This window comes from Aythya fuligula, chromosome 1, assembly GCF_009819795.1.
Source record: "Aythya fuligula isolate bAytFul2 chromosome 1, bAytFul2.pri, whole genome shotgun sequence".
Classification (NCBI taxonomy): domain Eukaryota; kingdom Metazoa; phylum Chordata; class Aves; order Anseriformes; family Anatidae; genus Aythya; species Aythya fuligula.
This window is the reverse complement of record NC_045559.1, coordinates 113,643,867-113,769,993: the sequence shown is the minus strand read 5'-3', so window position 1 is coordinate 113,769,993 and position 126,127 is coordinate 113,643,867. Positions and strand designations below refer to the sequence as shown.

General features: G+C 41.0%; 2 protein-coding genes across 2 annotated transcripts; both read right to left on the bottom strand.

Annotated features, from left to right (window-relative positions):
* Positions 1 to 26,663: 26,663 nt before the first annotated feature.
* On the bottom strand, positions 26,664 to 80,647 carry PCP4 (Purkinje cell protein 4). The gene is made up of 3 exons (XM_032207815.1): positions 80,602 to 80,647; positions 60,954 to 61,005; positions 26,664 to 29,147 (listed from the first exon to the last, which is right to left on the bottom strand). The coding sequence occupies exons 1-3, from the start codon at positions 80,608 to 80,610 to the stop codon at positions 29,020 to 29,022; spliced, it is 189 nt and encodes a 62-aa protein (XP_032063706.1). The 5' UTR covers positions 80,611 to 80,647; the 3' UTR covers positions 26,664 to 29,019.
* Positions 80,648 to 97,541: 16,894 nt separating this feature from the next.
* IGSF5 (immunoglobulin superfamily member 5) lies at positions 97,542 to 124,210 on the bottom strand. Its single transcript, XM_032196253.1, has 8 exons — positions 124,153 to 124,210; positions 116,518 to 116,838; positions 115,164 to 115,472; positions 110,921 to 111,049; positions 110,397 to 110,421; positions 107,706 to 107,818; positions 105,774 to 105,850; positions 97,542 to 97,610 (listed from the first exon to the last, which is right to left on the bottom strand). Exons 1-8 carry the CDS (start codon positions 124,208 to 124,210, stop codon positions 97,542 to 97,544), a joined length of 1,101 nt encoding a protein of 366 aa, XP_032052144.1.
* Between the last annotated feature and the right edge of the window lie 1,917 nt (positions 124,211 to 126,127).

Here is a 126,127-nt window from a genome sequence, read left to right as displayed (position 1 = left end):
TCAAAGCTGTAACATACAGTAACATCATTTGGGAATGCTGCCCAAGCTACTACTTTTGGGGAGTAAGGCAGCATTGCATCTGGGGGCTTGGAAATACAAAGCACATATTGAAATGTGTGTTGTGACAGATCATCCTACAACTAGAGCCTTGTTAGGCTGATGGATTCAGGGTTTGGAAATCCTCTTTCTTCCTACCTCCTGCAGCCACCCCCTCCCTCCTGCCTTGCCCTTGATTTTCAGAGGCTTCCAAGGTTGCAGAAGCGTGATGCATCTGCCTCTGCATCCTACTGAAAGTCTTCTCCTTCCTTTCATCTCCACTGTCTGGCAGCAACTCCAGGATCTCCAAGCCCCTCTCATGTCACAGCTCCCACCCCTGGGTGCTGGAGCCCACCCATGCCTTTGCACACCACCATGCTGGTGACTGATGTCCGACTGTCACCTCCTGTTTGGACAGCCGGAGACCCACAGCAAACTGGCAACTCTCTGAGACTGTGTTGGAGGCCAGTAATGCTATTGCACAAGTGTCAGGCAGGGACACTTCTTCTTGTGAAGGAAAGTATTCAAGGGCTGCAAGGCTCTGCTCTGTGCTAGCTTCTTCACCTCTGTGTAATTGCTCCAGCATTAGTAACAGTAAAATTATATGCTTCTGTGAGGAAATTTAAATTAAATGTAACCTAAATCAATTTGAACTTTAAAACACTGAGCTCATACCACTGTCTTACCTATAGAACAAATTACATTTAAGCCCTCAAGGTCAGGAGCAAAGGGAAAGCTTAATTAAAATTGGTGGCAGAGTACATAATCACACCTGAACCTACATATAAACAGATGAAGCACCAAAAGCCATTTATTTTATTCTGGTATCCTTTCCCGGACTCTAATAAGATTTTTTTTTTTCATTTTAAATGGCAACAGTTTCAGTTGTGTTTCATCTTACACCTGAAGAAATGAGTGGCTGCATTGGCAGGCTACTCTCCACTGAGCAGAAAAGCTCATCCATTAGTCTCTGATGTGTTTGTCCATAGCTCTTTGCACTTGCAATTAAATCGTCATCCTTGAAGGTGAACCCTTTCAGGTATTCATAAGCAGCATCACCTCAGGTGGAGCAGCCATGAACCACAGCACCAGGCAGCAGGGAGCTGACGAGGCACTGTTAAAAATAACCCTGCAACCTCCCCATCACTGCAAAGAGAGCCCAGACAAAACGAGAAGGAGGGGGCAAAGCTCATTCCAGAGCAGTGCTTACTAGAGGAAAAATAGGGATTTAGTAACTGTAGCAAAGCTAGTAGGAGTGGGCATTGCTTGTGTGGGTGGCTGGTGGCATGCAGGGCAGCTCTGGGTTTAGGCCGCTCCTGGCTCTGCCCAGGCCACAGCACAGCAATGCAGAAAGGGAATGGCCCAAACAGGGGTAGTGGGGACAGCGGGAACGGGATGTCTTGCAGTCATTTCTGGTTGATCTGGCATCACAGAGCCAGCTGTCACACAGGGTGACATGAGGGGACAGGGTGTGACTTACTCTGACTGTGACTAGAAGAGATGAATAAGGAGTGGATAAGGAGTAATAAGGTCTGGGTGCTAGAAAGAGCATCAACCTTGAAAGTGCAGCTGTGAACCACTGCTACTAATTAGGATTACTCTCAATAGTCTTGTTGCATACCTTGATGATTTGGACTCTCACTGGAAAAGACCACTTAATGGATCCCAAGTTTCCATGACAGTCCCTCATTTTCAGTAACATCCATCATAAAAGCAGCCTGGTCTCCTGCCAGTTGGATCATTTGGCTCCAGATACAAGAATGACCTGAGTCTGAGGCTCTGAGGCCAACAAACCACTGTCTGAATCGGGACTGGCATTCTAGGGCGTTCCCCTTTTGTTAACAATTTTTGTCATGGATTTGGTGTCTAGCGAGGTTTGTAGGGATTCAACTTTTAGGTAGGAGCTTCAAGAGGCTCTTCCCAACACCAGGGCAGATTCCACCACTTTGGGTGATCTTGGCAGTTTCCCTCAGATGACAAGAAGCAGCCCACACCACCCTCTACAGCCACAACAGGCTGGAAATAGAAAGGAAACATTTGTGGTTTTCTTCTTATAAAATAACAGAAGGCAAATTTCAGAATTTCATTTCTGGCAAGCTGCACATTTCCCTTCCCTGCCCCGAGAGGGAAAAGACAGTGTTTCAAACATTCTGCTGTTATCTAAAGAACATTTTTGGCCACATCCAATGATTATCCACTCTATCCGTGCTGCACTTTCTGAAGAAGGGAACAGAGAAGGGCTGGGGCTCAGCAGCCTTGATGAAATTAGCTGATACTTAGCTCAGGTTTAAAACACCTTTGCCACTCTTCAGTTTGGGTCCCTATATAGCACTTCTGTAGCTGTGTGTGCTGGGCCTGAAAGAGGCTGGAAGTTTTGTCCTGTAGGTGAGCAATTGCTCAGCTGGCCAGGAAGATGAAGAGCAGAGCAACCAGATGGTGTGATGGGTTTGAACTTATTAAGGAGCTCAGGGTCCATGGAAAGCAAGGTGTACCCCTGGGGCAACTTCCAAACACTAACAAAAAGCACTTTTTGAACATCCCCTTGCAAGTAAATGAAACAATTTCCAGCTCATGAGCTCTGAAGCAGTCTTTAGAGCTCACTAAGGAAGCAAAAAACATTAGTCTAGGCCACGTTAGAAAAGAGCAAGCTTTGCCCATTTACCTAGAAATGTATTGGTTTGTTTCTTGCAAGGTTCAGTAATAGAAATTCATCTCCAATGTCTGCATAGGCACAGTAAAATACACGTTCAGGTCTGACAGGCCAAAATCTTCCCTATTTTTACAGTCAGTGAAGTCCTTGGGACTTGGGGGATTAGGATAAGAGAAGCAGGCAGAGAAGCTTGTAGAGATAAAAAATGACAGAGGCTGAGCGCTAACACCTTGGCAAAAAATTGCCACAATTTTAAATTCATCAGGAATTGCCATGTAGACATGTTATGTGCAGCTGATGTCTGTGTCAAGATGATGCTTGACAGCACAGTTTTTCCTTTTGCAGCTTTAATCAAAATTGAAAACTTCAGCATTTAGTAATGGTGGCAGTGTCAAATACTATTGTGGCTCTGATGGGGACATGGCATAGCCTCAAAGATGGCAAAACATTAAGGTCAGATGTCTCTGAGCTTTTCATTTAATCTTATTCCCACCGAGAAGTTGGGACTCTCCACTCAGAATAGGACACAGCAACATTTCTAGTAATAAGACATCAGGAGCTGTATATCTTACAGAGGGAATGCTGCTGGTATAGCATTTCATTGGCATGTCTACAGCACATGTCAGGAGTGTAACTAAATGCCTCTGAAGCCTGAATGCTTTATCTGCCCCCTGCCATACCTATGAGGAAGGGAAGGCTGCAGGGATCAGATGCTTTCTTCAAGGTCACTCAAGGTTTTCATGCAGGGCTTGGTTCTGCTCCACCAAGCTTGGTGGCAGATTGCCCAGGGAGGTTGTGGGGTTTCCATCCTTGGAGGTACCCCAAATTCAAGTGGACAAACCCCAGATTACCTTTATTGGCCCTGCTCTGAGTAAGGGAGGGATAATCCCCAAGGTCAAAACTATTCTGTGATTTCCTGGTGAGCAGAACTGCACAGAGAGCACTGGGGCCGCGAGGACCAGCATTCGTCTTTATAATTAATAACAAAACACTGGTGGTTTTCTTTCCTGAACACTGGGAAAGAAACAAATACTTCCACATCTGGAAAAGAAATCCATTCTCTCTGGTTCTTCAGTGGCACACCTTGCAGGGGGGCAGTGGGAAACCTCCAGCTTTACGTTCTCCAAACCTGGTCATATGTGGGCTCAAAAAAACAGTTGAAAGTTTGTCCTCCATCTCCCTACATAGTAACTTCCTGTGATAAAGGATGTAGGCGATTGCTACTTCATCTCACCATACAGAGAAATTCCAAAATGTTTGGGAGTGCTTGGACACTGGTGACAGCAGCTGTGAAAGGAAACGAAAATCATGAAACCTCCAGGGAAGCAATGAATAGTCGTATGTTCAGCTCAGCTGCTGAGTGGTGAATTCTACATAAAATATCGGTATTATAAATGAAAATAAGGAGCAATTTCCCAGTAATTTTCCCAGGAGTGGGCTGGGGAAGGGGGGAATATAGTCTCATGAAGTTGAAACCTGTGTCATAATGTATTTAGTCACATAAGAGTAAGTGCCATCAGTACCGTGGGGTTATCTAATTCTGGCATTTCCCAGCTTCATATGGTTGGCTTTGCAATGTAGTTCTTACTGATGTGCAGAAACATACTGATGTTTTGCTAACCAATGACCTTGTCTGAAAAGAGCATCTATGGTATTCTAATGACTTTCAGATAACTTTTATATCCAATGCTTACAAGCAGCAGGATACACTTGGGCCCAAACCTAAATACGCTCTGCCTGAAGAAGTGTCAATTTTAATTTCAAAAAAATAAAAAATGAAATCCTTTGCAGGTTTACAATGAAGGATGTCAGTTACAATCCAGAACACTCCAGAGTGTTTGAAAATATCTACTGAATCAAAATATACATACATGCACATATATATTTAAAATAAATAAATAAATAAATAAATAAATATATTTCTATAGAGAAAAGATCGACTGATTTGTAAGCAATTCAAATCTTTCCTATATTTCTAGAAAATGCTCTTATTAATCTTACTTTTTCTACTACAGTATTTACCACGTGGTTTCTACAGGCTTTATATCTCATATGTGGTTAATGTCACATGTTTGCAGAATATGTCCAAAAGGTCAGTGAGTTTTTACTCCGAGACACCTTTATTCCAACACTGTTCACAGAAGAGCATTTCCATGCATACAGGAAACACGCCAGGATTACCATAAACTAAGAGTATTGGCCACATCTGATCACTTCGGGCAGAGCATTAATCCTTTTAAGCAGTTTAGCAATCCCCTTAAAAGAAGATTCAAAAGGACAAACACAGATACTTCTTTTAGACACAAAACACTTTCGATTTGCAAAGACAAAACTGTCCTTATGGATCCTGCGTACCATGCTCCAGAGATGGTGGTGAGGGCAGTGGTGCAAACCTGCTGCTGGTGGCACCCCTTGGTACCTCTGGGGACAAGCACTGGGAGCACTGACTGATGGTTGCTGTGCATGTCCTGGCTCCCAAGGTCAGGTACCACTGCAGGGCAGTCAGGCTGTGATAGTGAAATAATTTCACTGAAGGCTAAGAACACTTGGGTGGTACGTAGTAAGTTTTTTTTCAGTGCTTTTTTTTTTTTCCCCATGTTTTTTTTTTTCTTTTTTTTTTTTTTCCTTTTATAAAAGCACATACATATTAAAGGTCACAACCTTTTCTGACATTTCCATTTCTCTTTTTCTGCTGGTGCAGCTTACAAATTGAAGCCAAAGTGTAATCCAAATAAGTGTTTACAGAAGTCCTGTGTTTTCTCTTCTTGACTACCTCTGAGCTCTGGCTAGTGTTCTGGCATGTGGCTAGTCATAAGTGCTTCCAAATGCTGAATTTGACCCCAGTCAACCCAAACAGCATCCTTCAGACAGCAAGAAAACAGCTCCTATCTGACAAACAGAAGAGCAGTATGACTATAAAAATAAGGATGTTACATAAAGCTTTTAAAACCATTTGAATGTATACCATAAGAGAATAATGAGACTAATCCGAATTGACTCCATAAAGACTCCATGCTTTATGATTTTTTTTTTTTTTTTTAATTGCCATTACACATTTCCCATCCTGGATTTAACCTGCAGAGAAGCAATGACTTCTGCTAGCCAGCCCTTTCACCAAACTGCTCCTGCAGAGAGACATCCCTGCCTTCCTTCCCTGGTACCCAAGAAAGCTGCCACACAACATGAACCCATGTTACCTCCATACCCCCAGCTGGATAAAATAAAGACCACTCCTTTTCCAACAGATGACATTATATTGATTTATATTGCCAATTAAACCGCTCACCCTCTTCTTGGCATTGTGCCCATTGAACAGCACTCATTGTGTGTCTGTGGAAAAGCACTGTTATTTTCTGGCTTGTGTTTGGGTTGATTTTTCGTGTTTTACTTGCTGAAATCAGCAAAACTAAATATTTTCCATTCACTCCTTGCAAAATCTGTTTGTCCTGGTGTGATCCCAAACACCACAAAGCATAACACAGCTCCTTTGTTCAGTCACCACACTGTGCCCTGAGATGTGCTGGTACCTGTGGTGACTGAGCAGAGAAGGCTTTGTTAAACCTATCAATCAGCAGATGAAAAGCCTTCCTTGTCTTTACAATGCGAAGATGCATAGGCAATTATCTTTTTGATTTATCACTGCCTGTATCAGGGCTGCTGACACAAGGCACAGAGATATTGTACTTTGGATGTCAGAAAGAAGATGTGGGGCATTTTTCCTGGCAGTCCAGTTTGGAGGAGCATCTGGACAGCAGCCTGGAAGCAATTTATCAGCTCTGCAAGATGAAGCCCAGAAGCCAAAAGCCTTTTTTCTTCTGTAAGAACTAGCTAAAAGAGTTATCTAAACCAGATTCTGCAGGAATGAATTATTAAAAGGAGCTCATTTAACATCACTGCAATCTGGCTAAAGTAGACAGGTCAAAGTGCTTTCCCAAATCTTATTGACTTCCCTAAATGTCCTACTAGACATTTAGAGGACAAAAAAATGGGAGTTTGTAAGCACAAATATTTGTTAGAGGAAACCTAATACAAAGAAAAATGACCCCTGGAGAAGGAAAATAGTTAAATGAGAGCTCCTGGTGAAAAACAAATAAACTGGTTTAGTTTCATTTTAAGCAGTTTAATAAAGAAAAAAAGTGCTCTGACAGCTCTGTGATACACCAATGTCTGTGGTGCATAGGGGCTTGCATCTGGAATCATGTATGTGTTCTCTACATATGTTAAAATAGACACACATAACAATATAGGGTTGTGCATATAGGCAGCCATTGTAGATCATCTCTGGACTCGGGAGCCAGGAGAGGTGGTTCACCTTCTCCTTTGCCCCTCTCCTGAGCTGGGATAATGCCTCAATGGGTCAATGCTGCACCGTCTGCCTTGGAAGAAGCTGTTGTGGACTGCCCTGGGGCTCGGAGACAGCAGCTGGAAAACATCACACATATAGACTGGCCACTATTCAGAGGTTTCAGAATAAATAGATTCAGTGATGCAGGGGTTTTATTGTTGCTTTTTAGAATAAGCAAGCTAAAAAGGCAGTAGATGAAAGTATGAGAAGGTATCAAAGAAAGACAGCAAATGACAACACACCCTTCCTGCAAACCTTGCGTCCATTCTCCCAGTTCTTCTAGCAGGATTTTAATTTTCTCCAATTGTTCCTCTGTGCAATGCTGCTCAGTTCAATTTCTCACAGCCCTATTAGTTTTGTCAGCAGGGCTTTTAACCTCTGTTTTTTTGTAACCACGAGTCCCAGATCATCAGGCAAAATGCGGATGCGCATAAAGACCAGCCTGCGAAGCTCTGTCTCCATGGCAAAGCACTCGTTAATTCAGTGTGGCCAGTACTTTTTGGAATGTGTCTCAGATATCAATGTATGGGTTACTACCACAGTTAGTTACACACTCCTAAGTACTTTAATAAATGAATAACAATATAGAAACATTTTAGGTTTCCTTGTTTGTTTCCCTCTCTTCTTGTGTTCTTTAACTTATATGATAGCAAATAATAGATACCTCTAAAATTCTTACCATAAACATTTTTTGTATTTCCAGTGGGACAGTCCAAAAACTGTGTCAAACTGTCCCATTCAGTGGTGACATTGGGTTGACCTCTGTAGCTCCAGAACTCAGAAACATTGCATTACTGGTTAGTTTGTTTTAGAAGTATTTCAGGAGAGAGTAAAGGAGGGTGTTTGGTGGGCACATCCACGTGCACACCTCTGTAACCAACCATCTGTGACTTGCTGAATCCTTGTTTAATATGGGTTGTGTCTTCAATACGTCTAATCATGAAAAAGGTTTTTCATGAAGCATGACAGCTCAGACCAGCTGTGTGAGAAGACCAAGTACCTGCTTAAATTCTTCATTTTTCTTTTTCTTCCTCATTTTTCCTCATGTCTTAATAGTATTTTGTATAACATTAAGTATTGGGATCTGCAGTGACTGCTTTGCTTTTATGTTCATTTCTAGAGAAGGATGACCAGTCAGATTTTTTAGTATTTATAAACAGGATGATCCTTGGAAAGCACTGCAGCTATAAATTGTATGCTTTACATAGTAATGCCAAGACAGATAGATGAAAACATATGGTGTTTTTAATTGCCCTAACGGACATAACAATTTCCTCAACTTGGTCCAGAATCAGTGTAAATTATTTTTCTAAAAGAACTGCATTTTGCAGCTAATCAAAGTGGTTGATTACCACACAATTATTTCCTAAATGAAAAAATGCACATTATCATGAATATTCACATAAGACTGAGAGACTTATTAAAGACCCCTTTGTTCTACAATAGAATGACACTGACTTGTTGAATAAGTTCTTCCTGAAAAAGTAGGTTTTGGTTGTTGTTTTTTTTTTACAGATGTGAGAGGCCAGAAATGATACACATACTTTAAGAAAAGGGGCAGTCCCTTATGCCTTGAAGGAAAGCAATGAAACAGAACCATGAGATCAAACTAATTTTCTGCCTGGATTTTCAGGATTGCTGTTCTTTATCATTTTCAAAAGAAGAATCAAATCCCCAAATGAACTTGCATAAAATTGCTTGTTCTTTTCAGCTTGATGGACTAGTTATTTTTAGTCAGGTTTAGTCACTGGAAACAAGCTTTTTTGCTTTTTTTTTTTTTTTTTTTTTTTTTTTTTTAAAGAGATTGAGTTTGCACAGATCTTAAGGCTTTTTATACCACTTTGGAAGTGCATCAAAAACACAGCACTTCTGATTCTTTCAAAATATCTTTAATGCTTTTATGAAAAACTCCAGAAAACCTCTTCAAGAGACAATGTTCTATCTGTAAGAATATTAACACTTCTATTTTAGCAGTTACTGATTTTTTTGGCTATTTTATCCAAAACCCAGTACTTTAATACACTGCAAGACAGACTAGTTCATTTTTGTTGTATGTCAGTACCTATCAGTTTTAGCTTACGTCAGAAAAACTCGTCTAAGTGTTTTTGAGTTTTTTTGTTTGTTTGTTTTGTTTTCCAATGGTTAATGATGTTCCTAACAGCTATTTTCATCTTTTGTAGAAAGCTTATTCCCTTCAGTAATGCATTGCAGAAAGACAATTAAGAAGTATATTATGCACTAAGTAAATTTTTATACAGGAGAGACTCTCCCTCATACTGCTAACATGCCCACGCCTAAAAAAAATCCTAATTCACACATAATTTGCACCAAGTGTAGAAGGTCAGACCACAGGAAAGCTGATCACATATCACATGGAAGGAAGGAAGGAAGGAAGGAAGGAAGGAAGGAAGGAAGGAAGGAAGGAAGGAAGGAAGGAAGGAAGGAAGGAAGGAAGGAAGGAAGGAAGGAAGGAAGGAAGGAAGGAAGGAAGGAAGGAAGGGAGGGAGGGAGGGAGGGAGGAAGGGAGAATCTGATTAATTTTCAGCCTTGTTTTTGCTCTCTGTAGAAACTGAGACCCAAGCCTTTGATTTCTGTATACAGTTCAGGAAGAAGAACTTTTGGGGGGTATGTGTACACACATAGGTGTGTTTATGTATATATTCATATATGTGTATATATACACATGTATATTTGTACTTTAATATGTTAACACACATTTCAAGAAAAGACATAGAGACACAGGTCATAATGCTTAGAGTAGTTCTATGTTGGGGGCTGCAAAAATGAGCTGTTTGGGCTGATAAGTTGCATATCTAACAGAGTGTGTATGCCACCTAATGCTATAGGGGTGAGCTTGTCTGAACCATGACTCAACAAATAAGCATTGCACAGATATCTATTATATCCTGCCCCACAAATTTTCCTTCTTATTTTGTATTTTATTTCACTGAGAAAATTTACTCACAGGGGCTTAAGCACCAGCACCTGAGGTTTATTCTTTCTTTCACACAGGCAGGCTGAAAGAGCAGCTTTTGTCTCATTATATGGCTTTTATGACTTGGAAAATGGATATTGCAATCTCAATGTGCAATTGATGCATGGTGCACAGATGCAGTGCCTTGGAAAACATTTGCATTGACTATCATGATGTTTTCCTAATTAGATGCCTCTGAATGCAGCTCTATTTCCAGTATGGTTTTTACGTCGAACTGCACAACAAATCCAGTTCAACTGGCAGTTTACCTTACCCAAATGCCATCAACAGAAGTTAGCTGAAATAAATTGAAGAGGCAGTAATGTGCCTGTAGCATTAACATTAGCATTTCATGGCCTTTAGCTAGCTCAGGCAGTAAACAGACTTGAATCGTGAAAAGTTTCCTGCTTATGCGGACAGAAGGGTCTGATCACTGAAGGCTGATTGCTGCGTCTCATCAGGCACCAGCACTCGGCTTTTTTGATGGGTTTCAGAGTATCTTGACAATGACCATAAAGTATCTTGCTCTCCAAGAGAGGGTTAAAGGTGAGAAGGAAAGCAAGGAAAGGTGAAATGAAGGATGGACGCCAAAGAAACTGTGCTTCCCACTGAGCTAATGGAGCAAGCAGTTCAATAGCGGTGGCCATAGCAGCACTCCCTCCTAGTTACTGATTGGAGTGACGGAGGATTGCTGATTGAAAACTAGCCAGCACGGGCAGTGATTAAAGGTTTTTCCCTCCAGTCACCCTTCAACAGACAGATGACGTGAAACACAGGCTGTAAAGAGAATGAGAGGATGTCTGTTCAGATTTCTGGGGAAACTCTAAAGAGGTACCTACATTTTCTCATGTCATTCTACTCTTTTCACCACTGCTGGATGCAAAAATGCTTTTAAGTACCTGAAGCTGCAAATAAAAAATACAGCATGATTTTAACTGCTGCCTCCAGCTATTTTCCTAGAGCCACAGACAGGCAGGGAGATAAATGGTCATACTGTCAGAAGAGATGAGCACTCAGCAGCCCTGTCTGCTGAAGACTATTTGGAACTGATTGAAAGTGGCTCTTCTAGAAATGATCCATCATGGCAAGAAGTGTGATTTTGCCCAGCAATTAACACCATGGCTTTATCAAGTAGCCGAACAGAAAGGTACAGTGAGCCAGGCAGCAGGCACAGAACTGATGGAGGAACACAATGGTAGAACAAAATGGTGCCAGAAGCTGAGCTGAAATGGGCTCTGCTGAGGGAGCACGAGAGGGAGCAAAAGAAAAAATACTCACCTTTGTGGAGGTCCAAACTGTATTGAGTTATTGAGTTATTTTTTATTTTTCTTTCCAGGAACATGAATTCTTTCAAGTATTGGGACTGAACTATTGGGATAAAGTCTCAAAATGGAGTTGTTTAAAGAGGTGAACTGTATGGTCCCTCAGCAATTGTTTATTGGAGCCACTCACTAGAGTTAAGGAAGGAAGGGAGTGGCTTTCTGCCCAGGCCGAGACAGACTTCCTTCCATAAATTTGATTTCCAGTGAATAGGGACTAAGTTTGCCTCTGACAAGAAATCCTTTAGCAGAGGGGAGAATGTGACAGTGGATGTGAGTTTTATGGCACCCTATTGCCTGTGGGCTGCACGTTTGACCAACAACAAAAAAAAAAAAAAAAATCCAAGGTGAGAAACTACTAGTCAAAAGAAACTCCTAAAAGACAAAAAAAAAAAAAAAAAAAAAAAAAAAAAAAAAAAAAAAAGAAAAGACACTTTTAAAACCTGAATTCCTCCCAGGAGCACTGTATTCAGTGACTGCACTGTATGCCAAACACTGGGTCTCCTTGGCAAAGATGGAGCCATTAGCTTTACAGGCTGCTGTCCATGCTCCACCACCTTGAAGAGCAGAGCCCAAGCTGGTGGGGGCTTTGCGAGGCTGTGCTGCTGAGGCCATAGCTGGAGCGGATGATCACAACTAGATAGCAATATTGAGAGGGAAGCAGGGTCCTTTGGGACCAAGCACGGCAGGAAGCAGGTGACAAGTGCCATCCAAACCCTGAATGGGGATTCCCTTGGACTATGCAGGTAGAAAACCCTGCCAGAGAGGGTCTGGGACAAACCAGAGAGCAAGGTGAGAGCTAACACCACCTCCTGATCATTTGAGCTGGGTGCCACACACAGCTTCTCTTCCCCCAGACCATGTCTTTGAGAGCAAATCCTAACGTAGTGTCATAGAAAAGCTTCCATGTGTGCACCCTTACAAGCAAAGGGTCTTCAGTTTTTGTCATTTATGTAATTTGTCTTCAGTCACAACAAGAACCACAACTCTAAATATATAAATATAACAACTCTAAATATATAAATAAATAAATAATAATAATTCTGTTCCAGAATGTTGCAGATTACCTAAACACATGCTAGCTTTACCCTGACAGGCTGGGCTAGGTTTGCTCTGCTATTTTACCGTAGGTTAGAGTATGATGATCAGTTTATCCCATGATTTTTTTTGCAGGCAATAAATACTGGCTATATACGGCAAAGCTTCTGGAGCCATTTGTTAGCCCAACACACAAATGAAGCAGAGTAGTCAGCATGACCATTGAGGCTAGGTTTGAGGCTAGGCTTGATTTACGCCAGCTGTTCAAATTACAACCTTTTGTGTACTGTGTGTGTAAAATAACGCAGTAGTAATAATCCATCAGTGAGGCAAACTGCACCTTCAAAAAGAAGAAAAGGCATTGCGCTTTTTGCACTGAGTACACAAATGATGTTGCATGGCTGAGGAGAGAATGGCCACGTGGCTGAGGACAGCTTCAGTAGAGGCCATTTCCAGTTCCTTGACATGGTACCCAACTACAGTGGCAGATCACAAGGCAGCCTGCAGAGAACTTTATCTGTACTAGGAGTTTATATGTGTAGCCTGTGAGAAGTATACTGTGTGAGAACAACTGTTTAAAAACCCTTTTTCTTGCTTGGAAATGTGGAAATACAGAAGATAATATGACTGCTTAGAGCATAAAAACATAGCATGGAATAGTCTTTGCTCATTTTTATCAATAATATGACAAGGACAGAAGGTTGTTTTCCAGGATTTTTCACCCTGTACAAAGACAGGTCTTGATAACAAGCACATTTCATGCATTATCAGCAATGTATCAGTGCCTTTTTCAGCTGAAGAAGTAAGCCAAGATTTATTGAATAGAGTGGTATTTGTTTTTCTGTGGCCACTCAAGCTAAAGCAATATCAAAATGTTTCTGAACTTTATCTCTTGGTATGCAATTAGCTGAAAGGGAACAGGTCTGCATAATTATTTCTAAGACTGAGGTGAATCATTAGCAATGTTTGTAAATATAAACAGTATGCTACCATAAAACTGCCCTTAAAACTGTTTGACAGTGTATTATGATGTGCAGCTGGTAACACTGAAGTTAGCTTTGGAAGAAACCAATCTACCTTCAAACTAATAGGGCAATTAATGAAAACTTGCTTAGCACATACACTGCAGCAATAGCAAACCATGTTCCCACTTAGACATCACTTTATCTTTAAAGCCTTTCAGACAGGAGGGTTCAGTCACATTTCCATATCTGGCAGCAGACTTCATGTCAGCCTTGACCATGGGGAATTTTTGAGAATACTCAGCTCTGCAGAGGAAAGCATAAAGGAACCTGGAGACATTACAATTTACTTTCCTATATTAATTTATATTTGTTAAATTGTAATTCTCAAGCCTCCTGAAGATGGTGAGATGGAGACAGATGAACACTGCTTTTTAATACAAAATCTCTAAGAAACTATGACAAAATTAGAGCAATCTCATCCTGCATGTGCTGAGGTTTGACAAAATGTATTAACTTAAGGGTAAATTACAACAAAGAACAGATGACAGATTACTTGCTCATAAAAGTAGCTCCTCTTAAATAAAATGCAAAATTATTGAATTCACAGCTGCACATTTGTTCTTAAGTAGTTGAATTCACATTCTGATTTCTGAGAGGAAAAAATTTATTCACTGAATGAACCACATTTTCTGGAGGAAGAGAAAATGTGACTTTGGAAACTAGACGTGCAGAAGAGGGAAACTTCTAATTGACTTGTGTTTGTACAATGTAGGCTATGAACCAAAATGTTAAGTAAAATGTGCATGTGTGTGGGGAGGTCATCAGGAGCCCAGTATTAGAGACAGTCCTGTTCTATTTTCAAACACTTTTATTTTTCAAAATTCTAGCTTTCCCTCATGCTTAATAGTCATGGCATTTATCGTGTAAATTCCTAACTCAAATATATTAGCAGAAAGGCGACCTTGCCAGATTGCAGAAATATGCTAAATATTAAATCCTGTAAGGCTTATGCCTCACTCACACATGCAAAGAAGTTTCAAATGATTATGAAATACAACATTATTATGATTTTATTGAACTTGCATAATATTTTTAACAAGACATTGAAGTTTATAATAGCTGAATTTTACATATCACAGTCATAGAAAAAATCAGGAGAAAAATATCCCGGGATGCTAAGGGAAACATACTTCTCTAAACAATCCCTTTTTTTTTCATGTTGTCCCTTACTTTCACCCAAGAAAGGCAGGAGTTGTCTTACCAAAGACCTCTGTCACTCATTTCTCTTTAGCCAGATACCAAGGCAAACAGATCAGCCACCGGTTCCTCTCACTATTCCTCTCCAGGAATTCAATTAGAGAAAATGACTGCCTGGTGAATATGCTTCCCATTAGCTTCCCCTGGACCTTGAGCTCAGATTCATTTGTAAAGCAGAAATAACCCACTCAGGAGGGTTCTTAAAAGAGTAATTTCTTTTAAAGGTCACACGTGCACTTTTAAAAGAACTGAACACCTGTGCGGGAGGAATTATTAGAGCTATTACATGAAATGCAGGTTTTGTAGCCATCAAAACATCAAATCTAAATGCATTTGTGTTTCAGAGTTTTTAAAACGTACATGTTTGCACCTATATGGGCAATACATACAGCTAAATACAGCAGCTGCATATGATAGCCAGAAACACCTCATACCTAAATATCTCATATCCAGCGTGTTTTCAAATTGGCTGCTTGTCCATGAAAGAGAGCTAAACATAACCTGTTCTCTAGCTGACAATTTAGTTAATGACCTTAACTAGACAGCCCTGGAAGGCCTGAAGTTAAATGCCACAGCTAAAGAAAGGTTTTATCCCTATTTTTCTCCTCACTCTCACTTCACTAAATGTGACAGTTTCAAGACAAAAGACAATGGCTAGAGCCCAGTACCCAGAAGAAATCCCAGCTGGTTCAATTGTTCCTTTACTGAAGTACAAAGACAATCATCCATATCCTCGTTGACAAAATTTGAAAAGGTGATTCCTCTAAGTAATACACATTTTTTTTCCAGGACAAATAGTGCCTTTATGTGACATCATAAACTGCAGGGTAAAAGAAAAAAAAAGAAAAGAGAATTTTTAACCCCAGAGACCAAGATTAGCATCTTATTTTAGCAATACAGCTGTTACCAAGGCAAGAAGCAGTACACTTTTCTGAAACTTCAGCTGAATGATGTAAAGCAGCTAGTGTTGCACTGAGTGGGAAAATAATACGGTTATTTTGCTGAACAGAGTGTTTAAAACGAAATCTCTCTTAGATCAATTAATTTGGTTGATTGTATGTAGGTGTGGAACAGATGTTTCTCAAGTATTTGGTCACAGAAGCACAGTGTTGGGCTGTGGCAATGAGCTCCTTTTCCTTCCTTCTTTTCAAGCTAGAGGAAATAAGAATCTGTGAGAATTATCCATTTCCCACTGAAGATTTCCAACTGATATTTGACTTTAGAACAAAAGTCCCTAAAATGCTATGAAATGAGGTCATAAAACTCCTGGGTTATATAACAGCCTCTTCTCCTCACTAAAAGTGATGCCTTTAGTACCATTCTCTTATTTCTCATTTTTTTCCAATTTACGTGAAAACTGGTTTGGAAGCAGTCTATCTCAGCACCTGGCCTCTGTTGCTGAGGGATTTATTAGATGGATTTCTAAGTCTCCATTAACTGTGACTTTCTAGTTTATTAACTATTTACATTTGGTATCACATAAGCATGTCTAACATAAGCACTGCTGGAGTAAATGTAGGTGCTATATAAATAATGAAGGAGTAAGGAATTGGATCAGCTCTATCTAGAAATGGGATAAACTCTTCACTACCTCAGGCAGGAGCTCTTTCTAAAGGACCAAACCGAGGTGAGCTTCTTGCTGGAGAAAGAGGCTGGACACTTTCAAGGCTGTGTTGGAAGATGGGTTACTGCAGCCACAGAAATGTGTGTCAGGACCTTCATAGGCAATGGATCAGGTTGGTTTGCCCTCCAGGAACAGAAATTTCAGTGACAGGAAAAGGTTGTATCCCCCCAGTCTACCACCTTGAAGCTGGACTGAACAGATGGGTCCCATTCAACTGCAGAAGTCCAGAAGGACATGTTTCTTTGTCAAGCTCAGCTCAGCCTGGTGTGGACATGGTCAATCAAATTACATGCATATATGTTAGCAAGCTCTCTCTCTATATATATATGAACATATATATATGTTCATATATATGTGGTATATATATGTGGTATATATATATGTTCATATATATAGAGAGAGAGCTTGCTAACATATATATATATAATTTTTGGAAGTTCCATTCCATTACTACCATATTATGTGAAATGACATGAAAAAAGATGAATCTGAAGCAGGCTAATTTCCAGGTAGGCAATGAAAATTTAAAACAAATAAATAAATAAATAATGGACAGAATGAATTGGGGGTATCTGCGTGGAAGGTGATGGCCAATGCATGGCTTACCAAGGCAGGCTTAGAGCTCTTTACTCATCAGTACTGTCAGAGCCTTTTCTAATACAGCGGAGACAGCAGCAAGGAGGTCAGAGGAGCACATTTACAGGAATGAGGATTACCAGGCTGTTGTACTCTTCCCCTGATGAATGCACATGCCTCTCATTCATCTTGCTCTTTGCAATCCCAGAAAGATGTGCTTGGTAGCTGTACCTCAGCAGTGTTATTTGCACCTGTCAGGAACTACAGGCAGTACTGCTCTGGTTGTGCTCAGTTCACATTTTCAAGCTTTCTTTGAATCTGCACAAACTGCAGAATCAGTCTGTCTGTGACTGTAAGATTTCTGGAGCTGGGCATTTTGTCCTGGATAGGATCCACTGACCTGTGCTACAAATACTTTGATCAAGCCCTGCCCAGCTGTGAGGAGCTGGGAGCTTTCATGGCAAGGAGCAGACATGGGATTAATACTAACAGTAGTGAGGAAAATACCTGTTCTACAATAGCAGTTTTTTCTCAGATGTCTCCTTGCAGGTAAATCTTACACAACTGCTAGCAGGAACAGATACATAACAAGAGAAAAATTGTCTGTTTTCATTTTCAATGCAACAGACGTATCAAGAAAACAATCAGATGGCACTGCAGCTTTGTTTATAAATGGATGGCTAACAACTGGAAGCTGGCGCAAATTAAGTCAGATTGATTTTGTTCTAGGTGAGAGCTTGCTGATAACACTGAAAGGCACTATGAAGAGAGGTGCTGTTCACCCTGGTTGGCAGAATCCTCATCCAACATGAAATTGTTGCAGTTGAATATAGCACATTTACCCAGTCTGTGAAAGGTTTTCAAAAGCACAAAGGAGATTAAAGTGTGTAAGTGCCAATGCCTTCAAGTGGTACTTGCTTTTGTGAATTTAATCCCAAGACTACAGTAAATATAATGAGACATACACACACACAAACAGTCTGAATTGCTATCTAGCTTTACATAAGTTTGACAAGTCTTGCTTTTGTTTTAATCTGACTGATGCTGTAAGAAGAAAACAGACAAAAACCCCTGCTTTTTCAGATATTATCAAACGGGAAAATAACCTTCAGAATAATATTTAGCTTGATAGGGTCACTGATGCAAGTATTCTTAACTACTAAAAGAAAACAGCAGGTAGAAATCAACAGGTTAGTTTCTGTCTGAGAAGAGGCAAGTGAAGGGAGCTAACTGACCTAGACTAATCATCTCACCTAATGAATACCACTGCTGACAGCCCATGAAAATGGATTCATAAAAGGGAATAGCATAGCCTAAAGCATGCAAACAAAAGTAAACTTCTAACATTGATTTACATCAGAGTCCTCGGCCTATTTTCTAAAAATAATAATGTTGACTCCAGCAACCTAATCAAGTGTTATCAGTAGTTTATCAACAGAAAAGCTATTCATCTGAGAATGTTTTAGCAAGAAACAGCAGGAAAATCAAGAGGGAGTGAAATCTGGTTGCTAGTACAGAAAAAAAGCTACACAAATGCATGACTGTTCATGCCACAATAGTTCAGGCACTCCCTGGAAGTTTTGCAATAGCTGAGAAATCAAATTTCTGTGTAAATGCCTCTCTGTTGGCCATGTGGTTTTGTATTCCTGAGGTAAAAAACATTTTTCAGTGGCATTTTGCAGGCATTAAATCTGTCACCTGCGCATTGTCAGCTATTTTCAAGGCAGAGAGTCAGAAGGACTCTCCAGAACTGGCAAGCAGGCTGCTGTTCAGCAGTGACAGGAATTGCAAAGGGCATTGGGTTATGTCTTCAAGGTTTTCTCATGAATATGCATTTGAATGAAGCAATCTGTTCCCTACACACGCACACTTTGTGACCTGTTTTGTTATCATTCAGGAGCACGATACACCTCACCAAAGCTGCCACCCTAGGGAGGCTGAGGAACCCTGTTTGGTGGGACACATTTGCATATGAGCTGCCCACCCATGCCTGCGGGCACGAGTGCAAGAAGGAGCTGTGGGTACTCTGAGTTTTAGGGGTCATTCAGTACATGCAGTGATGAATTTTGAGGTGATAACTCTCAGTACCAGCTTTGTGGAAGCAGATCCAGACCCAAAATTATACCTCACCTTTATGTGCCTGAACATCCTCCCTCATGCCGCAGTCCTCAGCCTAGTCCCCTGTTCCACATCACTGGGCTGCTTGTGCAGCGTGGTGGCACACAATGCATGATGTCAAGGGCAGACATAGTCTAAGTGTAAGTCACGCTGGTGCACACAGGGCTGTTCTCCTGTTTTCCTGTGTACCAGCTGCACATTTATGCTGCATGTTTGAGCTAGAGCTCTGACTGTGCATTGGCACTGAAGGAATGCTGTGCAGATGAAAAAAGGGATGTTCAGCACTTTGTGTTTGTTTCATCAAAATCTGCTTCTGTGCAGGAAAAAGAGAATTTGCCTTCTCACTGGATGCTTTCAGGATTTCCCTTACTCTTTTATTCTCTTTCTTTTTTCTTTGTTGCCAGTCCTAACCTTGAAGCCTTGGCAGCTATAAACTATAAATAGTATTGAAAATTACTCATTTAAATTAGTCTTATCGAATACAAAGCTTGCAGGATTTCAATTGCAATGCATAGCACAAAATTAGGATAAGGGACTTTCAATTCAGAAGAGGGGCACTAACTCATGTACAATTGTAAGAATGGAGCAAATGTAGGTACCTCTGCATCTCTTTAACTATGAAAAGACAATTTACTTCTTTTGTGTAGAAGTATATAGAATATGATACTTAATGCATGTTTTTTCCTTGTAAGCATCGAGACAGTGACAGTGGAAAAGCAGAAACAGAGGAGTTAATCATCCATCTTTTTGCTATGCAGTAGATGTCAATAAACTGGACTTTGTGTTCCATTCTATTAAAATCCCAGTGTCCCAGGCAATAACCTATCTTTCAATAAACACAGGTCTAATGTCCATTGAGATGTGAGCTAATGCAGAGTGGAAAATGACTTCTCTGTTTACCTACTTCCAAATTGTATTTTATCCCTTTTCATTTACTAGATAAAAACAATTGATTGCCTTAACTTATCCATTATAAAGAAAAAGCCTCTGTGGTCAGGGGAATACTGACAGCAGAAGAATTCTAGTGGGAAAAAAAAATGCTTTTCCCTCTTATACAATGATTTTAATTTCTCTAAATACAATGCCTTCCAATTCACTTTTTAAATCCCAGATCCAAGAGATGTTTCACAGATTCTCCAGAGACTGTAGGTACCATATGTCAGAGGAAAGTTTAGAGGGCAAACTGCAAGATGTCTGATCAAACACTGAGATTTTTATTTTTAACTCTAAGACAAAACTCACACAGCACAGCTGTGATCCCTAAAGCCTGCCAATTGTCTTGCATAACTTGAACACATTGCAATGCCTCAGCACTTGCGACGTTGCCCAGGTATCCCCTAAAGACAACATTGCATTGTTTAGTTTTACATAACTGAATGGGAAATATCTAAGTAATTCATCATACAAGAAAAAGAGTGAGTGAGGAATGAAATACTCCAGCTCTTTGTCAGGCAACCACCTCCTTTCCCTGTCATTGTTCCCCCTCCACCCACGTTTTCTGCTGTAATTCTCTACCCACACCTTCCACCTCCTCCTTAATGCACTGTCATTATATATGCCCCTTCCACCTCTCCCACAGGAGCTCACTTTCCACTATAGCAAATCCCTTTGCTCACCATGCTTTGCTAGTGTCTCCCACCAGTGTCCACTTCTTCCTCTTCCCCAGCTGCCGTAGCCCAAGAAGCTATGATTGCTGTTGGGTCTGCTCTGTACTTAAAGGAAATGTGTTGACTCCACAGCCTTGTGGCTGCCCAACCAAAAGGTCTAGTGGTGGTGCTTATTTCTGAGCTGCCTGGTGTTTTGCCAATGAGGTTTGCCTGTTTGGGTTAGCCTAATTCTAGCCAGGGAGAGAGATGCGTGCTCCCATCAGCTACCAAATTACCCTCCAAGCTAGCACTGCCTCAAGGCTGTGCAGGACTGGGATGAGTTTTGTGATGAATTTTTGCGATGAAAATTTTTGTGATGACATTTTTGGGATGAATTATCTGATTATCCAAGATAAAACAAAACCCAATGCCATATTCCTACAAAGGTGACACATGTACTCCATATGATATTTAAGTGAGGACCAAGCATGTTTCCCATGTCCGGCTTGTTGGCAGCAAGTGCTTTTGAGGACCACCAAGGCCCTCGGTGCCAAAAGCAAATAGTTTTATGCCATCAAGACAACTGAGTTTGGCCACACCAGGAGGAGGATTAAAGGTACAGCCATGCCACACAAATAAATATTTCATCATGGCTTGTGTGCATGGTTTGAGCTATTTTAATGCATTTTGGAGAAATGCCACAGTGTTCTGCTGGTCTGTCCTGTGTTGTAACTATTATAATTATTATCATGATGTTACATTATTGCCATTATACTGTGAAGGTTTGTTGTTGTTGTTGTTTTTTTACATTTTTCATTACTTTAAATGCGGACTTGGCTCTCAAGTAAAAATGGCAATGGTTGAAAATAAAATAAAATAAAAAAAAAATAAAAAAAAAAGAAAAAAAAAAGAAAAAAAGGAAGAAAAAAAAAAAACACTACAACAATAAACATTGATATCATTTTGCCAAAAGCTGCAAAGTAAGTTCAGAAAGTCACTATACTTTGTGCTCTTGATGAGGCCAATGTGTCATCCCCTCAAGCACCCTCTCTCTGTGTCACATTAGTCCTGAAGGCTTCACTGGGAATATTTATGGTGGAAACTACTACTGAATGTGAGTAATAGTATCAGTTTGGCCTTTGTGAAAGAGCATTAAATCACAACGCACTGAGAAGGGGCAAGAGTTCTCAGGCTTATTTCAAGGGCTATATTTAGATATGCTTATTCAGACTTTTCTTATCAAATAATTAGACAATATAAGTAAAGGCAAACTAGCCTGTAAGAATAAAATAGGAATTCATTAAAACCTTTCCTGAGCTTCCAAAAAATAAAGGTTGATTTGGAGATCACTGAAGCCTGCACCTGATTGTAATGATTTAGTAATGGGGGAGGGAAAAGCATAAAAAAGTCTGAACCAGTTACAATTCCTGCCCAATTTGTGGGCCAAAGAATTGAAGATAAAGACATTTACATGGATTTCTGTATCATCCCAGTATTGCATAGGTGCAGTGGGACTGTAAAGTTAAGAAAGGTGTTTTACCATCACTACAGTCTCTTTTAAAAAATATATTTTTTATAAAGAAAGGAAAAATCCTGACTAGACAGAGAGCTCAGAGAGACTCCAAATTCCTGGGAAATTATGTTTAGACTATAAGCCAACAAAATAATGCTGTCATGGAAAATGCCAAAAGATGTAAATTTGTGGTAAGGGGACTGTCACTTGTAAAATAGTCGAAATGATTATTCTGCTGTGCTTGATACTAGTTACATTTAATTTGGGTGGCTACATTTCATTTTAGACACAAGGATAAATTGGCAGTTCAGAGGAGAATAACAAAAATGATGAAAAGGTTTGGAAAGAAGACCTACAAGATAAGGTTAGGGAAACACAGTATAGGTGGTCTGGAACAAATGAAATGGCAGGAGGGAAGGTTTAGGTTAAATACAAACAAACTTTATAGCTTTTAGAAAAGTTCAGCCATAGAACAGGCTGCCAAAGAAGGTTTTAGACTCACCATCACTAGAGATACTAAAAGGCAGGAGACCATCTGTCAGGGAGAGTTCAGGGATAATTAAAAAGAAAAAAAAAAAAAAAGCGCTGTCACAATTTAGAAGTTGGGCTAAATAACCCATTCATGACTAGACTATAATGGACTAGAAGTGGCATGGGTACTCTTTTTAGGATAATTTCCTAGATATTTTCACTGTGAAGATTGCCTTGATCATATAAACCAGCACAAGTCAATTATGTTGATTTCAGATGGGGAAGGATATTTGCATTTGAGTATTTACAGGGGATAGATATCTAAATATTAATGTAACCATAGCAAGAATGAACTCCTTTTTTTTCCCCATCAACCTTTGCTTATGTGTATAGTGTGTACCTTAAAGATGATATTGAAAAAAAAAAAAAAAATATTCAGGTTAAGCCCGTAGTTTGTCATCTCTCTTACTATTGCAAGCAAATAATGATTTTCATGTTTAAAAAGATTTTAGATCAGGTTGAAACTGGTCAGTAGTAAATGGTCAATAATGGATATAAAGCCATGACTGCTTTGCCATACTGTTATGGCACTGAGATGACACTAGAGTCTGAGCATCTCTTTTAGCCTCACAACAAACCATTGACTTTCAGGAGACACCTTAGCAAACTTCTCCATGCTGCAAGGCATCTGCTAGCTTGTGGGTTTTACTGACATATTAAGCAACCTAGCCCAAGTGGCCTTCAGAGGTGATTCAGCTGAACCGCTGTGACTTTGTTTTGGAAGTTTCCACAGTCAGCTGCCAGGTCTGAAATGGGAGCTGGCAGGTAATAACTGAGGGTAGCAGAAGGCACCTAAGATACCTCTCAGATGCAGAGGCCTCCGGTTCTGTCTAAATGAGAACACCACCACCTAGGGTGAGATGTGCACCACAACCATGTCCCAGAAGTGGGTCATTACATAGCCTGCATGAGTAACACTTCCTCCCTCCTCCACACATACTCCTCAAACTTTGTTTTTTTTTGTGACCGAGGAACACACTCCAGCTGGTCTTCTGAGGTGGATGAGCAGGGACCATGGCTGTAGGGATGGCTTCCATTCTTGCTTGGGAATGCCTCCACTCTTCTGCATTTTTCCTCTGGATCCAATGGGACTAGTATTTGGGAAACACTACATGACAGGTAGGATTCACTGGGGTACATACACGTACATACCTTCTGGCAGCAGCCAGCTTTGCTTCAAAGAGCCCTTGTTTCTTTGTAGTCCTGAAACAAGCCAAATGCAAAGGCTCATTGTGAGAGACTGTGCACTGTTCTGTTCTGGTGCTTTGTTTTGGGAGCAGGGGATGTGTAACATGGACATGGAAACAACATCTATTCATTGAACCCGCCCAAATTCCTGATTTTGAGGGTTCCCAGACTCTGTTGCTCAGACACTTCAGGTCTGCGGTCAGTGCTGAGCCCAATGGCATGGCTGCAACAGAGCATGTGGCACACCGGGGAGAAGCTGGCAGAGAGCAGCTTGCAGCCTCAAATGAAACAATCAAACAAACAAACAAACAAAAATTACCTGAGCTGAATAAAAATCACCTTCAGATGATTCAGGGAGTTTCAGCAGAGCTCTCTTTTCAATCCTTTCCCAAACGCACTCCTCTTTTTCTCTAACAATTCCCTGCCTCCCTTCCCTCTCCATTTCATACTCCTGTAAATGGTTTCTCTGACATATTTGCACGACTGCATGTGACCATTGGTCTTTGGAACAATTTCAAGCAGGCTGTTGTACGAGCTGAAGTATTGCTCCTTGGCTGAAGCAGATTACTCAGCTGCTCCTGACATCCACTTCAATAAACAGGCCTGGTGGAAACACTGCCCATCAGGGAACTCATCACACACTCCCCAGACCTGGTGGGGGTGATCTTTGCAGTCACTGAGGCACAAGACACAGCACCCATGACTCAGCTGGGTTGCCCTGTCCCCAGAGTGTCTCTGCCCCACCATGCAGACACAGAAGCTGGCCAAGGCTTGCTATGATCTGCACGGCATGCAGCTTGGGTGACTAAGGGTGCATCAGGAAGGGGAGGTGAAGGACACATATTTATATAGGTCCTGTGACCTTCTGGTAGGCCAAAGGCCCACAGCCAGGCAGGGCAGGGCTGTGGGGAGCTGGAGCCCAACCCTGCTCCAGCCTCACTTGGGCAGGAGCAGACAGCCCTGGGGCCTTGTGTGGTCCTGGGTGCTGGGCAGGTGGGAGAACCCTGGGGTGGGCAGGGACAGGCTGGGCTAACGCTCTGACATGACCTTTCTCTCCTCATGGGTCTCAGCAAGCCTTCTGTAAACCTAGGAAGTGAGGAATGAGATTTTTCATGTACAAAGGATTGATATCATGATTTGTCAGCTCACTTTTCATCTTTTTTTTTTTTTTTTTTAGGGGATTTGTAAGGATGTTGCACAACCTGTGTTGTTGGAGTTCCAGTGGCAAAAACCCACTCCTGAAAGAGCTGGACATACCATCCCACCCTTTGGCCTCCTGTTCCTTAACCAGTTATTTCGCTGCAAGGGGACCTTATCATTTATTCCAAGGCTCCTTAATTTAAGAGACATTTCTAAACTTTTTGAAAATCCAGATGCACCTGGGTTGCCATCAGCAACCACCAAAAGATTCGTGAATTACAACTGCTCTCAGGCCAGTGTTGCTCTACTATGGTTGTATGCCTAAGGCATACCATAGCTTCTGCAGAACCACCTAATAAAGACAGTTTTTATAAATCCACAAATACTCCTAGAACTCTTCCTAAAATCTGCTATTAATTTGCCACTGCTTATTCCCCTAGAATTGAGGTCAGTGTGAAGGAAGGGTTAAACAAGACAGCTGCTGTGTATCTGAGTTCCTGTAGAAGATGTGGGTGAATCTCACCCCATCCCAGCAATCGGTTATTATTCAATTTGTCAGTTTACTCCAAACTCTCTCCTACTGACTTTTCAGTTTGACAATGAATTCCTCAGATTGATGCATTATAAAAAAGACCCCTGTTGTGGGAACATCTGCTGTGAGCGTTAATGCAAGATTAATTTCTACTTTCTGCATGACCTCAGCTTGCCTGCATCCCCACAGTCCTTCAGTAGGCTACCAGTTTGAGGAGGGCTTGTAGAAAGTTTCATTTATAACTCTACATTCAGCAAGCTGCAGGCTTGCCTTTCTGTATTTAAATTGTTAGAAGTCACTTTTTTTTTTTTTTTTTTTTTTTTTTTTTTTCTTGGGCATTCCTGTTCTTTCTGATAGCATTTCTTTCCTTCTGATAGTCTCCTTTGCAGTTTAGCTCTATAGGCTATTTTCATGGTCCAGGCAACAATGTGAACAAAGGATTTCTAATGTTCAGGCAATTGTTCTGATCATTCAACCATAGGTTATTCTCTTTTGGGACAATCTGATAGGTAATTTGGAGCAGAAGCAGATGTGTCTGGGGAGGATGTAGGTGTACGTGGTGGGAGTGATAACCCTGTTTTCTGTAACATATACTGCTCTGAATAATCCTTCATATTACCTAGAGGAACTCATGGGATTTCAGCACAGATGTCCACCTTATTTAAATCTTGGTTTTCATGACATGGTTACTGCCAGCTATGTAGTGCCAGTTAAATAGAGAGCTCAGTGAGTGTTTGGTAGTTAAAGACCCAAGTTAATGCCTGGAATGTGTAAATGTCCTCTTTTTCCCATCTTAGTGGAGCTCGTGGTTGAATCAAACTCCTTTCCTCACCTCAGTAACATGCAAAGCATGATTTAGTGACAAGAAAGGAAATTAAAAACCGCCACCTTGAATATGCATAAAGGATGAAAAGCAAGACTCGGGAGCAAGAAAGCTCTCCTCTTTTGGAAAGATGAGCTGAATCTGCGATGCAAACATTTTATAAAAAGGGAATTGTCTGGCAAGGGCAGCCACAATTAATATGAATATCATGCCAGTTCACTATTTTCTCATTACGTTTCACAGTATATTAAGACTGTATTTGTAAGATGTGCTCTGAACTTCACATTATAGAATAGCCCTGCTGCTGAAAGAGCTATAATTCATTTACTAACAGCCCTTGTTGCTGTGCTTCAATAATGTAATCGTTTTCGTTGTGTCCCAGCCATATGATTATTCCTGTTGTGTAGGAAATTTAAGCCCAAGGAATGTCAGATCAAATATAAAAGCCTAGTGCTTACCCATACTTTTTATTCAATTAAGTAGCCATTACAGAGCTCATGCTATTTCACATGACATAATGCAGAACACAAATGTAGTCCTTTATTACAGACATATGTTCATTTAAACAAAATGGCACCAACACAATCCAAACCCATTACAATTTTTAAATTATTACGCTAAGGTGATTATTAGATGGTGACCAGTCTCTGTGAAAGGTAATTGGGGAATCTGTAGCCTCCAGAAACTACACTTTGAGAACAGCAGCAGTGTTGTTAGAGATTCATTTGTGAAATTCATAAATGCAGAGCAACAGTGATGCTAAAATGTGCTCGTGGAGTGGCAGCACTCAGTTGCAGTTTGGAGAATGCTGACTTCGCACGTGTTGTGCAGTGAGTCAGGCATATGGCCAGGGTCTGACAGACAAAGGTGCCTAAGGCAGGGTCTGGGCAGCACTTTGTGTCTTATTCCTAAATGAGGATTTTAAGCCCTGTCCATCCCTGCCCCATTTTGCTGTGTTTATTAAACACCTCACATGCTCTCTATACACATTGCTTCTGCATTGCCCACAAAATCCGTCAGGCTTCCTATACCCAGTATTTGAGGGTGCCTCTTAACCAAGAGGGTACCAGAGCTCCTAACACCGACCATCACATTTTGGCTTCTCACTAAATTGTTGCTCAGTACCCTAAGTGTCTTAACCTGTGTAAATCTGAGGGCTTTCCCTCTGCAGTCCAGCTTTCACTCACAGCTCTACACCTTGTCAGTATCACTGCTATGGGGGCGGGTTCTCATGGGAAGTGATCACCACCAGCATTTTTTTTTTTTCCCTCTACGCTCACCCCTTACTGGTAGCTTCCAATTTGTATGAGAGGCCTGATGATCTGTCCTGGTGATCAGAATATGCCTGCAGGAGGTGAGAGAGGAGGAAACGAATGCCTCCAGACAGCTGGGAATTATACCTAAACCTCTCACACCTGAAGCAATCTCAACTCCAGGCTGCTCAGTTAAGGGTAGGCAGGCTGCTACTGTTCAGCCAGCATGCCTGCCTCCACCAGCTTAGAGGTGAGGATCATGCTGCTTTCTTGAAGAACTGCTATAAACACCAATCCTGCAGAAAACATGCCTGTCTCTGATTTCCCCAGGGACGAAGATGCCTATTGGAACCCCTAAACCTGCTGATGAAGCCAAGGATGGGATTTTTGACACGTATCTGTGCAGTGCATGCCCAAGTTGCTCCATCTAAATAGCTCCATTTGCTGAGTACAAGCTACTTTTAAAATCATTTCTGAACCTTCCCTGTGCACTATATAGGCAGCTAATTCCTGATCACGTCTGAAGCCAGGCAAAAAACTTACATAGGTTCAGTCTGGAATTGGTCTGTTGCTCTTTTGCAGCAGGGAGAAAATTGAAATTGTTGTGGCTGTTTTCTATTAATCAGAAACTGGGCTAACACAGTGATAGAATAAGGGGCTCACACAAAATCACTTTAAATTACAAATAGCATAGGTAGAGACAGGGAGTCTTATGATTTACTCATCAAATACTGAAAATAATATGAAAAGACAGAGATGGAATAGAAATAGTTACTGATTATGTAGCGAGTGAACAGCTGCATCAAAAACAGTTTAGAGGATCAGTTTGTTATTTTACAAATAGAAAAAAAAAAAAAAGCTTTCTGGAATTTGATTTTGCTTTTTGTATTTTGCTTTTTTTTTTTTTCTCCATAAGTCAACGCACATCCAAGCTGGGCAATTTGAACATCATCATCCAAAGAGGGAGGAAAATGACAATTTCCTCACTTAAGCTACTTTATTGACATAATTACAAGACAAAAATAAAAGCTTATGGCTTCCTACACCTCTTCTCTTTGTGCCAGCTTCTGTCTGCAACTTTTTACTTTAAGCTCATTACAGAAAAGTAATTTTAGTGTCACATTTGGCTGGCAGCAGGAATTCTCCAAATGAGGTAAGCATGGCTGAGGCACGTGCTCTCATACCCTCAGCAAAAGCCTTGTAACATACGGTGCTGTTATGTCTCCAAGCTTTAAGTGAAGAGGAAAATAGGCATCTGGGCTGGGTTCATCTGTAATGCCGTGCTTGCTGGATTAATGGGAAAAGACAGATGAAGGCAGACACTTTAATTACTTCACCCTAACTTTTTATTACAACATCAAGTAAAATGGTGAGTTACAGAGTATAATGGGCATGAAACACCTGGGATGAAGTCACACACAAGCTCATGGTTTGTTATCTGCCAATGGGGTTTTAAATATTGATCATTTCTGTACATGCATCTTTGTGTTATTTCTGATTTTCTTGATAAATCATTTCAGGATTACTTTGATTCAAGCTGTGAGGTAGCTACTAGGACTGGGACCCCGCTTTTTTCTTCTGGAATTTCCTGAACTGGGACTGTATCGCCACGGCCGCCCGCTCTGTCTCTGGTGCATCCATGTCTATGTCAAATTCCTCTTGAACCTTCTTCTGTCCATCTGCCCAAAGAAAGCAAAACAAAACATCAATATATTTTTCAAACAGAGATAATCACTGTGAATGCCCATGTGAAAAAGCCTGTCCCTGTCTCCTTCACAAACATAGACATGATGATGGGGAGTATATTCAGAATGCCCTGGGACCAGTTTTGGCAAACATAGCTGATCAAATCCTCCTCTCTCCCCCAAACAGCAGCATCTTGGACTGCCTGTTTATAGTTATGCACTGAGGAGTGACATCCAAACAATGCTCTGCTCAGCAGTTACCGAGCATCACCCTGACATCTGAGGAAGTCCTTCTCTGCCCGCCTAATTAACAGTGGGGGGCTGAGGGACCCTTCTGTGCCTCTAGCAGGCAGAAGTTACTTTCCCATCTTTACTTCAGAACAAAAGCACATTAAAATATTTTATATTACAGATAAAGACCCTATTCCGTCTCCGGTGTTAGAGGAAGAGAGATTACTTCCTAAGGCTAATTTCCATCCTTTTCACTTGTTTCCTGCCTCATCCCTTTCAGCACGTAACGCTCTTTCCCTCTAAATCATTTATGTTCAATCTCTCTTTCTGCCACTGTGCTGCTCCCCTTCACTTCTCTCCAGGCTCAGTTATTGCCTTTCAGCCTTGATCTTTGGCTCCTTGCCTTCTTTTATTCCCGGTCCTCAGCTTTTTGTTCAATTGCATTCTATCTCCAAATGGACAGCCCAGCTGACTTGGCTGAATTTTGTTTCATCCATCTATGTGTTAAAAGTGCAGCTGTGGGAAAACTCCTGCCCTCATTGCAGAGATAACCCAGATCTACCTGGACTAGCAAGGAAAGAACACATATTCACTCCACCAATCTCATCATACCACTGCGTTTCTCTCTTCTCTATGAAGTTGTTTGTTGAATTCATTTATATAGTTGTTGTATGCCAGACCTGCAGTGAACGTCATGCTAAGAGTCTGCAGACAGCTCCACTTAAAGCAGGTGTGGGAATTCACCTATTTTAAACAATTTTTCTTTTTTACTCTTGACATTAATACCTCAGGGATGCCTACCCCCAAGCACTGTTAATGTACATCATGAGAAACACTTTCAAATGTGTAATTAAAATGAAAAGAAAGTTATTCCCTTCTCTTTTTCTCCTTCTCACTAGAAAACAGGTAAAATTTTCCACTAGTAACACTGCATGATTTTAGCATGCGTCTTGCAGTATAGTATTCCTTGCTCTTCCTTCTTGTTATTATTTGGAACTCTTTTTTTTTTTTTTTTTTGGTCTATTTTCCATGATCAGAATCTACTTTGAACTTGGCAAATATTTTAAAGGAAAGGTTTTGGAATATTCTGTACTGATTTTAATTTAACTACCATAACCAAATAAATGCAGCTATGTTAATGTAAAAGATATGTCTGCTCAGTATTTTGTTTTATCTAAAAGAACATCTAAGAAATGTGAAAATAGAACAAGAAAAAGTCTGGAGAGGAAGAATAGCTTGAGAGCTTATCATAACTTTGATTGCAAGGTATAAAGGTAAAAAGGAAAGTGTAGTTATCAAAACTAAGACTTTATGGAAGAAAATGAATTGTACTAATATTGCAACAATCTTCTATAGCAATTCAATCCAGGAATCTCTACAGTTTGTGTAAGTGTTCACGCAACACAACCACGTTAAGTACAGAAATAAAATTATCACCTTATTCAGAAATGAATTCCTTGTGCTCGCAAGCTGTTGACACAGCCAAGGAGGAAAATGAACTCTCATATTAAAGGCATGATATAAGCTGAAACTTAGAGTGGCTTCTTAAAGAAACAGAAATGTCTGTACTAGTGCCTAAACTGATATCGATAACACAGCAACATGCTTTGTGAAAATTTTCCCATTACCAGATACCATCTCCTCCACATTGCTGTGTATGCAACTACAGAAACCAAGATTATTTTTTAATTTAAATATTAAAAAGAATCAGTATTTTCACAATGACATAGCAACATTTTGTTGGTATTTTGGGGGGTTGGTTTTGATTTGGTGTTTGTGGGCTGAAGGGAACTAAGACAAGTACTCACAACATTTTATATGGAAACAAATCCAAAAAAAAGGTACTTAATACTCTTCCTGTGACAAACTAAGAATCTGCAGTCAGAACATGCATATATAGACTTTTCATTTGAAATTTTTGAGTAAAAAATATCAATAGCATGATCAGCTCTAACAGTAGCCACATTGTGATATCAGCGATAAGATAATAAAAACTGTTTTATTTTTCCGTATGTCAAAATCTCCCTGCCATTAATAGGGGCCTATTAACTTAATGTTATTCTGAAGAGTATCATGTACAGAGAAATATTCTTGATATATTTTATCAAAAAATATACTAGCAATGAAATAATCATTTAATCAGCTTTGAAATTGATGAGACTCTCATACGTTTGCTTCATGATTTTTATTTCTGTTGTAACATTTTTACCTTTAGGTTAATCCCTAGCTCACTAGACACAGTACTCAGTCTCAACAGTGGAAAACAAAAGTGGAGTTTATGCATCAATTTAAGTTTTTCAGTATATAAATTCCTGTCATTTAGAAACGTCAATAGGGAAAGCTGTCTGGATGGATGAGTAGACACAATTGGTTTTGTATCACTTGATGAAATCTGGCTTGTACAACTCATGTCCTACAACAGCCTAGTCTTGGCAGTATGTTGCAGTGGTGACTCAGCAATCTTACCTTATGATCTTATAGACTCAAAAGAAGGGCATTTACTATTATTTTGCTGTAGAAATTAATCTTTTAATTTCTTTATAATTTATTTTTTAATCAGATAACATTTGCCTGATCAGAATCATCATTACTGCATTAAAATTAACTGTACTATAATAATTCACCATACAACATGAAGATCTATTTTACATCCTTTTATTTTTGGGCCCATTCTTGTTGAAATCTAAGCCCAAAATCCTTGCAAATTCTTTCTGTATCTCTGTTCTTCCAATTAATAAATAGGAACATTAGGACCCTTTGTTTTCAACCATGATTTAGAGTTATAGATTTAAAAAATCAACACTGGCTGAGACATTTATATGGCTAATTACGATTTTCATTGCTTGCTTACAGATGGTATGGAAAAATATAAATATATATGTATATAAAATGATCACACATGCATAACGTACATTATAATACAACATGTATATCATCTAGACATAATGAATATGACATACCTGTTTTCTTACTCCCTATGTCCATTTTTATCTTTCTATAGGCATATATGTGTATATCCACATTTGAATATATAGAGAATGTAAGTGAATTTATAGAGAAATACACAGACAGATTTGTTTAAAGAGTTCTAAGTCCCGTGTTAAAATTAAAATAGCTAGATGGGGTATTCCATAAATTGTGGGAGTGGATTGTCTTGCAGTTCTCCCCAAAACAGTTTCTATTGATGACTGTCAAAACACAGACACTTTAACAGATGGATTGTCAATCTGGAGAGAGAATGAAACGGTGTACCTTCTTTGACTTTGTCTATGCTACGGGAAAAAAAATTTAGCTTTTAGCTTGAGTTGCTTTACTAAAAGTAGCCTAATGATTCAAAATATATCACACCCCACTAACTCCACTGCTTCTGCTTTACTGGATGGTCAGAGATAAAAGCAGAAGTTAAGAATTGACCCACTTAATTACAACAAAAACCCTGCCTGTACATGGGACTTGAACAGATTAGAGATGACCTCACTTCACCAGTTAAGAGTGACAAAGCCTTTTTTTACCCTTTTTACTATGTATGCACTTATGCCAAAGTAGCTTTACCCATCAGTAGCGCTCATACATTTCAAACATTCAGGCTGCTGAATTTGTACATTCAAATCATGGAATTTATGCAGAAAATTGAGTGCAAGCCCATACAAATGTCCCTCTTTCATACACCATCTCTCACTCCTAGCTTTTCTTTCATAAGGGATCGTTATCTTGGAAGTGATCTAGTGATCTGCAAACCCGGACAATTTTCACCCTCCACAGGCCAGAGCATAGGCAAGCTCTTGCACAGAGTTTACAATTGGACTTTTTTTTTTTTTTTTTTTTGTACCAGTTTGGGCCAACAGTTCTGTTTGATAACAAGCCACCTTTATCTAAGCTACCTTTACAAAGTCATAAAGGTAGATCTGAATTCCCTCCCATCCCTGTCACACATTCACACTTTTGTTGATAGCCACCCTTTCTAGACTAATTCAGGAGTAGATATTTCCATTTAGGTGGAAAACATAAAATTAGGAAAATGATAATTTTACACTTAGCTGCAAATTCAACTTGGATATCGAAGGATCTCTGGTCTTCTTTCACAGGCCCACATGAGGAAAGTAAGATGAACAAGACTGTATTCAGTAGTCTTCAATTCACAAGGTAGTAATGATTTTGAGGGGTTCAGAAATTAAAAAGGGTTGATAACCACTTGCCTGCACCTTCCACTTACTAAGGGGATTTGGTTTCATTAGCATAATAAAAAAAATCCTAATCTTTCTCACCACACTTAGCTATTTCAAGGCTTTCCATGGAAGATTTCTTCAGACTTGGTACAAATTCCCTCTTCTAGATAGTGACTTCCACTTTTCTTATGAACGGGCCATGACAAACTGGTAGAGACTAGTTTGTAAGAAACAGGGAGTCCTTTATACAAAGTGTCCCATATGGGTTCTGATCACCACCAACAGTGGATGCGGAAAGAACAATCCCAGCCCTTGTCACAGGGTGGCCATAAGAAAAGTCTATCATCTGCTGAATTTTTCAAACTCATGTGCTTATTGTATTTGCCATGTCAGGCAAATCTGAGCTCTGGTGGAATGAACTCCAAGGAGTGCAACATGAACTTCTTGATGAGCCCCACCACTGTAATGAGCATTCATGCCCCAGCATACTACTTTGTAGGACTAAAGACTGAGACAACTTGCGCAGTCCAAATTTTACTTCTGTATATGCAATAGTCGTCCCAGCAGGAGAGCCTGAAACTACATCTAATTTGCATTTTTCCAAATCTAATATCCTGAAAGCTCATTTCACAGCGTTGCAAATGAAAAAGATCTATTTTAGCTCCATTTCTAGATGAAACATTAGAAAGCTCTCTGTAATCTGCCACAGTGCCTCATAATCCATTGCAAACATTGGATGGATAATGAAACTGCCTATAACAAGGAAAACGATAAAATCTTACATGTTCAAATCTACCCAGCAAACTCTGGAGAAATGTGGTGCAAGTGTAATTATTCACAAGTATGCCTTCAGCTATTTCTTTCACTTACTTTTTTACTATAAAGAAAAATGAACTATGACAACACTGGAAAAAGAAAACACTGCTTATTCCTTATGGGCCAAAAGCCTGAAGAAGTCTTTTGCGACCTTTGAATAAAGGGGTAAGAGATTAATGTTTCCTAGAAGTGTTCATTGATGGATGAAAGCTGGTTGGCTGGATTTGGAGGAAAAGAGGACTCACTTTTTATACTCAGAATTCCTCCATCATCCAGATGAAATAAAGATTGTTTGTCACTGCCTGGAAAAATATTCAGCATGAAAAATTGCATGGGCTGTAGTCTCTAAGTGGCATTTCACATCTTAAGTGCTATCCTCCGCCCCTGCTTACCCAGCCCACATCCAATAGGAATTACGGGACTATGCTGGAGACGGAATATACTCATAAAAACACCTCATTTTTCAGGGGGTAAACTGCAGCATTTGGAAAAAGACTAAATGAAATGTGGGACAGAATCACAGTGCCCCGTAACATGCTGGAAGCGGTATTTTGCCTGAGGCAGGATCATTACCTCCCACTGTTCAAAAGATTATTCAAGCTGTGACAGTCTTTATGCCACCCTGATCCCGAGCTATTACACCAGGCTGCCCAATGAGGCAGAACAGTCCCTAATTAAAGAGGACCAAAATGGGCAGGAATCTCGTGGATATTGAAATTCATGTGGAGCATTATTTTTATGTGATGGGAAGAGTCTTTTTTTTTTTTTTTCCAACAGGACTGCATAAAGCAACCAGCCAGCTACAGAAAACACGAGTGCTTAGGTGTATGGACAGCCACATTTTAGTCCATGTAACTGCCAGTTTGAAAGCCAAGAGCTGACGTGGTCATTCTCTCCCCTCCATATTCAATTGAGAGGTGAGGAAGAGAAAGATGGGGTCTTGTCTTCTCTTAGAGGGACAAAAAGGAGAGAGAGCTAGGGGAGTCAACCTAGTCTTTTCCTTCTCTGAAAGATGAGGAAAAATAACACCAGAACTGACCTAATGGCTGATGAAAGGAGTCAGCCTACCTCTCAACAACAAAACCTCTCCAGTCAGTTGCCAGGGCCAAATTACACAGCAGTTGGCTCTGAGCCTTAGCTTTGGTCACCCGGCTGCTCCCAGGCAGGCTCTCACTTCACAGAGCATCTGAACAGATGGGAACGCTGGGGGAGTAGACGTTGCCCAAGCCCAGGAGAAAAAAGGAAGGTAGTACTGGCATGCAGAAGAAAGCCTTAATCTGCCATTGCCTCCTTTTACTGATTTATATCTTAACCTCTTCTTTTGTTGAATAAAATGTCAAATCGAGGCCTCTCTGAGATCATCAGCTCAGCCGCTACAGCTTGTTGCTCTCTGTGATATCAGGAACAAACATCTCCCAGATCTTCATAAGCATCTTCAGCATTGTACTTGTCCTACAACCTGGCTAGCCTAGTCTAAACAGCAACTGTTGAGGCAGGCTGCTGCAAGGGCTTTGCCTCAGCAACTCTCTGGTGATGGGATGATTCAAAGGGGATTTACTTATACAAAGAGTCTGTTACAGTATGGCGGGCTGATGGAAGTTCATTATCACGGTACCTACGCGTGTTGACCTCCATGATATTTCTGGTATGATTCAATTCCTATCACCTACAACTACCTTACTGAACCAAGATCAGGATGTTATTGGTCTTTCAGTCAGCTCTGCCTGCCTCCTGAGGTAGTATCTAGGTACAAATCACTTGGTGATAACATATTTCACATGCATGCTGCCAATGTCATGACACAACGATATGAAATTTTGGTCTAACTTTTCTAGATTGATGGAGTAGTTTAAAGCCATTGGTTCTTGTGATTAATTGCTTTACAAAAATGCTAGCAGTAATGCCAACACAGTACCAGGCCTCTGTACAGTCGATTCCATGTGAGCTCTGTGGCCCCATCACCTCCTCAGCCATAAGAAGCACAATCCCTTCAGTCCTCTGAGCAGTGACCCTGCAGCTATGCAACTCTGCCTTCTTCCCCTTCCTATCCATGTCTGCACAACCATGTATCACTAACTGACTCATATAGATAATCCAACTCAAATGTTCAGCTACAGCATTTCTTAAGAACAGAAATTAGCTTTGGAATAACATCTTAATTTTCCTTCTTACTCATTAAAAATGCCTCAGGGTGAGGTATGCATTTTGTGACAAGGAAGGCATCACTACATTCATTCCTGTTTTTTCACTTCATCATGAACTCAGACATTCAAGGGCCACCTTCCAAAGTCAAAGGCTCTCTGTTCTGTATCAGTAAACAGGCACTCAACAGTGAGGGAGGTCACGGGTTTATACAAAGGTGTTCATTTTTCACAGACAGTTATTTGAAGATGGTAGGTGCTGGAGAAGTGCAGTATCCACACAGCAATCATCTCTGCAACAAAGAGCAAACCTTGGAGCTCAGCAAGCTCCTTGAATTTCAAAAGCACACTATGAAGAAAAATAAAGGTTATCATTAGTAATCGAATTAAATGTAACAGCTATTTTTATCTGAACCACACTGACCAGCCCCTTAAAGTCACTCAAAGCAAGCTAGAAAAGAATTAACATCCTTCTATTACACCGTAAATTACAATTTGGTATCAAGATGACTTCATTAGAAAATCATAATCCTTTCTTCTTCGAATTGACCTTTACTTTTGTAATACATTGTTGTTATCTCACGTTTGAAAAATTACTTTTGCTGTATAAAATACTGGTTGTTCTTCTATAAATTTAAAATGTTATTTCAGCATGAGGCTTCTGAAGTGTCTGATTAATCCTTCTTTCCTAGCTCTAATAATGTGGCAGAGAAGAAATATTATTTCTGACATAAGATAAATGAAGTAGAGAAAAATTACGCATATTGGGGTAAAATATAATGAAACAGAAAGGAACAGTAAAAAAATTCAATCTACAAAAATTGTATTTTCAAGTAATTCGTAGCAAACTACAGATAAATTGATTTTGCTCAACAGTTAATATGGAAGCAAATACTGTTTTTCTTTAAATGCTAATATTACTTAAACAATCATTCCTAACCTCCAAAATAATTTATGCAGCATTTACAGACTTTGCAAATGGCTTACAAATGCATAACTGATGCATAGATAGGTATGTAAATGTTAATGGGGATCTAAAAGGTATTCTGGCTATGAAAATATAAGCCATAATTCACATTCCCATGGGGAAATGAAACTTTGTGGAAGTTTGGCTAGGAACAGTGCAAATTAAGATGTCCATTTTAGCTGCATAATCTCATTAGCTCTCTCTAGTAGCTAAAGCTGCATCTGAGGAGTGCTAGACTGACTGCCAAATCCAACCGGAATCTCTGGAAGCTAAAATGAAGTGGTGCTGGGGACCAAGTGATGGCACAGCCATGACCCTGTGTCACTGCAGAATGATGCTCCACCAGCAGGGATGCCCTGAGTCCCATCCTTAAGGAAACAGTGCTATGATTCTCCTCACAAATTCAGCCCAAAGTCTGCTTGAATGTGATCCCCAGTGTCCCATCACAGTCAAGTTTTAAAAATGAATCATTATGATGTGGTTTTAATGTCTTGTGCAATTTCCAGTTCTCCCATCCTCAGTCAACCCTGTGCCTTTAAGCAGCTTTGCTGTGGAAAGAGCTGCATTTCAGCAGCGTGTGAAGCAAACCGCCCTCTCGCCTCGCTAGTCAACCACTTGATTAATATATGATCAGCAACTTCCCTATTATGGTAGCATTCAGGCGCTCCAAGTCCTACATGGGAGCCTTAATGTGGTAGGCGCTTACAATTGCAGAATGATAAATTATTCCCCCCTCCGCCACCCGCACTATGACCTTCCCCAAAACATCCTCAGCTGCAGATGTTTAAAACAAAGGCTGGAGAACCTCCTAAAGGCTGCCACCCAGGCTGTGGCTACCCCAGCACACTACCCAGGGCCTCAGGTCTAGCCCTGTTGATCCGAGCTGTGCTGCACCACTTGGCATCAGAGAAAAGGCTCTAGCCCATTTTATTTTCTAATAGAGATGTTGCCTCCAGCACTTCAAAAGGCTTTGTAGCTCTAGACCACTTGGGAACTGATTCAAAATGAGTTGGCACATGCTATTAATTGCATGAAGACCAACAGTACCTGAGAGCCCTTGCAAGGAAAATGCAAAAGAGAGGTGTTCATCCTCAAACGTGACACTGCCTCCTTTGTTGCATAACAGCAGCACTTTCCAGGAATGTTTTTTTTTTTTTTTTTTTTTTTTTTTTTTTTATAATCCTTCTCTCTTTGCAGTTTAGCTAGGGAATAAGCTCACAGAAATGGCAGTGTTCACAATATGCCACACAGAAGTAGCAAAAAGGGGGGCTCAAATTCATGCACTGCCAAAGTAAGACAAGCTGGGGAAGATGGCATAGGTTACAGAAGAAAACCTGTCAATCAGAAGAAGGAGGGGAGTCAATCAAATGAACCACGCTATGGAGTCAGAAGGTGTTTTTCTTCACACACAAAATGAAGGAAAAGGAAGAGGGTGATTTTGCCCTGCTCATCCTCCAAGTGTAAAACGAGGGCAGTTTCCGGGCATCATTGTATACCGGCAGAGCTCTGCTAGCAACTAATGAGAGCTCCATTTTAAGTTTTCACAGTAACATTTAGAAAAATTGTTACTTGGGAGCTTAGAAAGTCACAGTGAGAAGAGATTCTCCTCTTGTAAAATTCATTGTCGTATTTTAATTATAATGTATTTAACTGCTTACTCAGCAGTGGGCAGTGTAAAGTATAAAACTCTGAGCTTTGCCGTTTAACATTATACACTGAAGTGAAGGAGTCATTTCAGTACCTTTGTATCTTCTGTGCCTTATCGTCTGGTATCTAGAAATGCCTTGTAAATAAGATTAGCCATAAGAAGCATTTACTTTACTGCGGAGATTAAATGCAAAAGAAATAAATTATGTCCAAACATTGTGACTTTTATTTGCACAAATACAGGCACTATTCTGGGTTGGTAATAGGATAATTACTTTGACACAGCCTCACCATGAAAAAGCCACTGCTTTAATACAAGTATGTACAGTGGTTTTTAACATCTCGCATTACATGGCAGCTTGGGGGTGCTTGGGCCATTCTCACAGTGTTGCAGGCACAAGTGGATATTGTAAAGTTAAAAGTGGCCTGGGAGGTATTTGGTGTCCTTTGGAGACAACTAAATTGTTGTGGAGTACCTGATCCAGCTCACAGAGTTGAACAGTCTTGCTCTTCTTTCAGGAGTGTATTTAGCAAAAGAGTTTGTTATCCCTCCATAAAACCAAACACATGCTAGCAGAGCCCCAGAGATGGGATGGATATAAACTCCTGGAGCAACTCCAAGGTCACAGTCTGAGTAAAGACTAGCATACTCTGACAGACATGAATTTATCAAGAGACTCGGGCTTGTGCTGACTTCCACCATCACCCACCAGTAGGCCTTACACAATCCTGCATCAGGTGGCTTTGTAACTTCTCTTCCAGCATCCACAAGCACAACCAGTGCGGTGCTGGACTGATGCAGTTTGGCCAGTAGTAGTCTTTTGCTGAATGTGCCATGTAGTGAAATTCTCTCACCAAAGGTACAGAATTTAAATTTCTCTGGCTCTTGAAAGCTGCTACCCAGATGTAGTTTTCCACCATAAAGCAAAGCAATTGTGTTGCAGGAGAGTTCTAGGAAATTTCCACTGTTTTCTTTTGCTTGGGCTGATATCTGAACAGAATCATTAATTTCAGTTTACTATGTCTCCACTGAACACAGAAAGCTGCATTATATGTTTATTTCCCCTGCAGGCTGGTTTGTTTGACTTTCTAAAGAAGAGAGGGGCACCTCAGGAGAATATATGATAGCACTGAAATAGACATAAGGGGGAGAAAAATGGAGATCTTGTGGCAATATGGCTCTGAAAGAGGATGAGAAGGAATTATATGCTGGAGGGTGTTGTCAGTGTACTGCAGGCTGTCTCACCCAGCAGCCATTTGGAAAGCCTTGTTACACATCATGCAGAAACTCATTAGGCCAAACATTCACAAAATGGATTCTAGATTAAAAGCTCTCTCTGACTCCTGAGCAGAATGCGCCTAACCTAACATGTAGTTGTTTACATCAGAGCTCATCAGCAGCTTGCTTTAGAAAGAAACCTACTGCCCACTGGAGAAAACAGGCACTCAGAGGGTGCAATTCATCTGACCTACTTTAGGCATCCATTTTAGGATAGCATCGATCTCACCCTCAAATCCTCTTCCTATGTTACCTAGTTCTCTATCGGCTGCAAAGGGAGCTAGCTCACGGTGATGAGCTCCAATGTAGATATTGATACTTAATCAAATGGATCACATTCCCTGACTTTGAGATGTACATCAACTGTCAAGCTTCATATGGACAAACTTACTTGCTATTTCACATGAAATTCCTTCTCATCAAATAAATTATTTAGACCTTAATGAACAGTACTTTGCTGAAACTGTAGCAGCTAAGAAAACTTATTTGCTTCAGGAAGGAAGACAAAATAAAGAGAAGTACTGCAAGCCTTCTCATACTACTCTATCTGTGTGCTTCCATCCTACTGACAGTGAGCAGAGAACAGCTCACCTTCAACAGAGGGTCAAAATGAGCATTTGTCCCCTCTGCTTAGACTGCCAGTGAAGCTGCCAGTCATGCAACTGATTTATCCTCTCATGATCCCTCAGGAGCTGACTGAACAGTCTGCATACATTCCTCTTCTTACAGATAAATAGTTGAACAAAGAAAAAAAAATGTATCAGCATCTCTTGCCATCATTTCCATTAGTTTCAAGAAGAGTGGATTGTTATTTTTTTGGATGCATGTGTTTCTGTGTGCTAGGGAGAGACTATTTCATGCACAAAATCCCTTTTTTTAAGTGTACATCATTAAGACTCCTTATATTTCCCTAATAAGGGATTACAGTTAACACCATGACAAGCAATATTGAATACTTCATAAGAACAAGCAGACAAATGACAGTTGCTGTGAGAACTATAATTGAATTTGCAAGTTTCTGCAAACAGCAAATCTCTGCTCTGCTATTTAGCTAATGAGCCAAGTGATGGCTGCTGCCATTCTCCCGAAATGTGGAGATGCTCACAAGGAACTTTGTTACACCAAGCATGTGTCAAAGGCAGCCACCGCTTGACTGCAGGGATGAGACCACATAAAGGAGAAGAAATAAAATGAGTGAGTCAGATGTGCTGGGGAAGACCTTCTTAAAAGTATTGCTAGCAGCACTTCTCATTGCTGATCTGAGCCAAGGCAGGCCCTTACTGACATGAAGTCATCTGCATGGAGAACACACAAAACCGTAGGGACCACCTCCCTGTGCATTTCCCCAACACAAATCCTCTCTCCTTTCCTTCCTGGGTCCCATGCAGCATTTGTGGGTGAGAAGGAGGCATGGCTTCTGCACTGAAATCCTAGATGATGAGCACTCAACTGAGAATTTGGATCTTACAGGGAAAGGTTATATTTATGCTCTATAAATGTCAAATAACACAAATTAATCCTTCATTACTCCTTAATGGAAGAAATAGACAAATATCATACATCTTTTTTTATTCTTTTTTTTTTTAATTTTATTTTTGTTTGTTTCCTACTGTAGAAACCAATGCTAAAGTTAATAACATGACTATTATCTCTGAGACAGAACACAGCTCTGCTCTTCCACAGATTTCTTTTCATAGACTAATAGAAAAGACCTTACTGGCACACAGGACAATACTGTTAGGCATACGGGAGTAAAAAACGGCAATGAATAGATTCTCTGAAAGAGTGGGGAACAAATCAAGAAGGGCAAACTGTCCTTCTCAGCAGCTCACTCATTACTTATAGACAGTTACTGTACGGCGAGGCTGAAGCTTGGAATTCTAACAAGTCAATACCAAAGCTCTGTGGGATTTCTCATTCCTGACTTTAGTGTCTGTATTTATTGAGTGAGGACTGATGGTATACGGTAATGCAATTTTCCAAGCTTTTTCAAAGTAGCAGAGATTAATGAGCAAGGTCGGGCACCAAAAGCACAAGACAGTACTTCAAACCCTGCTTCTACTTTTTTTTTTTCCTTTGACCATACCATAAAAAAAGAAAAGTAAAATTCCAAACCTTCGAGGTCCCAGGCACTGAATCAGCAACATCCTTTTTTGAGCTTGATGCTTTTTCAGACAAAGGGTAGAGGGGTTGTTCTCCCATTAGAACACAGCTATGTGTTCTGACAAGCATCTAACTAATATGTAGATCATTAAGGCCAGGTTGCAGTGGGCTTATTGTAATCATACTGACATTTCTTTTTTTTATATTGGTAGAAGCAAGCACGGTTTTCCAATAAAGTCCCTGTGAAAGGAGAAGGTAAGCCCGCATTTGTAGCATTTTATATATATCAGGAGATTGTGGAGCAGGGAGGGTAAAATGTTCTCATTTTCCTGACAGATGGTCCACTTAACAAACCAACGCAGTACACTGAGGACACAAGGAAAGGTTGTACATGCCTAAAGCACAGTGCATTCCTGAGCTGCCAATAAAGCAGTGGCTATGAAGTACTACACTGGCCCGCAATCAAAGCTATTTCCCAGCCCTCAGAGCTGTACCTAAAGACTTCTGTCACCCAGAGTATTCCCTGCCTCCTTCTCCAGGAGGGGCTGTCCTCGCTTTTCTCCTTCCCATTCTCATCCAGCAGTACCCCCTTTTGCCTGGCAGTCCCAGCTAAAAGGGTTAAAGCACAACCACCCTACTAGAGTACCCTTTGTGTAGCCCCATTCGTCTTTACAGAGTCTTTATATACATGTAGGAGACTGAGACAACAACTGCGATCTGCCTGGGACTGCTTTTGTCCCCCCTGCATATAGATCTCTGCCTTGTGCTGAAAGGATCTACAGCCACAGCAACATGGGGAAAGGGCATTAAGCTGTGCACAAATTTCAGCAGGTGGTCACTGCACATGTTCATTCATTCAGGGGGGACACACACACTTTGATTTTTACTTGTTTTTTAATAAAAATATTCACATATTGGAGGGAGGCATGATCAGGTATCTCAAGCATAATTAAAACAAAAACAAACAAACAATATCAAAAAAAAAATCCAGGCAATGAACTGGGAAGTGCTAGCACAGTAAACCTCCGCAAGGTTCAAAAATAAATTATTTGCTATAAATTTATACTAAATGTTTTACAACCTTGTGGATTCATAAAGTCTCCCTGCAACTCAGAAGGTGATGGTGGAGTTCGCTTTTTAATATAAAATGTTTTAAATTAAAAAGAAAACACAAAAAAAAAGTTTACTGAGGTGAGATTGGACGACAAGAAGGCTTCCCTTTCTGTCTACCTCTCTTTTCACCTCACTAAGTTTTCACCTGATGCCTTTTAACAACTGCTATTTAAAAACAATTTTATCAGGAAGAGTAGGCATTGATTTAACAAAGTGCAGCAATTGCAATTAGACAGTTATTAAGCCCAGTGCCAGATAGTCTAAATGACGTGAAAATCTAACTGAGGCCAGGGAATTAAGGTTTCCCTCCTGCTTAAGTTGTGTGTTTATTGCACACATAAAGTTATCTTGAAAGAATATTAAGGTTATAAAGTTGAACACAAAAAAGTTAGTAAATGACAAACTACAGTGCAATTAATTCAGTTCATTTTGCATAGATGACTTTAATTCCGGAAAATTCTGTTTGAAATTCTTGACTTTGCAACCTCTGTAGTCTTAGGAGCATGTGTTTCCCAGATTTAAAGAAAAAATATATATATTCTGCTGCAACATATGGACACCCACACGGCTCGTCAGCATGACTGCTTGGAACTGTTAGATCCACCCCACGGACCTCTTGTTTTAATGAAGTAGCTGACAGCAGCAGTAGGTTGTTGTCCTCTACTTGAGTCAGCAGCAAATGGGATGAGTTGTGTATTTTGCCACCGGTTTTCATGTGGCAAACAGGAAAGGAACAATGAGACGATGAAGGATATGGGCATCAGAGACAGAGACTTCCTCACTTATTGATGTCTTCAGATGTGGTGGCCCTTTTTGTTCTACCTCTTGCATAACTCAGGCCTAGCCCCATATCTTCCCCAGCCTAGATGCTCATTATGGTTCCCAGTAGATCTCAATAATGCTTTTTCTTTATCTGGTTAGTCTTGGTCCCCACAACTGTACTAGGGCATGCCCTAACCTCAGAACTCCATCCTGGCCCATTCCCACACCAGCTAGCTGTTGGTCTCCTCTAGTTCTCTCATCCCATTCCATATTCCTCCCTCCCAGTCCAAGTTTCCATTCACAAGTACCAATCCCGCCCTAATATTCTGGGGTTGTAATTTCCTGACAAGACTTACTGAACTCTTTCATCAATACATCCTTTGACCTTCCTTCTCTATCTTTTATCCTCTCTGGATTCAAGGAAAAAGGTACTTTTCCTCCTAAGCAACTGTGGTGTCTTGGGAACACCATGCTCTCAGTTCCAGTTCCTGGGCAAAGTCTAGCTTACAGAAGCAATCAGCAGCAATTAAACTGTAATTTCCTCAAGCCCTCTAAAGACAGCAATGGTTTAGTTGCCTTGGTGTGTAGTATTTGGCTCAGTAATGTTGAGTTTTCATTAAAAAAAAATTAACTGCTTCACTAAATGCATGCAAACGCAAGGCTCATCTTTCCAAGCATTTGTAACTTGGCAACATTTGAAGATAGAAAAGTCACATCCCAGATGGTAAATCTTAAGTTTCTGTTGAAAATGACAAGGGCTCAGAACAATCCAAAAAAAAAAGGCCACCAGAAATTGTTTTAATTGGTAGACATTCTAGCATTTTGTTCAAGCCTCATTTCTGGAAACAACTGGAATGACTTTGCTGAACCCTTCCAAAATAATTCTGCTTGAGGCAAGCAATCAACATGACAAATTTTAGCAAAATTTTGGCAAGGCTATATACAACTGAAAAGGGAGCTTTTATCCAGCAGAGTTCAGCAGTTCTTTGAATAGACCTTGCCACCAGTCCAGAAAATAACAAACAAAATCAGTGTATATAAAGTGAGTAATATGTTGCAAATTAAACGAAGTAAAGATAAAAGTTACAGAGAGCTGGAAAATCTTTAAATGGGCCAAAAATGGAATGTGAACTTTTTTTTTTTTTTTTTTTTTTGAGAATTGACAATGATTCCATGAAGTTTTAACCTCAGAAAAAAATAGAAAATAGTTTGCAACTTAGAATGATTACACAGAAGGCAGAAGTTAATCAAAGCTCTCCCTTATACATTTTGTGTTTGAGGATTTCTCTAGCACTTAACTCTGCTGCTTATTTGAAACTTGTATATAAAACACTTTCCCTTGTATGAATTTAAGCTTTGACAAATACTTTTTGAGTTCTGCTTGGATTTACAAACATGTCAGATTGTCAATAAAACCAATCAAAACCAGAATCTTAGCTGACACACACAGTTGACCAACCACAGATCACCACCTGAGCCCATGTTTATTTAATCTGTATAAATGTATTTTTACTTTCCCTGTTTCTGAGGATTACAAGGCCCATAAGCTTACAATGTCAACATCTAGAACAACTAGAAATTTTTTGCATTTCCTCTGCATCAGAGAACACAAGCTGGGCTAGTGCAATAACGAATTTAAGCTAGGACATAAGTCACTGACTGACACCTCAAGTGTTGGCATATGCAGAATGCAGTATATGCAGTATATAGCACACCCCAGAATTAGTCCCCATTGCTCTACCTAAAACCCACCTCGTTTTCTACACTGCTTGAATTTCAGACCTGAGTGTAAAGAAGGCAAATATTTTTTTCTCTTTTCTTCAGGAAAGCAAGTGTTTACTCCTCCTTTCCTTCCTTCCCAAGCTGACAAGGATGAAAAGAGAGGACAATTGAAAGTGCTCTTGTTTATAATCTTCCAGTTTTAAAGACTGCTTTGCCTCTTCCTTAAACGTGATACTCTTCTTCCAGATAATTCTTTCCTGTCTACCCACCTGGGCCCTGCTTAAATCCAGTTTGGGAAACAGTAAATGTTTTGTGAGAGTGAAGAGAAATAACAGGATGAGGTGCAACCATGACTCCAAATTAGAGCATTAGTCAATTACCCTCTTCTGATGAATCTATGTTCCTCACCACAGACCCAAACAGGAAGTTTGCCTGGCAAAATAAGGAGAGGGTAAATTAGGCAGCTAGAGGAGGAAGTAGCACTTGACCTTGCTGTGCTGCAGACAAGAAATTCCCTGGCGAGAAGAAAAGAATGAGGAATGAGACAGAAAACACAGTCTCCCTCTCACAGGGAGACAGTAAGAAAGTACGCCAGGAAAGAAACAGCTTGCAGAAAAGATGAAAGGGAAACTTCAGCTTTTATGGAGATGGGAATAAAATAAGGAATAACTATCTCGACCCACCACAGCAGCATGGCCTGCCTAGCAGTAGGACCAGTAGCTTGGAATCATACCAGGACATCCCACTGCATCAGAGGCTTCACCCCACTCTCATGGGCACACTCATGTTCCCCGTGAGAATAAGGGGACATACTGGCAGAAAGGTATCTACTTACACAAGACAATGACTGGTAAAAAGCTTCAGGATAGTGAAAGCCTCCAGGACCTTGTATAAACCAGCAGGAATCACTGAAGCCAGCACATCTGTGGCAATTTGCACCAACTGAGGATCTATCTGATCCTGTTTTCTGTTGCCTACCTCAGTCTATGCAACCTCTTCTGACTAGTAGAACATTTTTGTTTTTCCAAACCGATCACTTTCCTCTGAAGCTTTCCTCCGCCAAGGGGGAAACAAAACACCTTTTCTTTTCTTGGACTGACTGAACTGAAATTCTACATTGTTTTTCTTTGTTTTTTTTTGGCATGCTTGGTCAAGCATAACAACTGTTTTGTCACATCCAGGCAGCATCATTTACAACAACAAAAGGTATTCCAGACACTTGAAGAGGAGGCTAACAGCTCTAGCCAGATCACTCTCTAACTCAGCAATTACACTGAAATGTTAAATTGTGATGAACAACAGTGGAAGCAGTACCCAGCCTCCTGCTTCTAGGCCAGAAACCTCACAACCACACAGCAGAATGGACCCAGTTGCTCCCTATCTCAGCTCAGGTTAATTAGATGCTAGTTTCTATTCTGAAATATATAATATCTAAATAGTCAAGAGATATGCCCTTAAATATGCTGCATGGTACTATTTAATCCTGGAGAAAACTACTTACAGGCTTAGGAATTACTGTGATCTCCGAAGAGTTGTGTGAAGTCATATTTATGGTAGTTACACCATCTTTCCATACCAAGTTTCAAGTAAATTTGGATCTATTTATACTTTGGAGAGGAAAATAATCACTTCTTAGTGATAATGCATCATGCCTACTCCAAAAATAATGGCAGCTTTGGTTGTGCTTACATTTAGGTTCATTAAAACCTGAAATTTAGAGCCAAATGCATTGAGAATTAGTAGTTCACACAAACATGTATAGAGGAGAAACTACAAAGAAACACTACTATCCCTTAATGTAACTGACCACTGGTTTTTGTGTGCGGCACTTTCTGCTGTGAGAAGAAAAAGACAAACAGAAAAAAAATATGTTTTCTAATTTGAATTTACTCTGGACTTCAGCCAGTCCACCATGTAATAAAGAAAATGCTATCGTTAGCAGCAATAATCTAAAAGGGATGAATAAACACCAAAATTCTATAGTAATGTTGTTGCACCTGAGAACAGCCTCTAGATTTCATTGCTCACAAGGCCTGCCTGTGGCATGTCAGGTATGGAGAGAATAGCTAAAAATTAGTTTCTTTTTGAGGCTCTTCTGTAATGGGATGGCTTTTAGCCGAAAGACCCCAGAGGACTCCATCTTATGACTCAGTCTCTTGCTTTTTATTTATGTGGTCCCTCATTTGAAAACCATAAATACTTCAAAGACAGTTATGATGCTTTTCTCTAGCATAGGGCTTGAAAGAGGTCCAAAAGTCATTGCAGGCTAGGTGCATCAGACCTCCTGCATGTGGGCAGAAGAGCTCCAAGTCACACACCTGGTCCCACTGGGCTTGTCTGCCAGTGTGCTGGCAGTACTGTTTATGGATCCTTAATCTCCAGAGCTCTTTGCACTGGAGTCTAGCAGAGCTATTTCCTTCTCCTGAATTCAATAGAGAAAGGAACTTAAGCCAAGGGCTTAAGTTTGTCTGAGATGAGATAAAGTAGTACTTATTGATAGAATGACTCATGACTGATTGGCAAAGCCTGTGTCTGTGCCCTCCACTGACAGCATCTGTCACCCACTGATAAAGAGGTCCCAAACCACACATCTTCCATCTGCCTTCCTACCCTCTTGTATAAGAGAAGCCAGGAATGTGGTGTGTTTTTTTTTCAACTTCTGCTAAGTATCACAACATGTCTTTGCCACCCAGAGGCAGACCTCACAAGAGATATTCAGGGTTTAGTTATGAATAGATCCATTGTAAAGGTCACCAAGAAATTTTTGCTAGTGAAAAATCCTGCTGTCTGCTTTATGAACAAAATCATTAGATGAGATCATACTACACCTGTGCTCTGCACTGTCTGCTAATAATTAGTCTTCTGGCTGCTAGACCAGGAGGTAGCTGCTCCAGGATGCCAAACAGCCTTGAATCCAGCTTCCTCAGGCTCTGTCTAGATTTCTTTCCCTGGTTATCTGAGGTGAGGGGGAAAGGGGTTATCTGGTTCTCATCTGTGCTGTGTAAACCAGTATGGGGAGTACGTGCATCCCCATCATACCCCAAGATGGAGCCCAGACATAAGTGAAGCTCTGCTATTACACATGCACTTCAACATCAGCATCTTTTCTCAGAGGTGCCATACCCGATACTCTACATAATCCTCAGTGTTCAGTCGGTGAAATCCAAGGCAAGAAGAGTAAGCATATCTTCAAGCTATATTAATCTCTCCCCTCCTACCCTTCTGTTTAGTTGTACCACAATGCCATAAACCAGAGAATCCAACCAAAAAATTTCTCCATGATTAATTTTTGCTTCCTGTCTTAAAAACAGACAGACTCTCTCTGCAGTGGCTCCAGGGACCTCAGCCCCAAAGCCTAAAGGCAAACATCCCTTTACCTGAACTTAATGGTAAGTATCGGTTTCAGAACCTCTGTCATTTGGTCTGAGTTTCGATGTTTTTATTTTAATCTGAGAGATGTCACATGCCCTCAGTGGTGATACTGTACAGACAGGGCAGTGTTGGGTGCAATATTCAGGGTCAGTACTGCCTAGCCCTACGCCCTCACCCTGAAATGGGGTGAAGCGCTGGTGTAATTGCAGTAGAGGCAAGAGTGCCCCTTCATCTCCACTCTGCCTCCCTCCCCATGGGAGTGACACAATGCAAATAGCAGCTTATGGACTGCCACTAAAACAAGGCTTATGCTGCTGTGTGCAGAGGAAAGGATGGAGGGGTGGACTAGTGTCCTCTTCATATCTAAGCGCCTTTTGGGCTGAAGTATATATTTAAAATCTCTAAATTGATGAAGTCGGAAAAATAATAATGGAAGGTTCTGCCAATCTTAATGAGAATTAAATTATATTATCAACTCTGAAATAGAAAATTATTAGTAAAAATCATTTACGTAGCTGGAGAAATCAGCACGTATATCAAGCAGAAAGAATGAACAGGACAAGCCCTTAAAAAATACACAAGTAAAGAGCTGATCAAGGCTAACCTAAGCTGTAACCTACAGAGATAAAAGTTGTATATCAGAAGTTAATGCACCATCATTGTGCAATCCAACTAAAGATGCTCAGACAAGGGACTCTGTCCTACACTTTGTGTCTGAAAGAGACAATTGTTGCAATATATTCTCAAGAAGGAAAGCTTCTGAAATATCTATGTAAGTAGAAATGACTTGGAGTAAAAAGGTCATTAGCAATGCAAAAGGCTAACTCTTAGCTGTTGGTCTGGCTATCAGCATGAGATCTGTAACTAAGATTAGAAACTGTGGAGCCAGGATAGTTACTGTTAGATTAGTACAGATACGTAATGAATTCCAAAATCCTACAATAATGTATTGTTTTTCTGGCTATTAGCCCGGATTTTAATTAGTTCCCACTAATGAATACATTTGTACACATCCATTCTTTATTGGCAGCTTTTAGAGGAGCTGGTAAATTGGTCGCTGTGGAGTGCCAGTGTTTCACTAATACCTAACAAATAATTAATGCTTTCTCTACCTAGAGTCAACCAACAGTCTTGGGGTTTCTTTGGCATAAATTAGAATGAAAGATGATATACTCAAAATGCAGTTAGAGTGCTCATTCATCAGCTGCTGTTAAATAATGTTACTGCGAGACCCTGGAAGTGCTGAGAGCTGAGTTCCAGTCTCTGGTCTACCCGCACCATCTCCCAGGAGCTGCCAGAGCACCCTGCCCTATTTTCCACTGCAACTCTTGAAATGCCTTTTCCGTATCTGCCGCTATTTAAGATTTTTCTTTTCTTGAAAATTCCTCCTTGGAAATATGTATTTTTCTCAGTCCTTCCTATTCCTAACGCTGTGCAGACTGGGGAAAAAAAATGAACCAAGTGTGCTTGACTAAAGCAAATGCTTTCAGATCCAGTATCTTAGCTAACAAAGACCTCGAGCCAGGAAATATTTGTATGTTTTCACATCCAAACTGAATATTGCTGGAAGAGCTTGCATGAAGAAGCTAACATCATCCAGATCTAAATAAGGATGAATTGTTTGAGATGGGATTGAAGAGAAATTAAATGCCCAGGTCCAGAACTGTCATTCTGAAAAACCCTGGTTAGCATCCACTTAATTCCAGAGACACATGGGCTCTGTAGTATTATTCACAGATTCTTCATCCCTGACAGGGTTGAGCAAGTTAGAAGACATTTTATACCTAAATCAGATTAGGATCTCTGAACACCCAGCTCTTGAGAGAAGCTCATTCTAATAGTGTCATGTCACAGAAGAATCTGTTTCTCTCTGATGACAATAACTGGAGCTTTAGGTCTCTCACACATGTACATGTTTACAGCCAGGCAATAGGAATTCAACCCCTAACTTCTAGAGAGGAAAAGAGTTTACTGTTAATTGACTCTAATGGCTCTGATTCAGCATAGGAACCCTAGAAATAATGGGCTGAAAAAAAAATCTCTTGCACTGTATGGGGGGAATCTAGGTATTTTATACAAGGTCCTGGAATCCACTCTGAGTGCCAGGACTGGAGGTGTAGTGTTGCACTGGTTCACACTGTAGTGTCAAAGTCACTTTTGTAGCCTTAACTACTTTGTTCTGGTAACTCGTTCAGCTAAGGACCAAACTTTAGTCACGCCTATAACACTCCTGCTGCTCTACATTCTACTGCCTGCTTGCATAAGGGAGCCTGATAATACCAAATTGCAAGCTAATTTTGGAGCATCAAGTTAAGTGTATTAAGAAAGCCGTGTGCTATAAATTAAAATCTTAAAAACCTTCAGAAGAAAATGATTAATACTTTACTGAACTAGTCATATGCAAGGAACTCATAAGTGGAAAAGCATTTTCATTTCATTTGCAAAACCAAGTCTTCTGGAAAAGAAAAACAACAGAACAAAATAAAAATCTATCATACGAAGTAAGGCAGATAATTTGTAGTCAAAAAGAAAAGTGATGTTTCCATAACAGTAAATTCTGGTAACCTCTGTTGTGCATTGATTGTGCTCCTCTTTCATTTTTTTTGCTTCCATTTAATTAAAAAGTCATGCTGCTGAGCTACATCCACCTCTTGTGGCCTTTTAATCACCTCTTGTTACAGTTTGGGAACATGGAGAGAGAGATCTGTAACTTGCATCAGTCTAGCTCCATGGACTTGCAGTGTAAATATGATAGTTTTCATATGCCATTGATTCTAATGCTGATACTACACCAAACCATCCTTGGTGATGTACGGATAGATTCATTTCAGAGATAACGTTATTGGTTTTCCTAGGGTTATCTAGGAACAAGCTTGACCTCTGCCCTTCATTTGGGTCCCTATCAGCAGCAAAAGCAGAACTAAATGTTCCACTTCTAAGAGTATTGATGACAGCACGGTTTCAGATGAGTACTCATTTGTGGAAGCAAGCCAGTGCATGTCAGCTACGTGCCACTCATGGAAAGAGGTCTCATTCTCCCTGGTGCATAGTCAGACAGAGCACTGATAATTACAGACTGATTTCCAAAAGAAATATGGCACTTGTCAAAGGCATAATTTCAGTTCTGCCTTTCCTCATTAACACTTGACGGGAACTCCAGCATATTTATGAGCAATCTAAAAGGCAAAAACCACCAGCATCACCAAAGCTTTTGTAGTATTTTTTCTTAATTTACAACCTTTGTTTTGTGGGATTTTTTTTTCCCCTTAGTGCCCTATCCTGATCTTTACACACCAGCTTCTCAGAAAGGATTAGAGCTCCTACCACCTTTCAGGTGCTCAAATGCCCACTGAAATGCAAGAATTAGACACCCCCTGTGTGCCTGAATGCTGGATCCAACTCACATTGTCATCGTGGCAATGACAAAGGAACTGAGACAAAATTTTACCAAACAGGAAAGTGCTGGGCATCAGCTAAGGAAGAAAACTAGAAGTCAGAAAGTCCAAATTCTGAATGTACGAGAAGACAAGGGCACAGTTAGTGCAAACATTTCAAAACCAGAGGACACAGGAACATACCAAGACCCTTGTAGTATGTTGAAGAGGCTTGGGTCTGGGACTTACACAGTGATGTAAGGGCTCCCTTCTTTCAGACAATTTCACTGTTCCTCCATGTCCTCACCCAACTAGGCTTATTTGACATTATATACGCTTTCTTGGAGTATGTGCACAACAACTAACACAACAGAAACAACATCCACTAGTAACTATTGAAACTAAGTCACCAGTGAGCATAATTCATGATTATTTCCTTGGGCTACTTCCAACCTCAGTGCTGCAGGATGGCTGCATCTCTACTGATTTCTACCTACTGCAAACACCGTGCAAAGGACCAGACTGTATTAGTGACCATAAGTATATGCTTATGTACATGTGTATACTTCACAATTCAGAAATGCAGCTGTATTTTTGAGTGTACTCAGTTTGAGAACATCACATGTAATCAGGCACACACGCAAGTCTCCCGGTTTGTATGTAGGCACTGTGTACACAACAAAGATCCCATAAATTAATCAAGTTATTCTTGTAACAAGCTGGAAAGAAAGAGATGGACTGAGACAGAAATTGTTATTGTTATCTCTATTTTTAAATACTTGGAAGGCACTCTGTTACTATGGTGGTGAGGACCATATAAGTACCTACACAGATTCACTTGTGGCAGGAGTGTTAAGCGTGAGGGTTTTTCCATCTCAAAGGTGCCAGCTAGCTGGGGACTGAAGGGGCCTCTAAGGGAAAAAAAGGGAGAAATCTATTTTGAAATCATTTTATATTTTTCAGTCTTTTAAAAGAACTAAGAAAACTGAAATAGTTCTTATATGGTTGTGCTGTTTTGTTTTTGTTTTTTTTTTTTTTTCCCTTCCCTAGGGAACTTCTGCATTTAATTTGCTTTCCTGGTACTCTTTCATTGGATAGGAAACCATTCTTTTCCTCTTCAGTGCAATTCTTTTAGGAGAAAAAAAAATACAAAAATATAAGGGAAAAAAATCTCTGAAAAAACAAACGTCATGGCAGAAAGAAGCTGCATAACTACCCTTATGTATCAACATACACGCAGACGTGCTTGTGCATAATGCTATATTCTTTGTGTCAGGAGATGGACTTATTTGGTAGTCATGAGTGGTTATAAATGATACACAAAATGAAAACTAACAGGGAAGTCCAAAGACTTTGCCTGACTGCTTGAGCACAGCTGGCTCTGTTAATTGCTGAAACTTTTAACAAGATGCTTTGAGAAACATTTAAAAATGAAAGTTCCTGCTTACCAGTTAAAGTGCAGCAGTAATACATGGTGTGACACCAGACATGTCAGATAACAGAAGAACAAGAATAGTATCTCGTCTCTCACAAGCATTATTTAAGTTTCAGTCAGGTATATTCACTACTTTGAACTCCACCAGACAATTCTCCCCAGGAAACCAGATGGCCAAATGTGTGTGTGCAGACATGTGGGGGTAGGTGAAGTTTCAGTATGGAAGGTGTTTAGTTTATCAAAAACACATAAAACGTTGTTGTTTTGAAGTTTTTGTTGCTAGAAAAACATCAGAAGTTGTTGATGTGAATTTTTTTTGTGAACTGTTCTTGTTAACACTGCTCCAGATAAATAAGCATGCAGCTTACTCTAGAGAGAACTTATACTAATCCCTGGCCTCAAGAAATGGAAATTCACCTAGGAGAGGAAATGAAGTTCATGTATAATTCCCCTCTTTTCCTTTCAGCACCTTCTCTAGGGAAGATCTGTGAACAATCTGAGAGCCTTGTTATTAAAGGCTAAATCTGTCTTTAGCTGAGACACATCAGCTGCCTGAGGAGATGAGTGGACTCCTGGATACGCAGACCAGGCTGGGCAAAGGAGGAGACACAGGCCAGGAGAGGACCTGAGACATAATTGGTTTGGTTCTGGCTACACCTTATGCGTGGCTGTCCCCAGGAAATTGCCTGAAATTCAGCGGATAAGGCTGCCTGTGGTGTTTCTGCCATGTGTAGCTATGCCTTTGAGATGGGATTCATCCAGAACTACTTAACTTTCTTCTGGCAGTTAACTCATCTGAAACGCCCTCAGCTATGGATCGTGGCATTGAGTTCACACAGGATTTTTACACCTTCATCTGAGCCTGAGTGATCTGTACATGATGAAATGCAAGTTACGTAACTATGCAAAGGGTTCATACACTTGTATTTAGGCTCTGTGAAGGTGTTACATTATTTGATGGCTGCATATACATTGAGGAATGTTGCTGAGACACAGATTTCCTATTTTAAGAGATGGGGGCTGAGATATGGCAACTAATTCTCCTCTCACAATTCCTAAATCCCCACCAGAACCAGGTGGGTATTATGACAAAATTTGGCTCAGGGCATAGATGGCAAGAAAAGGGGGAGCGGGACAGAACTGCTGGCAGGGAAATCATATTCTGTGAAGCATTTCTTTCAAGGGACAGAAGTATTTTAGCAGAGTACCATAGTGAAGAGAGTTAAGAGGACAAGGCCATTTCCTCCCAACACTCAATATAATATCCAGGAAAACTCAGTATTAGTTCCATATAATACTACCCTTCTTAACTTCTGGTTAATGCTATAGCAGTTGAGATATCAGAGAGAGAGAAAAAAGCAGTCTGGAAAGGTTTCGTTGTTGTTGGGGGTGACCTGTTTGTTTTTGTTTGTTTTAAATTGAGCAGTTCCTTGCAAGACCTATTTTGTCTTTTGCCACACAAGTCATATTCTGTGGGAAAAAGAAAATGCATGAGGCATTGCAATGTTACAGCTCAGTCACTGTCCTTCCCTGTGACTAAGGAATGTGACCTGGGTGGATATAGCAAACCATGTTCCATGAGCACATTTTAATATTTATACAAATTAGCCTCATGTGTTCCCTTCCTTTTTTCCACAAGTTCATTCATAGGGCTGTTCCCAAAACCAGTATATTTTTAAATGGTCATCCGAGAATATTAGTGGAAAATTGATTTTGAGTTCTTAAACAAATATTTATATTAAAGCATACTACAATAATGATGCTGGGCTCTGGCCAGGAATTAAAGCTCTGTTGATCTAAGAACTCCACATAAATAACTACGAAGATAATTATTTACTTTGCTGGACCTATCAGGTTTCTTTACTCCTCTACATGCACTGTGCACAAAGTACAGAATTTCCCAAATTCCTTGAACAGATAAAGTTGGTGAATGCACAGTTGACTACCCTGCAAGATGCAAAAGCACAAGAGCTTACTAATGAGATATCTCTATCCCAACACACACAATTCTTTACAGTTACCGTACATGTTTTCTAGAAGCATTCAGATTTAAGTGAGTTCGGAGGCCTCCATTTTAGATGTAAAGAAGAAGGATAAGGAAATAACAGAGTTCATAAAGTAAACTCTTACACAGACCCAACCCACGGTGTACCCTAGGGAGAGGAAGAAATCCAGAGCATTTATTCATTTATAGTTTTCTGATCACCCGAAGCCAAGATCATGTACTCACAGGACAAATGCTTGAGAACAGAGTAGAAACTGAAAACAATGGCTTCAGATTTTTGGGCACAACTGACCATCTTGTCTTTACTGCATAGGCCTAATCCACCATGACATGGAACTTAATGCAAAACATTTAATTTTCATTTCATTTAGACACATGAAGTTTTAGAATTCATCACGTCGGAAAACGTATTTTTTATTGCAAATATTCATATTGCTGAATGATAGATCTAATATTCTGAGAAAATGATTCATAGCTAATAGTCACATCTTATGTACTTTCAGAAGAAACCTACTAATAGGAAAAGCGGTGATTCTAAATCTGAAGACAAAAATAATTGGTTCTGATCCAGCCATTACCCTGCTAGATGTGCTAGACTGTTAAAAGTAGATTGCATGATACCAGCTTGCAAGTTATATAGGATAAATGAAGGAGAATGCAAAACAAAATGAGAAGTGACAGATGTTAACTTACGAAGAAACTTTGTGATATTGCCAAGGCAGTAAGAACAGGAAGGTAGAAACATCTTGTTTTCATTTAGGATGCATTTGCAAACATGATGGGCCAGATTAGTCAAGCCAGATAAGCAAAAAAAGAAATTCCAGCATCTTATCCTATGCAGATTCTGTTGGACTAAGCCAGATTCATAACAGAAGGGGCATGTGGGGATAGTACTGCTGGGTTCCCTTTGGATTTTTGACCATAGAGAACAGTATTGTGTAACAGCGTTTCCAAGTTCATAATGGCACAACATGACTTAGCTTTCAGATAGACTAAGGTCCATCAAGACCCTGTGAGGTTTATGGTAGCTATACTCACATAGCTCCTATGTACAAGTTTCTATATAGGTGCTTCCATATGCATACTGCTAATATGCATTCCATATTATGATATGCTAATTATGATATACTAGGGTGGTGTTCTTTGTAAGAATAGTCCTTCAACTAGCTCTTGCCCAGGAAAGCTAGTTTATATAATTTACTCCTAATAATATTTTTGTTCTTTCCACTCTGACAACAGAATGAGATTATACACACTTTCCTCAGAGCAATATAGTACTTTATTGGATGGAAAAGCTACTCAGCATTGTACAGTGCCCATTGAAGTTGTCAGAAGCTTTTCCACTGACTTCACTAGCCGTTTCCAAGACACTGATGTACCATGATAGCACGCTGTAATGCAATAGTTGTTCTTCCTTAGGAAGAAATGAATCATCATCTTGTCTTGATCATAAACCTGTAAGAGGACAAACTACAACTTGTTTAAAAGGTCAGGACAGACAAAAGTCAATGAGAGTTTTGCTGTTAGCCTTCAGTGTCAGTGAAACTTGCTTCATCCCAAGTGATTATTCAGTAGTTATAATCCAGATGTATCTTCAAGAACTACTGGCTTGTTGCTGCATAAAAACGGGAAGATACACTAGTGTATACTGTACAAAATACAGTGGAGGTCTGCTAATGCCCAGTGCTCTGAAAGAGAAGAGGGATGCTACCACTTTGCAGTCTGGAAGAGGATTCAAGAAGGCAGCTGAAGGAAAATACTGTTGATGAATGAAGGTCCCATACAGTATAGGCACATTCTATTCATCAACATAACCAGTACAGTTCATGTACCGATTTTCTTCTCCTGTTATCACAAACTCTTACATCTGCTCCACATAATACTGGCTTTTCTGAAGCTCAGTCTTTCCCGCTGCACATCCCCCTAGGTCAACAAGCAAGGATAACAAAACAAGGCAGTGCCAATTCAGTAGAAGCATTTTGTGTGTGAGAAACACCTCTGCTGGAAGCAAGATTAAGAGAGGCCATTGCTGTGGTCATAAGAAATAAATATGACTAAGGATATAGTGTTGCTCCCTAACGAAGGTCAAACAAGAGCATGCATTCATAAACATCTACCAAACTGACCACTGACATAAAAGAAGTCTTCATAGACTTAGTTTCCCTAAATACTTCACAGTGACAGCAGTGCCATATATGTCTTCAAAGGAGAGTACTGATTGTAATGGTCATTGTTTTTATTTTCTCCAGTTTTGACTCAGCCTAGAGATGGACCCGAAATTAATTTTCCACAAAGTGTCTCCACTGTGTGAATCAATAACCCTGAAAACAACTGAGCATCGTTATTTGTTGTTAGAGCTAGCTTTCAGCAGCTTTTCCTGATCTAGTAATCAAAACCAAGGACAGTTAGTGACCAGATCACTTCAACTTTGCAAACAGTTTCATAGCATGACTCCTTATTTTAGACTAAAATCAAAGGGGATTTGGTTTCTTCCTCCCCACCCCCACCCCCTTTTCAACAAGAGGGAAAGTTTCATTTTGACACAGAAATGAACATCAGAAGTGCCTGATAGTAATGGCCACAATAGAAATTTAAGACATACACAAATCGCAGAGTTCTGGCCAAAAAACATGTTATGGAGGATTTATATTGTGCAAGTAGGTTTAAAGCACATCCCAATTTCCAAAGGAATAAATCACTTTTGCTTGAGTTCTAACTACACACAGCTAATAAGTGCAAAGAGCTATACATTTTCTGCTTCTTTGATATATAATCCAACCTCAGGTTGAAAGTTCTGATTCTACTTCATGCAAGCATGTGGATTTTGGAGAACAGAAGACTGTTCCATCTCCCCTGTTACTCCTCTATTTTAAGTAGGTGACAGGGTTTTTTTGGTTTTAACTTCATTATAAAAAATAATAGACATCTATTTGTCCAAAATTCAGTGTGCATCTGCTTGTCTATATTATACATAAAACAGTGTGCATCTGCTTGTCTACTATACATGAAACTATGCTACAACTAACTAGAATCATATATTTGTGAATTAGTAATACAGTCCTTTCTCAGTCAAAATTCTCCTTAAGAAAAAAAAAGAACTTGCCTCTAAAAGGCTGCAGGATCAGTAAATCTTAGCTAAATTTGACAACAGGACGATTTTATTTGTAAAGAAATTCAACGTAAATGAGCTCAGTTCATAATGTGCTCTAACAGTAAGAGAAAAACATGCTTTCCATGCTGCCCAAATGGCTGGCATAATTTTGCTGCTTTCCTTTCCTGTTAACTTCAGAATGCAAATGGCTTTGCTGTCAGGGTACATTTGTTCCCACTAATTCAAGACACTATAACAAGCCAAAATATTTATTTCTTTTTTCCAGTCTTTAATTTGTATTTTATCACATTGGGAACATCGTTGACTGATTTCATTTACTGTAGCGTTATGCAAACAACCCTTATGGGAAAGTCACCTCTCTGTAGTAGGAAAACTAAGCATAAAGAAGACTGCTGATGTTTCAGGATGTGTTGCCTCAGAGGGCCCAAAGATTCTGTTCAGACCAACACAAAGGCCAAAGTGCATATCCAAAACAACGGCTCACAAATCTCATCCCAGAAAACCCTTGGCTCTTCAGAAAAGAGGCTTACATTTTTCCTGCTTTTCACTAGAGAAGACAGACTACCAGAACATATTTTCTCTTGATTAGGACTGGATGATCAAACAGAAGCAAACAGAATATTTATATAGCTCAATCCTCATCCTGTTCATGAATGTCTACAAACCAATGTTGCATCATATTCAGCTGAGTCTATAATTAAAGCTGATCAAAATGTTTTCCTTCAAAAAATGTTTCTGATGGTAATTGGATTTTAATCAAGTGATCATTTGTATGTAAAGTGTTTCTGCCTCCTATAGGAAATAAGATTAGTTCTCAACTAAATAACAGTTGTCTCCACTGAAAATTGTTTTATTTCCTTCTTAGAAAAAAAAAATCCAATTAGAATTGATTGTGTCATTTATGGGGCAGAAATTGATCCCTACCTGCCCCTTTGTTAGAGGCCAAAAAAAGCAACAAATCACCTCTTATAACAGCAGAGCACACATCTGGATTCACCCAACTATGTGGAATGCTGAAGTTAGCAGCCTATTTGCCATATGGTCCCTCCCTGTGAGCAGCTCCATCCATTGCTTCTCTCTATCAACTCTCAAATGAGCCTGTGCAAGTGGCTTCTAACCTTGGTAGCTCAGTTTTCGGCTAAAATTAGGTGGGAGAATGAGACCACAAAAACTATGTAAGTCCTCATAATTCATTTACTTCTGCTCACCTTCCCCATTCAGATAGCAAAAGCTCATAGTATTGAACCTAATCTCTTGTGTTCTTTTTTCACATACCAAGCAGTGTTTTGTTCTAGCCTCATTTGTATCTGCACTGTCTTATACAGAGTCCTTTGGTTTACCATAGCACGAGCCCATAATCAAGTCTCTTCTTAAATACTTGACTTGAATATACAAAGGACACAATCCCACTAAGTCCTTCTAGTTTTTCAAACACATGCAAGAGATAACAGAAAAAACAAGGCTGATGCTGTCTGACATCTGTCATTACAGTAAAACCAAATTTTGACTCATTTTGGCTTTATATTCTTCATCAAGAAATATAGTCTACCCTTACCGTTCTCACCAGATGTCTTGTCTTTTCCATTTGTAGCTCCAGTTCCTTGTCTCTGGTAGAGAAGAAAAAAAGAAAAAAAAAAAAAAAAGTGTTTAGAAGAAATCTGGATGTGCATTTTCCCCTTGGAGTTACTAGCAGTTACGGCCTGATTTTTCTTCAATACCTTGGATAGTCACTCAACCCCATATAATGCTGCTTTGAAAAACTACCAGCCAGAACAGAATGCTTGGTACCACCTCGGCACAGCTGTATAACCATGCGTGGAACTGTACACAATTAGCACCTGTTAATGATGGGCTCCATGTAGTCAAATGCAAGGGTATGGACTGCAGTAGGACATTCCCACAGGTCTCTGCCATGCCTCCATTACCATGTTTCTTTTGATCAGACCTTGGTCAGAAGACTTGCATTTCCCTTTTTGTCCAGAAGCAGAGATTGAACTTCCCACTTGAATTCACCAGGTTAAAGAAACAGCCTCACCACGCTCCATGAAGCAAACACTGATGTAAGTCTTGTTACTAAGTGACAAGTGGCAAATACCAGCACAGCCCAAACAGATACTCACAGAGGCAAAGCTGCATCAGTGTGGTTACACTTCTGTAATTTACTAGCTTAGGAATGGCTACTCAATGAAAATTATGCTGCATCCCCCAGAGACTGCCTCTTGCAGGTAGAATTAAGGTACTTTAGCAAACTAGTACAGTAAAATTTGCATTTCTTATGCAAAATTATTCATACTTGGGTATATTACAGAAACAGATTAAAGAATCCATCCTCTAGGGCTGTCCATGTGGAGGAAAAAAAAAAAAAAAAAAAAAAAAAACAGGCATATTCACAGTGAATAAATCCAGCTGCATTCAGAGGCAGCACATTTTCATGTATCAGGGAAGTTAACAACTGCAGCTGCACTGCAAACCAAATGGTTTGTGTCATAATATGGATGGTCATATTCATTCTGCTATGAAAAATCATACAGGCATACTTATCCTTTGGTATTTACTCTAGAATAGCTGGTTAAAACCTCCTCTACTGATCTGCTTTCTGTACTTCATCTCCCATGAAGGTTGAATTTTCAGGGTATTCTGTGATAATCATGGCATAAGTGCAAAATCTTCATGTCCACTCTTAGCTCTTATTAAGAAAGCCAGAAGGAGAAAGTTCTTGTTATCCTCCCGAAGGGGTTGAAAAGAGCTACATATGGTCTCTCATGCATCTACATGCCTATGGTGGGGTTTCTCATCTTTCTTCCTGTAGCAGACTCCAGTGCATGTCTCTGCTCCACTGCCTTTGCCTCTTATCTCACACTGTGCAATGAGACAGAATCCCTCCAGAAAACAACTCTGAGTCCATCATCACAGCTACTGTCTCCCTATGCAATGGAAATATATTTTTGTTTCTTTCTGGAGCCCTAGCGCCTACGACAGCAGAGAAAACTTAGTCAATAATGCTAAAGAATGGGATCCTAAAGGGATAAATATTTTATTTGTATAAAAGTATAAATTAAGAACAGCCAGAAGTCAATAAATCCACCCAGAAAACAATTTTGCTAAAGACGTTAACATTTTTGCTTTTATTTGAAGTTTGATTAACATTCCAATATTTCAGTTCCAATGCATATCTCAACCCAGATTTCATCACGCGAATTTACCATGACTTCCTAAAAAATAATATAACGGATTTTTACTATCTAAAAAATGGTAACTACATTGCCTTTTTTTTTTTTTTTAATTTATTTTGAAATGCTTTTTTCAGGTTGTCTGTCCTCCTGAGTGTTTCTGGCTGTGCTGCTTAGCTGTTATGAAGGCTTCTCTTCCCTCCCTAGGCTATACCTGTCAGGGTTGGTCTGCTGTTATGGAGTGCTGGAATATGGATGCACGCATTTTGTGTCTCAGGATTTCCCCTCTGGGAGAGGGGAAAGTTCTCATAAAGAAAGCAAATGAAATCTCAGCTTCAGTCGATAAAAATTTTTTCTATTAATAAGGTCAATATTGTTTTGTAAGTTTGAAATCAGTCTAAACACACTGCAGCCCTTTGTTTGGAGGCCATCGGACATATGGAGAACGATGCCTGAAAGTCTGTTGAACAAGCTTCTGAAAGCTTTTCCTTCTCTGCCACATACATATTTATTTCTATCTATAAGCTCTGTGCTGTTTTCCAAGTGAGTGCAACACATCTGAAAGCAAGAATCAGTTTCTTGTTAACAAGGCGTTGCAACTGTTATGAAAAAGCCATATACAGCATGGTCATTCACCTGTAAAGCCTTTTGCCTTTTGTTTCTCTACATTCAGTGGACCTGCTCTTTAAAAAACAATTTCAAGATGCTGATACTATTAGCACCTGGAGCCTCTTGCTCCTTTCTTCACCTTTCCTGATGCTACCACAGGCTGCAAAACAAGGCTTAGATTTTTAATGTCATCCAAAGCACAGGAGGACTGAACACGAGGAGGAGTTGCTGGGGGTATTTTCAGGAACCAATGGATGAAAACCCTTCAAAAGCTGGTATAACTGATATTGTCCTCAGACCCAAGAGATCAAATTAAAAACACTAAAATACAAGAAAAGCAATATTTATTTGTTTTGTTTTGTTCTGTTTTTCTGGTTTTGTTTTTAAACAGGCAACCTCCAAGTTGTAGATCATATTTTTAAAAGCTAAAAGCAGTCTGATTCTTCTGTTTTGTATAACTTGTATCCAGCTTCCCTCATTTAAAGCTTCTAAAATTTTCTAGATCCTCTAAGGCAAGCACTAGGACAGAAACACTGAAGAAACTGTCCATTAGGTATGAAAAAAGAAACATCAGAGCCAAAACGAACATGAGGGCAAAAACATAATGATTATCCACCAAAACGGGATAAACAATTTTGTTGCTGTGTTGCGTAGGAGGAAACATAGTTTATGACTGCTTGGGGCTATATTAATTTTTAACTCAGCGGTTTTGCAGAACATCAAAGGCACATCGTTAAAAATGTCTCCAGAATCAAAGTCACTCCCAATTTGTCAGAAGAGAGAGGAAGAAGGGCTCCTGCCATATGCCAAAAGCCACAGCAAGAGAAGAACAGCTTTACTTTCCTGATAAATTCTCATTGCTATGCACAACAGCTAGATAATGTTGTATAACAACTACACAAATTAGTCCCCTAGGTGTACAAACTAAGGTCAACATCGAGTTTTCAGCCAGAAGGACTTCTCAATAAGAAAGTTAAATTACTGCAGTAGAGTTTTCAATTCATTCTTCTAACCCATCCTGCACTCCCCAGCTTAATTTTTGATTTTTATCTTATAACACTCCCTTCTCGTCTTGAAATTTCCTGACCTTTTCAGATAGGCTTCAGCACCTCAGCATTAGGGATTGAATCCAGGTGTTGATTACTAAGTTTCCTGGGGGAGAAGGACTGTTTGTTTTTTGATGAGCTGCAGAAAGCCCAAGATCAGTGAGGTGAAACTGCCAGAAGCCCTGACAAATGGGGCTTTACAGTAATAACATTATTCTACTTTTTCATCCCAGTGCAGGGACGATACGATATAGCACACTGTATCCCAGCAAAGCAGTGGCTGCAGATTTTTAGATGTATTTTATTTCTACATTGAAGTAAAAAGAGCATGCAAAAGTAAAATTAAAAGACTCAAAACAGGGGAAAGGTTTTGTAAAGTTAATATCTGAAATGGCCAGTGTGGCCTCGACTCAGGATAAAAATAATTAATTTCACCGACATATGAAATATGTTATAAGGATGTTCTGTTCTCATAGACTAAAGGGACAGCAGTGAAATCTGTGTATATCCTAAGCTTTTAAGCCTCATTTTGCTACCAGGTCCATCTCTAACACAAAAGTCATTAGGTGTGTGACAGAAGGAAATACATGTTAGTACAATACAGCACAGAAGCGTCTGTCAGGGGTCAGCCAGCAAGGAAGAATTTAATCCGCACTGCCATCACCACCATCTGTTCTCCCTACAGAATCCTCTGTAAAATGTATAAATTGTACCCTAACTATTTCATCAGCGTCTTTTTTCATAGCCTTCTGCTTTAATCAATGAGTTCAGCTGCTTTAGCATCAGAATGAAAAAGAGTACTGAAAAACACACTTTAGAAAAATTTACAAAGTTGGTAACTTTTCTGCAAATAAAAATGTCATGTTAAGTATCTGCTTAAGGACTTTCCATGTTTTCCATCTAAGTACAGCTTGTAATTTTCCTAGTCTTCAGCAGAATGAGGTAACAGCAATTGATAACCTGCTGTTTTTCAGAACTAAATATATCCTGTACAGTACCTTGAATTATTACAGTTGGTGTGGACTTCTTCTGGGAACGAAGGAAAACAAAGCTCATTCAAACTCTTGCAAAGAACTACTCTATGTCAGAAACTAGATGAAGACCCGGAATTTAAGTATGGGCAAGAATCAAGCAGCCACGACCTGGAACAGGTGGAGATACACTCTGCAGTATTTGGAATTTATATAACTAATTAGGTTACATTGTTATTTACTGGAGATTTCTGGTTTGTTGTGTTTGACAGCCTTTTTAGGGTCATATATTGGCTTGAAACTATAGCACTCAGCGTTTGCACATTTAGGTGTGAGAAACATCATTCTTTGCCACTCTTAACCATACCTTGGAAAATTATTGCTAATAAGGACAAAAGATATTACTGTTAAACTTAAAAAGTTGAGAATTGGAAACAAAAAGATGCTTCTGTGACAGGTTTCTGTTTACCAAAGTTCCCAAGGGATATCTGGCCTCTAAGTAATGGGGCCCAAACTGCAGTGACACTTCTTTATTTTTATTTTATTTGTGTGTGTGTGTGTAGGGGGGCGGGGGGGGTAGGAGTTATATATCAAAGAGCATAAAAATGAACAACTGGGTGAGCAATACAAGGTGCGTTACTGGAGAGCCATTCACAGACTCTACTCTCACACTCATTATCTCCAATTTTAAGTCTCCAAAACTAGTCTGTGGTATATCCAGGTGGTAAATCTCAAACAAACTGCTGTGGCAGTACAAGTTCATTCACATCTGTAACAGCTAATCACCAAAAAACACTTACAAGCAGAATTGAAGAGTCCCAGAGAAGCTTGAATATCATTATGAAAACTGTACTAGAAGTTAAGTAAACTTTCCTCACTTGTCCCTAACAAGTTTCTCCCACTTTTTTTCCCCACTACAGACCTTGTACTGAATATTTATGAGATGAAAGCATCCTTCAAAGCCCACATTTAAGGTAACGGCACCAAGTACAGAACATCCAGCCAATATTTTGTCTGAATGAGGGGTGAGTCTGATGACTTCTTACACATCTTTGCAAGAAATCACAGATCATACCTTTTGTGCACCTGGACAGACTAGAAAAAGATTTATCAAGACAGGCTTCAGTACAAAGCAGTCCACTCCTTTTTTATGACCAACAGTTTCTGGTAGAAGTGACTTTCTGGAGACTACCACTTTTCCTGGGTGCTCACACCCTAGGATCTCAGTTCTTTGTGCAAGAGTAGAAACCCACAAAGCACTTTCTCCACGTGTCCCTTTACACAATGGGAATTCTCTATGGGCTGCTTTCTGTCCTGTGTTGCCTGGGCAGCATAATATTGTCGGAGCAGGAGTGCCAGAATCCATCTTTCAATACCGGCTGTCAAAATTAAATGATCCCTGGCACCCTGACTATTTCTGTTATTATCTTCATGGGTCAAGCAGTGTCGTACTTGACTAGCTCTTGATTGTCCTTAATTTTATTAAGGACCTCCTATAGCTTTTTTTATAAATTAAACCCCCACAAGTGGTCTGGGATGAACCGATGTGATTCACGCTGCAGGAGCTAAAAATTAGCATTTGAGCAGTAATAGTTTTCTATAACTTTTGTAGTCACTAACAGCACATGAACATGCACACACATGCACACAGACATCCTAGCAAACAAGAAAATAGTCCTCAGAAATTAACAACATAGCTGTGGATAACTAGAGACGCACAGGGTACTGCATTTTCCTGGGAAGGAGGACACACAGGCTTAAGCACTGCCTATGTGGGGTGAATCCAGAGCTCCCGTAGGACAGCACAGGGAGGCATGCTGGTGGAGATCCCGGCCCTCCTCTTGAACCACTGGACGGACAGCCAGGCACAGAAAAGCAAAGGGAACTGAAATTTTGGGCCAGAGAGATGCTTTTTGGCTTGAGAAAAGCCCTCAGAAAAGGCATGTCTAAGGCACATGGACAGCAGAGCAGGAGCACCCAGCACACTTCCAGGGCAAAGAAGGATGCAGCTAAAGAAGGCAGGCAGAGCATCACTGCCTGGGATGCAGGAACCCACTTACAGTGCTGTATTTATAGATCCTAATAGTGCAGAGGAGAACTTTCCCTGTGCCCCACTTTCACCAACACTGCGCTGCAATTTATAAATCAACACAGGGAGAACCTGCTGATTTCGTATTCAAATTTTTTTTTTTTTTCAGAGGCAGGGATTAATGGAATCTTTGAAGTTAATTTTGAAAGCAGCTGCAAGAATGTATTTTCCAAATCCTGTTAATTACCGTGCCAGCCATGAGAAGTAATCCCTTATTTTTTTCTGCAGGAAACACAGGGCTTGATCCTGCAAGGCTTATTTACAGGGGTAACCCACATGTGGACAAGTACTTGTCTTTACTTCAGCAGCATTACTTGCTTTAGTACGAGTTGGAACCTCACTGCAGTACTGTGAGATCCCTAAACTTCACATTAGGTTTTGTCAAGCAAAGGGTAAACAGAGTAAAATTAACTGTGGAATAAGCCTTCAAACACCAATTGCCAAAAAATTACCTCAGCTCTCATTTGGACAAGGCTGGTACAGCCCATATCCTAATTACCCTGCAAATTGATAAAGAGGAAACATCAAGGTGACCCAAGAGGAATATTTCAATTACATAAAAGTAGATTGATTAAGCTGAGTGATATAAATGAAAAATGACTGAGGTTTTTAAGGTGGTCCCTTCTTTTTTTTTTTTTTTCCTCCTATTATTTCTTATCTACTGGTAGCATCAGATTTGGTACCGTGGTTCTAGAAAGGGCTGTTTTGGGCAGGAAACCAGTCTTGAGAACTCCCACTTCTCCGTCTGACCCAATCCAGCCATGCTTCTCCATCCCCAAGACCTCATTTGTCTGGACACAAGTGTTTGCAAGGTTATACAGAAAACAGCAGCAGTACGATTATTGCAGTGAAAGGTTAAGATTTCTGCAGAGCTGTGCTGAAAACAAACATTGAAATGATGCAGCTGAAATAAATAAATAAATATAGAGCTTAATTGTCTCTTTCCATCACTTCAGTAATGTAATTGACATCTCCCACCCACAGCTGTTTCAGTCCAACAGAACAGGCAACAGTCTGCAACGTGGGGAGAGAGCACTGCAATTTAGCACTGGGAACCAAAAATCTGAGCAGGTCAGTGCTTCCTTCTGAGTACTAAACCATACCTTGCTTTGAAACATTCAAGAAACTTTTTCTCAATTTCTCTAAAGCACAGTGGGAACCACTATAATCTTAGGCTGCTGGCTACAGGGGGATAAAGATGTAATACCCCTAGCTCAAAAATGAGGGAGTACAGCGGGAAGGCAGCAGAATTTCAGTCTTGTGAGCAGAGCTGGAAGGTACCTCTGTTAGTCCCTGGCCCCTACGTACAACCCAAGGACAGCACTAGCAAATTCTATGCCAAGCCAAGTCCTGCAAGCCTCCAAGGGCAGAGAATCCAAACCCTCTCTGGGTGATCTGTTCCAGCACTGCTGGGAAAACATCTCTTTACATCCCACAAGGATTTGGGCAGTTACTTTTATACTGAGATGGGTTTCTCCTAAAGACCTGGACTGTAGATGAATCTAAAATTATTGGTAAGAAGGATTTAGAAGTCATGGTGTTCTAATCAAAAAATGGTTTGGAGTCATTAAAATTTTTTAATTTTTAATTATTTTAGTGTTCCTGATGTGAAATATTTTGTTTGCTGCATAGATCCCCCAAAATTTAATCACTGGTCAGCTCAACGTGGATCTGCATCTCCCTGTGATGTTACATTACCTCCTAGAAATCTCTACCTGGCAAGGGAACAAAAACATAGAGCAACAGAAGTACCTGAAGCGCTGCATCCATGCAGCCAGGCAGTACCAAAACAGCTCCCAGACAGAAGCAGTCTAGTCGTGTTCAAATAGCTTGCCTCTGCTGTAAGCCTCGGCTGTCTGTGCAGGCAGAGCAGACAGATAATGGCAGCTGACTGTGGTACTTGATTAGGAGCAATTCAGAACCTTGGGGATCAAGTGTTTGGATTCAGAAGGGATCCTGGGTACCCTTTAATATTAGCATCCCTGGATAGGAAGAGTGCCCGAAACCAATTAAGGGGTCAGGCTCCTTGCTCAGGCATGATATAACTGATTATGGATGGTGGTTGGTTTTTTGTTTTTTTTTTTTTTCTTACAAGTATTTACTTTATATTTCATTCTTCCAAACCTTTCTGAAATTCAGGGTAATTTAATTCACTGAGATACAAGCCCAGCTGTAATTGAGTTAGGGGCTGTCTTCAAGGGACAGCTTGGTTATTAATGGCAAAAGTCTGCGCTGACAAATTGCTTCATATCTGATCATATCGACTTTAACATTATTAAAACAGACTGTGTGTGCATCTCCCCAGCCTGCAGAAGTTCTGGTCTTTTTGCTGTTGGCTTTTTTATTTCCAGCTGTACAGTTCAAACCAAATTTGTTCTCTCTTTCCATTTCCCTATATATTTCAGAGGTAAACAGATGTTACTACAGCCTTATTACAGATGTTATTACAGCCTGCTAGAGCTGGCCAGCTGGGTTTTGACAAGGTATTCATTACGGCAGCTTCCAGTTGCCACACAAAGCAACTTTCTGCCCCTACTGTAAGGCAAATCCTTCTGATTTTTCAAGACGACAGCAAGAGGAAGCAGCATGGACGTTTATGCATCGCTTTACCCCCTCGGGCAGCCTGCGTGGTCACAGACAGCTACCACAAGCATCCCCAGAGCCATTTGCTGTTCCAGCAGCAGGGAAATCACCAGACACGGATGGAGAGCACGCAGCAGCCTTGGCAGCGCACCCTGCCCAGGGGCCGGCCGCACAGAGGGATGACGCAGACCTGTTATCTTTGGCCCCGTGCCACCAGGGGATCCCTGCAAGGGGAACCCTGAATTGGCAGCTGAAGCAGCCTTTAAATTGGGCTGTGCTCAATGGAGGATTTGTCCCACATTGTTCAAACCCGTATGGAAACCGGCCCTCTGAGACTTTGGGGGAGCTGCTTTGTTCAAGCTCGATACAGCTCAGAACAAAGCTGCCTTGGCACCACGAGCCTAAACAGCAGCCAAGTGATTAGAAATAAACCCACCACACTAAGAAGGAGAACGACCAGGGTGATGCACAAGGTCACTTTGATTGCCAAGCGTCAGGGACAGCAATCATACGTGTTCATCCACAGAAAGCAGGAAAAAAAAAAAGAAAAGAAAAAAAAAATGCTAGATCACTAGCTCTGTCCAAGAGCTGGCTGAAAAATTGGGATTTCCGCATATCAGAAGTTCCCATGACCCTGCATCTGCTCAGTGAAATTGATGCTACTATCAGCTTCATTATTAATAGCAGCAGAGAAATTAAGAAAGCAATTTTCAGTGTAGCTGTAGGTAGTTCCCAAGCTCATCTGCTCCAGGACTAAATGTTCTCCAGTTCCTGTAGTGCCCTAGCCTTGGAATGAGTCCAGGGGAAATCACCGAACCACAGGATGATTTGGGTAGGAAGGGACCTTAAGGATCACCCAGTTCCAGTCCCTCTGCCGTGGGCAGGAACACCTTCCACTGGACCAGGTTGCCCAAAGCCCCATCCAGCCTGGCCTTGAACACCTCCAGGGACGGGGCATCCACAGCTCCTCTGGGCAGCCTGTACCAGTGCCTCACCAGCCTCTGAGTGAAGAATTGCTTCCTAATATCTAACACAAGCCTACCCTCTTCTAGTTTAATGACATTACTCCTTGTTCTATCATTGCACTCCCTGATAAAGAGTCCCTCCTCAGCTTTCCTGCAGGCCCCCTTTAGGTACTGGAAGGCTACTGTAAGGTCTCCCCGGAGCCTTCTCTTCTCCAGGATGAACAACCCCAACTCCCTCAACCTGTCTTCACAGGAGAGGTGCCCCAGCCCTCTGAGCATCCTCATGGCCCTCCTCTGGACTTGTTCCAAGAGGTCCATGTCCTTCTTGTGCTGGGGCCCCAACTGTACCCACCTGCTCTGAGTGGGGTCTCATGAGGGCAGAGCAGAGGGGCAGAATCCCTTCCCTTGCCCTGCTGGCCACGCTACTTTTGATGCAGCCCAGGATACAGTTGGCTTTCTGGACTGCAAGTGCATATTGCTGGCTCACATCCACTTTTTCAAATCTGGCCAGACAGATTCACCAAAAGCTTCCCCACCACATTGTTTCAAACAACCCCCCTCTACAGTACTGTTACTTCCAATGCAAGTTCAATGAAAATTTGCATTTTCTCCACCCCAAATACTTATCTGTCACTCCATCATCAGTCCCCCATTATGTACCAAGGTCCATTCTTCACTTTGTGCCTTGAATATGAAGTGGAAGAACAATGTTACCCAACTAGACGTTTTCACCTTACTAACACAAAGACATGACAACCGATCATGCAAACACATTAAAAAGAGGACTTTAATGTGCTCCTCCAGGAAATAAAGCCATGCATTCATTGTTAATATCCTAACAGACACATCCTGTGACTAGATAGAAAATACATTCCTTAGAGAAGTTTTGTGCAGAAAGCAGATTACAACACTCATTTAGATCCAGCTTTGCGCTGTCTGACACACTGCAGTCTGACAAAAACATCTATTAATTTAAGTCTTACATGACATGACCACAAAATATAGTTAGAATTGAGATTTGCAAGATTTATTTTTTTGCAATTCACACTATTACTGCTAGATACTTAGCTAACTATGTTTTTGCATCTGTAGATCTGTATCATAAGCCCAGCTCCAGGATGTGCACCAAGCTTTCAGCCAAAGCAAGCAATACAAGGCAGAACTAAGAAATCACTGCACCAACTCCTGCAATCTTACGTGAGAGCTTCCTTTGGCTTGGCTTGGATGCCAGTGCTGTTCCATAGCTTGGGAAATGAGCTGAAGTGATAGCTAGCCATGTCTGACTGGACAATTAAAATCGGCATGAAGTTGGCCTGCCTTAGGCATTTGGCTGACCTGCTTAAACTGCAGCACACGTGTGCTGGCACATGCATTTCAAAAGTGTGCCAAGCCAACAATGTGCTTGCTCTCTTTTCTATTGCTGAGTTATCTGTCAGATCTAAGTGGAGTAGTGATACATATGAAGTAGCTATGAAGCTTCATGTTTTGTTTTTCCACCATTTCCAGAAAGCTGTCTGCCTAGCCTAATTTGTAGCAGTTTCCATCTTCTATCTCCCTTCACCTCACATTTCACTAATACATGTTAGGAATTCAAGGAATTGGCTTTCAGTGTTGCTCAGATTTCTTTCCTAAACATCACACAGTATCTCAAGCTCCAATAAAAGACATGGTACAGAGTATTTCAACTAGTGTTGAAATTCTGCTTTAAAATTTGATATGCAGAATATTCAGTAATTTAAAAATAGTTTAATCATTGGGATTTAAAAGAGAAGCATATTTGCTGCAGTGGGAAGGTAGAGACAGCAGTAGTCTCATTACTTATACCATTAGAAAGTAGAGAATAAAAAACATGAGAAATCAGATGAAAGGCATGCTTGTGATCTTTATAAGAATTGTTTTTCTGTCTCTGTATCTGTCCCCTACTGCTCCACCTGAAACTTGGACTTGATCACTGTCATGTTTTCATATTTAGCTAGGTGTTACACATTTTGGCTTATCTCAGGCCAGCCTCTCTCCCTCACAAGATAGCATTGCAGCTACCTCCTGACGTCTACTCTCACCTTGTCTGATTTAGTGGTGAGTCCCTTCTAAATATAAGCCTACCTTGCGCATCCAAAGCCCGGTGCCCCCACCTTCTAGTAGAAGAGGACACTCCTTCCTCCCTTCAACACAACTTCACCCTAGAGCTTACTGAGGGCTTTGCTGAAACACACACCGCTTCTTTGTAGAGCTGGTCATGTAAAGCAGTATGTGGGTAGTAGGCCTGGTCAGACTTGAATCAGCTGAATACATCTGGCTTGGAAACACTAATCCACTGAGGATAAACTTTTTGTGGGAAAGTATTACCCTATCTATAAAAAGATCCTCAGAAATCACCGGTCTTCCTTCATATCCTGCATGTTATTAAGAAAAGGTCCAATCTCACTAAAATCCTCAAGGAATCAAAGATGCCTTCAGACCTATTCAGCTTTTTCTCATCTACTTTATACCCATCGTACACTTGCACCAACTTAGGAGTTAGTTATCATGATCTTGAGAATCTTTGCCTTGAAATTTATCTTCTGTAGTCAGAACGCCACCAACTCCAGTCTCAGTGCTTGGTAATCCCTCTAGTGTTAGATTTGTAGAGAACAAAGTACCGTCAAGGCAGATTAATGGCCATGATATCTGCTGTCTTGGAAAACTTATTTTGGATGTCTCGGGGTAGATGCAGATGAAAAGCATCCCCAGGCAGTACCAGCACCAGGTACTGTCTGCTTTCCAGTGCTCTCTCCAGGGGTTTTGAAGCTGTGTAGGTCCCTAATTTCCCTGAAACTGCTCTTCCACCCCTTACAAAACTAAGGCACTTTCTATCAAATGCTGCTTCTCATGTGAGATTCTGATTTAACAGGAACTTTTCAGCTGTCTCACCAATTCACTTGGACGGAGCCTACTAACTGTTGGCAAGATTAACAAACTCAAGCACAACACTGCCCTGAGAGGTGTCCTGTTTCTATGGATAGATAGGTCTGGTCAGCATTTACTTGGGTGTTTCTGAACTGCACCTTTTCTGGTGATGACAGAAGGCACCTAAAATCCCTATGAATGCATCTACATCAGCATACAGCTAGCCAGGATCCCTGCAGGTCTTCGCTCTTCTCCATTTTTAGGACAGCTGTGTTGTGTGGTGATCCTACACATAACATACCCCTGCTCACACACCCAACAGCATACAGCCTTTGAGTTTAGGCCATTATAGCCTGAACATTTGTTTCCCTATATCTGGTCCTGCTACTGCATTTTCCTGGTCCTGCTGGCACTATCAGGCAGCTGGCTCCACGCTGCAGCTAGAATAAAACCAGCCAGCATAAGAGCAGCAAATAAGGGTGGTAACAAAGCAGCTCGCACCTCTTCTCCACCAGACACTTGGGCACCAAGACCCTGTTTGTGACACTAAATATACAATTGCTTGCACACACTTTGCCATAGCTAGCGCTCTCTCCCCACCCGATGACCCAGCACAACCCTCCTCACCCGTTTGCTGTCTCTAATCTGGGAATCTCTGAAGTCAGAAGGACACCACCTCTAAAAGCATTTTTGCCCCCCCCCCCCTTTTATTTTTTACTTTCAGCTTTAACAATAGATTCCCAGCACCATTCTGCCTGCTGTCACTGTACTCACAGTACCAGCTACACCTCTGCTCCAGGTCACGTTTCATGCACTGCATACTGAGGTGGTAACGTGGGAATGCTCAGTGTCTGTAAAACAATACTTTTCAAGAGGAAAGACAATTCAGCTGTAACTAGCATTCAAGGCATGTAGGCAGACAATTTTCACTTCTGACTAAAGTTGTGCTTTTTCCTCCATGTTGGCGCATAAATGAGGCTGTATGCCATGGTTATGAATGGAGCTGATGAGAAAGCACCAGCTGAACTTGGCCTAGGTGATACTTGCACAGCTTCCCCACATGGAGACCTCCCCCCAGGATCAGGCTAGGGACATGGAGTGGGGATAAACCGTGACATCCCCCAACTCCTGTCATTAAAAACAAGTTTTGCAATTGCAGTTCTTTTGTAGTTGCTTGCTCTGAGCTTACTCCATGAAGGTTGCCATTCATTTTCCTAACACAAGACAAGTAGGCTGTATGATCTCTCTTGCATCAGTTTCCATAAGAGAAATAATGAATAATTGTCACTATTAAAAGTAGAAGGGAAGAAAGATGTTAGTTATTTTTACCTGGTTTCTGTTTATTTAGCATGTCTATTTTTGTTAAACCAGTGTCCAAACAACTGAGAAAAACATGGAACACCTTTTCTTAGAAAAAGTAGGCTGTTACTCATCCTCATTATTCTCTGCAAGGCGTAGGATCCTTTTAAGTGCTACATGGCTCTGTGATTTTAAGGCTCTGTTGCAACTGACAGGATGAAGGAAGGCATAGCTTTCCTGTGATGCACACAGCCTTCTCCCAGTCCTCTTCAGCCAAGAAGTGGGTGTCTCGTGATTTACATACCCTGTGTCTAGGTCTAGCCACTCTATTACAAGTTCTTTTGTAGTGTAGTTATAGAGAAGAGAAAACCTGTAAACAATGAGACATCTTCCAAGTCACCTCAAAGAAAAAAAAAAAAAAAAAAAAAAAAGACAGACAATAGCAAACATTGGCCTGGAAATTAAGTATTTTATTAGTCAGTAATGAAATATCCAGCAAGCTTTGATAGCAGTTAGCTTCAGCAGGGACAGTGGTGGCCTACTACCATATGACATCATGAGCATGACCCAGTGTAGAAACTGTTGGAAGATGATTCTTGTAAGCTGGCCAATATATTAGATTTAGGGACATCTGACTAGAAAGTAATATGCTTTTGCAGCCTGGAACAATATTCTATTAATCTTCATGCTGAAGTGCTGGATGGAGCTTTCCCATTCTACAAATGCAGCAGTTTTTAAGTTACTCTTACAAGGAAATATGATCTGAAGCATACTTCCAAAGCTAACTGTCCTTTATTAGAGCATTGTTTTAATCTGTTGGCATTACACACATTGCAAGAATACTAACATGATTCTTTCTAAAGAGTGCATCTGCCAGCTTCGCCAAATTAAGGAGATTAACTTCCAACCTCATTTCTAAGTGCTATTTTAGAAAATGCCTTATCCCACTGAATCCACTCTGATGGAAGGAGTGGGCAAAGTGACAGATAAAAACTTATTGTTCTCCCTTCTTCCTCCTCTCTTGAGCTGCAATTCACCACCCAGCTAATAAATAGATCTGAGCTAAAATTAAAAACTGATGTTCATGCGCCTTCCCTATCCCACCCCCATCCTACAACAGCTGCAGAGTTTCCTCCTCAACCCTGCCATGCTCTTGCTGCGCTTCAGAGCTATGCAGCTGTGTAGCTGTTGTGGTTATACCCTCAGTGAAGCTGGCAGTTTAACAGCTGGGGGTCTCCACAGTATCTCAAAAAAATACATACAGAAGGGTGTCATCTTCCCACACACACCACAGAAGTCTGGCTTGCTCAGATACCCTGCAGGACTGCAAGCGCCTCAGAAGAGAACAATAGCTGCTTTAACTAACATGGCATATTGTCTCCCTACAAACACAAGTTTTGGGATTTACTGCTATCACGATTACTGGTGCTACAATCTTCACTTCGGTATTTAAATGCATCTGGTCCCAAAACCCAAGACCCCACAAGTCTTCCACCATTTCAATGGAATATATTAAGCCACATCCAGGAGAGCAATCAATGAAGTTTTCCTACTTAACTACCTGATCCAGCTTCAGTTTCAGGCAGAAACCTCCACGTCTGCCTAGTGTTTCATTCTTGGCCACATTCCTCTCCTTCTGTAACAGCCTCTTGGCAAGTTGTCTGGAGTGATTGAAACATACTCCAGGTTCTCCCTCAACCTGGAAGGAAGCAGACACCTTATGCTGCTCCACCAAGCTGGGGGCATGCCCACACCACCAGTTTTGAAAACAGCCACAGAAACTGCCTTGGTGGCAAGTGTCTCCTCCCACCCCAAAGGTGGGTGAAGCTCAGATTTCAAAGAAGTCTTTGGCCCCTGTGTAATGGCACATCGCGTTTCCAGTGATGCCTCCATCTTTGCTGATTTGACTGCCTGGGTACCTACCTGAAGGTGATCCAACCACCAAAATACACAAATTAAGTGCTTCGAGCTGCAGATGTGAGCCATTAGGCACATCCCATGAGATCTGAACTGACAGGTGATGAGCCAGAAATACCCTGCACATCCCCATCACGGGTCACACAACCACACACCCTTTGTGATCCTTTAGGAGGTGGACACAACGCAGCACTTGGTGCAGAATTCAAGAGCCCAGAGGGAATGTAAGACAACATGAAGGAGCTTGCTGCACATCAAGGGAGACGTACAAGCTGGGGTTGTCTGTATTCAAAGTGTGACAAAAAAGCATTTACGCACAGATCAAGTCCCCAGCTGAGAGACAGAGTGAGACTTCTTAATTACATGTGCCCAGTGAATTGTATGTGCCCCATTGCTTGGTGTCTGCTCCAGAAGACAAGCTGGAATATTCTTGCTGCTCTCTGGTAGAGAGACTGCTCCCCAAATATTCAGAGTTGCTGTCTCAAACCCTGCCTTAGGTGGGCACGTCAGCACCCTGGCAATCAGCAGAGCACTTCTGTCAGGTTGTGTAAGGCTTTTCCAAGGCATGCTCTTCCCCTAAGCCACAAGTGCCTGGGGCATGCGTTGATTAGGTATTTTTCCTGGATGGGTCTCCTGAAGCTAGGCACACAGATGACACATTGATGCTGAACTCTGCCCCTGCCCCAAGAATACCACTGCAGCTCTTTAATTATTAGGAAACACTTTAATATCAACAGGAAATAAATTTATCCAACAAGGCAGTCTTGTTACATGTGCTTCATCCCTAAACCACAGGGGCAGCATCCAGGGCTGTTAATACCATATCACTTGCATGTGCTCCTTCCCAAGTCCAGATCCGACTCCAGAAGCCAGAGTCATTCAGTGAAGGAGGCAGGTGTGGCAATGAATGTTGTAAAAATGTTTGTGTGAAGTTGTAAAAATGCTTCTTGTGAGCCTTCATGTGAGAGGCACTGTCACCATGACCAGGCATCATACCCAGATCATCAGATAATTAAATCACAGATAAGATGACAGGATTCATTGAAGTGAATCAAGCTAATGCCACTGTTGAGTCTAGACGCTCACTGGTGGTTGTGAATAGTGATTCAACATTATTCTATCAACCCAGTACCCAAGATCACTTGCCCCAGTTCATCCTAAGCAACCAGAGATCTTTAATGGAAGTGCTGCACCTGTCTCCTAGATGCTCACTGACAGTAGCTGACATTTTACAGCATTGCCATTCTCTCTAGGCTCATTAAAGATGAAGGAAAACACCTACAGACCTAGAGAAAAGGCTCCTTGGTTATCTGAGGACAGATTTTCCAAGTTACTTCATTAAGCACTGAAATGCATTTTTAGGTGTTGAAGTTTGAGAAGCTTCCATGCAGCTAAGTGAACCATCTCCAGTTCACACCAAGATGCATCTAGCACTAAATATGTTTGGACGCTTGCACAGTATTACTAGGTAAGCCCTTATACCTCAGCTTCCCTGGAACTATTTACAGTGCCAGAGCTTTGCCCGGCAGTCAGAGCATTTTAAACATTCAGACAAACTGCAGATGAAGTTGAAGTGTGGTTGTTGTTTTTATTTTCCTGTAGAAGAAAATTCTTCATCAGTTCTGAAAGGAGTTAGCTGCTAGAAAATAAAGTACTATAGTCAGATTAACAGCTGCTTTTTAATCTTTCTTCATTAGGAGACTGGTAATCACCGTCCATAACAGGAAATAAATCAATTTAGCTGGAGGCAGTAAAATAAGAAACCATGCAAAGTCTCAGCAAGTAACTTCCAAGGGATCTAAAAGCTCCCTTCAGAGGCTTCTACAACAGCATTTTAAGTTCCACTCAAATCCTAACAGTTATTAGCACAAGCAAAAACCTTCTCACCATCTCAGCACCACTTTCAGATAATCTTTCCATGGCTCCAGAGGAACCCTTTTTAATCACTGTCCTCAGATTTTCTGACAGATTAGGACAGAGAAAAATCAAAATATTTTTCAGTTACAGCATTACAAGCAAAATCCACCAAAACCCCCATCAAAATACAGCAAACAGATGTCTAAGGAGCTTCTGCTGATCTTTTTTTGCCTCAGTATTTAAGCAATCTTTCATACTGAGGTGGTTTGGACCAGTCCAGTTGCTTTCCCCTGCCCTTTGGAAACAGAATGGTCTTTTGAGTTAACAGCTGGCAGGCAAGCAACAGCAAGGGAGCTTTTCTTCAGTGGAGCTGTGGGCGATAAACACTCCAATGTTATCTGTTGAATGACAGTGACGGTAGGACTGAAGACACTGACTGCACTCTTAAGTGTCATCTGTATGGGGCTTAGTGCTGCACCAGAGACATCATTTCTGCCTCTGGAGGTGTGCTGGGAATACTATTCTGTTAGGCACTGGGAAGCGCATTATGAATAGACAGCCCCTGTGCTGGGATTAGCAGTGATCTTGATGTTTATTGGGACTTACCTTGCAAAAGGAAGCAACGTAACTCTAATTATCAAAGGGTAATTACTGAGCAAATACAACCAGGCACAGGACTATAACCTAACAGTGCCTTGCACAGTTGCAGCAAGCACAGCAGCATCACACTACCATTCCTCTTCAGATTATTTTTTTTCCCCAAAAAGCTGTCTTAAAGGAGTAGCCAACAGAAGTGGCAGGAGTATAGTTACTTTAAAAGCCTACTGCATGAACCCTATCCAGCTGACTCAAATGCAGCCAGGAGCAAGGAGAGGTCATGGAAAGCGTGCTGCATTACACCTGGACTGTCTGATCTCTGCAAGCAGCAGAAAAGCATGGTGAGGATTTCCTCCACATTCCCCATTTAGCCTGACCTGCAGACCAAAAGGTAAGCTGCTCCTCACAAATCTCTTAGCCCACGCTGCCACACTGCTCTCCATCTGCCTCAGGTTTACTCTTCAAGTCACTTACCTAAAAATACACCGAGTGTAACATCTGCACAGTAAGTACAGCCTGAACTTACTTGGTGTTGCTTTTTGCTTTCTGCAGGTTGCTAGGAAGGGAATATCCATTTGTTAAAGCAGCAGCAGGTCTCCTAGGACAGGAGCTAGCCCCCAGAAATAGGTGCTGGATAAGGCGTAATTGTAGGTATCTCTCCTGATCCCCCCCAAAAGGTGCACTAGAGAATTTGGGATTCTGCTAGCTGCCTCTGCCAGGCATTTGATCCACTGACCGTCAAGTAGTCATCCTGCCTGAATACACTTTTAAGAAAAAACACTAGTTTGTCCCAAGAGTGCTTCCACTGAAAGAAAAAAAGCATGACATTTTTCAGCTTATTTATTTACAAGCACACCATGATCCTTTCACGCCTGGCACTGTTTGCATTTTTTCCCCCTTAATTATAACCCTCCCCAGGACAACATTTACAAAGTTTGCACCAACTACAAGCCGGGCATTTTTCCTCCATCACCCCACACAACTTATTCCCCACCCTGCCCCTATACAAAGCCATAAATGCATCTTTTAAAGTATGAGTTTTTTTTGCTAAGTTATCACCCAGCGGTGCACATGCTCCTTCAAAGCATGAAGCACTGCACCGGTTCGTGCCCTGAAGGTGCACAGACACCTGTGGAGGCTCACTCACATAGGGTTTCAGCCCCCCCCATAGCCATGCACGCCCCGCACCCGACCCCCTCCGGCCGCTCACCCACCTCGCTCATCTCGCCCGCGCCCCGCCGGCAGCACCCGCCCCGCACCGCGCCGCGCGCCCGCCGCCCCGCGTCGCCCTTTAAGAAGCGGCGCCGCGCGCCCGGCCCGCCCGGCCCCAGCCAATGGGCGCCGCGCCCCGCGCCGAGCCCCCCTGCGCCCCCCTCCCCTCGGCATCTCCCCCCCTCCCCCGCCGCCATTTCGAGGGGCCGCGGCGCCCCCTGGTGGAGGCGGGGAGGGCGGGACAAAATGGCGGCGGGTGGAGGGGCTGGGGTTGGGGTGGTTCGTTCGCCGTCCTCAAGACGGGTCTCGAAGCTGGGGCTGCTGGCTTTGTGCCTGCCAGGCGCAGAGGGAGGCGAGGGGTGAGCTCCCCAGCCCGTGTGGCGGAGTGCCCTGATAATAATGTTAACTCCTCTCAGAGGTGAAGCGGGGAAAGTTTCGGGGCGCTGCGCTTCTCACCCGACTTTGTCCTCTCTTACGGCAGGGCTGGGTCAGCCACGGTGCGAGCCCCGCTGCCGTCGCGCTCAAAACCTTCACTGTTACTTCATCGGGCTGCTTGCCAAAGAAGATGGAAAAGAGTGCTTTCGATAATTTCCTCAGAAAAATAAATAAATAAATAAGTAAAACAAAACTTTGGAAATTATGCAGTCCCACTCCTGCATCCATCTTTTGATGGAGCACAATTACTATATTTGGCAATACACATTTCAGATGCTCTGACTCATGTATCTGTGAAGAAATATAGATTCAATTTGCTCTGGGAATGCACTCAACTCCCTCAAATTTCTCTCAAATCGATAAAAAGAAGAAAAAAAAAAGTTAAAGCGGCATTTTGGAGAGCCCTGGATTGCCAACCTTAGCACACCCAGGGTTTTTTACATTGCAGTAGCCTCTTCATCACAACCCATCTCCAGAGCTGGCCTTGACAAAGGCAGCAGAAGAAATGTGGTGAGTCCTTCCTGGAGGCCACCTTTACCTTTCACCACGCTACCTGCAGAAGCTCAGAGGCTGCAGGTTGTCCTTTGTGCACAGGATGGGGGACACGCAAGCCTTTGTACATCCATTCACTTAGACTGATAAATGTCTTTTCGTACAAACTGGCTGCCCAGACTTCTGGGCAGGAATTAAATGCTAAATTGTGATTTATCCATGCTCTGGAGAAACTTACTATTTCCCAGCAAGGTAAAAGCCATTGCAGCTCTTCTCAGTCACAGAGTCGATTCCTAATCTCAGGCAGCCATCAGGGCTGTCACCGTCTTAATTCTCAGTGAGGTTACCTGGGATCCCAGTCTTGCAGGGAAGCAGAACTACGTCAATCTCTGCAGCATCGATCCAGCACCAGGTTGAGAGCTTTCTTTTGCCCTGTTAAACACAGTGGCGCATTTGCAGTTTGTGTAGTTTCTTGACAGGTATTCGATCTTCTTTAACTTGAGCCCGTGATGTGTTTGTGGCTATTCATGTTCTTTAAAAGAAAAGGTTCACAGCACGAGGTGTTTCGAGAAGAATCACCTCACCAAATGAATGGATAAATCCTTCCATTTACAATTAGGGATCACAATGCTGCAGGATCCATTTTCTTTTTTTTTTTCCTTTTTTTTTTTTTTTAATCTTTTTTTGAGGCTTTCTCAGGTTACTGGCTGTAGCAAATGAGGGGGAAGACCCTATTTAAATTATCATCTTCAATCTTCTTTTATTATATTAATTTCACCAGGACCTCCAGTGGCATCTGGCATTTTACAAAATTGATATTAATTGCCCTGGGTCTTGGAGCAAGTGGACCAAGTAGGCAATAAGCATAATAAGAGTTCATTGCATGAGCAGCAGTTTGTTCTGCAGCTTCAGAAGTGTTAGTACAGTGTGAGGACACAAAGTAAAAATGATGTTCACCCCCTGAAGCAGATTTGTATTATGTGAAAATGTTTTCCAGTGAAAAGTAATCATTGGCACATTGCATTAGTATTTGTATTCTGACTAGAGTGCTGTTGGTCTGTGAGCTTATGGGTACAAGGCACAATGCAAACAAAAAATTCCTAAAGGGTTACTTCTGACCAAAGAGCTCGCAAACATGGTAGGCGATATAGACAGCTGAGAGAAAATCTTTTCAGCTTCCACTGACACTGTTAGGAGCCCTTTTAGTTGCAGAAAAATAAAGCTGGATCTGAAATCCTCTTGCTGCTTACCGTAGTGAAGAGAAAAAAAAAAAAAAAAAAAAAAAAAAAAAAAAAAAAAAAAAAGGCAGGAGCATGGCGCAGCCTCCTTTAGTATTGTGCCCAAACAAAATTCATTTCTTTCCCCTCCACATATTTGCTCATCCGATCCCACAAAATCACACCAAGGGGTAGCAGGATGATGAGGTGGGTCATATACACAAAGGCCACCACATGTCCTCCCTGGGTACAGCCACTGGCCACATGTCCTCCCTGGGTACAGCCACTGGCCGCAGTGGTTGCCAGTTAGCCAGCTGGGTTGCAAGTAGTCTGTGTTCATTTTGTAACTGCATGTGTAATGTGTGCTGGTGAAATATGACATAAAAATTTAATTTCTGTCCAAGAGCTGGTCTCTCCATCATTGAAACAAATGTGTCAGATTCAAGCAGAAAAGCCCAGAGTTATAATTCAGGCTGTACTCCACTGTGCGCAGAGAAGCATGCTAACAGGGAAGGTACTTTCCACCAGATTCAGCATGGGAACATACAGTGTTTTTCTTTTCTGACCTGTGTCGAGGAGTTTTCAGGCTCCAAGAGGGGCATCCTGCAGAGCACACGGAGCTGCACCCAGGAAAGCCCAGAGGTCCCAGGTCAGGGCATGAGTCGATGTGAGCTGGCTGGCGTTTTGAGGAATGAGTTGACTAGATTATCTAGCAGGAGACGTGGAGGAGGGTGGCAGTCCCTCGCTTCTCAGGGCACTGTGTTAAATTGCAGTTCATAGCCAGGTGCCAAGCTTGCTCTTTGCAAATACAGCACTCTTCTTCCACAGCAGTGATGCTGAGGGGGATGGCAATGTCCTCCACGTGATAGCTCCCTGCTTTGGGGACAGCTTGCATGTACTGTGGCATGCAGTTCCAGTATATGGTGCACCAGCTGTGCTCCTGTTCTCTCTCTCCCTCTGCACAAGTCTTGTCCTTGCCTCATGAATTCACTTTTCATACCCTGGAGAAAACTTCCACAGCCAACCAAAGCAATCTAGATATAAACTGGGGGTTGAAACACAATGTGCCTCTCTTAGTTCTTAGTGTGGCACTGCTGAACTTCACAGCACTTGGACATACGCTCACACAGACGCACAGATCCACCCTAATTCCAGGTGCAACCTGAGTTCGTACTTGTTCATTTATGAGCCAGCTTAGTTTGACATACCTCTTGCTCTGGAAAGCATAGAATTATGGAATCACGTAGGCTGGAAAAAACCTCTACGATCATCTAGTCCAACCTTTAAATGCAGCAGCAAGTTGAAATTTCTTAGAATAAAGATACCCCTAATATTCTTTTTCATTTGTGTTCTGTCATTTATACCAGCTGATGGCACCAGGTTTTAGTTTTGAGTTTTTTAAGTTTTCAGGCTTCACTGACAGCCTTTCTAGCCTCCGGCAATACTTTACCTTAAAGGTGCCCCAAAGCTCAGCTTTTACTAAAGTGCACTGCCAAGTAGTGACACTTCTAAATAGAGAAAATGTTCTAAGCTATTCTATCTTCCAGAGCCGTTATATTCTGAAAATTGACTATTAAAATACCACCTTCTTGTTCATCATGTCTGCACCTGCTATGCATTCAATCTTGTCTGCTGGCATATGACTACAATTTTACTGCCTCTTACTCCCACTTACCTGAAAGAATTAACACAGAGAAGAGCATCCAAGCTGGCTTCTGAAGCAGAAATGCTCACAGACTTCCCAGGAGTTTCACCTGTGCAAGAAGACTGAAGATGGCTCTTCTCTTCAAGTGTGAACGAGGCCTGCTTGGAGAACCATATGCTCCACATATGTAACAAAACAAGTAATTGTAGGCTCAGTCTTTGTCTGTGGCAATGCCATGTAGCTGCACAGTCTTGCTTCACTTCAAACCCCACAACTGGAGGTGCCCGGGAAGTGGGGTGGCTTTATTTAAAGTATGGCTAGCTGCAGGATCACTCCAGAAGAAACAGCAATAGAAAACACAGGGGAAGATAACTTCTCAGGCTGTTCTATTTTTCAGTCAAAATTTGATTCAAATCAAATCATCTCCCACCCCCCAAAAAAATCAATATGAAAATATGACTGTGCCTTGAAAGGTGTTCCATATTCCACTGGTGCTAAAATAGATTTGAATTTTGATTGTGACTGCAGAAACTGAAGTTTCTAAGTGCTCGAAATTGGTACACTGAAGTGAAACCCATGCCTCTTTCTCTTTTTCGTTTTATGAATTTTTCAAGAGATGGGTAGAACAACTTTACACAAACTTTCAGAAAAGGAAATCGGCGTTGCAGCTGAAATCAAGGATGCTGATTTGAAATGGAAAGGTTTTGTTTCAGAAAGAAGTGCATTTGAATAGTGGAAAACAGAAGCGGATCTGGAACGTGACCTTATTACAGAGAACAGGCTGTAATTATTGGCTTTGGTATGCTCCTTGATAGCAATAGATTTAACAAGCATAGTCCTGGACCATGTGACTGGTCGTTCATACATAATCAGCTAATTTGCCCAACTAAAAAATTGCAAATGTAGAATAAAAGCACTTTCCACAGGCTTAGCTCCCATTAGTATGCCTTTTTACCTTTTAATTAAGGAGGTAGTGGCTGTGGGTAGTTGAGGAACAAAATACCTTTGAAGATCTGGGCCTTAGGGCCTTTGTTACAATCTAACCTTTGTTCCCATGCGAGAGCAGTGATTCAATGGTTCCAACAAAATCTTACCGCTGTCGGTGTCGCAAGTATAATTTCAAATATAATCTTGAAAAATTGAGTCTTTTCTCCAGAGATTTGCATGACATGACTTACTGTACAGTATGAGTCATCTTCTATCCTTAAAAAAAAAAAAAAAAAAAAAAGCAATACCCAAATATAAGTGTCAATTCTCCAGTCTGGATAAAGAATTTTGAGGGATGCAATTCCTAGAAGTGTCCTGAACTTTGGTGTAAAGAAAGCCACTCTCTCAGTTTAAGTCAAATTCCTGAAACCTTTCAAAGCCTGAAGTGTGCTGTGGGTTTTGACTCTTTTATTGGCTTTTGATTTGCTGAGGAGAAAGGATATGAAAATGTATAGCATTCAGGTGTTACTTGGCACTTACCCGTGGCAGTTAACTTTTTAATTAAACGGTAAAAAGACATATTAATTATCAGTTAACAATTTTCAATCTCTGTACAGACAAAGGAATTAATGTGATTAAAAAGATCCACAACAATTACAGTTTGCAGTGTGGAGAGAGAAGGAAGTTTAAAGCATACCTCCTTCCCTTACTTTAGTGACTTTGGGGAAATTAAGGTTAAGGGCAAAGTTCTGGTGTTTTCTGTGTCCTTTAGATTAAACAAGCAAAGTAAAAAATCAAATGGGTCCCCCTAAAATTCTCAGTAGTGTCTTACAAAAATGAAGGATTTTGTTCCAATACAAGCTGAGAGCATTAGGCGTTCCATATATCTGTACATATATGAATTTAGACAGCAAATGTCAAGGTGAGGTGAGATAAGACATCTAGGAGGGTATCATTGGTCCTGGGCTGTTGCATGGGAGCCAGGGTTCAGGGAGCCTTTTCCCCTCTGTGTACTCGCTAAATCCGTGTTCTGCACAGAGGATGGATCTAGAAGGCTCCCAGCTTCAGAAGGGCTGAAGTACATTGCAAAGGTAACCAGTGCCAGTGTTCACCTCTGCTCAAAGCTCAGAGATTATAGTCTTCTCTCCCACCAGAAAGCTGGTATGACCAAAAATGAAAGGCAGTGCTAGTGCTCTAAGACCCCCTCCACTGTGCACCACACAGCACTGCCACAGTGATTGCCGGATCCACTGGATTCCTTGTTCTTGTTCTCTATAGTGGCATAGTGCTGAACTGCAGAAGGGTTTCTGTCCTGTTTGCTTTTCATCTTTAGACAGAGCAGAGGCTTCAAAACAACCTCTGATCTTTGTGTCACAGCACTCCCAAGTTTTGTCAGACATTTTACAGGAAAAAAAAAAAAAAAGTCAAGAAGTCAAGACATCCAAACTCTTTCTTTCCACTTGCCCTAGAAACATTTTAGTGCTGTATTGATAGTAATTATACATAACATATTCCAGTAAAAGGAATTTAAAGTCACCAGGTCAAGCGATCCATAATTGGTGGCTGCCAAAATGAAGATCCCAGTGCAAATGTATTCCAGCTCTGCTCTTACCTCACACAAACACAAATTTGGGTTCTTCATGTTCTAAGGGGGCAGGAGCCTGCCTCTGCTGGGCAGGATGCTCCAGCTTAGGGCATGAATCAAGAGCAAATAGTTAGATGGAGAGGGAAAAGTTTGTCATGTTTGGGCTCATGCAAAAGAAGATCAATAAAAAGAAGAAAGATTTGTCTCTGTTGCATAGCATCTTTTCTGATATATTTATAGATATCTGAAGTTTTGGAGTTCTCAGCCTCAGCTTCTGGTGCCTTTTTACCCTGATGTACCTGGCTTATAAATGGAGCTAGTTAAAATTACCATTGTATAAGAGATTGGCTGGAGGTAGGAAGCTGGATATAGATAATTTCACAGACTGGTTTGGGTTGGAAGGGACCTTAAAGACCACCTGGTTCCAGCCCCTGCCATGGGCAGGGACACCTCCCACCAGACCAGGTTGCTCAAAGCCCCATCCAGCCTGGCCTTGAACACCTCCAGGGATCCACAACAAATATGGACTCGATTATCCAAAGGTCTCTCTTAGTCCTATTTCCTACCTTCAGCTTATTCATGAAATAAGATCCGTTCCACTTATCAAAGTAAGAATATTTAGTTACCATTCAGAAAGGGAGCTGGTCAAAGAAAAAGTAGGATCAGCACTTTTTTGATTTCTGAGCCATGAAGTGCAACAACAAACCAAGATAAATTGCACTGGCTTCTAGAAATATCCATTTAGCAACAGGCATACTCAGAGATACAAAAACAAGCACTTTAACATAGCCCGTTCTGTGTCACTGAGTTAAATCTCTCCTTATAGCAATGGTTAGAGGAGTATGAGGGGGGGAAGGGAAAGAAGACATAAAATCTGAGAGAAGAAAACAGCTATGCGTGTTCAGCATCTGAAGACCTAACCAGATGAGTATCTCTGATGAGCTACCAGTATGAGTAACCAGATGAGCAGATGTGGCTTGTTTGACTGACTCTTTTTTAATGAAATTATTTGGGTTTGGTTTAGTTTTCCTTAGAAATGTTAAAATAGAGATGGAAATAAAAACAACTAACAGCAAACTAATGGGAATGAATTACTTCTCACCAAAAGCATTTCACTTTTAAAAGAGAAGAAATGTTTAGATCTGTTTCCTTCATCTTTCTTCTATAATGTCCCTGTTATCAATAATAATGCCTCGTTCTTCCATTTCCTATGGGCTAGTGGTGACATTTCAGCTGAATGGCTGATGACTTTTTGGAGGGCCTTGTCTACCTTCCACACCTGCTAGAAAGCGCTCTTGCTCTGACCCAGTATCTCTAATTGAGGTGTTATTAAGTAGAGGTTCTTGTAAAGGTCAACATAACTCTAAAATAGATCCGTGAACACAAAAGAGACGTGGTTCTCTGTCCTGACTCACCACAGTGCCATTTTATTCAGCACAGAGTTTTCCCCGGTGGCATTTCCAAAGCACAGAAGGAAGAACAATGGCAAGCTTGGAGGGCTGAGCCCTTGGGGATCTCTCTGCAGACCGTGAGAGGACAAGTTTCCCTCCAGGAATTTCAGGACACCAGTGACCACCTAGATTTGCATCCTAGCAGAGCATCTCTCTTTTGCTCTCTCTCCCCCTCCTTTAACTTTCTAGTTAGCTAAGGGAAAAAAAAAAAAAAAAACACTCAAGCTTTTTTTTTTTTCTTTTTTCTTTTTTTTTTTATTCAGCTATTGTGTCTGTTCCCTCAGGGACCAGCACAGAAACCCTTCCCCTAAAAGATGAAAAACTTCTACAGATGGCAATGGGAGAGGGTGAGAAGAAGGCCAAGTCATGGGATCTGCCAATTCAAGCCTCACGGTCTGGGTAACCGGCACTGTGCAGTTTCTACAAACTTTGTTTCTTATCCTCCCTCATAAAAATGCAAGCTAGGTCACATGTAGCTTGTTCAACACTTGCTGCTGCACAGAAATTAAAAATAGCTGCCTCGTGTTACTTAGCACTAGGAAAAAAGCACCCTTAGATTTAATGCATTCTCCTGTAGTTCGTCCCTGGGCAGCTGCGGTGCGATGAAGTATGGAAGAGTCTGGCAGTAACCCTGGGACACTATGATTTGACAAAAACAAAAGCCCAGTGTCCCTTACATCTTAAATTACCAGGAAAAAAATAGAGTTGTTTTAAGACAATTAGAAGCAGGTTATGTTCTTCAGTGGACTTGGCAGAGTGGCAGGGTACTAATATGCAAACTGACTCTTTTCCCAGCTGTAAAATTCGGTAATAGTCCTGTATTTACATTTTTACAGGCATTTTGTTTTTATGAATAATTAGTAGATCGGTTTGTAGAAATTACTAGGAGTTTCTGAAGGTCAGTGGAATCTAAACCCGGGTTCTCTTAAATATTTAGTTTATCATCTCTTTGTATTTAAAGCTTCAGAAGCTGAAACTTTAATGACTTTATGTAACTGTAGAGCTCACCTGATATTGAGGAAAGGTATTAAATAACATATCTCTTATCCAGGGAAGGCCAAAAAACTTGCTAACTGCTTTTACAGAGGGCGTTGCCATTTTGGTGAGCAGAAACCTACCTTGCTTCTTGTTTCAAAGGGTTTCACAGAAGTGCCCCTCAGTGTATCCCTGGAGGCCACAGCACTTCCAGGGCTTTGAGGCATGCCCGAGCTGTATGGGAGGCAGGAAACCTCCCAGCCCAGGTCCTGAGGGCAAGGGCTGCCAAATATTGGTCCTGGGTGCGGTGAGAAAACCCTGCTGCTCCTGCCTAGCCTGTGGTTTGACTCAGTGTCCTTAATGAATCCTGAAGCCTCACTTCCCAACGGGGCTTGTTGTTGTTGTTCACTTTTGAGAGCTCAGCGTGGCGAGGCACTGATCAGGAGTGAGAGGCAGGTGAAAGAACACTTCATACATATCCTCAAGCTCTCGGCTGGTACTCCCTAATACCTCATTAAGCAGGATGGTTAATTGAGCTCTCTGTTCTGCATCCATAAACAGTTTGCTACTTATCTCCTTAGACCACATTTAAATTTGGTATTAAAAAGCAGCGAGAAAATACTTTCGCTGCCCTATGGACAGCATATCAGCAATATATGGGGTTCAATGGGAAAAGGCAATTATGATCACTATTAAACTATAAAGCAAGTCCTGCATGACTGACTCTAGGGAGAGTTGTTAGCAGAATACACCAGCATCTTGCCCCAGTCGCTCCAGAGGATCTTTGGTGTACTGTCTGAACAAAATGGTTTCAAATGAGCAAGGTTTGATTTGCAACAGCAAAGACATGACAGTCGGCTTCTTTCTGCTTTCTGCTGCTGAAATGTGCTTCTCCCTCCCCTTCCTTGCTCACTTTCCTCCCTCCGTGCTGCAAAAGAGGAGGAACTATTTTGGACTGTCACTAAAAGCTTGGGCAGAACGCATTTCTTGTTTGTTTCAATTAATATAATGCAAAAAGATGGGCAAGTACGTAAACATCCCAAGTCGAGCCCATTTCCATATTAGATGTTTATTCCCCTTGTTCCAGTTTATGCATTTCTAATTCACAGAAGTGCATGACTGATGCCTAGAGAACAAAGTAACCATTATGTCCTTTTGAGTTTTCATATTATAAATTATCTTGGCCATAAAGTACATTCAAAAATGTACCTGACTGATGAGAATTGCTGTGCTGTGTGCACTGAAATGCCAGTTCTAACCCAGGGGGAGGAATCATTAATTGGGGTAATGAAATTGAAAGCATGATAATAGATGTAACCTTAAATTGTTGATTATGCCAATTGACCTTTTTGTAAGATCACTACGCCTTCATAAAGTCCTCTTCCTCCTTGACAAGAAAAAAGCCGGCAACCCTGTGCTAGCAATTTTATTCATCTGACAACATTTTGTGAAGCAGAAAGCAAAAGGAGCAAACCGAGTTCAGTGAACTCTTACCTATGCGGTCTCCAGCATAACATCAGCTCAGGCAGTGCGAGCTGAATGCTCTGCACAGTGCATCTACAGTAGGGAAAAAATAGCATAGCTAAAGTCTAGCACTTGCATGCAAATAGTTGCAATTATAGGCTATTTAGTTGGTGTTTCGAGTTAAGCTGGTCAATGACCCATGAGCACGTCTGGGAGCAGTGCTCCCCTGGAAGACTAAACATACAGAAAACATGAGGCAGCGTGCACTGTCACTCCCTTGCCCGCTGTCAGCCTTGGCCATTAAGCAGCTACAAAGGGCACAAAGGACATAGGTGTCTGCTAAGCAAATCTTGGCCAGCAGCAAAATTAACAACTAGGAGCAGAGTGACTTTAGTTGTGTGCTGTCGGTAACCGTAGCTCGTGGCTCTTCTTACAGCTTCCATTTCAGGGCATCATCACTGGCTTCATAATCGTCTGGCTTTAATTGTGTCTACCTCTGCTCTGTTAAAAGGAATTAGCTGTTGAAATTAAGGAAGCTAAGGCTTTGTAACTTATTATCTGTGAAGCTGCTGAGCGTAGCAAGAGATGAAAGGAAACCTCCCCGAGTTAGTTGGATGATCTTCCCAACACACGTTAGAAAGTCTTCATTAATTATTGGTGACGGGGTTCATTGCAATAATTGAGGAGCATCTGCAATGCAGGGCAAAACTTGTCAGCAGCCTGGCCACTGAGGGTAAAGAAATACAGATGTCCTTCCTTGGTATTTCCACGGTGCCATGTGGCACCTACAGCGCTTCGTAGGTGGGTGAGCAGAGCCAGGTCTCCTTATTAAACCCGTGGTGCCAGGAGAGGTGACAGCAAACTGAGGGCAGAGAGGGAGAGAAGAAATCTGCAAATGAGGTTTCTGGACACATGCAATTTTCTTCAGGCATCTGTTTAGGGGCAGCACTACAGCATGACAGGAGTGAGGGGCTGCACCGATACGCACAGGTTGCTCAGAGAGCACAGATTAATAAAGACAAATGGCTTGTCTCATCCTTCCCTCCATGAGCACGTGGCAAGCTGTTTGTGCTCCCGTGCTGCGTGACAAAGCGGGTGGCTGCCCAGCTTGGAGAATCCACCAGGCTAATTTTCAAGCAGGAGCTGCTGTCCTGCTACTCTTGCTGTCAACTGGCCATCTTCATGGCGGTTACTGGCTTCTGCATCAACGCTGCAACATGCAAGAGAAGTGCTGAGACAAACCCATGGGGCTACTTGGTTACCACATGGAGTACTTTTTAACAAATCGTATGGCTTTGTGGTAAAACCAAGTAGAGGTGTTGCCTCATCAAGGGAGATCCATTGCCTGTTGTTTGGAAGGACTGTCAGGAAACATCTAAATGATGCCCCGTGTCTCTGAAGAGTGATAGGAAGCAGCCCCAACACCTGGCAGTTCAACGCGCCTTGGGAATCGCTACTGACCTGGGAAAGCAAAATGCAGCCTGACACCATCCCTGAGAGCCTGCCAGCCGTGGAGCAGGGGGTCTGACTCCCAGGTCTCCCTTTGCCCTTACACGTTAGGTCTAAAATGAGTGGTAGTGACATTGGTGTGTGCAGCAGAGGGACCCGGGGAGTGTAAGCACATGGACCAAGCCAGTGGAGCTGAGACCATGGCAACTGTATCCAGCCGTGAAGTCACTGGGATGAAGGGGATCGATAGCACAGCTGAGCTGATCCAAGGTCAGAGCAGCCCCTGGGCTGTCTGTGCCGAGAAGCTAATGAGATGGAGGCAGAACAAAGATGGCTCTGGTTGGCTTCTCGAGTAAAAACATCTTGATATTGTTTTCCCTGGATTTTGGCATTCTTTCCCCAAAACAAAAACAAACAGAGTGTTTTGCTGGAACGTTATTTGAGAAAAAGCACTTAGTGCCCTCATTTGAGGGAGTGATCATACCACAGTAGCAAATAAGCAGCATAAATAGCATCTGTGTGACATGAGTTCTGATATGAGGGAGAATGCTGAAATTCACTCTGAACCGAGAGGGAATAATCTATTGTATAGCTTCTGAGCCAGCAAATATCCACGCTTGTTTAAATGAATAGCTATGCTAACCTAGTATAAACCATCCGTGATTTCTAGGATCGTGTAAAAGAGCTGTTAGCAACCCGCACCTCCTTGTCCTCACTCCACCAATAACATGTTGTTTTATTTCCTCTTTATTGACAAGCTTTCACTTCCATGTTGAGTTAATCTTACCATCTTCTTTCTCTAATTGGTTACATCTGTTTAATCTAATTGGTTACATTGGTTAAGCTAAATATCTTGGGCTTGGAGGGCCTGAGTATGTGGGAAGCCAGCTCAAGTTTTTTTATGCTCTCTGCCTTTTCCATCACCTTGGTGAATTTAAGAAATCAGTGACTGGCTGCCTTTTACCATCACAGTGGAAATTCCCTCAGTTACCTCTCCACTTTTTCCCAACAGCAATTTAGGAAGGTCAGTTTAAGTTTACATAGTGTCCTCCTGACATCCTAGTGGGTGCGATGATTGAAATATGCGGGCATCAGCATCCGTGTATAGGCAGGACAGAGCATGCAGGTAGGGGATGGGTGTTTTATTGGATCAGCTGGCATCACTGGAAATACTAGACAAGCTTTCTGACATGCAAGCCCTTCCTTAGGTCTGAAATAGAAGCAGCAATTTGTGAAGCTAAATACAAGCTGAGAACAAATGCTCAGATGTTAATTAGATACGTATCAATTAGCCCTTTGTTTAAAGAAAAGATATTCGGTAGCTGTGGAGGAAAAAAAGGATGGTAGAGAGGGAGGAAAGTGAGAGACAGTGAAAGTTTAGAAAGTTAAAGAAAGCTACTTATCACCTAGGGGGGGAAGAGACAGCTAGTTCACAGCCTGGGGAACAAGAGCGGATCGTGGTGAGTAGGAGGAGAGTATAATCATGACAGTCACATCTACCAAGAGCGTGCGCCTCCGTGTCAAGGGGCTCCACGAATTTCTCTGCTCAGCCTCTTCTGTAGCACAGACTTTTGGAGAATGATCTGAAAAAGAGCACTAAAATGCCAAAGATGTTTTGTGGGAAGTGTTCCCCTATTGGCAGCTAGAGTAATCTTTCAGTTACAGGTTGGCCATGAGAGACCATTCTGGAGCATACAGATTGCTTAGTTTTACTTATACAGGTACCATGAGGCCACTGGATTAATTTTATTGTATTTCTGAGATTTCAGGTGTGGGATTTAGAGAAATTTGGGAGGGAGAGTTACAAGGTGGGCCCCACTTTGGATGGGTAGAGGAAGATGAATTTTATGCAACACTTTGAGGGGACCATACTCTGGTTTCAGGGGTGCTTGTAAGAAGCTGTGCTCTTCCAGATGATGTCCATCCTTGTGAGGAAAGAGATAGCCAGGCTGGCTGGCTGGCAAGCAAGGAGTACCCACCTGGGATGCCCAGGTACTTGACTGAGAGTGGTCTATTGTAGGTTTGCAACAGCATGTATTATATATACTGCCGAAGAAATATCAAAAATAGCAGCTCTATTCAGTCAAACCAGTAAGAAACCAAATGTTTGGTCAATATTGTGCGTACCGTTTCCTAGGAGTGCCTCTGTTGATTGTGCTCACCCCACATGAGGTGCTTTTTCATTGTAAAAAGAAACCTTCACGTGGAGCCAGTGTTATTTTTAAGTGGCTTTCTCTTCAGGTAGCCTGAATTCTCTGTGAATTATAAAACTGGAGGGACAACTTTAGGAAATCTGGCCGCAGAATGAAATGCTGGATATCTGTGATGCATTTTTTTTTCATTGTACACACAAGTGGAATTCAAATCAGAACATTTTGTAAGGGAACGTGGAAGGGTTGTATACGATCAAACTGTGCACGCAGCCTGTGAGCAGTAAAAAACTAGGTACTTCTAGACTACTAAAATGTCCCCCAAGTCATAATTATAAATCAAGATGCATGTGTTCAAAAGATTGGTGTCTCCATAAAGTGCCCGAAATTCAATATTTTTAGCCTACTCTGTCTTCTGAAAGTGCCTGCATATTTTATATTCCCCGAGTGCTAAAAATTGTCTCTGTATTTTATGTATTGTTGTTTGTAGAGCTCTATTTGCAAACATAACTAACAGCTAGTACTGGAGATGATATACAGGCTGTATAGAATGCCTGAGGAAAACAAATCTGGAAGCATACAAACGCTGGAACCTTCCAACTATAAATTTCAAGGACACTATAAGAATTTTTAACCTCATGCTAATTCTGTTAAGAGTATACCATAGCTGTGTGGGATGCTTCCTTGTAGCTCACAGGAAGGAAAACTGCTCCAGACTGTTTATCAGGCATGTTTCCATGGTTGTTGTACCTATAGATGCAAAAAAAAAAAACACCCACTTGCCATAGTCATTGAGTTGTGCAGTCAGTGAGGTGTAGTTCCTGTAGATGCTGTGTGTTATCCGCTGGAAATCATCTGCTGGCGAATGGTCCCTGGGGCAGACGTGGCACTCTGAAGCAAGGTGCACAGATGGAGGGCCCCAGACATCTGAGTGCAACAGCTCGGAGCTGTCAGGGGGAAAGGGGCTCCCACACAATTCCCAGATGAGAGATCTGACATCGGTTCATTCATTCAACAGCAGTGCTGGGAGGTGCATTGGCCCAACCACAGCCTAAAAAATGATTTGGGAAGCACTCCTGGTGTCCTCCAAGGAGCCTCAAGTACCAGGTAGCATGGCGTGGAAGTCTCCATGAGGACTTGTCAGCATGGATGGCACCATGGTGTTGACACAGGAGTCCCTCTTTTGGCTCACAGCATGTGTCCTCTTGCTGCTGTCCTCAACGCAACCATTTTTTTATTATTGTGGATGGATACAGATTAAATGGAGAAAAAAAAAAATTGTCTTCAGTTCAAGGTTGGCTACGTTAATGTGGTACCAAAAAATATCAAAGCTAAGCTTGAAATCGAGGACTCAGAGATAAGCAACACAGTCTGTTTTGATTCTGTTTCAAAATGCATTCTAATCAACAAACACTTTCAGGAGGAAAACAACTGCTTCCATCCAGTTTTCATTTCTGTACTGCACAGTTACTCTTCTGATGAGAGGAGGCTCGCTAACCATGCATGTGCACAGAAAACCAAAGATCTGTGGCTTTTACCCCCAGGTCACAGGCTGGTGTTACCCTTGGCCCGTCTATCTTGTGCAATGGGTATTTCTGTAATAAAGTGGCTTTTTGTTGGTTTTTAGGTTACACTGAGCTGCATGAGCAACTAGGAGATGTCAGCAATACCAATACTCATACCCAAATATGACAGATCTTTCTCTCAATGAGAGAAATGTCAAAGAAAAGAGGTTATGTCAAAGAAAAGAGAGGTTATGTCAAAGAAAAAACAGATATTCCATAGTGTAAATTACTTATATTTTCTCTGTATAACACTATTATTTACATTTACATAACATGTTTTTGGTACAGTTACATTCAAAGGGAATACATTTCAAAGCTCCTCCTTAACCAAACAAGACAGAAACAGTGGAGATGGACAGAATCTGAAAGAGCTTTGGATACGATTGCACATGGCAGATGATGAATTAGTCCCAGTGCTTGTTCTGACAGACTGAATGAAAATGTGACTAGCAGTGCAAAATCCGTCACAATTTAATGAGATCCTAAATGCTAAACATGCAAAATAACATTTTTTTTTCCTGAGATTAGGTTTCAAATATCTTATTTTCATTGCACAGATTATCACTGAGATGCAGCAACTTCTTTCAGCATTCAAAGAGCACCTGCATTGGCTCATACAAAAGATTAGCATGCAAAACGCTGAATAATTCAGAATGCCTTGAGTGGGTAGAAGGATGAGCACACTGGAAAAGAACCTGTTTTTCTGAAAGAAGTTTGTCTTTGCATTAAAAAAAAACTAACATGTTTAAGCATTTTTTTTAATGAAACCATAGTTTTCAGATTGGGAACAGCCACCCTTTGTTGTGACCCACATCATGTGGCTGCCAAACTCAGCCCGCAAGTATAAGAGAGACATAAAGCATTCAAGCAGCAACTCTTAAAAGTCAGGATTTTCAAATCCATATTTTTCAGCTCAAGATTTTTGTCTTTCAGTCAAAACAGAATTTTTGGCACATGGGTAATTGCTTTTTGGCACATGGGTAATTGCTTTTTATTTAACACTGGAACAACATTTTTAAGACAAATACTTCTAACAAAACAATGTATTGATTTTTTTAAAAAGAATCACTTCTGATCCACAGGTAGTTTTGTTAGAAATGTTGAAATAGCCCTGATGAGAACTTCTCTTGGTTTTATTACAGAACAGAAACTGAAAAATGTGGTTGATCTAAGAGCTTGAGATGATCAGCTGTATGTAAATTTTAAAAAAGCAATAGATAGTTTATTAACCAGTATTCTTCTGAGCTAATCAATCACTAGCAGTTCTAGTCCTTGAACTTGCTGTGGATAACCTGATATTTCTGTCTGATAGGAGTTTTGGTGATTCCTTCGAGATCCAAACCAGATTCTTGTTGTTGTAGAGTCCCATCAAACTCATTGTCTCTGAATTTAAGGCTGCCATTTGTGTCCATTATTTTGCTGAGCTATCATATACTACATTGCAGAGGTTACAATTTTATTTCATTGCATGATAAATAAACACAAAAATAATCTATAAATTGAGAGAACTGGTGGTGACCTTTCTTGGTCACAGGAAGCCATCCAAGTATAAAATGCAGCTGACAGATGAATTTCCAGAAGTCCATTCTAAACATGTGTCACATTTCTAATTTTCTTTGGGCTGACCAGATGATCAGTACGCTTTTGAGGCTGCCCCTAGGACAGAATGAAAGCAGTTACCGAACTAAAAGAAATCCTAGAAAAGCAGTCCCACAAGGGTCCTCAAGAGGTTACCTGCCACCCCTCACCCCAAAGCATTATGAAAAAATTAAATCTATCATCAGCAACCCACTCAGAATCTAAATACAAAGAAAAGGAAGAACGGCAGAATAAAACCAAAAAAAAAAAAAAAAAAGCTTATATAAGTCTCACGTGCATACACCGATGACAGTTTTGGGAATTCATTAAATGGTCTTCTGCTATCTAAGAACTTGTGTGCTCTGCAGTCCTTATTGCTCCAAGCAAAAGATTTTGTTGGGCATTTCCCCTCCAGTTTTCTTAAAGAAACTAACCCATAAGCTGTAATAAAAAGTTAACATCTGACATTGCTTTCCTAATACACTGGAAATTGCAACAATAAGCATGCCAGTATTTCATACACCTGAAAGAACATTCTCAACATCTCCATGTTTATCTAAGGCTGGCTTTTTTTTAAAGTTCCCATGGCTAGCATCATTCTGCTTCCACCGACAGCAGTGTTTTCAAGCTGACCCCAGTGAGATCAGCTCAGCAGTTCTGAAAACACTGTCCTCGTTTGAAATCAGTGCTGTGGGTTTCCAGTCCCAATTACTTTCATGCTTCTGCTGCTGGCTACTGTTCCTTGCATTTTCCCACCTGGTCGCAGTCCCTTGGGCATTAATGGAAATTTCACTTTTCTTCACAGCTGAAATTTTTATCAAGCCTGAGCTGGTTCCCAACTATTGACCAAACTTCCTATAGTTTGTTTCTCAATCATTAATCATGTACAGCCTGTACTGCCTTGGTATTCTTCCAGTATGAAACATCATGAATAATGTATTTGGTACCTCTACGTTATTGAATAAGCCGGAGAGGAAAATGTTAGATAACAAATGTGGACAACATTTCTCTGGTATTTAATGAGTCCCAGCACCTCAAGGAAAACCATGGGATAAATATAACTATCCTAGAAACATTTCATAAGACAGATGCCTTCTGTTCTAAACACAACTCTGTTCGCTCCCCTCCCCCCTCTTTTTTTGTTGCAAGAACATGCTGCTGTTTTCCAAATTTACCCTCCTTTACTGTTTATTTCAGCAGAGAGGAGCGGTGCTCTGGGAAGTAACAGGATTGCCTGTCTCTGCTCAAAAGACCTTTTCCAAGATCTCTCTGCTGCTCTTAATTTCTTATAGTTCAGCCATAGCACAAAGACCTTAGTGGTGCTCAACAGAGACATCACTCATTCATTGCCAGAGCACGTGAGAAGTTTCCTCTGGTCTGTGTTACCCTGGAGATTAATATATAATGTGATTTTCTCCTTTTATTGCAGAACAGTTACTTGGCATTTCCTGGTCCTTCAGTTACAGGTCTGCTAAGGCTGGCATTCTCACTAGGGCAGAGGTTTTGAGATGCTCTCTGCCACTGCTCCTTCAAAAAATTAACACGTTTACAAGTAGAGTGGAACAACAGAAAAAGAACAGCTGGAAAAAGCTGAAGGCAAGTGCTGTATTTGTGGAAAGCAAGCATTCCCAGATACTCTACACTGTCCTTTGAGTATAAAGTATACTGAACTAGTTCGCATGCCGAGTACCTGGAAAATTGCAGAGGGAGTCCAAGAGCTCCTCACTGAACACTGTCTCTGAAAATTCCTGGCATAGGTAATTATTTGAATCCCATACTTCACTAAATATGGGGGTGGGAATACTTTGAAGAATTTGTTGCACAAAAATATTCTTGCACCTGGATTTACAGATGGAACAAAGACACTAACCAGGAAGGTCATCAGGTAATGCTGATGAAAGAGGCAGAATTTATGGCCACTAGGAGGCCATACTACAGAAGATCCTGTTTTGTGTGTGCTTATGAATAGGAGGCAGCCTGAGGATTTGCACCAGCTGGGTCTAAACGGCACTATTCATTCCTATCTGATAGCACTTGGGAAAATGTAACCCCTGCATTCCTCTTTTGCCTTAAAAATCTCATCTGCAAGACTGAGCCTTCCAGTCCATGCCTTGTCATGCCATTTCTCCTCACCACCAAAGAAGGAACCAAGCAGCAAGTTTGCTGCTGGGGTGGGGACCGTGCCCACAATAGACCTGGTTCCTCTCTGCCCTGCTGCATCTTGCATTGTTACCTGCTTTAGAGCAAATGCTCCGTGTTACTTATATTTTATTCTCACTGTGCTGTGATATCAATTAATGAAGAATTTCATGAATTCCTATCAATTCATGCTGGCTACTGTCCCATTTTCTGCGGAGCTTTCTCTGAAGTAGAATAGCCTCACAGAGGTTGCAGTTAACTATGTATAACTTTGCTGAAATTGGGGCTGCTGGTTCACTGACCTAAACTTCACTTTCTGATGTTGTCGAAGATCTCAAATAGAATGCATTATAAATGCAAAATACAAGGGAGTAGGATGACAAGAGCCATTTCATATTTAAACCTTTGTATTTCAAGACCTGCCTGTTGACTTCCATTCTGCCCCAGATGCCTTTTTATAAGGATTAGTATAAAGGGACTATTACACCGGGAAAAGTGTTGTATGGTTTGGTGGTTTGGTTGGGGAAACAGATGCCCAGATCTTTCCATCTCTTTCAGCAATTCCAGCAATACATGGGTGAATCAGAGGACAAAATGAGTGTGTGTATCAGCTGATTGCAGGGTTGAATCCTTCAGTCAATGAAGAAAGGACTTCTGCTACTGCAAGCATGTTGTAGTCATTTGTGCAACCCATATGACATCAGTGATATGAATGATGAACACACATCTGGCATTATGAAACAGGGCTCTGATCTCTAAATTGATTTGACAGATGGCAGCTCCTCAGACACTGACGCTGTGGAAATGTGTGACAAGCTGAAGGCTTTGCCTGCTATTAGCCAGCCAAAAAAAAATTCCAAGTCTAACTGCATTAGAACAAATTGCTGAAATTAATGTGGTAGGAGTACTTCCAAATGTGTCTGCATGCATCACACATTCTGCTAACTGCTAGAACAAAAAATCATGGAGGCACAGCTTTCTGAAGGTTATTTTTCCCCCTTCCCTCAGTTTTTAATTCTCTTTCTAAATTCACTTCATTTACAGGAAAACACCCACCCAAAAACTCTGGATACCCTCAAAATATTTTAGATACACCCTTGCTTCAAATAGCAAACCAGTTCCATCCTGTCAACTCTTAGTACACTCAGCACATTTCCCTGTCCATCAACAGACACACAAACTGGCAATTCCTTCGTACTTCTTTGTCGTTTATTCCCACCCATGGAGCTTCACTGCTCCCCTTCTGCCACAGACACTTGGAAAAAATTATGCTTCAGTCTTCAAGCTGCACCTGCCTTTCCACATCTGTATCATCAATATTTATTACTCTCTTAATCAAGGTATGCTGACCAATGAATGTCATAACATGACATACTCTACAGTACATTTCACCAGTAAGGGTAAAATTATTTGCTGTCATTGGTTTATATTTCTGTTTTATTGGTCTTTTAATTTGATTTTGATGGCTTAATTTTTCTTCTCAAACAATCCATTGAGTCAGAGCAGTTATATACAATGCAATAAATGTAGCTACAATCCATCACTCATTACCTCCTCGGTATAAAACCACAACCACAACCACAGCTACATAATATTTGCAGTTTATAGAGTGTCATTTGGAGTAGTTAAGGAGAAAAATAGATCCGTCCCCATTAATAGTGACTCGGTCTGGACTGAAGAGTGTGGCTGTGGTGGTCAATCCAAGCCTTGGCTAGCTCTGCTGAAGTCAGCTGAATTACAGCACGGATGAACCTGTCCCACTGTAAACAAGCACTCCCTTTAACAAAATGGTCTGTTTTATCACAGACAGTTATGGCATATTAAATGGACTAATTATGATTTTTGTGTAGGAGACTGTGCAGTCCTGCAAGATCCTGAGTCTCTAGAGCTCCTTTGGTAGCAGTGGGACTTGCAAAATTTCCATTCCTCTGAGGTGGCCCTATGGCCCTTGCTCAGGCTAAGCTGTTCATGGGGCTACCCCAAAATCTGCCAGAGCCAGGATAAGGATCCCCCACACTGCACTTGGGTTTTGGAAGAAGCTCTGTGTAGTGGGTTAGGGCGTATGAAACAGCCCCCCAGGCACTTGGCCTGCAGCTTAGCCCTGGGACTGGGAGCAAGGATCACTCTCCTGCCATTGCTGACGGTAACAAAATATGCAATTAAGCAGCAGCCAGTAACTCTACTCTCCATTTGACCTTTTCTTGGCTAATGTAATCAAAAAGAGGACCTTCCAGCACCCCTGACTGATGCTCCTGGCCTCCTCTTCTAGTGGTGGGTAATTTTTTCCTCAGCTCAATAATTTAGTTCGATATTCCTCATTTTTTTTAATGTCTAGCACATCTTTTTCTTTTTTCTTTTTTTCTTTTTTCTTTTTTTCTTTTTTTCTTTTTTTCTTTTTTTTCCCTTCTCCTTCACTTAGGCATTACTTTTCCCTGAGATGACTTGCCAGATCTTTTGTTCATGTTGTGAATTTATCAGTGCAGTTACCGGACAACATTTATCTTCTGTGAACATTTTGCTTTAGTTTCTGACTCAGCTAGTTTGATTGGCCCATAGCTGACCACCTACGTGAATTTCTGTTGTCACTTTTTACTGTGAGACCCAGTAGGTGTTTCAGGCTTTGTTGACCATGTTGGGTCAATGGGCAAAGATTTCTAAGGAAGCGAAATCTTTGATACAGAGTCCTCATTAATCTCTCAAATCATTTAAAATTGGATCCTTTTACATATGGAACAGAAGGTATCAAATTTAAAGCTGATACCCTCAGAGACCCAGGGAGATTTCTAATGCCTCCAGTCTGTGCAGGTGGAGCTTATACAAGCTGAAACTTCCCGTCTAGCTGTAGCGAGGTGGGGGTTGGTCTATTCTCCCACGTGCCTGGTGACAGGACGAGGGGGAATGGGCTAAAGTTGAGCCAGGGGAGTTTTAGGTTAGATGTTAGGAAGAACTTCTTTACCAAAAGTGTTGTGAGGCATTGGAACAGGCTGCCCAGGGAAGTGGTGGAGTCACCATCCCTGGAAGTCTTTAAAAGACGTTTAGATGTAGAGCTTAGGGATATGGTTTAGTGGGGATTGTTAGTGTTAGGTCAGAGGTTGGACTCGATGATCTTGAGGTCTCTTCCAACCTAGAAATTCTGTGATTCTGTGATTCTGTGATCTAGTTTTCTCCTGGCAGAGGGGGAAACATACTGTGTAGCAGGTATGTTTGCCTTTGCCCAGTCAAAATACTTAGTTGAAAAATCTTCATTCACCATGATTGCCCTGCTTTCCATCTTGTCTCCATATCCATGAGTTTCTTCTAATTTTAATTCTGAATTCCATTCAAATTTTGCCCATTTGGCCCTCTTTTCTGGCCTTGTAGTTGTGGTGAATCCCAATACCACATAGTTCCAAGGAAGCCAGCTACAGAAATTTTAAGTTCACCTTGCAGAGAGTGAGAGACAAAAATTTAGGTCTTCAGTCTCCGTGACTCTTCCCATCAGTAGCTGCGTTCCTTGTTCCCTCCCCACACTGTTTCTGAGGGAGAACATGGTCTCTTCACTTCTTACTGACCCCATGGAAGCACCACAAAGGTGTTAGCTCATTTTTCCTGATTACCCAGGAGAGAGAATGGTAACTTGCTGGAGTCCACCACTATACAGCCTCCTTGACCGCAGAAAATTGTCTGAGCAACCCCTCTTTGTCCTGGTTCTCACTGGTTCTCTCTCCATTTCTCTTTAAAAATTTCAAAAAAAAAAATATCCCCAAATCCTTTGGGAATATTTCCAGGATCCATATGGGGAAAGGGAACTGAGAAACACAACTTATCAGCAAACAGTTAAATGGCTTGCCACCTGATTTCTGCTGATTGACAAAAAATGTGTTATAATGAAGGAGCACCACAACGTTTATTATGCAATATATTGGCTACAGTGGTGATTGAACTTCATTAAAATGCATCCAGTAACTCACCTCTTTGTCAGAAAAGAGAGCTTTTGCATTTATCAGGGAAGGTTATGAATGTAAAAGACAAAAACACTGTATGTTGCCTGGGAAATGTTTCACTATGTTTCTATATAATCCCATAAACCTAAATCATGAACTGTAAATCCACAATTTTAGGTAAAACATTCATCAGACAATATTTGCGTTTCCTTTATCAGCTCCTGTATGTACAAGATGGTGCCATCACAAAATGCTGAGAAGCCCTTTCACACTGAGAAGTAGTTTTTGTTTACGAGCCAATTTTAGATTGCTAAATATTCCTTCAACATATTAAAAAATATATATAAATATTTTTCACCTGCAAATTATCTCTCGATATCTTTCAAAAATCTGCATGCAGTTACCAAAGCAACTAGAAACCACCTTAGCAGATTAGTACCAAATATTGCCCAGGGACAAGTGGTTTAACAGAAATGGTTCAACTCTATGCTGTGTCCCTCTGATGGGTATCAAAGTTTCCCTAGATATTCAGCTACAAAGATCTCCTAGGCCATCCTACCCAGCATCTGACATAGAGGGCTGCACCTTTGTGTTTCAGTTTCGTGTTTCAACCCTCAGCTGTGTTGAGCATGCTTTTCAGCTTCGCATTTATTACTTGTTTTGTTTAACAAGTAATTAATGTCAAACATAATAACTACCAGCTACAGATACATCATTATCATTCCTATTATATTTACTGTTATTATTGTGATCATTGCTTTAATCATTGATTGAGTACTTCCTAAATTTTATTGTGTGCTTCAAGAACAAGACATACTCTGCTATGATTTATATGCAATGTCATCTCAAGACAGATTTATGCATTGCACATGTTGAAACATATCTTCAGAAATAAATGAGTTACCGCTGTGTTGAATGGTGAACTTGGTACCACATCACTGCTACTTTCCCAAGAGAATATTGGCCAAAAAAAAAAAATCATGAAGACGTTAAATCTATTTTATAAATGTATGGCATAAATTAAGATCCATGTTGCTGTTGTGCAAGAAGCTGAGAGCCTACCACCATGCTTCAGAATAGAGGCAGATGAGGATGAAAGAAATAGAGGAATAAACACCGAGCCCTGCTTCTTTATGCTTTTTGTCTTGTGGAAAGGGGACAACACATGAGAGTAGACTGGATGTTGGTTCCTTGCTTCCCCTTCCATCATTTACTGCTGAGATGCCAAAGGTCTCTTAGATTGGTGCTAGGCTCCTGACTGAAGAAACTTCTGCAGTATGGAAGTGCAATTGGAAAATGCAATCTTTAAATTATCCAGAGAAAAAGCTTTTTTACTGACTGCATCTGCACTGGATTTTGTTTGTAAAGGAACATCAAGCACCACATTCAATGGTGCCTCTATCTCAAATCCACACCTTGTCTAGTCTGGAGACTGGTGAGAAAAAAAACAAACATTGCAGACATCTACTTTTGCGGCAGTACATGTGTAACAGCTGTCCAGCATTATTACACACTTGGAGCAAAGCAAACCTCCATATTAATGGCTTAATGTATGCAGAGGCGAATTCTCAAAAGCTGAGCCAGAGTTATTCTGTCTGGTGAGGGTGGAAGATGGAATTAGTGGTATCAAGTGGGCTGGTCAGAGAGAAGGTGACTTTTTAATCCTGGGAATGATGAGAAGGCCTATGGTAACACTGTCCTATGGTAACACTGTCCTAGTCAGGGCTACCGACTGTGCTGGGAGAAAGTCCCTGCTGACATTTGGAGAAAGAAAAATATGAGCAGCAATGGAAATGAAAAAGCAGACACAGACTGAGGAGCAACAGTCTGTGACTCTATAACTTTAGGCTAGGAGGTGGGGAGAAAGATGTAATAGGAATCTGGGGAGAACAGATGGTGGCTAAAGCATTATTAGACATTTCTTCCAAATATCTGGAGTGTCTGTTTCTCCCCCACTTCCCACCCCCTAATAAATCAATTTAAATGCAAGACTAAAACACAAGGCATGCATCATTATAAACAGAAAATTCACAAATGCTTAAGGGATCATTCCACTTATCCAATTACAGCTGTAATTGAGTTTTAAAATCTACATCCACCCAAAATCTATGTTTGGTTAAAGTACAATATGCACTGTGTGGAAAAATAATAATAATAATAAAAAAAAGATTACAATTACCTTTTGTGCAGACCTGGTTTTTAAATCTGCATCACGGACAGTGAACTTTGTAGACATTGGAGGAGGAGGGACATTTCCTGTAATAAGAATATACAAAATTACTGTTATTCAGTATCCACGATAGTATAACCACATATAGTATAACCACAAGCCATTCAGGAATACAGCTAAATATGCTTTAATATTGTCAGCCAAACACTAGTTAATGAATATGAAAGAAGCCTATCTAGAAGCCAGCAGAATAAATTTGTCTGGGTTTATCTTAGTTTTCCTTCTATTTTTTGAACCTGCTACATTTTACAATACCACATGCTCTTGAAATCTTTCCACTGTATTTATTTCTTCACAATTTATTTGTTAGAGAGACAAGGGTATATGCCTGGATTATAGACTCTGCACAATAATTTTATGCCATTAAGTGTTTGATTAAACGTTTTGATAATAATGCAGTTCTAAATGCAAGTGCTGGGTAAAGCTTTGGTGGAGACTCACATTTGCTTTAGAAGAGACTTTGTGCTTAAGGACTAGAATTTATAATGCCTTAGTCATTTATCAGGAAAATCATAATTCACTAGCATATTTTTATTAATGAAGTCAGCAATGTGAGGAAAAGGACTGTAAAGGATGGTTGCTCAACTGTTTTCATGTGGAAAACGTAAGCCATTTAAAAACAAGCTTTCTTCCAACCCTTTCCCCCCTACCTGTCTGTATTTTCTACCCTGCAGTCACTGTGCAGGCTCTGCAGTCACTGTGCAGTAACTATTCTATAGAGACCACAAATAAATAAAATTAATAAGAACCATTGCTGTAAAATGTAATTGTAAGCCTGGTTTCTTAAGGAAATTAATAATATCTGCTTATGCTCACTGTGGATGTGAATCTCCAGCCACTTCAGTAATTCAATAGCATTTGAACTTATTGAAGAGTCTCAGAAATTCTGATATATTCAAAGTCTTTCAAGTCAACAGGTGAGACTGGGCATCATTGCTTCTCTTTTTCATGGAATTCCTTGGGGGAAAGGAGTGGAAGGAAAGACATGTATAAAGACGTTCTTGCTCTGTTATGTGTCTTGTTATGGTATAACTGCTGGAGACAATGCGTTATGCTACTCAGCACAACAAATGGATGCATTCTTTTACCCATGGCTATATCATTCCCCAAGAATATGGAAACACTCTCTGAAAGTAAGGTGAGGATAGTGATATGATATCCTGAAATATCATTACCAAAGGGAATACTTTGGACAATAATGTTGCACAGATGAACCTTGCAATAACTTATATAATTAATTAACAAAAATATTATTTTTCAGTTGCAGGAAAAAGCTACTAACAAAATAACAAAAAATAAAAAGATAAAAAGCTAATAATGAATGAGTATTAAAACCTTCAGAGATTCAGCTGCAGTCAGGGATGTAGCACAAGTCCCAGGAGCTAACTGAAGGAAAAGAGCTTCCTCAAAATGTCAATTGTCATGTCTCCTGTGTTTCCTGTGGATTTCTTTTTCATTTTCTTTCTTTTTTTTTTTTTTTTAAATTCATTTTTTGTTTGGTTGGTTTATGTTTTGTTGCTTTGCTTTGTTTTTTGTTTTTCAGTCCAATGTGCAAAATGTTGCCTAAATCAACAATCATATGAAGTCCAGGACTGGCCCTCAAAGGTATTTGGAAGAACAAAGTCATTAAAAACAAAACCAACAAACCAAAACAAAACAACAACAACAAAAAAATGCATAATTACAAGTAAATTCAGCTCCAAAGAACTTGGATGTTTTCTCAATGCTTTTGAAGGACTGTACTCCAGATGATCCAAAATTTTATGAGAACAAGTCCTTCATAAGGTGTTGTGGAATCTTGTTCTTTAATTACATGATGCGTTATCCAAACACTTGTGTGCCTGTGTTGAAAAACAGCTTGACGATATGCAATTCACTCACTAGGGATTCGTCCTGTGTGCTGTGGTTCCTCTGGAATGTATCCCTCATTTTCACTACCATTCCTTTGCCCAGTTTTTGCATGGCCATCTGTTTTGTTTGTAGTTGAAATTTTCCTAGGGAAAAAAAAATACTGTCATTAGAACTTCATTATGATATGAGAACTCTTGGGTAGTAGGCATCAGAGAAAATATTATATGTCCCACTTTTGAAAAAAATAGTTACAAAATACATCTGGGCCTTCCAAATATTCAGCTACTGCAAATCTCGTCCTATATAAATACTGCCTATGAAGTTCTGGATAGAAAGTTTCCATCAGCTGCTTTACAAGCAAGAAGGAAAATAGAGTAAGCAATCTTCTCAGAGTGAAGACTCTGTTCCAGATCACAAGCTTTGTAGGAAATTAATTTTTATCTCTAATTCTGAATTACAGGATAGTCAGTGGCCCAATAAGGAAATACCAGTCAAGTCATCTACAGCAACTCATGATTTTTGACTGAACCCACCCAACTGCAATAAGAAAGCATGCCAGCTCACATCTACACAGTTTGGCTCTCAGGTGATTTACCTGTACACCCCAGAGTTAATTTACTGTGCACATGAACATAGTCACAAAGAAGTTGATAGAACTTCTTTGGTTAAAGTTATGCATCTCTGAACTTGCATAGGTGACCTGCAGAGCTACACACTGAGAAAAGAGGGCATTTTTACTAAAAACTTATGCTAGGAAAAACGCTACTATTCATTTGTTCTAACCACAGATTCCTCTCTGGGATGATCCCAGGTCCATCTTTGCCCAGCTTTCCCTACAAATCCAGGGACTTGTAGGGAAAGAGGGAAATATTCTCGGTTAGCAGTACTTGTGGAAGCTGTTGCATCAACTTATTTATGTGCAGTAAGAATCACTTTACAGGTCTGTAGAGCTTCAGATGAGTATTTCTGATGCACACGGAAGTCTGACTAGCCAGTTGTGACTACATGGTTACTTTTTTTAGGAGATAAACACGTCAAATACCACAAAGAAACCTGTCATGGTTGATAGGAGATAGCAATTGTTTAGGAGTACTACCTCCACAAGATGGTCTTCAGTCTATTTTATCTGATCCTTAGGTCTCAACAAATCCAGCATTGTAGCCAAGCCAAAATCAGTTACAAAAAAGTGTGGGAGGTACAGAAAAATAACCAGCCAAGTTAAAAATAAATGTTGTAGGAATCAAAACAATATATCTTTAGTCTCACTGTTTCTTCACTACTACCTCAACATAGCTTCCACAATCTGGACAGTCATTATTCTTTTTACTGCAGGTAGGTTCCCCCAAGGAAAAAAAAAAAAAAAAAAAAAAAAACACTAAGCCTTTGTGCAACTGTCAACACTGACTTGTCCCAGCTAATCCATAAAGCCTGGACTCAGCCCAGTGCTTAAGCATGTGCTTTACCTTTTGCTTCACTCTTAGGCTGTAAGCAACTTCTACAAAGCTGGAATGACAACTCATGATTCGAGTTAATGGGAAAATAGGAGCTTTACTGTACTAAGATTTTTTCATGAATATTTGCTCTAGACCAGATTCAAAGACATTGGGAAAAAGTAATGCTAAGCCCTCCTCTGGGTCTGTTTGTGTTGCCTGTAAGAGGCACTGTGCAGACCCTCCAGGGGCAGCATCAGCAAGGCAAGGCCCTGGAAAGGGCATGGACCTGGCCATAGCAGTCCCTGCAGCTGGGTAAATGCCTCCCTGAATGTACAATTGATTTTGTCATAGCAGGGTTGACCCTTGCAAAGGGCTTGTGGCACAACCAGGTCAGAATCGAAGCAAAAAGGTTTTGTAGTGTTGTATTCATACCAAAACCGATATGCAAGTTGCACTTGCTTTTGACCTCCCATTCCCTGCTGATGTAGTCCTGCCCTATTTATGTAGCTGCACTTGGTAAAATGATCGATTAAGCATCATAAACTAAGAAGTCACATGGAAGCTTACTGGCATGGCATGGTAGGATTAGCATTGTTTCCTCAGGAGAAAACAGTACTGTTGTTTTTATTTTATTTCATGTCCAAAAATAGTGTATAAGTGGAAATCTGCCAACAGACCTTTACAAAATTTCCCCACAAGAGGCCGTTAATGAAGCTAGGTATTACCAAAATGAAAGGCAACGTGTTGTAACGTTTTGTAAACTCATTAAGAGACAGGGAGATAAATGCCCTGCAAGCACAAGCTGTGCATGAATTTACACCGCTCCCTAGCAGCTTAGAAAAGTAACTCTGGTAACCTCACTGACATTGCTGTTAGAGCTGCACTACTTATAATGTAATTACCAGTATTAATACTCACACCCATCAGCTCAGGATTTTTAACATTTTTCAACTCCGTGCAATGACGTACCAACAGCTTGGTATTCAAGCATGCCTGGTAATCACTTGATTAAGTGTCGACACTCACCAGCGGGGCAGCTTATTATATTTTATGTTTCGCTTAATTTTATTTTGCTTAGTTTTATTTTACTTTATTTTATTTTACTTTATTTTATTTATTTTTTTGTTGTTGTTATGTTTTGTTTTATTTTATTATTTTATTTGCCTGCCAATCTGCCGCGGAGCCCCGGGCCCCGCTGCTGGGCTCACAGTGACCTCCTGTGGACGTGCCGGCAAACGCCCGGGACCCAGAGGCAGGCAGCCTGCTGTTCACACCTTATTCAGCTTACCTTGCTTCACTTTCGTACGTGGATCCTGGGGGGGGAAAGAAAAATGTATTTAAAATGCTGGAAAATAAAACGCGACCTCCTAGAGAGCTCGTCTCAGAGCGTGCACTGTGCTCCAGCTACCACGAGAGCATCTCCCCTCCTTATTTCCAGGACTGTGCAATAGCCCTGCAGGACAGCTTACAAAGAAACTGGAAATCAGGATCACAGACCTTAATATAGGTTTCAACAAAGAACTTCAAGACAGGAACAAAACGTCATTGGAAGTTAACGTGCTCCTGAAATGCCCTTGTTGTTAACATGAGTGGCAAAACTCTGTGCCACGGACTACTTTGGGACCGAGTTATAGGAGAAAGCAAGGTGAGAGTAGGGAGCATCTTAAGCTGGTCATGGTTAAGGGCATGATCAGTCTGCTTGCATTTCTGCTTACAGGTCTTTGCACTACACAAGGACTGTCATAAGCAGTAGATTTATATCTAATTTAAGGCACTTTTTAATGTATAGGCCAATTGTGAAGGTCCACTTACCTTTCTTTAGGCAGCAGCAGCGTACGACAACCACAATAATAATGACCAGGAGAATAAAACCAACAATTGAAAACACGACTGCAAGTGCAATAACCCATGTGCTTATGCTGTCTTCACTGTAACCATTTTCTGTTAAATTAAATGGATAAATATTGTTACATCAGAATGGATAAATATTGTTTTATCAGAGTCTCAAAACATTGTTTTCAAAATATTTAACTTTTCTATGAAAACCTATTAACTGCTTCTTGACTATTTAGCAAGGAGGCTGTGTTTTCCAGATGATGGTCTCTGTATTTATGGGTGGTGGCCAAGCTCTCAAAATGTTTCCAAAATAAACTTCTTTATTGCAATGGTAACTTTTCTGACAGCCATTTCTTTCAGAAAAAAATATTCCAACCAAGTATTCCAAAAATATTCCAACCAAAATTTTAGTTTGCAGATATGCTGAGTGTCCCATCATCCTTTGGAGGCCTTTTGGGCTGGGGATAGGGGTTAAGATTCAATTTAGATATCTATACTGCAGATTTTAAACATCTTGCCTAGCTACTTTTGTCAGTGGAGAGAAAATAGGTATTTTGGGTTACCATTCACCTGGCCAAATGTATATGTGTCCCTCTGGTTAAGATGATCAGTTCTGAAGAAGCGTCCATTTTTCCCCACTGACCACAGTCACAGTCTTAGGTGCCTAGTACAGGTGGAGATTTCTAGCCTGTAGATTTGACTTTCTGATGAATCCCACAATGGAATTTCTCCCACTAATTTCAGCAGGTGTTTGATTTTGGGACATACTTTGTAGGTCATCTATTTGGTCTTCACTTAAAGATCAGTGAAGTCCAAGAACTGTAGCACAGTTCAGGATACTGCAGCTACTAGCCCATCTTCACTACTGGCAGTTTAACAACATTAAATTATTCTTTTGTCTTTGCTGTAATCTACAGTGCTAGATGAGGTGATTTCAAGATAATTCAACATCTTGGTGAACCTGGTTGCTATGAGCAGGTTTCCTAAGAGAGCTTCTGCATCACAGAACTTTGAAAATACCCCAAGTTTCTTATGCAGCTGGATGTATAAGGAAGGTGTCGGTTCTCACTGCCGCATTCTCATCCTGCCCTTTGGTTTTGACCAGATATTTTAGAACTACATCTAATTTGTCTACCCTTTGAAAAGCAGCCCCCAAATCATTTTGACAGTTGTTTAGAGAAACATTTCAGGTGTGATTACAGGTGTGAAACGCATCCAAACTCGACAATACCCATTCTGTCACACTGGGCTCATGATTGTCACGTCCTCATTAGAAGTCCCAGTTAACAGCTGCATGGTTACATTTAGCTGGCAGCCTCTGGGAAAGGTACCGCAGCCATGTAGATGTCTGGTAGCTGCACAGTGTCAGAGCTATTCCCCTGACGTATGACCCAGGGTACCCAATGCTTTACTTATGGTAAGGAATAAAGGAGCAAATCTATGAATTTGCCTGGTTTGCTTGAGGTTTGGAGGCTTCAGACTGCAAAGATACAGGAGCAGAGCCTCCTACAAAGCTTGAACCTTTGTTAGGAGTCTGAATTATCCGAAGCTCGGGTCATTATGATTAAGCAATTTGTTCCAGTCTTCTTTAATCATAATGCACAATCAGAATGTTTTGAATTTCTTCTGACAATTAGAGAAAACAAGCACTCACTAACCTGCAGACTAGTAGTTAAATCCATATGCTGTAATCAGTTGTGATTACAATTGATGAGAAACTTGTTCATTATATTTTCATCCAGAAGTACCAAAACAAATATATATATATTATCCTAATTCATTCCATAAAACATGCCACAGGGTTTCAAGATGGCTAAGATATGAAACATGTAGCTGTTTAAATATAGAGCTAACTTTAACCTCTGCAATGAAGGGAGGAGCAAAACACACCTACACAGGCCCATACGCCCAAGCTGGCTGCCAGACCAAGGTACTTTCCACCCTGTCAAGTTCATGCTACATGTCCAAAGAGGCTCTACAAAGCTGAAATAAGGACAGGATACAACACAAACACTCCCAGCTCTTAAGCATAGCAGCTTCTCCCCAGTTTTGGAGGATCCAGAAAGAAACTGGGGCTGGGACCAGCAGGCATGAATACAGGAGCTGCCAGCTCAATGTGAAAGTAGGAATAAATCCACACCACATTACGTTAAGTGTTTGGTGTGTACAAAGCCACCTCCTCATTCCATAGGGCCCATTCTCAGCTGCTGTTCTGACACCTGGTTCCTCCTAAAGCTGTCTAAGAATTTGCTTGGGCAAAGTATCTGCAGAAAAGGGAATTTTCCCAGGCACATGCTTTTGACCAAGGAGAAAGGAGAGACTGAAAAAAGATGGATATCACTTCTTGGACACTTTGGAGTTTTCTGGCTAAGATAAAAAACAGAGGAAGATCTGGCTCCTTGTGGATTCCCTACATTCACCTTCTGCAGTACAAAGAACACATGCAGTCAACACTGAAGCCACAAAGAGCTTGGGACCAGCTAAAGGACTCTACTGAGGACCTCATTTTCCAATAATAGCTCTGTGAATACCTCTGCTGTGATAACTCCATAGAAGTTCCCAAATCTGGGGCCCAGCAAAACTCTGGTGTGAGTGAGGTACCTCTGGAGGAGGAGCAACTGAAACTAATAATACAACAGTTTTGGGGAAGGATTTCTTAAATTTTTAAAGCTAATCTTCATTCCTGACACCATCTAGCTAAGGTTGAGTCTACATATGAAAAGTCAGACAAGCACTGAGATTTTACATGTGACATACATTAGAAATTTTCTTCTGCCATAAATGTCATGTCTTTATTTCATTCTAATAATCTGAAGACTTCATATTCTCAACTGCTGACAAATTTTGAGTGTCTGATGCTGCAAAATGATTTTTCCAAAGAGCAATGAATTATGTCCTATACAATCACTAATTATACACTAATTGTGCTTCATGACATCTGTTTTTCTCCTCTTCTGATTTACAATGAGTAGCTATGGAAACTGAGGGTGGATACCTCAGTACTTCACAAACAAGTAGGCAGGGGAATTTATTAATTTCCTCAGGATAGTTCTATTTTGCTTAGTCAGTAATTAGGAGCAATCTGACTACAAAATAGTCATAGTAAGAATGGTGAAATGACCTCTTTCAACTTCATTACAAAGCAAGTACTTCTGAAAAGACTTTCTAATACTGATTCATCCGTAAAATAAAAGGCACAGTTACTCAGCCTCCTCACTTGTTTGTATGTAAAAACTTCTAAAACATACCCCTCATCAATCCACTATGAGAATGTTTTTGTATGTGGCACATTCACCCATTGCAGTAAATGAATCAGTTCAAGAGAAGCTGTCAATTTGATTATACAAGTTCATGATGCTTACCACATCATAAAAAGAAATGTAGATTCTAGGCCCTACTCCTCACAGCAGGCAGCTGGGGTTGTATAGACTTGTTGCAAAAAAAAAAAAAAGACAGCCCATACGTCCCATGCATTTCCCATACCACAGGCTAAGGCTAATTTAAAGGCTGTCACCACAGGGTGGACTATGTCACACCATCAGTGGCAGTGTACTTATGCCCAGAAACCTCAGCTCCCTGCCATGTGATTAGTGCTTCAAGTTCAGTTTGTCTTGAGAGTCTTCTCCCTTACAGTTGAGACGCTTGGCCAGTCCTAACAGATAAATGCTCCTAAGCACGATCTGATATTGTCTTCCTATATTTTCATAGGTTGTCAGTAAGGCCAAAGATTTGTGGTATTATGAAAGTATATATATATGTTGACAACATTAGTAACAATGCTTAGGGTTATCAAAGTCTTGCTAGCAGTTCTTGCTGTCTGCTCAACATTCATGCTTGGCTTAGACACTGAATTTCCTTAAATAAAAGGCAATAATAAGCAAGCAATGCATTGCCCAAAGAATTCCATGCATATTGCTGTAGGACAATTTTTATTGTCCTCTAGGATGCAAAAAAGAACATGACAGATAAAGGAATGCAGGCACAATGGCTCTTTGGTCTAAGTGGACTTTGTGGCTCATTAGACTTGTACCAGTCCTTTCACAGAGGTGAAATTAACTGTACCTACGTATCAGTTTGTGACTATCAAGTCCTACTTCTATCACCTTTGCATATCTCACAGTGTTTAATTTGCAAATAAAATACTTTTCAAAACAATACAAAGTATAAAGGACAGTTCTGAGAAAATAGCATAGGCAAAGTACAACAAACATTCACTTACCTGGAGTAGAGTTGACAAAGAAAACAGTTATAGTTGCATTCTGAGGGCTAGGGAGTGCTTCTATATCAGCTAAACAAGTCAAAATCTCAGTGTCTGTTGGAGTCAAAGTCAGGACGCTCAAGGCATTGTGGAGGTCATTAGATCCTTGACTTTGCTGGGTAACATACCTCGACTTATCAATCAGAGAGTCATTTGTCATCCAAGTAATGTCTGGAGCTGGAGCCCATCCTAAGGCTTCACAAACAATTTCAAGTGTTTCATTCTCTTTAACTGTTAAGGTGCTATTTTTGATGAATAAAGATCCATTAACTGTGGGAGGGAAAAGATGTTTTTTTCCTTCAGAATAGTTATCTGCATTGTTTTCCTGCTGATAGTCTTAAATCTTACCTTGCTGCCCAAAATTAGCTATATCTTGAGATATGAATTTAAAAACAGTCATTATTAACACAGATATACCATATGCATGATATAAACATGCAGATATTGCAACTTCATAGATACGTTGTCCAGTGTGTCTACAGCACAAGTTTCAGCTTTCAGTATCTTTTCAATAAAAAGCAGAAAATTACACTTTTTAGGCATCCTTATATATTTACAGCTGAAGGACAGCATAATGAAATAACAATGTTTCTCTGTAAGTTTTAAGTATGCTCTTGGGTTTTCTTGGGAAAAGTTTACAGACAGACAATGAGATGTTCTCACTGCACTAAGCACCTCTGACAAATGGATAGTGTCTGATGGTTAGATTCCGCTTTACTGGCTGCACTCTGTCATTACTAAAGCTTCAGAGAGGAGGAAGAGGTCTCATACACAGGGACTTGATATGCAGAAGCTTTTGTTCCTTGGAAATGGTAGCTCGCAGCAGCAGTCATATGAAGAGCATTGCTTTGTGTCTCGAAGGATTTATTTCTACACACCATTAAATCAAACTCAAATAAGTGGGGTACGGACTGATCCCCAAGTTAGAAAGCAGGAGGGAGATCTGTCCAAAAGACAGTGAAGGTTCATGCACAAAGACATGCCTGTGTGGAGGGAAGTAATCCATACTGTTTCTAGCCGAAAGATTGTTTTTGGCTGGTGGGCCTGCTAATGCCTCCAGGCACTTTAATGAAATCCAATAAAGAATAAGAGATATAACAGTGAAAAAGGCAGGACAGTTCAGACCTTTATTAATGGCACTTTGAATGTGACTCTGAAACCTGCTTTGACAGTAAAATTAAGATAAAGAAGAAAGAAGACAAATGATGGTGAATGAGAGCACGTACTCCTTCACAGAGATAATCTGGGCAATCCGTCAGAGGATATCTTTAAGTGTGGTACAATAAAAGAGCTTTCTATTGGTAGCTATACATACCTTGAACAGAAAGAAAGGCAAAGCTGCTTTCACCAGTTTGCTGGGTGCTGCATTCAATTTTTCCAGAGTCATCTAGCTGCGTGTTGTGGATGATCAGCTCTGAGGTAAATTCATCATTATTGGTATAATTTTGAGATGTGAAGCGGTCTGATGTTTCAATAGGTCCTTGAGGATTAATGACAGTGAGGACAGGATTTGCCTTGAACAACCAAATCAGAATGACCCATCCTTTCATAACAGTGCAATTAAACCGGGCTTCTGAACCAGCAAGGACTGTTGCATTAGTAGGGCCATTTACAATAGAATAACAAAAGCCAAGACCTAGAACGAAGAAAAAAAAAAAAATCACACAATCTGTAAATATATAAATACCAACAAAGACATCTGACTTAATTTTTATGTCGTGGTTTAACCCGACCGGCAGCTAAACACCACGCAGCCGTTCGCTCACCCTCCCCCCTCCCTCTCTGGGACGGGGGAGAGAAATGGAAAGTGAAGCCCGTGAGTTGAGATAAAGACAGTTTAATAAGACAGGAAAAAAAAAATAACAAAATAATAATAACAATAATAATAATGATGATACAATGGTGATAATACGAAAGTAATAATAGTATGTACAAACAAGTGATGCACAATGCAATTGCTCACCACCCGCTGACCGATGCCCAGCCTAACCCCGAGCAGTCCGGCCCCCTCCCCCCGGCTAGCCACCCCTATATATTGTTTAGCATGACGTCAGATGGTATGGAATACCCCTTTGGCTAGTTTGGGTCACCTGTCCTGGGTCTGTCCCCTCCCAGCTCTTACTGCACCCCCCAGCCTGCCCGTTGGCAGGACAGAGCAAAGGCTGAGATGTCCTTGGCTTAGTATAAGCACTGCTCTGCAACAATTAAAGCATCGGGGTGTTATCAGCACTCTTCTCATTCTAAGCCAAAACACAGCATTCCACCAGCTACTAGGAAGAAAATTAATTCTGTGCTAACTGAAACCAGGACAGGTAAATTCATCATTATTGGTATAATTTTGAGATGTGAAGCGGTCTGATGTTTCAATAGGTCCTTGAGGATTAATGACAGTGAGGACAGGATTTGCCTTGAACAACCAAATCAGAATGACCCATCCTTTCATAACAGTGCAATTAAACCGGGCTTCTGAACCAGCAAGGACTGTTGCATTAGTAGGGCCATTTACAATAGAATAACAAAAGCCAAGACCTAGAACGAAGAAAAAAAAAAAAAAATCACACAATCTGTAAATATATAAATACCAACAAAGACATCTGACTTAATTTTTACTTCCAGCAATTTAAAGCTAAAAAGCCAAGAGCCCTGGATGAAATAGCATTTTTAATTGGAGGTACTGGGGTATTGAGTACTTTGTTAGATATTGGAAAAGGCTGTTGACTCAACTGAGCTGGCACTTCCCCTCCAACAGCCAACAGTACATGATGCTTTCAGAAAAAGATTCTCATTTCATTTTCTATAATGCCCAGCACTCAATAGTTGAAGTCATTAATGGTGAATTGAAATTGTGACTTAGGAATGTTAACCACACAGCCATAAGCAGTGGTAAAATGCTATGTTGCTTTAATGGATCCCTAAAACAGTAATTATAAACCCTAGAAGTATAGGTTTACAAGGATTTTTCAAAAATTTAACCTGTAACCTTTTTAACAGAAATGGAGGGATCTTTCAGCTGTATCTTAGATTAAATGCTTTTCTTTAAAGATGTGTTTGACTTTTTGTCTCTTTTCCTATTCTGAAATCATCCAATTTTCTTTCTTCAGCAGTTCACTAAAGAGCAGAATTACCATTTTGCTGAAGGAAAAAAATTCCACTTTTAGATAAGAAAATATACGAGTTCTTTAGAAGCTAAATGAATAAAGGAGTGTGTAGCCAGTCCCTTCTCCATACCTCTTATTGTCACCGATTTTTTTCATCTTTACATGCTCTTTCCCCTATTTGCCTGCCTCCTTCCATATTTCTCTTGCATGCACCCTATACATCGTTTCCCACCATCCCAGGCTTTCTTCTAACCAGATCTGCTTGAATTCATGAGTTTTTCCTCCTTAAAAGGTACCATGATTTGTAGATACTATCTTTCAGAAATGAAAGCTTGTTTCTAATCAAGGCATTTTGTCTTCTTCTCCTTGTCAGCAGACCCAGGGCCTCTCATTGCCCTCAGAGTAATGAAGGCGCAGCTGTTGCCCAGGCAAGTGGTGGATCCCGTGTGCATGAGAAGGCAGAAGCACTTGCTTCTACTAAGCAGAAAGTAAAGGATGAAGCCTCTTTCCAAAATGGCAGCTGTGACTTCAGTCCCTGAAATACCCATGGGAAGTGGGCAAATCTTTAAATATTTGTCAAGAAGATGACATCATATACCCTGAGGCACAAACCTTCAAAGATTAAGAGTGACCCAGATTACTCTTTGGTGTTTTAGGGACTGTGACTTGGAAGATCAGCATTGGGTGAAATTAGGAGCCTGCTTCTCTGGGTCTTTGTACTTTGTGACTCCCTTTGGGTTTTGGCTAGATTCTCCAGAACACGCTATGTCCAGGTGCAGTAGAGCAAAAACTGAGGTAATATCGATGGCTTTCAAGGAGTCCAAATCCTGAATGTCTCCAAGATAGAGATTTCACGAGCTCCCTGCAGATTTACCAGTGAGACCTAACTCACCAGTAAGTTTTACATCACTTACTGGCAAATGTTCATCCCACAGAAGCACCAGGACTGCCAGCATTACTTCTAATGATTCAAGCTGTAGCTCTGCACTGTTACAGCAATTAGACGCTACAGTCCATAGCAGTGTAATTAAAACCCAGTGTCTGCAAATTGAGCCTGAGCCTAAGTGTTCAGCTATTTTCCAGGAGAAAGAGAGAGTGAAATGGCTGTTACTCCCTTGATAAGTCAGGGCAATGAAGTGGTTTTAAAGATTTCATTCAACCCGGGTTAAGTGCATTTTAGGTAGTTTAATTATTAATGGATTAATTCACAAATTACTGAAAAAGTCATTTTCTATTCGGTCATTAGCTGACAGAAGAAGGAGAGAATATGCTGTATTGTTTCACACAAAAGAGAGATTTAACGCTTGCATAAATGCTGCCAGAGCCCAGTCTCAGGTACAATGTTGCAAACAGAACCTTGGAGCATGCACCCAAGGCATATGGCCCATAATCTCATTGCTCCAATGTCAACATCATTTTCTAATTCCCAGCTCTCACTTAATCCTAGGGAGTTTATATCTACCCAGCTTTGTGCCAAGAATAGTTCTTTAATATAAATAGCTCCTCTCTTTCCTCCCACCCACCACATGTGTTTACAGACAAGAGTCTTTTCATTCTTTGTTTTCCAGGTTTATACAACCTAGCTCTCCCTGGCTCGTTGCTCGGTTGACTCCAAGTTCTCTCCTATTTACAAAAACCTTCACAAAAATTTTGCACATTCCTGGATTATGTTACCTCTGTCAAGCACCTCATTCTCCACAGTATATCTGTATGTGAGCAATAAAACATTACATAAAAAGCAAACTTCACTTCTACTGATAGTTAATAAAGCCAGATAAGATACGTTAAATGTTTGACTTAGATGGTTCTTTTTTTCCCAGTAACATTTACTCAAAGCTCTCTTCAGTCTTGTAAAGGTGAACTGAAATGTTATAAATCATGAAATAGCTTGAAGACTAACTTAGCAATCAAATCTATATGCATACATTCATACATTGCTTTATAAACAGTTAACCCAACAAAAAAAAAAAAAAAGCCATTTTGTCTCTCTTCTGTTTGTGACTCTGAATGTTAGTGATTGCCCATGTCTGTAGATGGCATCGTTTACAGAGCTACCAGTTCTCTAATGAAAGTGCACTGAGAACGTACACTCCAGTGAGCACATACATCACATAATACATCCCCTTTCCTTGATATTCAGCACCCAATTGCCACTATTTCTGTTCATAACTGATATTACTGGGTTTGAGACACTGTCCTAAGCTCAAATTCATCTCTGAATTATATATATTTTTTGGACTCATATTGTCACCAGCCTTTACAATACTGCTCCCTGTACATCCATGGTGCCTACAACAAGTTGATGTACTGAGCTTTTTGACTCTCACACTTTGTTTGAATTCTTCCCATTTGGTTGAAGTGGACATAAACAGCTACCATGATGATAGACTCAGCTGTCCACAAACATCCTTAGAATTAACACTAAAATGAATTTAGTTGCTCATGAAGCAGGAGCTGCAGTACTTATTCACACTGCCCCCCTTAATGCAAGCTGATATCTGTGCATTTGTATTTTATTTCTTAGCCTGTGTAAACACTTTTCTTTCTTAAGGAGTATAATGGTTTGCCATGGCTCTGAATAAATGACTTTCAGTACTCTGTTAGCTGTTAATTAATCATTTGCTATGAGATCGTGTCTGTGAGTTCCACTATAGTCTTGAAATTTGTCCCTAAACATGAACAGTCAGGGATCATCTGCTCTAAAAATGTGTGGCTCATACTGCTTTTGTCTTGTTCAGACTGTCAGGACAGTATAGCAGATAGGTATGAGTTACTTCTTTTTTATCTAATATAATCATTTTTTATCAGTCCATAGGTATGGTGGGATCTACATTTTTTTCCATCAATCAGACCTGCTGGAACAACAGATGGCTTTCCAATGACTTCCCTGAGCTAGAGAACAGATCCATAAGCCTTGGATAGGGATCCTATGGGTCGCAAGAGGATCAAGGAATGGAAAGTAGCTCAACTTTGCCTTCATTTGGATCTCAGGAAAGCCCCAGCACAACCAAAATGGAGTTTTATGAGCCTTCTCCATCTGTTGCCAAAACTTTTTTTGTGATTATAACCTTGCCTCTTTATCTTTTTGCTTTAAATTTTTATCTTGCAATAGCATGCAAAGTCCCAAACCAATAGCAGGTTCCACTGTCCAACCCATATACAAACACCGATAAAGTAACTTCTATAAGGTCAAAGAGGACATTCATGACAGAAACGTGATCTAAACACAGTTACCAGTGCTTTAAACCAGTGCTCTAATGTCTTTCGCTGGGCTTTGCTTCCTGCACTAGGGAGAAAATTTCAGCACTGGTTTCATTTGCATACTGCTTAAAAAATATCTCGCAGATGGTTGCTTTCAGACAAATTAAGGACTCAGGCTAGATTGCCATTGCACTTTACAGGAATTATGTGTTCAGCTCTTAACAGCTGGTTTAACATCTGCTTTCCCACACGCAACCAGTAAAATATCCCACCCAGACAAATAACCATACTGATGTCTTTGCAGTAGGGAAGTTTCAGACGGTCCTCATGATACTGCATTACCCCTTGAATTTTGAAGCACAGAGCTCTGTTGGGACACCTTCTTTGAGGCACATCACTTACACCTAGAAAGGGGTCACCAATGGTGAAAGTTTAAGTGCCAAGTGTTTGTTGCTCAGTCCTTCCCAATAGCATGTTAAATGTACATCAGTGCCTGATAAACCGCTTATCCCTTCCTGTTGCTTGTATTCATTGTTTTTTTTGTTGTTGTTGTTGATTTTTTTTTGATGTTAACAAGACTTTAGAATGCTTACATAGGATGTTTCTGTCAAGTAACACTGGTCTATTGGTACTCAGTGACACATTTTGCCACCCACACAAACCTTTCCACAGCCCCCAAGAGTGTCTTCCCAATCTCTTCTCTCAGTCACTACTTGACAGATGCCTAATGCAACTTCTCCCAGCCCTGCTGCTGGGTTCCTCCTCCTCCTCCTCCTGCATTGTCTATGGTCTCCAATTGTGAGGGTCCCTGGGCTGGGAGCACCTCCAGTGTCCTGACAGCAAGCTGGGACCCTGCACTGCATGCCAACCCTGTGATCTGCAATGCTACTGATGCTGAAAAGCATGTGGTGCCAGCCAGAAGATGCTCAAACCAGCTGTGCCATGCAGCTATCTCTGCAGCCTAGCCGCACCGCATGGCCTTGCACCTCCTCAAATCATGAGAGCAGCAACACTTCTTCCAATAACTGCATTTCCTCTCCCCACGATACACTTTTTCTCCCTGCTTTGGGGTGTGATCCCATGGCTGCACAGCGCAGTGTGGGCACTGCCCACTACCCCACTGTGGCAAAACAGAAGAAAATTGAGGCTTCCTTGCAATAATTACTCAATGTTCAAAATTACAAAATTTAGGGACTGCCTGAGCCAACAACTGCATCAGCACATATGGATACACCCTCCATGACAACTGTTTCACTTTTTTTCAGCCTATTTGTAATTTGGTATCACCCATATCCAGTGACCATGAGCTTCACTACTTGATGACATCCTGTGAGGAAAAGTACATACTTTTGTTTGCCTTAAATCTACTTTCTAGTCATTTTACTGCCTTCCATTAGTTCTTTTTTTTTATGAGAAATTGTGACCAGCCACTCCACTATTCACCTCCATATAATTATTTTAAAATATCTTTACTATTTCGTTTTTCAGGAGCAGAAAAATAATCCAGTCTAATGAATCCTCTTCTCATACCTTTGATAACCTCTGTCACACTTTATTTTTTTCTCAGACCTAGTATGTCCGCTTGGAAATGGAAGGGCTAACACAACTTCCAGTATTTGAGATAAAAGCTTTCTGTGGATTTTTCTAATGTCGTTGTATTTCTGTTGAAAACACTAAGTGGTGAAATTTTATCTCTTTCAGCAATTTGCTCTCTCTTTCCAAAGATATCTATACTTTTCCCCCACTATACATCTTCAGTTAAGTGATGCTTTGTACTGAATATTTTCTGCTCCTTTATTACATACTCACTTGGCATTGTGACATTTTCTGACAAATCCCCATAGTCTCTTTTTGCACTTGGCTGTCCCAAGTAATTTCGCACCACCTGCAAAGTCTGCCACCTCACAGTTCATACTCCTTTTCATGGGTTTGTTTAAGAGTTTGTTGAATATCACACATCCCAGTGCAACTCCACTGGGAACACCACTCTGCTCAAAGAACTCACCGTACATTGCTGCATTGTGTTTCCTTTCACCAGTTATACCATCCCTCTCATCCTTTCAGAGCCTCTTAAAACCCCAGCCAGACTAAAAGAAACAAATCAGCCATGTCTCCATTACCCAACTACTCACTTTATATTCACATTTTCTTTAAAGCTCTGCCACCAGGATACCTTTTATCTGAATTCAGTATGAGACTCAGGCAAATGAAATGTAAATTGGAGGCCAAATAGGAAAATGATAATTTACACATACTTCTGGAAGCAAAATCAGCTGCTGATTTTTTTTTTTTTTTTGAGTTCTCTGCAGACGTCCCATCAAGAGCAGTCCTGAATGGACAGGAGAAGGACAAGCTAAGGAGAGGGAGAAATAAGTGGGGACATCCTTGCTCATTGGAAGTGAGAGGGCAGCCTCGCCACTTCCCCCCCACCCCATCCACTGCTCAGTCCTGCATACTGAAGCCCACTGTAAGCCATTAAAACATTCAGACTTTAAATGCAAACTTATCCATTTAAAACACTTTGAATAATCCCCCTCTGGGACTTACTGTTTAATCTGATATTGCCGGTAACTGCCATTTACATAGCTTTAAAATTAGTTCACACTTTTAGTCCACGATGGCTCATTTCATGGGTTATGAACGTGTCCTACCTGTTAGTGAGGCAGATAAGATGAAAAGAAGTAAAATGAATTTCTGGAACCCCTCCATTGGAGCATTCTCTCCTGGTCCCTAAGGCAGAAAGCCACCGGTGGTCATTCCATGCTTGAGAAGAAGCTGAAGGACAGAACTCATCAAGAAATTTGGAAATCAGTTGCTACTTTGTGTCCTCTGACAAAATGTGACTTTATGTGACCTGTATAACAAAAAAGGGGAGAAGATTAAATGAGGCAGGGTTTGGAAGGAAAATGGTATCTTTTCTCGGAACAACTGTTTGAAAAGAAGTAGATGAGCTTTCAGCACACAGACCTTACTTCAGCATAGAAACCTCCCCCTCCAGACCTCACATCCCTCAGGCCCACAGTCCATCCTGGCTATTACAACACTACTGCTTCAGGATTGACTGTGTCAGGGAAGCCCCGTCTGCATCATTAAAGTTAATCAGGAGCAGCTGGGGAAAATAATTCTCTTAGTTGCCTGCAATTTTGTGTGTCTGTGTCTGTGTCTGTGTCTGTGTCTGTGTCTGTGTGTGTGTGTGTGTGTGTGTGTGTGTGTGTGTGTGTGTGTGTGTGTCTGTGTGTGTGTGTCTGTGTGTGTCTGTGTGTGTGGTGGGTGCCCTGCCTGTGCCGTTGGCGGTGTCCTGGCAGGCTAATGAACCCTGTGCTCCATCACTTACTGTCACACAGAGCAACTGCACAGGGCCACAACATCCCCTGGGGCCGCAGAGGGGCAGACCTGTGTATGGAGGGGCTGTTGTCCCACCTGGGAAACAGGCATGAAGGAATGTCTTCTGTGCCAGGCAGTCTTTGGGGTGGGAAGTAGGAATACATCCCGATGCATCCCTACATCCCCAGAAATATTGTATTGCTTTTCCTATATGTTTTATTCCAAAACTAGGATTCAAAAACTATGCTCTTACTCCCCAAAATAAAGGACCATCAGCTTTCCACAGTGGACGGAGAGAGATAGGATACAGAGCTTGGGTGGGAGCCATCACCTTAATTCTGCATTATCTGTTTTTCCAGATTTTCTGATTCACTTCTGTGATACTACTCTCCTCCCCCTCAAAATATGTGGGAGGCACTTTGACTGTGCTGCTTGTTTTACAAACTTCTCAGCTGGGAAATTCAAGCTTTCCATCGTGAAAGGGTTGCAGGCCGGAGGCTGCGGTTTTGTGGTCAGCTCAAACTTCTTGTCAGGAAAGTGGTTTTGATTTCAGAAGTGTTCTTTGTGGCAGTGCATAAATATTAGTATCACCACAGATATACTGAGTTTTCTGTCATAAGTGTACATTTTATCGCCTTCTTGCTTAAACCAAGACTGTGCCAAGGAACAAACCACAAGAGCTCTGTTCACTAATCTGTGCTTTGGACACGGGGGTCTGGCAGAGCTGAGTGTGGCAGCTGTGACGTGACCTGCTGGCAATTTGCTTTCTTTTTCCCTATTTTGCAAGCTTTCAGTTTGCCCCACAAATTTAAAAGGGCAGCGCTGTGAATTAATCAACGTTTTAAACTGAGCCTGTGTGCTGATTTCTTCATCTCTAGGTTGGGAAGGGGGTTAGTTTGCAGGTTGCTTTGGGTTTTCCGGAGGTATTTTGAAAGCCTGTGTGTTTCCTTGGCTACACGCTCACCTGCAGGGTTGCGTGTAGAGGAGCCTGGCACAGGCAGCTGAGGGGAGGGTCACATTGTGCAGCTGGCGGGGGTTTCTCCTTTCTCTCTCACTGCCCTAGCCTCCCACACATACACACGCTAGCTGGTGACATTTCAGTGTTAGTATTACCTGTGGTATTAACTGAAGCAGCCTGAGCAAAACACCATGAAACAAGTCCAAAAGACAGTGTCGTGTCCTTTTCTAGGAAGTTACCAACCCAGGTGACTCTCTGCAGTCCAGAGAGCACCCTGGGAGCCAGCACATCCCTAAAGCTGGCAGCCATGGTTTGTAATCCCAATTATAAACTTAGTTGCACCA

Bases quoted from the DNA above. Each gene is read 5' to 3' on its own strand.
- IGSF5 (XM_032196253.1), bottom strand. From the start codon at position 124,210: ATGGAGGGGTTCCAGAAATTCATTTTACTTCTTTTCATCTTATCTGCC. The intron at 111,050-115,163 runs GTAAGTGAATGT...TTAATTTAACAG, and splicing joins CTTTGTCAACTCTACTCCAG to AAAATGGTTACAGTGAAGAC. The intron at 110,422-110,920 runs GTAAGTGGACCT...TTCCCCCCCCAG, and splicing joins CTGCTGCTGCCTAAAGAAAG to GATCCACGTACGAAAGTGAA.
- PCP4 (XM_032207815.1), bottom strand. The intron at 29,148-60,953 runs GTAAGGGTAGAC...TTCTTTGGGCAG, and splicing joins CAAGACATCTGGTGAGAACG to ATGGACAGAAGAAGGTTCAA.